This window comes from Chiloscyllium plagiosum, unplaced genomic scaffold (assembly GCF_037043375.1).
Source record: "Chiloscyllium plagiosum isolate Xiang-an unplaced genomic scaffold, Cpla_swu_hap1 HiC_scaffold_9, whole genome shotgun sequence".
Taxonomy (NCBI): domain Eukaryota; kingdom Metazoa; phylum Chordata; class Chondrichthyes; order Orectolobiformes; family Hemiscylliidae; genus Chiloscyllium; species Chiloscyllium plagiosum.
In genome coordinates this window covers 42,968,182-43,077,760 of record NW_028270147.1, presented here as the reverse complement: position 1 = coordinate 43,077,760, position 109,579 = coordinate 42,968,182, and the positions used below count along the sequence as shown (strand labels likewise).

At 41.6% G+C, this 109,579-nt stretch overlaps 1 protein-coding gene across 1 annotated transcript; it reads right to left on the bottom strand.

Annotated features, from left to right (window-relative positions):
• Positions 1-12,308: 12,308 nt before the first annotated feature.
• Positions 12,309-83,405, bottom strand: LOC122554719 (large ribosomal subunit protein eL38-like). The gene is made up of 2 exons (XM_087990320.1): positions 83,320-83,405; positions 12,309-12,519 (listed from the first exon to the last, which is right to left on the bottom strand). Exons 1-2 carry the CDS (start codon positions 83,403-83,405, stop codon positions 12,309-12,311), a joined length of 297 nt encoding a protein of 98 aa, XP_087846446.1.
• Between the last annotated feature and the right edge of the window lie 26,174 nt (positions 83,406-109,579).

Genomic DNA, 109,579 nt, shown 5'->3' with positions numbered 1-109,579 from the left:
TTAGGTGGTTTAAAAGTAGAACATCTTATGATCTTGAAGAGGCCAGTCCGCCTTCCAAGGTCTCATCATAGTCTTTATAATAATGTCTCCCTCAAAAAATATATCTTGTATCTGGTTGCTATCATGCAATGAACTAAATCTTGCTTAACGTAGGGGTTTCACACTAGTGGTTTTCTCTACCACAGTAAATCAAGTGGGGCCTTACACCCAGTCAAGGAAAGGGAATGTTGGTAGCCTCAACCCTCATAGCGATAGGAATCACAACACTCACAACAGCCTATTGTACATATGCGTTGATCACTCTCAACTGAGCATATATTCATCTGCACACAGGGTGTCACATGATAAGTTTTCCAACTGTAGTTTATTTTTGGATGTATTGTTGTGAGTTGGTATATGGAAGAAGATTTTGTCACTTGTCCACACTAAGCCCTACAAAAGGTATGGTGACATTAATTCTGGTGGCTCTGGGCCTGCAGCATGACAAAGAAATAGGGCAGACATTATAAAGTACTAAACAAAGTTCTATTATAGACTTCTCAATAATAAAAAAACTGTGTGATAAAATCTCATTCAATGCGTTTTTAACCTCTAACGTATTACTTATTTGTAAAACAATCTCTTCAAATACTTGATCTCTTATGAAAACAAATATTTGTATTCATAATCCCATGCCAAAGATAGTTTATCCTTTTATAAGATCTCTAAGCTTTCTGGCCCCACACTGTGATAATGGCTTCCACAATCCATCAAGCAGCACTGAACATAAGATGATATCCCTCAGGCTATACCAACAAACAGCCAATGAATCACAAGCACTGATTTTTTTCAACTGCAAGCTGACTTTTTTTTAACAGGATAAAAAAGCAAATCATTTAAGTAGTTTGACAACTTGACAGTTCAAAGACCTTGACCGCTTTTTATGCACATTCATGTCAACTCACAATATTCTGAAAGAGGTAATTGACCTCTCCCATAGGACTATCTAACCCTTGTGAAAGGCATATCTGGATCCATCCAACAGGGGTACCTGATTCTCTCCAATTAGCTTCAGGCAGTTCTAAAATTTCTCTCAAGTGTTTACTTTGAGAGTTGACAAATCTACTTTCTTGTCACTTAACTAATTTTGGATCCATGTGGCTATTGTCTCTTTTATTCCATAGCTATAATTTTGCTAACATAACTGTTGTGCAATTGTGTATCATATACCTTTTGAAATTGCATGTATGCCATATCAACAATGCCCTCATCAACCCTGATTGCTCTTAAAGAACTCCAACAAGTTAGATAAACATATCATGATTTGTGCTTGCCTGGACAAAGGATAAAAAAGGACAAGCTGTAAATAGAAAGGAAAAATAAATAGCACCAGTGAAGCAAAAATAGGCTGGACTTGAGATAAAGAATGCTTGAAGTTCAGAGGAAAACTGGTAGCAGTGAGTGAGGGAACAGGGAAATTAAAATGCCTAATGTCACACCAGCAGTTCTCAGTAAATAAATAACAAGAAGGTAAGAGGACAGAGGAAAGGATCCCAGTGAGAGAGAGGATACTGAAGATGGGAGAAAGGGTCTGCTCTGTAGGGGAAGGATTCCTGGCCGAAGTAAAAAGAACTCATTGATGTCTGGGCTCAACATTGATTGCAATGGGCTCAATGTTGATTGCAATGGTTTTGGAAGGGGATAAAGCTGAAATGTTTTGTGAGGACTGATCATTTAGAATCAAATAGAGGAAGCTCATAGAGGATAGATAAAATATTGGGAGGTGCAAGATTGAAAGAAGAGTGGGGAGGAGGGTCAGAGGGAAGTGAAAAGAATGAAGGATTTGGAGTGGAGATTGTTTCCAGGAGATGTCAAACTTGTAATTGGAGTCATAGAGGCATATGGCACAGAAAAAGACCCTTTAGCCCAACTCGTCGATTCTGAAAAGACATCCCAATCTAACCTAGTTCCATTTGCCAGCATTTGACCCATATCTGTCTAAGCCCTTCATATCCATACAACTATCCAGACACCTTTTACATGTTGTAATTGTACCAACCTCCACCACTTCTTCTGGCAGCACATTTCATATACGCACCAATCTGCGTGAACAGATGCCCCTAAGGTCCCTTTTAAATCTTTCCCTCTCACCCTAAATCTATACCCTCTAGTCTGGACTCCCCCACACCAGGGAAAAGACCTTGTCTATTTATCCAATCCATACCCCTCTGGATTCTATAAACCTCTATAAGGTCGCCCCTCAGCCTCTGACCCTCCATGAAAAAATCCCAGCATATTCAGCATTTCCCTGTAACTCTAATCTCCCAATCATGGCAAAATCCTCGTAAATCTTTTCTGCACCCTCTCAAGTTTAACAAGATCTTCCCTATAAAAGGGGGACCAGAATTGAACACAGTATTCTAAAAGTAGCCTCACCAATGCCTGTACAACCATAATATGACATCACAACTCCTATACTCAATATTCTGATCATTGAAGGCAAGTGTGCCAAGTGCTTTCTTCACCACCCTGTCGACTTTCAAGGAAATATGCACCTGCACCCCGAAGTCTCTTTGTTCAGCAATATTCCCAGGGCGCTACCATTAACTGTATAAGTCCTGCCCTAGTTTGCATTACCAAAATGCAGCACCTCACATTTATCTAAATTAAACTGCCATTCCTCGGCCCATTGACCCATCTCATCAAGGTCCCATTGTACTCTGAGGTTATCTTCTTCAATGTCCAAGACCACCTATTTTGGCATCATCTGTAAACGTACCAACAATACCACCTATATTCACATCCAAATCATTTATATAAATTATAAAAAGCAGTGGACCCAGCACCAATTCTTGTTGCACACCACAGGTTACAGGCCTCCAATATGAAAAGCAACCCTCTATCACCATCCTCTGTCACCTGCCTTCAAGCCAATTTTGTGTCCAATTGGCTAGCTCCCACAATCCCATGTGATCTAATCTTACTAACCAGTCTACCATGCGGAACCTTGTAGAATGTTTAGCTAAAGTTCATATGGATAATGTCAACCACTCTGCCTCCATTGGTCTTTTTTGTCACCTCTTCAAAAAATTCAGTCAAGTTAGAGAGACTTGATTTCCCAATCCATGTTGACTCTCCCTAATAAGTCCTTGCCTTTCCAAATGTGTCCAAATCCTGTTCCTCAGAATCCCCTCCAACAATTTACCCACCACTGCCTAAGGTTCATCGGTCTATAGTTCCCGGGCTTTTCCTTGCAATCTTTCTTAAGTAATGGCACCACATTAGCCAGTCTTTTGGCACTTCACCCATGATTGTCGATGATACAAATATAGAGTCATAGAGATGTACAGCATGGAAACAGACCCTTTGGTCCAACCCGTCCATGCCGAACAGATATCCCAACCCAACCTAGTCCCACCTGCCAGCACCCGGCCAATATCCCTCCAAACCCTTCCTATTCATATACCCATCCAAATGCCTTTTAAATGTTGCAATTGTACCAGCCGCCACCACATTCTCTGGCAGCTCATTCCATACACGTACCACACTCTGTGTGAAAAGGTTGCCCCTTAGGTCTCTTTTATATCTTTCCCCTCTCACCCTAAACTTATGCCCTCTAGTTCTGGACTCCCTGACCCCAGGGACAAGACTTTGTCTATTTATCCTATCCATGCCCCTCATAATTTTGTAAACCTCTGTAAGGTCACCCCTCAGCCTCCGACTCTCCTGGGAAAACAGCCCCAGCCTGTTCAGCCTCTCCCTGTAGCTCAGATCCTCTAACCCTGGCAACATCCTTGTAAATCCTTTCTGAATCCTTTCAGGTTTCACAACATCTTTCTGATGGGAAAGAGACCAGAATTGCACGCAGTATTCCAACAGTGGCCTAACCAATGTCCTGTATAGCCATAACATGACCTCCCAACTCCTGTACTCAATACTCTGACCAATAAAGGAAAGCATACCAAACACCTTCTTCACTATCCTATCTACCTGAGACTCCACTTTGAAGGAGCTATGAACCTGCGTTCTATGGTCTCTTTGTTCAGCAACAGTCCCTAGGACCTTACCATTAAGTGTATAAGTCCTGCTAAGATTTGCTTTCCCAAAATGCAGCACCTCGCATTTTTCTGAATTAAACTCCATCTGCCACTTCTCAGCCCATTGGCCCATCTGGTCCAGATCCTGTTGTAATCTCTTTGCTGTCCACTACACCTCCAATTTTGGTGTCAACTGCAAACTTACTCACTGTACCTCTTATGCTCGCATCCAAATCATTTATGTAAATGACAAAAAGTAGAGGGCCCAGCACCGATCCTTGTGGCACTCCACTGGTCACAGGCCTCCAGTCTGAAAAACAACCCTCCACCACCACCCTCTGTCTTCTACCTTTGAGCCAGTTCTGTATCCAAATGGCTAGTTCTCCCTGTATTCCATGAGATCTAACCTTGCTAATTAGTCTCCCGTGGGGAACCTTGTCGAACGCCTTACTGAAGTCCAGATAGATCACATCTACTGCTCTGCCCTCATCAATCTTCTTTGTTACTTCTTCCAAAAACTCAATGAAGTTTGTGAGACATGATTTCCCACGCACAAAGCCATGTTGACTATCCCGAATCAGTCCTTGCCTTTCCAAATACATGTGCATCCTGTCCCACAGGACTTCCTCCAACAACTTGCCCACCACTGAGGTCAGGCTCACCGGTCTATAGTTTCCTGGCTTGTCTTTACCGCCTTTCTTAAACAGTGGCACCACGTTTGCCAATCTCCAGTCTTCCGGCACCTCACCTGTGACTATCGATGACACAAATATCTCAGCAAGAGGCCCAGCAATCACTTCTCTAGCTTCCCACAGAGGTCTCGGGTACACCTGATCAGGTCCTGGGGATTTATTCACCTTTAACCATTTCAAGACATCTAGCACTTCCTCCTCTGTAATCTGGACATTTTGCAAGATGTCACAATCTATTTCCCTACAGTCTATATCTTCCATATCCTTTTCCACAGTAAATACTGATGCAAAATATTCATTTAGTATCTCCCCCATTTTCTGTGGCTCCACACAAAGGCCGCCTTGCTGATCTTTGAGGGGCCCTATTCTCTCCCTAGTTACCCTTTTGTGTTTAATATATTTGTAAAAACCTTTGGATTGTCCTTAATTCTATTTGCCAAAGCTATCTCATGTCCCGTTTTGCCCTCCTGGTTTCCCTCTTAAGTATACTCCTACTTTCTTTATACTCTTGTAAGGATTCACTCGATCTATCCTGTCTATACCTGACATGTGCTTCCTTCATTTTCTTAACCAAACCCTCAATTTCTTTAGTCATCCAGCATTCCCTATACTACCAGCCTTCCCTTTCATCCTGACAGGAATATACTTTCTACTATAATATACTATCTCAGCAAAAGACCCAGCAATCTCTTCCTTAGATTCTGGGAAGCACCTGACCAGGTCCCACAGATTTATCTACCTTTATGTGTTTCTTGAATCCAGAATGGAAGAAAAATAGCTTTTTATTAAAATATGAATGGGTGAAGGATGGAATGGACAACTTCAAGATATAACAAATTGTTAGAATTGGAAAGTGACCTGTATGAATGTAATAACAATAGTGGTAAGGGGGTTGAAACAATCAGCATGGCTTTATAAAAGGAAAATCATGTTTAAAAACTGCATTAAAGATTTTTGATGAAATTAGTGACATAGATATACAGGAATCAGTAGATGTACTGTACTTGAATTCTAAAAAGCATTTAATAAAGTGCCACACCAAAATGTTACCATGGAAACTAGGAATTCATTTCATTTGGATGCAGATACATTAATATGGATGGAGAATAATTTCTGAACAGGCAGCAGGATGGTGGGGTAAATGGACCATTTTCAAATTAATGTTCTGATAACTGGTAGAGTACTGCAAAGAGAAGAGCTGGAACCAAACTTAATGTATCTAAACTTATTGTTGATATAAACTTAAGTGGGAACATAAGCTGGGAGCTAAATACAAAGCGGCTGCAAAGAGTTGTATTAAGCTGAGTGTGCAATAAAGTGATAAATGTGGCAAAATGCTGTGAAGTGTCAGATTATTCAGTCTAGAACAAGAATGGAAAATAGAATTGTAGAATTTCTAAGCACTGAAGAAGGCATTCAGCCCCAATCAACCCCACTCTCTTCCACTTTCCTATGGCTCTCCAATATTTTTTCTCTTAAGGTAACTATTCAATTCTCTCTTGATGGCTATAACTGAGTCTGCCTCCATCTCACTCTCAGGCCGAGCATTCCAGATTCTCACCATTCACTGCATAACATCGGTTTCTCATGTTGCCATTGTTTCTTTTTTCAATCATCTTGAATTGGTGTCCTATGTTTCTTGGTCTTTCTGCCAATGGGAACAGCTTTTCAGTATCTGCTCTGTCCAAGTCCCCAACAATTTTGAACAGGTTTATCAAATTTTTTTTTAAGATCTTGTCCTAATTTTCCTGTTTCTACGGAAGTCATCCCAAACTTGTCCAATAAATCCATATAACTGAAGTGCCTCTTCCTTGGAACTATTCTCATGAATCTTTTCTGCACCATTACTAATGGCTTCATATCTTTCCCAAAATGTGCCACACAGAACTGGACGCAATACCCCAGTTGAGACTGAACCAGTGTTTTCACATGCATTATCATAGCTTCCTTTCTTTTGTAGAAAAGTATGTTACGTTCTTAAAGGCTTGAAATTTTTAAATGTTGACGTTCAGGGACTCTTAGGTATGCTTGAACAAGAAACACAGCAAGTTAGCGTAAATATACAGCCAAAGATTAGTCAGATAATGATATGTTAACATTTATTTCAAGTATATTGGAGTAGAAGGAGTAAAAAGTCCTATTACATTAGCATAGATGTTAGGTGAATCCACATCTGGAGTGTATGCAGAGTTTTGTTCTCCATATTCGAGAGGGGAAATATGCATACTGGAGGTTGCTGGGATAAACAGTTGTGTGTTGAAAAACTATGCAAATTGAGCCAACACTGATTGGCATTTCGAAGAACAGTAGATAATCTCATTAAATGATGCAAGATTCTGAAGGGGATTGAAAGAATAGACATGAGAGGTTATTTCATCTGAGAGGGGAGTTAAGGACATAAAGGCACAGTTTTCGGATGAGACAATGATCGTTTAGAGCTGAATTGGGAAGAAATTACTTCATTCCAAAGGTTGCAATTCTTTGGGATTCTGTGACTAGAGGACTTTGGATGCTCCATCATTGTGTGTGTGTATGACTGGGTTCAACACATTTTTGACTGATCAGCAAACCAAATGATATGAGGAGTGAACAAGAAAGTAGAGTTGAGGTCAAGATCACATTGAATGGTGAAGCAGGGGCTGAAGGGTCTCCTTTTGCTACTACTTTGTAGGTTATTATATGTAGGATAAAGTGTGAGTGCTGGACCATGATACATGAAATACTCTGGAAATATTTGTAATTGTGGGTGGATTGAAAACATGAATGTGAGTTCTCAGTTGGCATGCACATGAAATAAGTTGAAGCCAGAAATGGTTTCAGAGGAAAGTGTGGAAATCTTTCTAGCAGATAATGGATCAAACACAATAATCCATTTTCTTGTACAGAGAAATTTATAATCCTGATAATTTGTCATCCAATATTATATTACCAAGTCAAACATACTATTATTTCCCTAGGTTGCCACGATCGAAAGATTGTCAATTCTTTTCTTAAAATCTCTGACATTTGCATAAAGAATTTTCAAGCTTGTTCGGATATTTTTCACTAAGTTCATAATGTTACCTTCAGCACATTTTCTTCCTGTATCACAGCCTGCACTCAACTTACCATTTAATTCTCTCTCTCTCCTTTATGTAATGTGTCTGCTGTGTTCATTTCCAGAAGTATATTTCAGTTAGGTGGACAATAAGGGATTGGTATCAAACATGATAAATCTTTTATAATTCCAGTTACTTACTTCTATTTTCAGTCACCTCTGTTTGCCTGTTTCCCCTCCTTCCCCACTGTGCTGTGTACACATTCAGCAAGAGCATTTGTTGTAACCTGAAGACAGGTACATGATTACAGAAACCTGTTTAAACACACGGCTTTTCACACCTATGTGCCATTAGCAATGTTCACAGCTGTTTAAACTAGCTATGGTTCTCCATTCTACCCTAATACAGTCATGATGTGTACACTCTCTGACCCTTGCTGCTGACCAAGGTTTTAAGCCTTTGGAAAAAAACTCTTGCGCATGCAGTTTACATATGTGGAGAGTTCTAATTTTGAAATATTTTGCTCTTATCTTTATTGGAGAGGTTAGGAATTATTGGGCGCAGTGGCCTTGCCCTGTTCCTAATGATCCCAATGTTCTAGCTTTTTCATTTCTCTGTTCTACACAGTACTGCCAAACTCTAATCCCTCTCAAATTCTACTCTGTACTGCCAAATTCTAATCCCTCTCTAGTTAACAAAAGACTATAATTCCATGATTGCAGGTAGACTCTTTGTGGAGCATTGGTAAAACTGTTTTTTAAAAACATTTCTTGCTGATTGTGTTAATCTTTGTTTAAACTTATGTTCATAATGATTATTTGTTTTGTTTTAAATGAAGACTACTGTAAATCCTGGAAGATATGTTATTTCCTTGAGCATCTTCCAGAAGTGACAAGTTGTCTCATCAACTAACTAATTATTTATACATTCCAAATCTGACAACTTAACTGCTTAATAGCTTTAATTACAAATACACTGACATATTGTTAATACTAGCACTAAGTACTTGTTGCACAATGTAGAAAAGATCATTTAAATTTACAGGGTTAAGTGGTCAAATATCAGACACTAATACAGTAGGTTGAAGATGCGTCATTAGGTCAATGAAAATGAATATCACTTAAGAACCAAATCTAAATTTCCAGATTGATAGAGGATCACAAGAGTTAATGTCCATCAAGATTAATGAGTTTCTTAAGACCCATCCATTTGTATATTCGGTAGGTAACTCTGAGGCAGGAAATGTACAAGGAAACCTTAGTTTGGACTCAAGTGATTTTGAAAATATATTAACCGCTTGACACCTTTCACAGAATGATCTTGTACTATTTCAAGCCTCAGGCAGTTTACAATAAACCATTATTTTTATTAAATTGTCATGGAGGAAAAATATATATGCATGTAAACATTAACATGTTGAAACTAAATACAATCCTGCTTTATATAAGAGCACAGATGCCAACTTGTCAAATTATACATGCAGGTGGGTCATCTGGGGAGATCAGGGAAATGTGTTTCCCAGTTTAACCGAAGAATCAAAGGATCAATCCCATTTATTTGCCAATTGTCATTTCAAGGCCAGTCAGAAGGTAGCACGCAATGATGCCAAAAAATTATTTTTCCACGTAACTAAAGAATGAAAAAGTGATGATAAGACTAAAGAGGCTATGTTGACTGAAGGGTGAAATCAGGCGCTAAATGGGTGCAGAGCAGCTCAGACTAACCTGTCTGAAGAGCTGATTTAGCAGACCCAGTTGTTATAATTGCTGATTACTACAATTTGAGCTAGTCTGGAGGTAGTAAACAGACACTTGCAGTGTTAACATTCAACTGCTGATTAGATGCAGTGTTTGTGGAAAGGTGTGTGTGGGTTTCTTGCACCTACTCTCACCTGAAGTTACAGAGTGCTCTGGCTGCCATGCGGCAATATGTATCAGAATAGGGTGGGCATTGGCAGTGCCAAAACTATCAAATAAAAGCTATCGCTGCCCAACCTGTCAATGCTCTCACACGAGCAGATGGAAAAATAACTGTGAGGCAATCTGGTGTGCCATTATAAGTAATTAAAACAAGCACATACTACTGCACCTTTGATTCTCACAGCTATTTTTAATCAACCTGCTCAGACATATCATTATACACTTCTAGTGTAGGTGGGTATTGAATTGAATTGAATTGAACTGAATTGAATTTGAATTGAATTGAATTGAATTGAATTGAATTTATTGTCACGTGTACCGAGGCACAGTGAAAAGCTTTGTCTTGCGAGCAATACAGGCAGATCACAGAATTAAGTCGCACAGATAAGTAAATATTAGGTAAACAGCGACAAAAACCAAAGCATAGGTACAGGCGAAGGTTAAGAGTTGTTAGTCCATTCAGTCTTCTAACCACAGTAGAGTAGAAACTGTTGCAAAACCGGCTGGTGCATGTGTTCGGGCTTCTGTACCTTCTTCCCAGTGGTAGAGGTTGTAGAAAAACACTGCCAGGGTGGGATGGATCTTTGAGAATGCTGCCGGCCTTTTCTTGACAGTGGGTCTAGTAAATGGATTCTATAGATGGGAGGTTGACCTTTGTGATTGTCTGGGCTAAGTTCACCACTCTCTGTAAATGTGTCTGATCTTGAATAGTACAGTTGCCATACCAGATAGTGATACATCCAGACAGAATGCTCTTGATGATGCATCTATAAAAATTGTTTTTCTTCTAGAGTTGAATGACTAGAAAATGTATCTTTTGGAAATGAACCTATAGGTTGTTTTTGAACCTTATCTATCTCCTAACTGAAGCATGAATTCTTCTTTGGAGACCTTTTCAGGGATGCTGGCACATTTGAAGATCTGGAAATATTGATGTAAAACTTTCTCACAGTAGATTAAATAAATCCAGTCAAGTCTTAGGTTTGGTTATGGTGGCATATTTGATTTTATTGGAACAGAATTCTCAACCTCAGGACCATTATGATTTTTATTTTGTTTTAATGTCAATCTTCATTCATAACTTACACAACATGTGTTTTTTTTGGCAATTAATATTAGCAAAAATTATCTTGATTCTAATTGAGTAGAGATTGAGGCAAATGAAATATTGAAAATGCAGATTTTTATTGAATGGAGCCAACCATGACTTTAAGTTATGGAGGTTTACAAGGCTCAGTAAAAAAGATTAATAACACCTTTCAAACTGAATACGGCTATGGGTGTGAGCAAGAGTGTGGAATTGTGGCTCTTGTTGAGAAAATAATTACATAGCCTGGTTTGCCAAATAACCTATAACTATACAGTATTAGTGCACAATATTAAATGGACCAGATGAAATAGTTTCAAGCTACAAAGAAGCATATTTACACTTAATATCTGAAAGCTCTTCATATAATGAGTGACCAACTCATGATTTCAAGGTAATGCAGTGGAAGCAAAATTTCTGGAGTAATTTAACCTATAGTTGGATTTTAAAGGCGGACAATTGTGGGAACTCTATGGATAAATAACTTTACTCAGCTGTATCTATCTTGGGACAGTCACATTTAATTTTATCCCCTTCATTCTCAAAGCCAATTAAGGATGAACAACAAATGCCTGTAATATTCACACCCATGAATGAATTTAAAAAGTGGAATAGTCCATGGAAATTGACATAAACACTTCTTGCTTTACTGTGAATTACATTAAATTAACTCAATCTTATTGCAACACATTGAAAATTTCTATTTCATGTGCGAGGTAAGGTATGTGATTTATATATATTGCAATATCACTAATTGCGAAAACTTGTTTTTGAGTTTGGATTTTTGAATTTGAACTAGTGGCAAATGGGTGTTTTGGGTTTGAAGGGCCTTAAATGATTAACTTGTTAGTAATTTTGTAGCCATAGTGATGTCTTTTAATAATATAATCCAAGAGGGATAGTTTTGGTGCTTAATGGTAATTTGTTTCCTTTGGGAAACTATGAACATACACAGTCACAAAGGAGTGCATTAGGTTTTTAGAGAGATGATTGTGGAATTTTTTTTTGAACTTAAAGGAGAAATCCATAGCTTGGGACAAATTGGTTTGGTTTTAGTTTTGGTTTGCGTACCTTTGCAGGGTTCTTAGCTGAAACTGGATCTGTAATGCAGAGAAGTTGAGAAAATAGTTTGAATTGTTAAAACTAAGTTGCCTCTGTATATGGAGTTTGGTTTAAAAGTTCCTGACCAGATTATATGGTTAAAACATCGAAGGGTCTATTGGAAGCTGAGAAATTTTATGCTCACTTAAATGACCAATCAGCGGGAGGTTATCAGATTCTTATGACTGGGAATTGAAGCCATAGTGAAGTCAAACCTAGATAGAGAAGGGCATTCTCTCCAGTGTTTGCTGTTGGGGTTAATTGGATTTTATTTTTGTCATGTATTTCAAAATCTTTGGATACGTGTTGTGTGCAAATAGTTTGATTTATTCCAGATATTATCTTCATTTCTTTTGAGTAATCAACTTCTGTTTCATTGTTAAAACCAAATCTGCAACATTGTAGTCTTCTTTTTAATTCAATAAATTCTAAATAATATCAGAGATTTTAGATACTTACTTCATCTCTTTCACTTCCAGATCTGGAGGCAGGAACTCTTCGAGATTTTCAGCCTTTTCTTTGTCCATGATGACTAATATGTACAGGTTACTGCTGTACCATACATTGAATTTTACATTGTCCTTATTTTTCTTAATTTTCACAGATTTTGCATCCTTTTCCCTTGCTGTTAGCAAGAATATTTCTGCAATCTCATTTGAGAGATGGCTGGCCAAGAGTCAAGAAGATTGGAGATGAACCACACTCTGCAACTCCACAGCCTTGTATCCTTTTGTTTCAGTGAGATATCGCCTTGTTGTAGCCAAAAGGAAAATAGTAGCAAAATAAGATCTATGAAGCCAGAATTCAATCTAGGAATGACTTGTCTACTAATGACATCAGTTGAGGTCAAAGAATACATGTTAAACAAATAGAAGTGGTTTAATTTGAAGTAAAAGCTGATTTAGCAACAGTTTCTTAGACGCGAAGTTATTTTTAGCAATATGCCACAAAAATTATTCATATTAATGATAATGAAAACATAAAAATCAGAGACAGAACCTAAGAAAGGCCTGATATGCAAATGCTAAACAATGATTACAATATTATCCCTCAAATGAAAACATATAAGAAAATCAATATTTTCAAGTCCCTCTTACATAATTTCTGTAATTTATTCTCTTTACTTACAAGCTTCCTTTTATTCGTCTTCTCTTTGTAAAAAGTGAAAAGAAATCCTCCCGCTTTAAATAGCTGGACTTTCCGTGACAGTGCCAACTTGTGGCAGTGAAAGAGGCATCACAGAGGATGGCAGGAAGAAAGTTGCATTGGATTTTTTATCCACTTGAAGCCTTTGGAAAATAAATAATTTTGTTTTGTTCGGATTCACATCTTTTTAACCCTCCATTATAATCTCACATTTGCAAAAACAAAGCAACTTTACCCACACTAATGCTAACTGCTGCAAATTTAATCAGGCTTCCTGGGTTGGTGGGGACCAGCGTTATTACTTCTGTGAGCTAGCAGCAACTCCTGCTGGACATGTACACATGTGGACACTGGGGAGCACAGAATCAATCTCAACTGTAATGCCCCTGGCTCTTAGTATTTTGCTAGAACTAGTTGTGAAGGATTACATATTAATAATGATCACTTCAGTATGGAATCGCTACAGCAGGCCATTTAGCCCATTAAGTCCACACTGACTCTCTGATGAGCATCCCACCCCTACTCTATCGCTGTCACCCTGCATTTACCATGGCTAATCCACCCAGCCTGTACATCCCTGGACACTATGGGCATTTAGCATGGCCAATCCACTGAACTTGCACATTTTTGTTCTGTGGGAGGAGACAAGAGCATGTGGAAGAAACCCATGCAGACATGGAGAGAATGTGCAAACTCCACACAAACAGTCGCCCAAGGGTGGAATCAAACCTGGGTCCCGTGCACTGTGAGGCAACAGTAATAACCACTGAGCCGCTGTGCTGCACTTAATTGAGTATAAACATGTTATGGAGCCAAAAGAAAAGCATTAGTAAAAGTAGGCTGCTTATTTGCTCTTACCCAATTTACACTATTACTCAAAGTCAAAGTTTCCCTCCTCACCTCTTTGTTTTCTCTTATTCTTGTGTGACTTTTAATAGTTCCAGAAAGGTGTCAGCAATTCACTAAGACTGTACATAGACAGTACTTTTTCCAAAGATTCTCCCTTCTGCCTTTTCCCATTATTTCAAGACCAGTTTGAAAGACTGCCCAGTTGCTTGAGAAAGAGAGAACTCAGTCTTTATTCCTAATTTTCCGTGGGCTCAGATTATGAAGGAACTGGAACTATTTTTTTCTTAAAAAGCTAGTGATTTAAATTTCCAACATAGATCATGTTTTTAATGAGCTTGCTAAAGCAGTGTTTCAGCATTCAAGTGTTTGATCCAATTCCTTATGTCCAACTGATCAATCTTGAAAATTAATCTTTCACTCTCTTGACTCCATGGAGAAAAGCCATGATTCCAACTGCATAGAATGAGAAATGAGTTTTACAAACTATATTTGAAAGAATAGAAAATTATTCATATTGTTAATAATTTTAAAGTTGCACCAAACCCACTGAAAGGATTTCATTTTTTTATAGTGAACGACATCAAATGGTGGATCTCCTATTCTCCAGTTTTAACTGTGCAGCCTGGCAGAGGCAAGTGAAGCAAGCAAAATATCTAGAGACTCAAACCCTGCCAGCCTTGCTTCCTTTCCCATATTAAACAATGTTTTGAACAGGATAGAAATATGATTCTTGTTTAGTGCATGCAAATTGATGTCATCATGTGTAATGTCAGATTGACACCTAAATGATGGGTGAGGTCAGTGTTGGCTGTTCCATCAGGCTAAACTTCCTGTGACCTTTTTTTTAAGGCTAACAGATACAGAAGGTAAATTTTAACTTTTTGGCGTTCCATGTAAGCTAGAGGTCAGAGTACTTCATGCTCTTTTGAATCTCACAAGGAAGCTTGGGCCTAACCTGACATATCCATTATTCTGTCCACCCCCCAAACCTCAGTAACAGCTAGAGCTTCCCTTAACTGACAGACACCCACAGGCATTCCCAGTGCTTAAAGAGGCCATTTGTGTTGATGGCCCTTTCTCTCTGCTGACATTATTTTTGTTCACCTTCCTTGATATTGCTTCACACCGTCCTGTCAGCCATTGAAATCAAATTGGATATTAAGTAAAATGAAGGTTTTTCTGATAACATCAATTTATATTTATCATTAATATCGTTTATTAAATCGTATCTTAGCTGGATTGTTTAGCATAATTGGCAACACCAATGTTTAATTTACAGAATTTAAGTTATAGAATTTTCAATTCCAAGAATTGAGGAAAATAGAAGGTTAGTATGAAATAATCAAGCAACTGAATTGAGACTCACCTTTGAGTAATCTTTAAGTGTGGTGGGGTTATGGTCTAATTGCTAAGGTAACTGACTCTGGTGTATATCTTAACATTATCAGAGATTGTTGGTTTGAGTTCCCCTGTATTTATTTAGTGCTCTCATTCTGCAGGGGTAGTGCCCTACCACTGGGCCTTAAGATTTAAGTCCCACTTGCCCTGAAGTTACATCATAAGAAATCCAAATAGGTTGATTGAGCTGTAAAAAGCTATATTAGATTCTGAGAAAAGTTATACACATACTGCTCAGAAAAATTAGGTTGTGGGAAAAATATAATTTTTTAAGTCGATGGGTGAATTTGTAATGCCACTGAAGTTTAAGTGCAAAGCAATTTTTCTACTCCTGACAGTACTGTTATTGTATCTATATAGTAATCTTAAGGAAGACTCTGCTTACACACATTTAATCAGATTAGAAAAGGATGGCAAAGTGTTCAGAAAAGTGTTTTTACTGTGGGTCTTAAAAGATGAAAGAGAAATCAAAAAGCAGAGGGGCTTTAGAGAAAGAATTCCAAGGTTTAGGGTTTAGGCAGCTGTAGGTGAAACCAGCAGTGGGGAATGAAGGCAAAATAAGAATGTACTAGATGTCAGAATTAGAGCAATAAAGAGTTTGGGGACTAAGGGAGGGATAAGGTAAAGTTGGAAAAGATCACACACAAGGTTTAAATTTAAGATTTAAATGGAAAACATTTTTTTTAGAGGTGTTGAGGGATTAACAGTAATAAAAATAGGCGAGGTAAGCTGGGACTTTTTTCACTGCAGCATAGGAGGTGGAGGGGTGACCTGATAGAAGTTTATAAAACCATGAGGGGTATAGGTAAGGCCGTTTCCCTAAGGTAGGGGAATTCAGAACTAGGGGGCATGTTCTTAAGGTGAGAAGAAAAATATTTAAAAGGGTATGAGGGGCAACATTTTTACACAGAGAGTGGTTCGTGTGTGGAATGTACTGCCAGAGGAAGTGGTGGATACAGTTACAACATTTAAAAGATATTTAGATAAGTACATGAATAGGAGAGGTTTGGGGAATGTGGGCCAAACACAGGCAAGTGGGACTAGTTTAGTTTGGGAACATGGTTAGTGTGGATTGGTTGGATCAAAGAGTCTGTTTCCATACTATATGACTCTGACACTTTAGTACAAGCCTTGTCACCCAATTTGCACTATCTGTGTTTAGTTTCATTACAAAACCTAAGCCATTTCCCACTGATGTTGAATTTCTCATGTAAATACAGCCTAAGCTGCACCATCTGCTGAAAGTATAAAATTTTCAGCACTGTAAATTGAATAGATATTTCTGCTTTCCTATTAAAATTGAAATCAATAATCTCATTTATTATGTGTTTTTAGCAATAGGTTTAGCAATAACTGATGCGTATTCATATAAATTAACAAGCTTTTATTCAGTTTATCATTATTTATTTTAAGTTAGCATTTATTTTAACATGCACACATCATGTAAATTGGCTACTTAAATTACAACCACACAACACCAGGTTATAGTCCCACAGGTTTAATTGGAAGCACACTAGCTTTCGGAGCGACGCTACCACCTGATGAAGGAGCGTCGCTCCGAAAGCTAGTGTGCTTCCAATTAAACCTGTGGGACTATAACCTGGTGTTGTGTGATTTTTAACTTTGTACACCCCAGTCCAACACCGGCATCTCCAAATCATAAATTACAACCTGCTGTTTGGGCAATTGCAATACATTTTCAGATCGGTCTTTTAGTTAATACATAAAATTATAAGAGCTTTCTGCATGCCTTTGTGTTATTGAGTATCAAAGAGAATGTTTAAAATCCAAAGGGGATGAGTATTCATTCTTTTTGTCAATGAACTTGAGTTTTGTATCAAACATAAAATAGAAATCAAAGGTCACTATTTCTTCCTTTGAAAAACCAAGATACTGTTTCTCTTTCATTTAATCATCAAAGTGATGAACCCTTTATACAAATTGACTACAGGGGTAACATAAATATATCCACAATGACTGAATATTGTACTTTACTTTGATTTTTAATAAGTATTTTCTTCTGGTACACAATAGTATATCTGTCTTTTCATTGCTGTCCCTGAAACATGATATAGAGCTCCCAGCTGGTGGTAAGTGTGCATAGTTCATTGTATCTTGTCACGCATTGGTCTTTGATGGATAGTTGCTTGAACATTTTGGTGATTAAACTAGCTTGAAAATTTTGTGAAAACCAAAGGATTTTCAGTTTAAAGTAAGTATATAAAAATAAAGTCTTTCTGCAATGGTGTCTTTTTTCTGATATTAGTATTCACACAAATTAATATAAATAACTCCTCACCAATTTCTTATACAGAGATTCTCTTTAGTCCCTTAAATACTTTGAAGATGTCAGTCATTGTCTTGTCTCTGAGTCAAAAAATTGTGGGTTCGAATCTCACTAGAGAGTGTGTGGTAAATCAAAGAGTAGAGACAAGGCAACAGGAAAAGGTAATTATATAGGAAATGATAAACTGACCATGACAGGAAGGGAAAGAAATTGAAGAGTAAATCAACAGATAAGGCTAGAGATTACAAAATTAATATAAAAGAATAAAACTAAATGCTCTGTGGCTCAATTCATACAGTACTTGAAACAAAGCAGATCAACTAATAGCACAAATAGAAAGAAATGATAGTATTTGACAAAGATATGACTGTACATGACATAGATTGGGAACTAAATGTTGAACGGTTCATTATATTTAGGAAAGGCAAGAAACTAGGAAAAGGTGGAAAGTTGGCTTTGTTAATTCATGTTGGTATCAGCACAATAGAGGGGATGACTCAGCTTCAGAAACCCAGAATGTAGAAGTTTTATGGGTTGAAAAGAGATGAAAAATCATGTAGAAAAGAGGTCACTGGGAGTAGTTTTGGCTTGAGATAATGGTGGCATTTCTATTTAACAAGAAATGGAACAATCATTTTGTATACATTTGTCAAAATCGATTTGGAGTTACCACCTCAGAGATACATAGTTAAACACACATTGTTATTTCTTTACAGATTCCACTAGCTTGTATTGAGGTGAGGATCAGAATGAAAAGAAGCTGGAGTAAAGGAAGGTGCCGCAAAGCAAGTGACACAGTTAGTGAACATGTAACCTTTTCTTGCTTGAGATAAACAATAAACATCATTTTACTTCACAGGAATTTGTAGAAACATTCTGGATCAGGTTGCCACCGAGTCAGACATTCAGACACATTTTGAGCTAAAGCCGACTATTCCCAGCCACATCAATGAACAATTGCTTCAGTTTAAAACAATGTCTCTTATTGGAAATATGAGCACCAATATTTTTACAGCCTCGTCTAGTTTCTTGTACTTAGGATGTAGTATGTTTTACATTTCTTTCTGTTTACTACCCTTTGTGACATTAAGTGCTTAAGGCTAGATTTTTATATAGCTGGGCTGACGCCAAGGCGGGACCCAATCTCCCATTCCTGGTACTTGTAATTGCTGCTGGTGTTGGGTCCGATTTTTGATGTGGTCTGTTCCAGCGCAAAGTAGGTAGCTCATACTCCCTTGCAACTTTTAGAGAGCTGAGGCCAGCTTCTTGAGGATAAGTGGTTCACAGCCCCCCAGACCAAAGCCTGGTTTGTAAACTTTTTGAAAAGTGTGTTTAAAAGGTCATATCATGCCTCCATGTTTTCCATATCCCCTCCCCTTTCCTCCACATCTTCCATGTCAATGCATACTGTAAGACCATTGAACCATATAATAACAACGACCCTTAAAAACACAACTATTCATAAATGTGTTTCGGTTACAACTGCTGATTTTATAACCGCATAAAAATATAATCAGATAAAATTCAGATGAGATTATCCATTAATTAATCTTGCAGCTCAACCAAGCATTTATGCATAATTGTACTGTCTATTTCTATTAATACAATGTCCAGTTTGATTGATAGCTTATTAGGGTGTAGTTTTGTCACGTGGAAGAAGATTGTTTTCTTTGATTGATAGACATTTTTAACAGGCTACTTTTAATAATACTGCCCATGCCTAGTTACCCTCAAGAAGGTGGTGGTGAGCTGCCTTCTTGAACCATTACAGTCCATGTGTGTAGATTGACCCATAATGTTCTTAGGGACAGAATTTCAGGATTTTGACCCTACAACAATGAAGGAATAGTGAGTGAATTGGGGATGAACTTGAAGATGGCAGTGTCCCTATTGTATCTGTTGCACTTGTCCTACTAGAAGAAGTGGCTGTGGGTTTGCAAGTCTAGTTTGGGCTGTCTAAGGATTTTTGGTGAACTTCTGCAGTGTATCTGGTAGATTATGCACACTAATTCTCCTGGTTATCAATTGTGGAGGGAGTGGATATTTATGGATATGGTGCCACTCAAGCAGGTTGCTTTGTCCTGGATGGTGTCAAACTTCTTGAGTGTTGTTGAAGTTGCACCCATCCAGGCAGGTGAGAAGTCTTCCATCACACTTGTGCCTGGTCGATGGTGAACAGGCTTTGGGGAGTCAGGAGGTGAGTTAGTCGCTGCAGTATTCCTAGCCACTGTGTTTGTGTTGTAATGCCAGTTGAGTTTCTAGTCAATGGTAAACCTCAGGATGTTAATTATGGGAAATTTATTGATGGAAATAAGTTATAAGCTAATGACTGTTTCCTTCGAGGTTTGTATGTTTATTTGGACAACATTAAGAAGTGTAAACTGAAGCAGAGCTTCCCTTATTGATAAAATAATGGCTTTGTCTAATTGTGTAGGGTTGTAAGAGCGGCAGATTTTTTCCAAAGGAGATTTTTGAATGAGATATTGTAAGTGCATTTCAAAACTTTCCATTGTTATTATATGACTCATTAGTTCCATTATGCATGCTGGGTGAGTCACCATGGAAGATTGAGGATAGCCTTGGGCCGGCATGGTGGCTCAGTGGTTAGCACTGCTGCCCCACAGCACCAGGGACTTGAGTTCAATTCCAGCCTAGGGCGACTGTCTATGTGGAGTTTGCGCATCTCCCTGTGTCTGCGTGGGTTTTGGGTGCTCTGGTTTCCTCCCACAATCCAAAGATGTGCAGGTAAGTTGAATTGGCCATGCCAAGTCGCCCACAGTGTCCAAGGATGTGTAGGTTAGGTATCTGGGGTAAATGTAAGGGAATGGGTCTGGTGTGGGTTACTCTTCAAAGGGTTGGTGTGGGCTTGTTGGGCCGAAGAGCCTGTTGCCACACAGTAGGGATTCTAATTCTAATCCTAAAAGGCAAGGAGATGTCATGGGGAGTGAGTGAGGTGTGAGGGATGAGGATGCCTTCTAACTAGTCCAACTTGGTACTTGTTGAGTGGTTATTTCCAAACTACCTCAGAAGGCAGTACATCTGATTCAATCCCACCTCAACATGTCTAAAATAAGGCAGGCTGGATGCTACCAGAGGAAACCAACAGTGACAAAAAAACTGCAGATGCTGGAATCCAAAGTAGACAGTCAGAAGGCTGGAAGAACACAGCAAGCAAGGCAGCAACCCCTCCCTTCCACTCCTCCCTGCCACCAACCAGATTCATTCCTCCCATTGACCAACCCTCTACCTGTCTTCACCTATCCCCACTTCAACACCCTTCCCCTGCCACCCTCTTTATCTGCAACTTCCCAAAACTCACTCCCAATTAACACCCGAAACGTCGACTTCTCCACCTCCTGATGCTGCCTGGCTTGCTGTATTCTTCCAGCCTCCTGCCTGTCTACCAGAGGAAACCAGTCTGCTGAGTCAGAAAATTCATTGACTCCATCTTCCCATCGTAATGGCAAAGATTTTGTTCTCAGTCTAATGATGTCTAATCTAGTGGTCCATGAAGTGCTAATGTAATGGGAGAAGAAAGTCAGGGGACTTTCACTGTGGGTCCTTGAGAGATTCCTGGGACTGGGAACTGTTCATTAGCTTTTCCAACAAGGAAAGCTGTTGAATTTGCAACAGTATTTGGACATTTCAGGGCCCCTTTAGAAGTCATTCTTTAAGCTGCAGATTTACCATAAGAAGATGTGGATTTTCTGTTGATTACTGCAATAATGGTAAGACATACAAAAATAATAGAATTCTTGAACCAGATGGTTGTAAACATATTCCTGGTGCTCTGGCAGGAGGATCTGCTCTTTAGATGCTAAATTTTCATCTCAAAAAGGCCATCTTATTTAAACTAATATACGAGATTATTGTTGCAAGTAACTTTTCAAGGTTTGTTCATCACCATGAGGGTATAATGCTATTGAAGAGTAGTGATGGTTACAATGAGAGTTGCAGTTTTGGATGTTCAGCTGCAGCAGGAACAAAGAACACAGAATACGATATCCCAGAAATAGGCCCTCTAGCCCACCAAGACTGTGTCAACACCTGGTGCCTTTCTAAACTAAAACGCTTTCACCTCAACGCGATCTGTATCTCTCAATTCCATGCCTGTCCGTGTATCTGTAAAGGTGCCGCTTAAATGTTTCTACTGTATACACCATCTCCTCGGGCAGCACATTCCAGGCATTTACTACCTTCTGTAAAAAACATGCTTCTCACATCCCCTGTAAGCTTATCCCCTTTTATTTTAAACCTATGTCCCCTAATAATTGATATTTCTAACTTTGGATAAAGACTCTGACTATCCATTCTATCCATGCCCCTCTAATAATTTTGGAAACTTCTATCAGATCACCCCACCTCTTTGACGTTAAACTAAAAACAAACCAAGTTTGTCCAATTTCTCCTCATAGCTAGTAACCTCCAAACCAGGCAACATTTGGATAAAGCTTTCACATCCTTCTGGTAGTGTGGCAACCAGAACCAAATACAATATTCCAAACGTAGCCTAACTAAAGTTATATACAGTTGCAATATGACTTGCCAATTTTCATACTCTACGCTCCGATCAATGAAGGCAAGCATGCTGTATGCCTTCTTGACTACCATTTCAACTAGTGTTGTCACTTTCAGGGAACTGTTAACCTGTACGCCTCCATTCCTCTGCATGTTAAAGTTTCTAAGGGTTCGGCCATTTACTGTATACTTCACTGCGTTACATCTTCCAAAGTACATCACCTTGCATTTGGCCAAATGTAACTCCATCTGCCATTTTTTTGTCCAAGTCTCCAGCCTATCTATATTCTGCTGTATCCTCTGGCAATCTTCCTTACCATCTGCAGCTCCCCCAATCATTGAGTGGTCTACAAACTTACTAATCAGGTCATTTACATTCTCCTCCAAATCATTTCTATGTATAACAAACAACAGGGGTCCCAGCACTCATCCCGAAAGAAAACCATTGGTCAGAGATCTCCAGTCAGAGAAAACACCCTTCCCCCGCTACTCTGTATCCTATATCTGTTTGTCTATCTCCCACTGGCTATTGGGAGGCCTGTAGTAAAATCCCATCAAAGTGATTGCACCCTTCTTGGTCTTGCGCTCCACCCATTTGGCCTCCCTGGATATGCTCTCCAAGGTGTCCTCCCTCAGTACAGCTTTGATATTCCCCCTTATGAATAACACCTCCTCCATCTCTTTTACATTCCTGACCTGAAACATCTAAAAGCTGGAACATTGGACAGGAGGCTGGCATTCATTTGGAGCATTGAATCATTCCTTCTGAGGTGGAGCATGAGAGCAGTCTGAAAGTATCAGAAAGCATGGATGTTGCCAGAACCTGAAAATCAGATCATGATGCAGGAGGAATCTGTTGAAAGCCAACAAGTTGTCAAAGTAAGCAAGCTCGTTAACTTTACACTTTGTATTCACAACATCGTAATAACATTGAACAATATGTTTATTGGATCTCTTAGAGTGAGAATGGACAGCAATCCCCAGACTTACTTTTCAAATACACACCAAACACATATTTCAACACTGTGCTTGGTACTTCATTAAAAAATGACAAACTACACAGTAAGCATGTAGCCAACACAAAATAGCTACTTTAGGTTCACCAGCTCATATCAAGTAGCTGATGGCTACTGTTCTGTTATGTCTTTAGTTGGAGCAGGTCTCTTTCTCCACTTGCTCCACAGTAATTATTTTTTCATAATGAGCTTATATTAAGTACATCACCTCATGATCATCCTGGATACCTAAGCCACCTTGTGCTAAATTGCTATTCTTATCTGTTTTTCCTCTTTCAAAACGAGCTGATAGAGAGGTGTCCATAGTAGATAAACTATATGTTGTATTTAATCAGAGAGCCCAATTGCTGGCATTCAGCTAACTCAGCTGTAGATGGCAGATGAGATGTAGTTTGAAGGTTGAATGACTAATGCAGCAAAATCTAAAGTCCCCTTGACTTAAATAATAAAATCCATGGACCAATACGTGGTATTTAATCAGCCAAAAAGCAGATTCCAATGTAAGAGAAGAATAACTTGTCTAAATCAGCCAATCGTTTCACTTCTAAATGGAATAGGTGATGAGCTCCAGTAAACCAGTTCAAGCAGTGAACTGACATATGGAACCATGATTTCATTTGTTATTTTGCTAAAGTCTTAATGAGACGAGCTGAGAGTTCAATGTCTGAGGATGTGGTCACCTACATTGAACTGCAGCATTGCTATGGATAATAACCATCACATTTGAAAATTTAAGGGGCAGAATTTAATGGGGCCTGTCAGAAAAAGAAATGAGATGGGTGGGTGGACTTAATGAGGTAAATGCAGAAATCTCAATTTCCCGACGTTTAATTTGAGAAACTTGTCAGCAGTGTTTTATGAAGCAGCCATCTCTGGTGGCACGAACCTTTTGTCATGCATTTGAATCATATGAATATTCATTAAATGTAAACTTCACTGAATTTTATCCTACCTTCAAGATTAAGTCAAAGGCACACAGGAAACGCATGCCTCCTGTTTCCTGACAGCTTAAAGGTGGAGTGAACTTGGAGAGATTGTTCAAACTTTGAAGAAGGTTTTAATAAAGTTTCGTTCTTTGTCTAACTCAGCAGCTCAGGGGGATGGAGCAGGAGAGGCTAGAGTGCCTGTTGCAACAAGATGAGGGTCAGATAATTGATTCCCCAAATGGCAGTGCATCAAGATATTGGTATGTGTGGGGCTAGGGTGGGAAGAAGAAATTTCTGCAAGGAATCTGGTCCCAGCTGATAGGACAGGGTCCATCATTACAAATTTGTGTCTCAGTGATACAACTGGATTGTAAATGGCAGGTCAATAGTCAGAGAAGTATATCCAGTTTGAGTGAGTGAGAAGGTAGTTCAAGGACCACTGAAGGAAAGTTAAAGGAGAACAAGCACAGGGAGGGTAGCTCCAGAATGATAGCAGGTAGGTCAAGGATAGGTGGAGAAGTATTGAGGCGGATGGGCTGATACAGTTTGGTCACACTCTGCATGGCCTTCCTCTTGATCTTTCTCCCCAACTGGTGATCTTGAAACCTATGCTGTTATGCAGCCATAGTCCCGCTCTTGTGGATCCTCTCTTCCACTGCATGAGTTTGTTAAACTATTGAATGTATGAGGATCATAACAAATCCACAACATGAAATTGTTATGAACACCTGTTTACATAGGCTTTGTTCAAAGAGCAGCTGTCCTCACCCAGTGGGAATGCATGGCCTTCACATGGGCCACACCCAGAACTTCTCCCATTCCAGAGTTGCCTGCCATATTCAATTAATAACCTGGTTCTCGGAGACCTTTCTTAGCTCAACAAATTAGGTGATCCAGTAAGGTGTTTCAAGCAGTGAAGTGGCATATGGAACCATATGAGCATACACATTAGAAGCAAGTACAGGCCATTTCCCACCTTAAGCCTGCTGCACTATTCAATAAGGTCAAGATTTGATTGTGGCATCAACGCCACACTCTGTGATTGATTTATTATCACATGTATGGAAGTAAAGTAAAAAGCTTTGTTTATGAGCAGTACAGGCAAACCATAGTAAGCAAGGATGTACAGATCGAAAAGATGTTCTGGGCGGGTGCTAGGTGAGAGCAACGTTAGCAAGATTACCATTATTTGAGGCTAGAGAGTCCATTCATCAGTCTAATAACAGCCGGGAAGATGCTGTTCCTGACCCTGCTGGTGTATGTGTTCAAACTTCTGTATCTTCTGCCTGTTGGAAGAGCTTGTTGGAGAGCATTACCGGGGTGCAATGGGTCTTTGATGATGTTGGCAGCCATGTAAATGGGGTCCATGGATGGAAGGCTGGCTTCTGTGATGGTCTGGGCTATGAACACAACCTCCTGTAGTGTCTTACAGTCCTGGGCAGAGCAGTTGCCATGCCAGGTCGTTATGCACCCAGACAGTATGCTTTCAATTTTGAAGTTGGTGAGGGTCTTTATGGACATGGAGAAAGTGAGGATGCAGATGCTGGAGATCAGAGCTGAAAATGTGTTGCTGGAAAAGCGCAGCAGGTCAGGCAGCATCCAAGGAGCAGGAGAATCGACGGTAAGGGCTCATGCCCGAAACGTCGATTCTCCTGCTCCTTGGATGCTGCCTGACCTGCTGCGCTTTTCCAGCAACACATTTTCAGCTTTTTATGGACATGCTAAATCTCCTGAGCTGCCTGAGGAAGAAGAGACATTGTTGTTCCTTCTTGACCGTTGCATCTTCTTGACCGTTGTCACTCTGAGGAACTTGATGCTCTCCACCCTCTCAAGCTCAGCTCCATTGATGTAGCTGGGCACGTGTTCTCCTCCTTCCTTTCGGAAGTCAATGATCAGTTCTTTAGTTTGCCGACATTGAGAGAGAGGTCGTTATCATTATACCATGACACCAAGCCCTCTATCTCCTTTCTGTATTCTGCCTTGTCATTGTTGGATATCCGTCTACTACGGTGGTGTCGTCAGCAAACTTGTAGATGGTGTTCACTTGGAATTTGGCTGTAGAATCATAAGTGAATAGGGAGTACTGTCGGGGGCTGAAGACGCATCCTTGGCGGGGGGGGGGGAGTATCCAGTGTTGAGTGTTATTCTGGAAGAGGATATAAACTCCCTTTTCTGGCTGGCGTTTTTAGGTGGCATGATAGCTCAGTGGTTAGCACTGTTGCCTCACAGCGCCATGGACCCGGGCTTGATTCCAGCCTCGGGCGACTGTCTGTGCGGAGTTTGCACATTCTCCCTTCTCTGTGTGGATTTGCTCTGGGTGCTCCAGTTTCTTCCCACAGTTCAAAGATGTGCAGGTTAGGTCAATTGACCATCTGAATTGCCCATAGGGATGCGTAGGTTAAGTGTATTAGTCAGGGGCAAATATTAGATAGGGGAATGGGTCTAGGAATCCTGAAGAAGGGCTTATGCCCGAAACGTCGATTCTCCTGTTCCCTGGATGCTGCTTGACCTGCTGCGCTTTTCCAGCAACACATTTTCAGCTCTGATCTCCAGCATCTGCAGACCTCACTTTCTCCTGCATGACTGATTTCACAAACGATCATTATCACAGTGGGGTGCCTGAAGTTCACTGTTTGATTGTCAGCTTCTTTGATGTAGGATTATGTATACAAATGCTTACATTTATAAGAGTTTAGGTAATTGAAGGAATTTAAAGGTAATTCTCATTTTTTAGGGTTATTTTAAAATAATGAGGTAATCAATAGACACCTAGAGCCTTATTTTGTTTCATTTCAGCATGGATCACATGGTCTACCATGGTATATACTAGATTGGCATGGAAGGCATGTGGCAGGGGCTGGGGAGAGAGAAATAGATTGCATTGGAGGGTATAGAGGCCTCTGGGACTGACTATAAAGGATTTTAGGAAAGACCATGGGTGGTGGATAGAAGACAAAAGGTGGCCTGAGACGGCTGGCGGGGCATGCAACTGGCTGAGGGAAGATGAGAGAATATGAGAGGGTGGGGACTAGAGAACAATTTTTCTTTTCTCTTGACAACTGAGACAAAAAGCTGAATTTTCACAGCTCCTTAATAACATGGGCAATAGAAGTCAGTTGGGGAAAAATGGCAAGATTGGACAAATGAGATTGCCAATAAGAAATATGAGACTTGCTGCATTCCCATCTCATTTGTAACAATCCTCACCTTATTCATACGTAGTTTCCTACTCTTCCAGGCTCTAAAGAGAAATTAATGGCAACATTTTCCAACAACCTGGTGACTTCAGCTCATCGCTTGCTTCTCTGGGCCTTCACTTTGGTCAGCATTCCCCAACATCTCAGGTTACACACCATGGGCAACGACTCCTCTCCACCATTCCCATCTATTGATATTGGCACTGAACACACACCAGCTCCACCCTATCATCATAGAATATCTCTGATTCCTGTAAAATACAATGCTATACTTCATGATGGCACTTTGGAGTGCATTGGTACCTTTCATTGTAATGCTGCTGCCAGACCACTTTGCATGCAGAGACAAGCACTAGCTTATGGATTGGACCAGGCGAAATCTCAGTGCTCCTCACTTGCTCCCTGAATGTTCATTCATTTGTGCCTACTTGGATGCTCACAGCATTTATGCCATGTCTTGCTTTGCCTTTTTTGTGCTTTTCCCATGAGCCTGGGCTTTAACCCTTCTGTCTTCCCTTGCTGTCTAATGCAGAGACAATGCAGGCAACTTGTCGTAGTTGTGATCAGCTCTGATCAGGAGAAAGTGAGTACTGCAGATGCTGGAGATCAGAATCAAAATGTGTGGCACTGGAAAAGCACAGCAGGTCAGGCAGCATCCGAGGAGCAGGAGATTCAATGTTTCCGACATAAGCCCTCCTGCTCCTCGGATGCTGCCTCATCAGCTGTGATCAGTCAAGGAGGTGGAAATATTGCTGTACTGCACGGTGTTACATCAATGTCACACCAACACCATGTGCCGGCAGCTTCTGCACAAACATATTTCATGTGCTTCAGCCAAATGGCCATGTCTCAAAAGTCAAAAAGGCAGTAGATCTCAAACACATTGAGGTAAAGTCTCATCAACCAGGGCTTCCTGCCGCAGTCAATCAAGAGCAGCATCCAATTTCAGTCCAGGAGCTTGAACATGGTCTGTCAGCCACTTGATGCAGTCAGCACCTGGGATTCCAGTCCGAGGGGTGGGCCATGGTCAATCCTGTAGATCCAGCCCAGGGGATTCGCAGTCAGTCATTGATGAGGTATACAGAGATCGGTCAGGGGCCCAGTCACTCACCAGTCAGGATGATCATCTTAGTTGGTAAAGTAGTTAAGATACGGTCAGTCCTGGGTGTCTGTTCACTAACAGCTAAGGGGCTTATCAGGAGCCACTGCTGTGGTGAGAATTGCAGGCAGCAAGCTGGGATGCAGAGGAGACAATAATTCTCAATAGTCATCTGTGTGCAGTAGAATTAATCACAGACAACTTTAAAAGTGTAATCCATGGGTTATGATTCACAAAGATAATCATAGAATCAAAAGGCTCTTCAGCCCATCAAGTCTGTACCATGAAAAATATACCACGACCTATTCTAATTCCACTTTCCTGCACTAGCCTTAAATGTTATGACATTTCAAGTGTTCATCCAAGTACTTTTTAAAAGTTGTGAGGTTTCCTGCCTCAACTACCTTCCCAGCAGTTCATTCGAGACCCACATCAATCTCTAGGTGAAAAGGCGTTTCCTAAAATCCCTTCTAAGCCTCCTGCCTTTCACTTTAAAATTATGCCCTCTTGTTATTGATCTCACAGGCTAGACAACAGCAAAGAGCTGGGTGCTTTCACCTTGAACTATTTTGACAGCATGCTCTTGTATGCAATGCTGCCTTCCTTGGGTGATGTGTAAGGCGGGGTCGAGTGTGATCAGGTCTTCAGTAAAACCTACAGACTCCTACTGTATTTCTGCAGCATGGCTTGTGCTGTATACATTGGAATAAGGTTCACTATGTCAAAGGTCCAAGTGAAGGCTCCCATTAATATCTGTCCCTCCAAAATGAAAATGAGAACATCCAAGTCAGATTTGCTGCATCAGGAATATTTCTGGCAATGAACTTCTGTCTTGAGAGAGAAAATTCACGCCATGATATCAAAAGATGTTTTTACATTTATAAGTACCAATTTTTGTTGTCCTATCCTTTGTAAAAATAATTCACTGATTGTGTTGGTGGCACTAACTGTATTTTCATTTTAGATTAAGAGACCATTCTATGTCACAGTTCTGATCTTTCCCTACTGGAAATAAAGTTTATGTTTAAGTTTGCATCCAATCTATTTCTTTGTTCTCAGTGACAACAGTGCACTGAATCAATACTCAGCAGAAAAGCTTTCAAAGGCTGTGCGACTGCCAAAATGCCGCGTGTAGTATACCGATGTGTAATGGCTAACATATGTTGCATTTGTAAACTTGCAAAATTATTTTTTAATGATCCCATTTTAAAGTATGGTATAGAAAAGCCACAAGAGCAGTAAATTCTCCAGAAATGTTTCAGCTGTGGTACAATTAGCAGCACGAAGGTCTGGACCCATGACTTCTACTTGCTGCTTTGTCAGTCTTGTTGGCAACTTCATCTGCAGATGTAAACAAGATGCTTTTACTAGTAGAAGGGTAAAACAAGCCAGGATTTTACAGCTTCAAAATGGAAAGCAATGAAGGCCAGAATGGCTGTACAATTGTATGGGGCAACACAAGGAGGAGTCTGATCTAAAAGTGCTCAGGCAGCATGTTACCAGTGGCAGACAGGAGGTCACGTGAGAACAGGGTTAGCTTTATTGAAGGAGGAAATTTAAAGGTATTCACCATGATTAAGGATCCCATAGCATGGAGTTTTATGGGCTAGGTTTTGTGATAAGTGCACAAGAGATATGGCATGTTGGAGCTTTGGCAGATCTTTAAGGACAGCAGTGGGTCAGCAGCTGGAGTAGGGTGAGGCAGTTTGTCTTTTGAGTGCCACATAGTGACAGCAGTTAGCATGGAGCAGAGAGATACGAAGTTTTACATGGGATTAAGGCTGCATTGTGACGGTCTCCACCTGAACCGATCAGGTACCAATGTTCTAGTGAAGAGGATAAATAGGGTGGTCAGTAGGACTTTAAACTTCTGAGTTGGGGGGAAGGTAAAGTCAAAGCGACAGGGAGTATGGAGTTAAATGGAAAGATAGCATATGTGCAGGCGGATTTAAACTTGAGGCAGACTGGGAATCCAGCAAAAAGGAAGGATAACTTAGGACATCTTATGACTTCCAATATCTCTAATGATAAGAAGGTTAGCATTAAGGCACTTTACCTGAATGCTCGTAGCATTCGTAACAAAGCAGATGAACTAATGGCACAGATCATCGTGAATGATTATGATGTGGTAGGCATCACAGAGATGTGGTTGCAGGGGGGTCAGGACTGGCAATTAAACATGCAAGGATTTTCAACTTATCGAAAAGACAGGGAGGTGGGCAGAGGGGGCGGGGTTGCCTTGTTAGTTAAGAACAAAATTAAATCTATGGCACTGAATGACATAGGGTCGGATGATGTGGAGCCTGTGTGGGTGGAATTGAGGAACCACAAAGACAAAAAAACCATAATGGGAGTTATGTACAGACCTCCTAACAGTCAGGACCAGAGGTGCAACATGTACCAGGAAATAGAGAAGGCATGTCAGAAAGTCAAGGTCACAGTGATCATGGGAGACTTCAAAATGCAGGTAAACTGGGTAAATAATATTGCCAGTGGATCCAAAGAAAGGGAATTCTTGGAATGCTTACAGGATGGCTTTTTGGAACATCTTGTCATGGAGCCCACAAGGGAGAAGGCTATTCTGGACCTAGTGCTATGTAATGAACCAGACTTTATAAAAAATCTGAAAGTAAAGGAACACTTAGGAAGCAGTGATCATAACATGGTAGAGTTCAGTCTGCAGTTTGAAAGAGAGAATGCAAAATTGGATGTAATGGTGCTACAGTTAAATAAAGGTCATTATGAGGGCATGAGAGAGGAACTGACAAAAATAGACTGGAAGCAGAGCCTAGCGGGGAAGACAGTAGAGCAAAAATGGCAGGAGTTGAGGACACTGTACAGAGGTTCATCCCCAAGAAAATAAAGATTATCCAAGGAGGGATTAGACAGCCATGGCTGACAAAGGAAGTCAGGAAATGTATTAAAGAAAAAAAGAGATCCTATAAAGTGGCCAAGAGCACTGGGAAATCAGAAGATTGGGAAGGCTACAAAAACAAACAGAGGATAATAAAGAGAGAAATAAGGAAGGAGAGGATCAAATATGAAGGTAGGCTAGCCAGTAATATTAGAAATGATAGTAAACGTTTCTTTCAATACATAAGAAACAAACAACAGGCAAAAGTAGACATTGGGCCACTTCAAACTGATGCTGGAAGCCTAGTGATGGGAGATAAGGAAATAGCAGGAGAACTTAACAAGTACTTTGCGTCAGTCTTCACAGTAGAAGACATGAGTAATATCCCAACAATTAAAGGGAGTCAGGGGGCTGAGTTGAGTATGGTTGCCATTACAAAAGAGAAAGTGCTAGAAAAGCTAAAAAGTCTTAAAATTGATAAATCTCCTGGCCCTGATGGGCTACATCCTAGAGTTCTGAGGGAAGTGGCTGAGGAAATAGCGGAGGCGTTGGTTGAGATCTTTCAAAAGTCACTGGAGTCAGGGAAAGTCCCGGATGATTGGAAGATCGCTGTTGTAACGCCCTTGTTCAAGAAAGGATCAAGACAAAAGATGGAAAATTATAGGTCAATTAGCCTAACCTCGGTTGTTAGTAAAATTCTAGAATCCATCATTAAGGATGAGGTTTCTAAATTCTTGGAAGAGCAGGGTCGGATTAGAACAAGTCAACATGGATTTAGTAAGGGGAGGTCATGCCTGACAAACCTGTTGGAATTCTTTGAAGAGGTGACAAGTAGGTTAGACCAGGGAAACCCAGTGGATGTGGTCTATCTAGACTTCCAAAAGGCCTTTGATAAGGTGCCACACGGGAGACTGCTGAGCAAGGTGAGGGCCCATGGTGTTCGAGGTGAGCTACTGGTATGGATTGAGGATTGGCTGTCTGACAGAAGGCAGAGAGTTGGGATAAAAGGTTATTTTTCAGAATAGCAGCCGGTGACAAACGGTGTCCCGCAGGGTTCAGTGTTGGGGCAGCAGCTGTTCACGTTATATATTAATGATCTGGATGAAGGGACTGGGGGCATTCTGGCGAAGTTTGCCAATGATACAAAGTTAGGTGGACAGGCAGGTAGTACTGATGAAGTGGGGAGGCTGCAGAAGGATCTAGACAGCTTGGGAGAGTGGTCCAGGAAATGGCTGATGGAATTCAACGTGAGCAAATGCGAGGTCTTGCACTTTGAAAAAAAGAATACAAGCATGGACTACTTTCTAAATGGTGAGAAAATTCATAAAGTCAAAGTACAAAGGGATCTTGGAGTGCTAGTCAAGGATTCTCTAAAGGTAAACATGCAGGTTGAGTCTGTGATTAAGAAAGCGAATGCAATGTTGTTATTTATCTCAAGAGGGTTGGAATATAAAAGCACCGTTGTGCTACTGAGACTTTATAAAGCTCTGGTTCGGCCCCATTTGGAGTACTGTGTCCAGTTTTGGTCCCCACACCTCAGGAAGGACATACTGGCACTGGAGCGTGTCCAGCAGAGATTCACACGGATGATCCCTGGAATGGTAGGTCTAACATACGAGGAATGGCTGAGGATCCTGGGATTGTATTCATTGGCATTTAGAAGATTAAGGGTAGATCTAACAGAAACTTACAAGATAATACAACGATTGGAAAGGGTGGACACTAGGAAATTGTTTCCATTAGGCAAGGAGACTAGGACCTGTGGACACAGCCTGAGAATTAGAGGGGGTAAATTCAGAACAGAAATGCGGAGACATTTCTTCAGCCAGAGAGTGGTGGGCCTGTGGAATTCATTGCCACAGAGTGCAGTGGAGGCTGGGACGCTAAATGACTTCAAGGCAGAGATTGATAAATTCTTGATGTCACAAGGAATTAAGGGCTACGGGGAGAATGCGGGTAAGTGGAGTTGAAATGCCCATCAGCCATGATTGAATGGTGGAGTGGACTCGATGGGCCGAATGGCCTTACTTCCACTCCTATGTCTTATGGTCTTAAAAACTTATTAAGCTCTTGACACAGGGCTCAATTTAGAGGGGTCGGAGGGGCATTAGGCTGTGCCCAGCTTTTCGCAGGCTGGCTATTCAGCCCGTTGAGGTGGAGAACCTGAGAGGGATGGAGTGGGAGAGAATCAGGACAGTTGCAATATTGTAGGTAAAAACAAGGACTGCAGATGCTGGAAACCAGATTCTGGATTAGAGTGGTGCTAGAAAAGCACAGCAGTTCAGGCAGCATCCAAGGAGCAGGGAAATCGATGTTTCGGGCAAAAGCCCTTCATCAGGAATAGAGGCAGGGTGCCTGCAGAGTGGAGAGATAAATGAGAGGGAGGTGGGGGTGGGAAGAAAGTAGCATAGAGTACAATAGGTGAATGGGGGTAGGTATGGAGGTGATAGGTCAGAGAGGAGGGTGGGGGAAGGTAGCAAAGAGTACAATGGGTGAATGGGGTGGGGATGAAGGTGATAGGTCAGAGAGGAGAGTGGAGTGGATAGGTGGAAAGGAAGATAAGCAGGTAGGACAAGTCATGGGAGCAGTGCTGAGCTGGAAGCTTGGAACTGGGGTGAGATGGGGGAAGGGGAAATGAGGAAACTGGTGAAGTCCACATTGTTGCCCTGGGGTTGAAGTGTTCCGAGGCGGAAGATGAGGCGTTCTTCCTCCAGGCGTCGGATGGTGAGGAAGTGGCGGTGAAGGAGGCCCAGGACGTCCATGTCCTCGGCTGAGTGGGAGGGGAGTTGAAATGTTGAGCCACAGGGCGGTGTGGTTGATTGGTGCAGGTGTCCCAGAGATGTTCCCTAAAGCGCTCTGCTAGGAGGCGCCCAGTCTCCCCAATGTAGAGGAGACCGCATCGGGAGCAACGGATACAATAAATGATATTGGTGAATGTGCAGGTAAAACTTTGATGGATGTGGAAGGCTCCTTTGAGGTCTTGGATGGAGATGAGGGAGGAAGTGTGGGCGCAGGTTTTGCAATTCCTGCGGTAGCAGGGAAAGGTGCCAGGACGGGAGGGTGGGTTGTTGGGGGGCGTGGATCTGACCAGGTATTCATGGAGGGAATGGTCTTTGCGGACAGTGGAAAGGGGTGGGGAGGGAAATATAGCCCTGGTGGTGGGGTCCGTTTGGAGGTGGTTGAAATGTCGGATGATTTGGTTTATGCGAAGGTTGGTAGGGTGGAAGGTGAGCACCGGGGGGTTTGTCCTTGTTATGGTTGGAGGGGTGGGGTTTGAGGGCGGAGGTGTGGGATGTGGATGAGATGCATTGGAGGGCATCTTTAACCACATGGGAAGGGAAATTGCAGTCTCTAAAGAAGGAGGCCATCTGATGTGTTCTGTGGTGGAACTGGTCCTCCTGGGAGCAGATATGGCAGAGGTGGAGGAATTGGGAATATAGGATGGCATTTTTACAGGAGGTAGGGTGGGAAGTGGTGTAATCAAGGTAGCTGTGGGAGTCGGTGGGTTTGTAAAAAATGTTGGTGTCAAGTCGGTCGTCATTAATGGAGATGGAGAGGTCCAGGAAGGGGAGGAAGGTGTCAGAGATCATCCAGGTGAATTTAAGGTCAGGGTGGAATGTGTTGGTGAAGTTGATGAATTGCTGGAGGCCAAACTTGAGCAGGAGAAGAGTTAAAGGCTACAGAGGAGACCAGGAGCTGACTCCAGCTCAGAGACAATGGTAGTTATGACCTGTTTAGGGACAATTAAAATATCCCAGTACTCCCTTTAAACTATTAGAATCAAACCACAAGGTTTTATTTATTTTTAAAAAACACATTTAATTATATTTAAAAGAATTAAACAATACTTTTAACTGATCGATATGGTTTATAACTATGTGTGTTATGAATTCTGGTTTAATTCCTATTTTTCCCAAGCATTCTCTTACAACACATCAATCATAAAGTTATTTACTTTTGGAGGGACCACCCACAAGTTTGCCACAGTCCCTAGGGAATTCTCCTCTTCCAGTTATTCTCAGAGATAAAACTTTCATTTACCCCTTCTTGAATGTGTGCCTCAGTCATTTGTTCTAGTTCCAATTCTTCCAAACTATTCTGCTGAGTATTATATTTTCCAATAAGACACTGTGAGGTCTACGATAGATTCTCCAACTAGTTTTAAACTAAGGAATCTGCTAGCTTTTGTTCCCTTCCCAAGCTCTCCCCATTTTTATGATGGCATGACCAGCTCATTTATTTCCCCCCACTAAGTAAACCCACCTGCAGTTTCTTAGCTCTATTTCTGTTCTGTCTTTACTAAAAAAAGACATGACTGACCTTCTGAATTGTTCACTTTTTTAATTGATCTGGTAATCACTAAAGTTTATCATTTTAATTGCGTAATCTAGACATTTGCTACTTTCAGATGTCAGAGAGGCCATAAATGTCCTTTGTGCCAGACTGGTGGAGGTGGTGAGCTCTGGTTACATTAGTGATTACCCAATGTCACTTTGACCTTGGATTTCTAGATGTCAAGTTGATTCCAGGGCTCCACTGGAGACATGTGACATCTCCCGTCAGTTGTACATCATTACATCAAGGTGAAAATCAATGTCCGCATAACAAAGTTCAACCAATATGTACATGACTGGACTAATGTGGATGGTCCAACAGAGAAAGCAGAGGTTCAGGTGCCATAATTGGATTTCCCAGGTGCAATGTACAATAGACTGTGTGCATGTTGTCATCAAAGTGATCTACGTTTACTGTAAAGGATGGCAATCTATTAACATGCAATCAGTCTGAGACCGCTAGTGGACGGTGGAGCCTTAAGATCTGCAGACATTATTCTGAGAACAGCCACAATATTTAGCTACTCAGGTATCACAGCTTTTCACTAACCTAACTCACTTAAAGATAGACATTTGCTGACAAGGGTTACCCACTGAAGAGATGAAAGTTGACACGAGTGAGAAATCCTAGGATAGAGGCAGAGGAGTAACAACACATGTGCCACATGATGACGAATCCGCCGAAGATGATTCTACGTGCCTGAATCATTGAACCCCAGTAATGATTTGGAGGTGCCAGTGTTGGACTGGGGTGTACAAAGTTAAAAATCACACAACACCAGATTATAGTCCAACAGGTTTAGTTGGAAGCACTAGCTTTCAGAGCGCTACTCCTTCATTAGGTGATTGTGGAGTCTATCCACAACCACCTGATGAAGAAGCAACACTCCGAAAGCTAGTGCTTCCAAATAAACCTGTAGAACTATAACCTGGTGTTGTGTGATTTTTAACTTTGTTCACCTCAGTCAGGTTGTCCTAGAAAGGGGAGGTCTGCTACCTTTTACAGAACGTGACTCTGCAGAAAGGGGGGAAATCTGGCTGCTGAGGAATTAGTGATGTGTGGGTTATCCTCAGGTAAGAAGAAAGACAGAAAAGCTGATGGTCAATTGCAGCGATACGGAAGTCACCCATCTCTCAAAGGAGTTGGGCACAATATGCAGCCTGAATGTTCTCCCACTGACTAAACCAGAGTGCGGATGCTATGCTCATCCATAACAACCTGAACTCCCAGCTTACCATTTTACCGACAACTCCAAAGACACGTCATCAGCCTAGGGTTCAGCCTGGGCCTGGCCTCCCACAGAATCAGTGTCCTCACTGTCACAGTCTACATTGACTCGTCACATGCTATAGCTGGGTTCTTAATCTGAATGTACTCACAAACAGATCTCCAGCAATGTGAAAGTTCCCACACTGTAGGATAATGATTCGACTTTGCAACCTCTGAGGTCTCCTCCTCTTCTTCAGAGGTGAATGAATGATCCCTGGAGATAGCAGCTTTTTGTTCATATGGTTGATTTATATGAGATAATAGAAAATAAATACATTTTTGCCCCTCCAAACACAAACCTACAGAATCAGCTGCTGTTCAGATGAGTATGTGGACAGTGAAGTACACAGAATTATCATCACTTATGCTTGCCTAAAGCTGACTCATCTCCAGACATGAGAATCCCCACCATCTCACAACCTATAGTCACATGTCTGGATTCGGGAATGCCCATCTTCACACACTCATCCCTGAATATGAGATGACCCATCCCTCACAACCTGAGGTTCAAATCCTGTGCGATATGAGACTACCCACCTTTTCACACTTGCACTCTGGCCTTACCATCCTTGATGACATGGACACCATGATGTCCTGCCAGTTTAGAACTTGCTCCTCCATTAGCATCAAGATTTCCAAATGAGTACCTTGGCACTGGTCAACACCTTTTCTTAGTGTTCTGGCCCTCTTCAGTAGGAATCTGGAAGAGTGATGTTTGTCACCTCAAGAGCAGATGCAATGCATGATGGCTGGCTTTGTGGCTATTGGCAGACAAGGGCCGTACGAGGGTCACCTTGAGAGGGTAGGCTTGCATACCTTTTCAGAGTCACATCTTACCAAGGAAAAGCTGCAGCCTCAACCCATTGCCACTGAGCTCGTGGGATCTCCTGGTCCAGCAGCTGCAACCTCACACATGCCTAATGGCTGCCCCATAAATGGAAATACTCAACTTTGCAGAATGAAGATGGTCATTGACTCACTTGCAGCTTTACAGCCTTGTTTCTAAGGTGATCCCATAGTCATTGGCCAACTCCATCACCTCCATCCTGGCTTGCTTAGGTTGGCCATGAGATATCCTCCTTCTGTCACTGAGGAAGAAAGGACCTTCTGTTTTATGTATAGCCTGGAGGAGGACATTGAGGGAGTCATCACTAAAACATGAGATGGCTTTGGCCCTTCCTTCTGCCCTGACAACGAACGCATCATTCCTTCAGGAGTTCTTCTGAAACTGTTGAGCTGACTATTTGGAGGGTTCTTGCAGGACACAATGATGAAATACAGTTGGTCTGAGATTATCTATTGGTCCTGCCCACCTTTGATAGGTGGTGCAGGCACATCGTGTCATTTCAGCTGACAACATGATTGGTACCTCAATCTCCAACTCTGGCCAATAAAAGTTTGGTCACATCCGTATGTGCCAGCTGTTAATTGGCTAGTCAGCACAAGATTGCTATGGAAACATGAATCGGAGTGGGCTAATGCAATTCACTTCCAGTCTTCTTTCCTCTTTCCAACCAAGTTCAATTAAATTCTGACCTGTAACTTGTGCATTAAAATCAGGGCCACGACTTAGCACAACTTGACCTTCCACCAAAACCCCCCAAATCTCAATTGCAAAAATGACCCACTGTATATCTCTATGACTCTATAATTGGCCATCACTCCCAGTACTCCCAATCACCTGAGTGGCTCTTCTCTCACAGTGGCCCATCTTAACTCACCTCATGCTGATTGCTTCATTCCTCTACACAAGTACCTGAGGAGAACTGCTCATTAATTTGAAAATGTTTGGCCAGAAATCAAAGTGGGATGTCAGATTGGTGACTGACACTAGTAAAGATCCTCAGGCATATCCACAGACTCTTGAAATCAGTTGAGGCTCTGTTGATAAATGTTTTTTTTTCCTCTGATTTAGAAGCTTGTGGCTTCAAGCCCCAATTCAAAACTTGACACAAAAACCAGAGCGGACAATTCAGCGCAGTACTGAGGGAATGCCGCACTGTTGGAAGTAAAACTTTAATCTGAGACTCTTTGTCTGCACCTGGATAAAAATTAAAATCCTGTGATGTGATTGAACAAAAGAATTAATCCCTGGTGTCTGAGTCAATATTTATCCCTTGATCAATATCACAAAAACATATTACCTGGCCATGATCAAATTGCAGTTTGGGAAACCTTAATGCACAAATTGGTTGTAGTATTTAAATATATTAGTGACCACACTTTAGAAGTACATAAGTGGCTGTAAGGTATTTTGAGACTCCCTGTGATTTTGAAATGTGCATATAAATGCAATATTTTTAAACTTTTTCTCTCTCAGCACAGTGTAAAACAAGAGTTGTCACAGCCTACGAAGTAGCACACACCAAGAGTGTTCTTCTCAGTTACATAGCACCATTGAATTCCGGATCCCTCCGGTTCTTGACTTCCCTCGCAGGTCTTAAATGAGGGTCACTTTCTGTGCTGATCTAACTTTCATCTTCACCTTCAGGGAAGTTGTCTCTGGAGTCCTGAAAAGTGCTGGCAGGTTGACCAAGCCAGTTTGAACTGAACCTCAGACCCCAAGCATCTGCCTTGTGCCTGCATCATGCTGCCTCTTTTTGGTCCCAAATGAGCACAAGCCAAATTCCAGTGGAAAACAGGTTGTAATTACACTTTCCTACCTGTGGAGGGTCTGTAGCACCACTGGCAACAAATAATTAAAGAATGACAGGTTCAGGTCAGCCCTTTCCATTATAAATATGGCCGTATAAATTCAAAACAGAAACAAAAGTCAGAACAGACTGTGTGATTATAACATGGGGATTGAATTACAGCTCTATACCTTAATCCAATTAACCTCTTGCCTCTCGACCCCAGTTCATCTGAAGACAACACTCGGTCACAATTACTCCATATACAACGCCATGGTAAATTGACTAGCAGATCATTTTCTATTGAATTAATCAACTTGATTTTGAGGAATAAAGCAGGCATTAAATGTTGCACCAATATCTAATTCTCATGTAAACAATGATTCAGGCAAAGGCTGTATTTTATTGAGCAGTATCACAATGGAGCCGCCTAATGCCACTTCACATATTTATTTCTATCAAAAGATGCATGTTTTGGATTAGTCCTAAATTAAGCTTAGATGATTGAGCTTTAGACATAAGAATTAGCTGGCTCACACAGACAGAAAAATATATGTTGTTAAAAATAGCGCAAAATGAAATTATTTATTTCATTGATGTTTTTCTGATGAGATGAGTTTGCAATGGAATGGTCCAATCATCTGTATTAGGCCCATTGTTTCTCTTGTTAAACATAAAAGACTCAGATGTAAGAATAGGGACTAGAATTTTGAAGTTTGCAGATGATTCGAAACTTGGTAAACAATAAGAATGATTGTGACGGATTACAAGATGACAGAGACAGACCGATGAACTGGGCAGGCTGAGGCAGATGCAATTTAATGTAGACAAAAGTGAATTAATGTCCTTAACAATGTGGTGAGGCAATATAATCTAATTTTGAGACCATTTTAAGAGGGTGCAAGAAGGAGAGACATTGACAACTTATTCAGGAATTTTTGAAGGAGACAAGCAAATTTATAATGCTGTTAATGTAAGCATATTGAATATTTTTGTATATATGTTATTGAATATAAAAATAAGGAGATCATGCTAAGCTTTTATCCCTGGTTAGGCCGCACTCAGAGTGTTGTATCTAATTTTGGGCAACAGACTTTAACAAGGCTGACAAAGCACTGGAGAATGTAGAAGGAAAGTTTTCCAGGGCAACGTTCATTCTGAGAAGTTGGGTTTGTTCTCCTTAGAGAAGAGATGGTTAAGGAGAGACTTAATGAGAGAGGTATTCAAAATTATGAGCAGTTTTGGTAGAAGAAGTAGGAAGTGGTTTGTATTTGGAGGCCATAGGTTAAAATTATCAGCAAATGAACAAAGAAAAATGAGAAATATCTGACACAGTTGTTATTAAAATATGGAATGCACATTGATTTCATAGGAACATTCAAAGGCAATTAGACTTGCACTGGAAAGAGATTGATTTGCTGGGATATAGGGAAAATCCTCAGGGGTCAGTCAATTTGGAGAATAAGGACAGGAAGGGTAGACTAACTGGTCATCAGCTATGCTAGAAGATTCTTTGGTTCTAATTTAATGTGGCCTCAGGCGACTGACTGTGTGGAGTTTGCACGTTCTCCCCGTGTCTGCGTGGGTTTCCTCCGGGTGCTCCGGTTTCCTCCCACAGTCCAAAGATGTGCAGGTCAGGTGAATTGGCCATGCTAAATTGCCCGTAGTGTTAGGTATGGGGTAAATGTAGGGGTATGGGTGGGTTGCGCTTCGGCAGGTTGGTGTGGACTTGTTGGGCCGAAGGGCCTGTTTCCACACTGTAATGTAATGTAATGTAATGTAATCTAATCTAATCTAATCTAAAAAAAAGTAATCTAATCTAAGATTCCCTGATTATTTAGCTAATATGATTTTGACTTGCAGGTCAGCAGGTTATCTTCCTTTCAAATTTAACACTAAGAATATTTGGCTTAGTAAAAATCTTTTAAGATCCGCACTGAGCTTTAGAACAGTACAATATTACAGTGGGATTGGATTATCATGAACTAGCTTGGAATTGTAACTTACCAGCTTTAAAAAATGTCAAAATGTGCATATCCAGTGTTGTAGTTGGACTTGAACCAAACTGTGTTCATCATTTCCTTTATCTCTCTCTGTCCTGTCTCCACCAACTCCCACACCACTTTCTGAGAAAGCAAGTCACTACCCAAGAGATTATAAACTCTGTCTTTTCACAATACCCCAGTCTGATCAAAATACAAGCACATATGGGCTAACTTATTAGCTTTGAAAGCTGCTGCAGAAAATGCAGGTTGTACGGATTCTGCTTACTAATATTAACATAAATCTGGGGAACAATCCCTTGGTGTGTTTTAATCATGATGCTAGAAAAATCATATTTTTATGAGATGATAAATGTAATAGGCTTGCCTTATCCTATGTAAGGCATGAAGTAATTTCTAATTGAACAGATTTATATCTCTTACAGTTTCAGGTATATTGTAATTTGTTCAGTTCTGATCCTTTTTTGTTGCCTGAATTGTCTGAGATTTCTAGTTCAGAATGAAAGCTGCTTTCAGTACTGTCCTAATAAATCATTTTGGTAGGCAAGAATAAGTGACATGAGAGGGCAGGACTTCAAAAGAAAATTTGCTCTTTGAAATCAAACTGCCGTCCTTTGTAGTGCTCAAAGATCTGACATTTTACTTTCTACTGGTCAGAAAGAAGATCAAGGATATCAGCAAACAATTAGTAACTCCAATTTTCTGAACATCATTGCTAATATACGATCATCCATTTCGGTGACTAAACTCTGATGTGCAAATTTTGAGGGAAAACAATGGTGCATAATTGTATTAAATGTACTTTCCTCAATAAGATCATTTGACAATTGTTTGTTCTTAGTGTTGACAGCTCATGACCTCAGTTCACACAGAATACAGTAACAGAAAATATTCAACTACACTTGTTATTTTTTATTTAGACCATGCTCACTCCAGGAAGGAAGTAGACAGCTTTCAAACTGTCACCTACTAACAAAAAAAAACCTGATCTGTAGGAATTCAAGGCACAACAACACATAATCTTTCTCAGGCAGCTCAGGAAATTTGGCATCTCCATAAGGAGCCTCACCAACTTCTACAGCTGAACCATTGAGAGCATACTATCTGGGTGCACAACAGCCTGGTATGGCAACTGCTCTGCCCAGGACTGTAAGAAACTGCAGAAGATGGTGTGCACAGCCCAGACCATCACGGAAGCAACCTTCCATCCATGGATTCCATTTACATGGCTTGCTGCCATGGAAAGGCTGCCAGCATCATCAAAGACCCATTCCACCCCGACAACCTTTTCCATCAGGCAGAAAATATCGAAGCCTGAACACTTTTTACTGGAACAGATTTTTCCTGGCTGTTATTAGACTGATGAATGGACTCTCTAGTCTCAGATAATGCTGATCTTGCTAATGCTGAGCTCACCTAGTGCATGCCCTATGCAATGTAACCTATATACTTCTGTCTAAGTCTTTTAGATCTCTACATTCTTGCTTACTATGATCTCCTTTTACTGCTCATAAACAAGTTTTTCACCGTACTTTGGTACAGTGGCAAGCAATCAATCAATGCTAAGTTTTTCAGTAAAGTTAGATGAGTGAAAGATTCCCTTTGTGGCAGTGTGGTGACTCAGTGGTTAGCACTGCTGCCTCACAGCGCTAGGGACCTGGGTTCAATCCCACCCTCGTGCAACTGCCTGTGTGGAGTTTGCACATTTTCCCCGTGTCTGTGTGGGTTTCCTCTGGATGCTCTGTTTTCCTCCCACAGTGCAAAGATGTGCAGGATAAGTAAATTGGTCATGTTAAATTGCCCCATGGTATCCAGGAATGTGCAGGCTAGGTGGATTAGCCATGAGAGATGCAAGTTACAGGGATGGGATGGGTCTGGGTAGAGTGCTCTTCAGAGGTCCAGTGTGGACTTGAGGGGTTGAATAGCCTGCTTCCACACTGTAGGAATTTTATGATTTTCGTCTGCAATCCTTTCATGACAACTATTTCAATATTATGGTTTAACACTGCAGCAAGAATTCTTCACTGATCTTTTATCCTATGCTATCACCAATTGAATTTTTACAGCATGTTATGAGCACATTGACATAACAGGAAAGACTGGATCAACTCACTGGCATTTAGAAGGATGAGGGGGGATTTCACAGAAACATATAAAATCCTGATGGGACCGGACAGGCTAGATGCGGGAAGAATGTTCCTGATGTTGGAGAAGTCTAGAACAAGGCTCGCAGGCTAAGAATATGGGGTAAGCCATTAAAATGAGGAAGAATGTCTTCAGACAGAGAGTTGTGAACCTTTGGAAATCTCAACCACAGGGTGTTGTTGGGACGAGTGCATTAGATATATTGAAGAGGGAACTGGATGTGGCCTTTGCAGCTAAAGGAATCAAGGGGTATGGAGAGAAAGTGGGAATGGGATACTGAGATTGTGTAGGAGAAAGTGAGGACTGCAGAAACATAGAAAATAAGGGTAAGAGTAGGTCATTTGGCTCTTCAAACTTGCACTACCATTCAAAACGATCCTGACTGATCATGCAATCTCCGTAGAGGGTGTGGTGTTGGAAAAAACAGCAGGGATGGGTTAGTGGGAGGTGTAGACCTGACAAGAGGGCCGTGGAGGGATTGGTCTTTACGGAAAGCGAATAGGGATGGGGAGGGAAATATACCTCTGGTGGACCTACAAATGGACCCCACCACAAGAGATATATTTCCCTCCCTACCCCTATCCTATTTATCTTTCCACCCCCTTGGCTCACAAGCCTCATTTCTGATGAGGCATTTGCCCAAAACGTTGATTTTCCTGCTCCTTGGATATTGCCTGACCTGCTGTGCTTTTCCAGCACTACACTCTCTACTGAGATTGCACGATCAGTCAGGATCATATTGAATAGTGGTGCAGGCTTGAAGGGCCAAATGGCCTACTCTTACCCCTATTTTCTATGTTTGCAAGCAGTGCTCCTCATAGGGACATGTCTCAAGGCAGTTCCAGCAAGATCACACAATAAAGAAAATCATCATTTGTCCTCCTTTAGTTCATAATGCTGAACACTCAAATTCCCTACAACAAACTAAACAATGGAAGAAACAATTTGAATACTATTTTGAGAACCACATGGGAAACCTAGTTTAAGACTACAGTGAGCGATAATTTCACCATTAATCTTTAGTTAATAACTTTGAAACAGGCTACTAGCCATTCCTATAGCCAACTAGTGTGGTTTTAACAGCAGTTAATTTTAATGAATTATGGCTTTGTTATTACTTCACACAGTACCACTGGATACAGTATATGACCCATAAATATTGCTGTCTATTCCCAAACCATGCCTATTAACTAAAACTGCTCTTTAAAAAGATGCTAAATTAGCTCTTTTTCCATTCTTGGCAAGCAGTACTGTTATAGGTGATGTTGCTTGCGTCAAATACATTTCATTGCAGGAAATTAAACAGGTCTACGTGCAACATTGACTTGCAAAAATAATTCTCCAGCGCAGATTATACAAACCAGTTTTGTGAAAAGACTCCTGTCACTCTGCATATTGGTTTCATTTATATCCAGAAAAAGTAGTCATCCAGTTTTGTCACTGCAGACGAAGACTGCTGCGTACAGCTACTGGAGTTAAGACATCACAGTTATAGCTCTGGGTTATGTTCACTTTGCTCTTTACCTTCAGCTCTGAAAGAATCCAGACAAATTTTCTACAAACACCACCTTATACTGGAAACTATTTACACCAGCTGGTGAGAGGTGATAAATGTTGAGTTAGGTGAGGTAGGTACAATGGTAAAATGCACCACAATTCAAAAATTCCAATGTGAACATATGCACAGCAGAACTGATTCAAAGCAGACCTTATTTGAAACTCCAGGTCCATTTTAATGTACATGTTGATATCAAGTGAATTTTGCAACATAATTATTCCCCACACCATTGATAATTTTATGACAACCATTTTAAATTTGTAATAAAGTCAAGTTTCTACATTTACATTCTTTATACAAAGTATTTTAAAATAATTAGTTTCTTGTTTAAGCCCAATTCTCCTCACTAAAGTCACCTGTTAAAAACAGCTTTATTACCTTGTAAGATATTCTCGGTTGGAATATTCCCAGGCTTTTCACAGACTCATAGCTAACCTTGGAGACAAAAAGACAGCAGCTGCTGAATTCCAAAGTAGACAAGCAGGAGGCTGGAAGAACGCAGTGAGCCAGGCAGCATCAGGAGGTGGAGTAGTCAACGTTTTGGGTATAACCCTTCTTCAGGAATGGAGGTGGGGATAGGGGGAGATGCAGATAAAGAGAAGGGGGGAAGGATTATAGGTGGGGAGAGGGGCGGAGCGGTGAATACAGGTGGTAGGTATGACCTGGAAGGTCGATAGGAGGAACGAATCCGGTTGGTAGCTGGAATGAGGGATCGGTCAGGAGGGATGGAAGGGAGGAGGCGTGGCTGGAAAACCCTCCACCACACCTCCTCTGTTCCCCGCTCCACTACTCTAAACCCTGCCCCATCCAAACATACTAAAGACAGTGTCCCCTTTGTCCTCTCTTTCCACATCATCCATCTATGCATCCAATGTATCACCCTCAAACACCTCCACCAACTCCAACTAGACCCCACCACCAAGAACATCTTCCCCTCCCCACCCCTCTCTGCCTTCCACAAAGACCGTTCCCTTCGCCAATCCTTGGTTCGCGCCATTCTCCCCAGCAATTCCCCTCGAACCCCTAGGTACCTTCCCCTGCAAGCGGAAAAGATGCAAAACTTGCCAGTCACCACCACCCTCACCTCCATCCAGGGCCTCAAACAGTCCCTGCAGGTGAGACAGAGGTTCACCTGCCTCTCCTCCAACCTAGTTTACTGTATCCGCTGTTCCTGTTGTGGTCTTCTCTACATCGGTGAGACCAAGCGTAAACTAAAGGCACGCTTCAACAAGCATCTCAGCTGGGCTCACAAGGGCAAGCATGATTTCCCAGTCACTGCCCATTTCAATTTCCCTTCCCACTCTCTTTGCAACATGACCATCCTCGACCTCCTCTATTGCAACAGTGAATCAGACTGTGAATTGGAGGAACAACACTTCATCTTCGACCTGGGCAGCTTATAGCCTGGACGACTCAACATTGAGCTCTCCAATTTTCAAATAACCTTCCCACCTATCCCCCAACTCCCCTTCCAGCCCCGCCTTCTCCCTCCATCCCTCCCGAACAATCCCTCCTTCCAGTTACCAACTAGATTCATTCCTCCTATCGACCTGCCAGGTCGTAGCTATCACCTGTATTCACCTATTACTACATCCCCACTCTGCCCATCTCCTCACCGATAACCCTTCCCCACTTCTCTTTATCTCCATTCCTGTCGCCCACTCTATTCCTGAAGAAGTGTTATACCCAAAATATTGTTTTCTCCATCTCCTGATTCTGCCTAACCTATGCTCTTGTGCTATTCTCATAATCTCTTATAGTTCCTGTGCCAAATTACTGCAAAACATGCTAACCTATGCTTCACACCCAATACACCTGTTGTGTCAACTTGCCTAGCATTCAACATAGACAAGCAGGATGCTGGAAGACCATAGCAAGCCAGGCAGCATCAGGAAGTGGAGAAGTCAACGTTTCAGGTGTAACCCTTCTTAAGGACTCAGAAGAAGTCTTGAAGAAGGGTTGCATCTGAAACATTGACTTCTCTACCTCCTGATGCTGCCTGGCTTGCTGTGTTCTTCCAGCCTCCTGCTTGTCTACCTTGGATTCTAGCATGCGCAGTTTTTATGTCTCTAGCATTCAACATGGGCAGACATGAATTAAAATTAGATTAAACAATGTTCTAAGAGTATATTGTAGATCACTGTTAAAAAAATACACTTTCATTCATAAAAAAATGTCCTACATTTATATTCTTTTAAATAAATAATGTCTTACAAGACCAAATATTACATTCAAGTGCACAATTCCTAAAGGCAAAAAGGTTTCAAATTAATTCGTAGTCCCACCTGAAAGAGTCTATAACCACCTCCAACTATCAATCAACTTCAAAATAGCAAGCACCAACAATAATAATGGATGGATGTGAAATCAGACATGCAGCAGTAATCCAATAATGGAAATCTTCAGGCTTATGTCAACTGATAAAGTGAAAGAGCAAGCTTTTTTTTAATACTATAGACACTCACTTACTCATGATAAGTGGAGGTGTAGGAAAGGCCTTGGCAAGGTGCTCATCCTCATTGATAATGTGCTGCAGGCTGTGAAGAATATTGTATAGTTTCTCTGCTTCCAGGAAGTACTGGACATATCGGTCATATCCTTTCTTCGTCTTCTGAGGAGGTCATTACAGTTTCTCGCTGTGGCACATCGGAATTGGCAATCGATGAATTGAGCATCATATCCTGTTCTTATGAGGGAGTCCTTCAGCATCTTCAGGTGTCTGTTGTGTTCCTCCTCATCTGAACAGGTCCTGAGCATGTATAGGGCTTGTCTGTAGGGATGGCTGTTTTAATATGTTTAGGATGGAAGCTAGAGAAGTGCAGCATCATGAGGTGATCTGTGGGCTTGTGGTAGAGTGAGGTACTGAAGTGACCATCCTTGGTGAAGATGTGTGTGTCCAAGAATGAGACTGATTCTGAAGAGTAGTCCATGGTAAGTTTGATGGTGGGATGAAACTTGTTGATATCACTGTATAGTTGTTTCAGTGACTCCTCGCCATGGGTCCAGAGGAAGAAAATGTCATCAATCTATCTGGTGTATCAGTTTAGGATATCTGGTCAGCGTGGACAAAAGGCCTGTTTCCGTGTTGTATGACTCTCTATGCAACAGCTTGGACATCCCACTTGCCTACTCCGGGAAAGTTCCCTGGCAGTTGAAATGTATTGGGAAGATGTCCTGAGAAGGCTTTCTTCTATTTTCCTGGTCCCTGTCCTCCAACTCATTTCTACAGAGCTGCAAAATCCAATATGTCTCAATAAAACTGCAAATAATTCAAAGATGTCAGCACCAGTGGAGAGTTGTGAGTTAGGAAAATGTAAAAGACATTGACAAAATGGGAACTATCCTCCAGTAGAACCATAGGATCCCTACACTGACTTGTGGACCAATGGGCACAAACACGATGGCTGGAGAGGGCAAGAAATAAGAAAAGCTGAAAAATCTCAGCAGGTCAGGCAGTATCTGTGGAGAGAAACAATGTTAATAGTTCCAGGTTGTTGATCTTTCATCAAACCTGAAGAGAAACAGAGTTCGAGTTTTGAAGCCAATGGAAGTGAGCAAGTAAGAAGAACAAAGGAGAAGATCTGTTGCAGCTTGCAGGCCAGGAATGATTAAACAACAGAACATTTTGTGATGCAACAGCCAAAAAAGGGTGGTTATAGATTTGATAAACAGACAAAGGGATCGCAGATTTAGTCCTGTTTATACTCTATTTGACCAATAAGTGTTTGACATTTATATCAAAATAAGCAAAAATTCCAATACGAAAATCTCACATTTTTTCTTTACTCTTTCCAAAGTAAAACACAAGGCCTGCAATGAAGAATTAACTTCAATTGCTTTTCTTTCATGACAACAAGAACATACAGGATCTCAAGGCACGAATCAAATAAGTGCACTGAAGGTTGTCCTGCTTAATGTTGTCCATCACCGAATAGCAGTTTTTCAGATTATTTATCTCTTGGGGCCTTGCTGTGCACAAATTTGTTGCTCCATTTCTCTCTGCTTGTAGCTTTCTTTGACTTTTCTGGAGCAATACGTGTATCTGTGTTTTTTTTTTGCTTCCTACAAATGGTTAATGTTAGAGTGACATGGCTATGGTTTATGTTTGCATGTGAAAAATGACTTCTTTAAGTCCCTCTGTACTGGACAGACATGTGAGCCTAGACTGTGTGCTCAAGTCTCTGAATCGATCTTGAAGTCACAAACAGTGCTACTACTGAGCCAAGATGATACTTCTATAGAGGAAAGTCCAACAAAAATGAAAGGGTGGAGGTAATAAAGAAAATTAGTCAAAAGGACTCTTTTCATTAGAGCATAGGAGACTGACTTACAGAAGCATATAAGCTCACAAGAGACATGGATAGGGTGAATGCACTCAGTCTTTTTCCCAGGGTTGGGGAATCAAGGACTAGAGGGCATCAGTGTAAGGTTAGAGGGGAAAGAATAAAAGGGAACCTGAGGGGCAACATTTTTATACCGATGGTGGTACACATGTGGAATTAGCTGCCAGCGGAAGTGGTTGAGGTGGGCACATTAACAATATTTAAAAGGCATTTGGACAAATACATGGACAGGAAAGGTTTAGAAGGATATGGGCCAAGTGCAGGGAAATGGGGTTAGCGTGGATGGACATTTTGGTCAGCATGGGCCAAAGGGCCTGTCTCTGTTCCGTAGGACTCTTTGACTCTCTGACTCTATAGAAAGCAAAGCAAGGCAAGGAGAGAAATTGCAAGCCTTGCTGCTAATTTAAATGGACTGATATCACTTTTATTCTGATGATGGCAAACTTTGATACTGTTAAGGTTTGAATTTTACAACTCAATCCATTTTTCCAGGAAATCACTTTTCAGTGCTAACCTATTCCATTCGTAATAATATTTCAAGAAAATAGCACACTTACCTGAAAACTTACATTAACTTGGATGCTAAAAAAAGGTTTATTTAATCTATCAGTTAATGTGCTAAACACAGCTCTTTTTTTTTTCATTTTTATGACTGATATGACATGTTATACTCCCTTTCAGTTTGGAAAGGGCATTTATTCACACTGATCCTGTTCGGGCAACTGATCAACAAAATTGACAAATTCTTTTAAAAAATGCTCCCTCAGGCAGAAGAGCAAACGCTGTGCACAAAGGGCAGCTTGGCCTTCACACACAAAGCGGCTGCTTGTAAAAGTGGAATCTGCTGAATAAGCAGTTTTCAATAGCAACAGCATGTATGAAGACCCTGAAGGGAACTGCGCTCCACTAACTGCTTTGCACGAAGGGGAACTTTGCTTAGAACTATCAGTACTGATTAGAGCCAACTGGGTTACTCTGGATTTTAATAAATGAAAATAAATACATAATTATTTTGTAAGTCTCCCCAGATTTCTTTTACAAAATGCAGTATAAATCTATTGGCCTAACTGAATTGGGCGTCCAGCAGTGAGCACGTCTACATTTGCTATGTTCGCTGTTGCCTATTATTTACTTCAATCAGAGGCCATTTCATTAAGTGCAACAAAGTGACACCAATCTTCATCTTTATGGATAGCTAAAGTGATTACAAACAGTAGAATTCACTCCACATTAAGTAGAAATGTTTCATGTGCTGCCTGTGTTTTTTTGAAAAATACTCCTCCAAACCACAACTTTCACTAATCTGAGGAAAAAACATTTTCAAGCTAAACGTAAATTAGACAAAACATTGGACCTAGAAAGGAACAGGAAGAGCAGCGTTCCTAATGCCCCAAGAGGAGGTATACACTGTCCTGAAACGCAGAACAAATGACAAGATAGCAATCTGTCTCAGAAAGACAGAAGTGTTGCAACTTAACAACGGCTCATTTGCAGAGGAATTTTGCTTGTTTAATCAATGTTTTCACAAAATCTTTATCAAACATGGAATGAGTGCCTTCACGATTAGAAAATCATTAAAATAATTCTGATCATTCAGCTCTAATTCTGATACTGGATCAAAAGTTCATGTGAGAGGAGGCACTTGCCTTCCCAATCCACTGCTCTGTCTTTGATGCTTCTTGTTTTATTGGTTCATCTGTTCTATTTTCTGTATTGTAAATGTCAGCTTTTTCAAACAGTCTCTGCCCACTTTAAGTAAAACCCAAACAGTTGCAAACATAGTACTTTAAATCATTTAATTAGAATCTCATTAACAGAAGCTGTTATTATTTTTAAACATTTGAACAATGAATATTTGTTATAAATATTTATTGTGTTACTTAACTCAGGGTCAATCCTGCTGTAGTGGTCAAAATTTCATTCATAATCCTAAACTCCGTTCCACATTTTCCACAGGCTTCTGGAGGTGTAACATTTTTCTATAACAGAACACTGCATCTGAGAGACAGAATATGCTGATGAAATGATTCTAATGTTGAAGAAATGTAGCCCTCATTTACCACTGACAAAGTTCATAGTCAAAATTCTGTTAAAAGTGACATAGCAAGTGTAACCCACTTAAAATTTGCAATGCTTAACATTTAAGGAACTAAACTGGTTACAGCACACAAAGCAAAATCAGGAAAAGGACAAGCAAATATCAGCGAGACCAGAGCTATTCCTTTGTCAAATTCCAAATGAGAATGGAACAGTAACATTCAAAATCACTTAGATTACCCTGACAGGCTTGTTTCCATTACTAGTACAGCTACCTCAATTTTGGTCATGTGCTCCATGGAGGAGTTACAAAAGCAGGCAATTTGCAGTTCTTGCATACATGATATCCTTTGACCATAAGCAGAAATGAAAGGAAAATCTGTAATTTCTTAAAATGTCTGCGGAATGTGTAATTGTTCTTAAGAAAATTTGAAAAGAACTTCTACAAATTTGCATCAGTTGTAAAGAAAAGGCTGAATTAGATTTTTGATTGACAATTAAAGCAATTTATGCCATTTTCAGCTATTAGAAGCTGTTCAAAAGGTACAAAAAAGATAACTTCTTTCTTCATCTGCACCAAATTCCCATTGAAACCAAGTTCCCAACTATATATTAGTGGGCGGCACAGTGGCACAGTGGTTAGCACTGCTGCCTTACAGCGCCAGAGACCCGGGTTCAATTCCCGCCTCAGGCGACTGACTGTGTAGAGTTTGCACGTTCTCCCCGTGTCTGCCTGGGTTTCCTCTGGGTGCTCTGGTTTCCCCCCACAGTCCAAAGATGTGCAGGTTAGGTGAATTGGCCATGCTAGATTGTCTGCAGTGTTAGGTTAGGGGTAAATGTATGGGTGGGTTGTGCGTCGGTGTGGACTTGTTGGGCCAAAGGGCCTGTTTCCACACTGTAAACTAATCTAATCTAATATTCTGTCTAGGTCTCCCTCTAGCCTAGTCTCTGCTCTGTGCATTCCCTGACTTAAATAATTTGCCTGTTAATTCATGTTTAGTTTTCATTTGGTTTAATTTGTGTTAACCTAAAAGTTAAGAGACATGGAATTTGTCAGAAATATTTTTTTTTGGAAGTCTTCAGCAATTTAGGTTTATAGCTGCCCCGTGGGATTGTAATCCATAATTACGAACCCAATGCCTTTTTTGGTCTAATTAGCAAGAGGAATGAATATGCCATTTCCAACTCTTTTAAAGGGGAACTCAACTACAACTATTCAGATCAGTAGAATCTGTCTGAGGGAAAACCTGGATCAGAAACCCTACCAGAAACTTATGCTATGAAAAGCTTGATCGAAGACAAATAGGCAGAACTCAATGTAGCCATGATGGGGGATGTCCCACCACTGTGAAGCAGAGTCCGGGATGAGGCAAGAGACTGCTCATGCCCGTAAGTAAAATATTGACAGAAAAAGTGATAATGGTTGGCTGCTCCTGTGTTAATTAGGCCTGGCACAACTTGCCAAATTTTACACTCACAGTAGGACAAGTCTGTAACTTCTGCATGGAACCAAAGGACTTAGGTAGGGTTCTAAATGAATACCTTGTGTAAGTGTTCATCAGTGAAAAGGCTGATGTGGATACAAAAATCATGGAGAAGGAATATACTTAAATAAATTAGCATTGAGAGAGAAGAGGTTCTGAGTGGTCTGGCAGGCTGAAAAGTAGATAAATCTCGAAGGCCAGATGAAATGTATCCCAGGCTGCTGAGTGAGGCAATGGTGGGACCAGTAGGGGTGTTAGGAATATTTTTTTTATTTTTCTCTAGCCTGTAATAACTGTGGGTCAAATCAAGACTACAGTAATATTTTGCACCTTTGAGAATTTGCAATACTTCCTCAATCTTAGCCAAATGGCAAACATCCTTATGACTCTTTATATTGAGGGCTCCAGCATCAACACAGTTCCTCCGTTTTCAGTCTTTCTTTTGTGAGTCCTATTGGGAGGCATATGGAGGCAACCCGACTCCAGGCATACATGAAACATTGGCCATCAGCTGCAGAATTGTATTCAACAATAATCTGTAATCTCATGGCACAGCGTATCTCGCAACCTACCTTTATTAACAAGCCTGGGAATAATCCTGCTTCAGTAAGAAATAGGGAGTGTTAGCTAAGGTCTACCTAAATGAAGTGACAACCTGGTGAATCTGCAACAAAAGCAGCATCTGATGTACAGAGATGAATAATCCCATAAATAATGGATCAGATCTAAGTCTTATCCACAGGAAGATGGACAAATCCAAACAAGTCATGACCCATCACACTACTCTTGATCATCAGCAAGGGATGGAAGGTGTCATTGACAGTGCAATCAAACAGCACTTACTCAACAATAATCTATTTGCTAATGCTCAGTTTGGATTCCACCATGACCACTCAATTCCTCACCTCATTACAGCCTAGGTACAGCCTTCAAACTTTCCACATTCCCATCGGAAAGATTGCAGATTTTCTCCAGGAAGCTCCTCAGTGTTTCCACCTGAAGAATCTTTAATGGTTTAAGTAGAACCCATTATTCAAAACACTGCACATGACTGATGGACAGAGGAGATATGGTGACCCAATTGGTCTTTTCCCCTTCTGAGTTTCTCAAGATTTTATGATAGCAGGAATCATGAAGGAAGACAAATAGTTGAAGTGGTACACTGCATTGACATAACAACAGCATTACAAAAACATAACAGGAATTCCAAAGTCAGCAAATTATGCAGGGAAACTTTGAAGACAAGCTTTAGATATACCAATGGATGAAAGACACAGCAAGGGTGTGCATAAGATTCTCTCCTAAAACAAAAACACAACAGCCAAATCAGTCAACAATCTAACATCATGTCAGTTCATGTCAAGGGCAAATGTTTGACAGATCTCTTAAGTGTCAGTACAATTTGAGACTACCAAAAAAATTACAAAGGGAATATGTTTCAGAAGTTTCAAAAAGACGGCAACGGTGATTCAAAAAAAACTTCCTGATATTTAAGGATGAACAGAAAGCAACATATTTGTCATTTTGAAAAAAAAAGATGATTAAGCATTTTCTTAAAATTGGTTCAACCTTTACTACAGTGGAGAGTGAAGACAGAAGCTCCCACACTACAATGCCTTGAAGAGAATCAATCATTCATCCTTTTGAGATAAAAAGAAGGAACATTCATGGATTTCCCCACAGTTTAATGATGATTCTCAGCACAACCTCATCCCTCTTATCCTATCGGATGACAAGAGGAGACCTCTCCATCTGACAAATTACTAAATGAAGGTGGGAGAGGTGGTCATTAACTGCAGGGTCAGCTTCTACATTCTACAAAAATTTGTGGGGATTATTGTTGTCAATGTACATATGAAAATATTGGAGGGTTTTCAAGTGGTCTGCCTGGGAGGTATCTGACAGAAGTGGATGTACGGACCTAGATATATACAATAGGGGCAGCCTATAAGGTTCTTGGAGATTGGGACATGATGGATGGGAAGGTTATCTGGAGGGAAAGCAGTGTTGTGATATGGCACTGATATGGCTATCCATTGGTACTGGGTCCATTGCGTTTCGTCATTTATGTAAATGATTTGGAGGTGAACATGGGAGTTTGCAGATGACACCAAAATTGGAGGTGTAGTGGACAGTGAAGAATATTACCTCAGAGTACAACAGGATCTTGATCAGATGGGTTAATGGGCCGAGGAGTGACGGATGGAATTTAATTTAGATAAATGTGAGGTGCTGCATTTTTGGAAAGGCAAATCAGGGCAGGACTTACAGACTTAATGGAAATGTCCTGGGGAGTTTTGTTGAACAAAGAGACCAAGGAGTTCAGGTTCATAGCTCCTTGAAAGTGGAAACACAGGTAGATAGGATAGTGAAGAAGGCCTTTGGTATGCTTTCCTTTATTGGTCAGAGCATTGAGTATGGCAGCTGGGAGGTCATGTTGCAGTTGTACAGGACATTGGTTAGACCACTTTTGGAACACTGTGTGCAACTCTGGTCTCCGTCCTATAGGAAAGATGTTGTGAAACTTGGAAGGGTTCAGAAAAGATTTACAAGAATGTTGCCAGGATTGCAGGGTTTGAGCTATAAGGACAGGCTGAATAGGCTGGGGCTATTTTACCTGGAGTGTCAGAAGCTGAGAAGTGATCTTCTAGAGGTTTATAAAATCATGTGGGGCATGGATAAGATAAATATCCATGTGTGTGTGTGTGAGTGAGTGAGTGTGTGTATATGTTCTGGATTAGTGGTGCTGGAAGAGCACAGCAGATATTCCTGATGAAGGGCTTTTGCTCGAAACGTCGATTTCGCTGCTCCTAGGATGCTGCCTGAACTGCTGTGCTCTTCCAGCACCACTAATCCAGAATTTGGTTTCCAGCATCTGCAGTCATTGTTTTTGTTGTGGTTCTGTTCGCCGAGCTGGAAATTTTTGTTGCAAACGTTTCGTCCCCTGTCTAGGTGACATCCTCAGTGCTTGGGAGCCTCCTGTGAAGCGCTTCTGTGGTGTTTCCTCCGGCATTTATAGTGGCCTGTCCCTGCCGCTTCCGGTTGTCAATTTCAGCTGTCCGCTGTAGTGGCCGGTATATTGGGTCCAGGTCGATGTGTTTGTTGATGGAGTTTGTGGATGAGTGCCATGCTTCTAGGAATTCCCTGGCTGTTCTTTGTTTGGCTTGCCCTATAATGGTAGTGTTGTCCCAGTCGAATTCATGTTGCTTGTCACCTGCATGTGTGGCTACTAAGGATAGCTGGTCGTGGCGTTTCGTGGCTAGTTGATGTTCATGGATGCGGATCCTTTGGGTTGCGGCATGTCCTCGTTCCTAGACGTGATGGTACAGAGAACACCGAACGGAGAATTCACCACAAAGGTATACAGGAAAGCCACACACACAGACCAAGTCCTGAACTATGAAAGCAACCACCCCAACACACACAAACGAAGTTGCATCAAGACGCTATTCAAAAGGGCCACAACACACTGCAGCACACCAGAACTGCAAAAAGAGGAAGAGGAACACCTGTACAAGGTATTCGCCAAAAACGGATACCCGCGCAATTTCATCAACAGATGCCTAAGAGAAAGACAACGGAACGAGGACATGCCGCAACCCAAAGGACTAGCCACACTACCATACATCAGGAGCATTTCAGAACTGACAGCCAGACTACTGCGACCACTAGGACTTATAACAGCACACAAACCAACAGCCACCCTCAGACAACAACTCACCAGAATGAAAGACCCGATACCCAGCATGAGCAAAACTAATGTAGTGTACAAAATCCCATGCAAGGACTGCACAAAACACTATATAGGACAAACAGGAAGACAGCTAATGATCCGCATCCATCAACTCGCCACGAAACGCCACGACCAGCTATCCTTAGTAGCCACACACGCAGACGACAAGCAACATGAATTCGACTGGGACAACACTACCATTATAGGGCAAGCCAAACAAAGAACAGCCAGGGAATTCCTAGAAGCATGGCACTCATCCACAAACTCCATCAACAAACACATCGACCTGGACCCAATATACCGGCCACTACAGCGGACAGCTGAAATTGACAACCGGAAACGGCAGGGACAGGCCACTATAAATGCCGGAGGAAACACCACAGAAGTGCTTCACAGGAGGCTCCAAAGCACTGAGGATGTCACCTAGACAGGGGACGAAACGTTTGCAACAAAAATTTCCAACTCGGCGAACAGAACCACAGCAATGAGCACCCGAGCTACAAATCTTCTCCCAAACTTTGGTCATTGTTTTTATTGTGTGTGTATATGTGTCTGTGAATGTGTGTCTGTGTGTGTGAGAGTGTGTGTATGTGTGTGTGAGAGTGAGTGTATGTATGTGTGTATATGTGTATGTGTGTGAGTGAGTGTGTGTGTGTACGTATATATGTTTGTGAGTGAGTGTGTGAGACTGTATGTGTGTGTGTGTGTTGTGTAAGAGAGATTGATACGTGGTGTGCCTGTGTCTTAGCTGCTTCTACTCTTTCTTGGTATTTCTCTTCATTGTTGAATTACACTCATTCATCTTAATCCTTCAACATTGCCCAATCTTTGGGCCCAAGAGATATGATCTGGGGAATTTCCATTAACATCTGAGAAAGTGGAAACAAACTCAATTTTAATTTAGAGTGTTGCCCAAATCTATTTTAGTTTCATTTCAAAACAGATTTTTATTTGTTCTTCACCCCATCCAGTTCAATAGCTGTGCTTGGTGTGACTAACCCAGGCAGGCATCTGTATCAGCAATGCTTTACTTGACGTGAAAATCTTAATCACCTGGACCAGTCAAATGAAGTAATGAGAGATATATTCCAGTTGCACCTATCCATTCCAAACTTACCAAATACGAAAAGGATAAACTAATCTGCACAGCCTTCCTTTCGTGGATTTTCTGTGGTGATATAAATTACAAAAATACTCTGAAAATATTTGTATCATTCATTCCTATGATGGAATCATGTTTAAAAACAAATCTATTAAAGTTAGACCATAAGACACCGGAGCAGAAGTAGGCCATTAAGTCCATCAGTTCCATTCCATCATTCAATGAGGTCATGGCTGAACTGATAATCAATTCCATTGGCCTGCCTTTTCCCCAAAAACCTTGATTCCCTTATTGATTAAAAATCTGTCTACCTCAGCCTTGGAAATACTTAATATCTCAATTTCTATAGCCCTCAGTAGTAAGATTGCCATAGATTCACTACCCCCTGGGAGAATAAATTACTTCTCATCTCTGCCTAATTGGTTGACTCTTACTCTGAGTTTATCTGTTATGGTCCTGGATTCTCCCACAAGGGAAACAGCTTCCCTATTTCTACCCTGTCAAGTTCCTAAGAGTCTCACATGTTTTAATAAGGTCAGCTCTTATTCTTCTAAATTCCAATGAGTAGAGGCCCAACCTACTTAACAACCTCTGTTCATAATACAGTCCCTCCATACCCACGATCTACCTGGTGAATCTTCTCTAAACTGCCTCCAATGCTAGTATACTTTGTTAAGGAGACCAAAATTACTCACAGCATTCCAGATATTATCAAGCTGAAGAGGGTTTGGAAGAGATTTACCAGGATGTTGCCAGGTATGGAAGATTTGAGTTATAAAGAAAGATTGGTAGGCTGGGAGTTTTTCACAGGAGTGTAAGAGATTGAGAGGTGACCTGATAGAAGTTTATAGACAGTTATCTTTTCACAAGGATAAGGGATTTCAAGATTAGGGAGCATATTTTTAAAGTGAGAGGACATTTAAAAAAGATGTAAGAGGTACATTTTTGACACAAAGGGTGATTTGTGTGTGGAGTGAACCTCCTGAGAGAGTGATGGATGCAATTACAAGGTTTAAAAGGTATTTAAAAGGCTTAGATACATGAATAGGAAAGGTTGAAGGGATCTGGGCCAGGAGCACGGAGGTGGGACTAGTTTTATTTGGGGTTATGGTCAGCATGAAGCGGTTAGACTGAAGGATCTGTTTCCATGCTGTATGACTCTATGACTCTATGTAGTCTAACTGGTGCCTCATATAGTTTAGCGAGAGCTCCCTATTTTGGTACTCCTTGAATTTAAGGACATTATTCGACTTGCCTTCCTCATTACCAGCTTAAAGTAGATGCTAGCTTTTTGTGATTTATGCACAGACTCATAAATCCCTCTATTCTATTGCTTTCTACAATCTTCCTCTATTTAAATAATATTCAACTCCTATGTTCTTCCTGCCAAAGTGAATAAGCCCACATTTTCTCACATTATATTTCAACTGCCAAGTTTTGCCCACTTGCTTAACCTTCCAATATTTTTCTGTGTCATGCTTAGCATTTTTCTTCGTTAATATATAATGTAAATAACTGTGGTCCCTGCATCACTTCATTAGTTATAGGCCGTCATCTTGAAAATGCACCCCTTCTCCCAACTCTCTCTCTTCTATTCATGAGCCAATTCAGTAACCATGCTGATATACTACCTTCAACACTATTAGTTAGAGTTGTGCATGATTCCTTATCAAATCCTTTGTGGATATCGAAGCACATTATATCCATTACTTCACCTTTATCTATCCTACTTATTACCTCCTCAAGGAATGCAAATAAATCCATCAGGTATGACCCCCTTTCTCAAATAAATCCATCAGGCATGACCTCCTTTCTCAAATAACTCCATCAGGCATGACCCCCCCCCCCCCCCCCCCCCCTTTTCAAATACATACATCAGGCATGACCCCTCTTCTCAAATAAATCCATCAGGCATGACCCCCCTTCTCAAATCCATGCTCACTACTTGATTATATTACGTTCTGTCATTCTAAATGCTCGGCTGTTACATTCTTTATAAAACACTCCAACTTCCTCCCAATAACGGAAGCTAATCTAACTAGTCTAAACTTACCTGTTCGTGTCTCTTTTTCTTTGTTAATAAAGCTATTACACTGGCAGCATCCCTGGAAGAATTGTCAATCGAGCGGAGGGCACCAGAAAAATCACGAATGTAGGTGGACAGGGTTTGGACAAGTGGAGACAGGACAGAGTCAAAGTAGGAGGAAATGAACTCAGTGTGGCAGGAACAGGCTGATACGATGGGCCTACTGGGGCAGTCTGGTTTGTGGATTTTAGGAAGAAACTAGAAGCAGGCTGTCTGGGGTTGAAAAACTATAAGCTTTTAGGCTGTGAAGCATGATCTCTGGAGGTAATGAGGTCAGTGACAGTCCTGGCAACAATGGCTTGATTTCCAGATTTGGGGTCCAATGGAGGGGATTGGGGGAGGGGTGTGGGGCAGTAGGAAGCAGTATCTAAGAGTTGGTGTTGAACCTCCATAAGGTAAAGATCAATGTGCCAGACGACAATGGCACAACCTTTGTCAAAGATTTGGTAACAAAGTTAATGTTGGACCTGAGAACACAAAGTGAGGCAATTTCAGGAGGAGTGGGTCAGAGAAGCAGAGGGAACCTGTCTCGGAGCAGCATGAGGGTGAATGAATCCCAGAAGGCGGCGAGGGAGAACGAGTTGTGGAACAAGGCGAGGGGGAACGAGTCCTGGGGCAGGGCAAGGGGGAATGAGTCCCAGAGCAGGGCGAGGGGGAATGAGTCCCGGTGCGGCACATGGGGAAGTGAGTCCTAGAGCAGCCCAACATAACTTGGCGCAGCTGAGTACCGGAGTGGAGCAGACTGGAGCCTTGGCGTGGAGTGGGACAGTTCTTGGACTGGGGTCTGGCATAGGTGGTCAGACCATGTGCTGAGCTGCTGCTATTTGAAATTCTTTATCGGACTGTAATGTCAATCCTTTACCTACGTTGTGACTATCTTCTTTCTAACTCATGTTTTACATAAAGTCAATATGCTACTACTGTTCCTATTGTTCCTCTTTTGTATCCAAAATTTGTATCTCGGTATGTGTACATAAGATAGCACCATTAGAAGGCAGCCATTGTAAGAGCTTTTTGCTGTACTCCTGTACTTCTGTACTGGAGCACATGTGGCAATAAAGGATATTATACAAAAGAACGCATTCCTTCCACATGCTGGGCGCAGGCTTTGATGGCAGGATCAAATGAATCAAGGTTCCTAAATAACGGCATGATGCCAGAAATGCTCACCCCAACTCAACGACCACTATTGTGAGCAAGTTTCTTCACGAGTGTGCTTTTCTCTCATCATTCCTGAAATAAGTCCACACAGGCCAGTATCCCATCACCAAGTCACCCTCTCTTTACATGTATAAAGTCTTTGACACTGATCAGCTCCCTCAGAGCCAGCTCTCAGAGTGAACGGAACCTCTGACACTGCTGTTTATATCTGTTAGCCACGGCTCCCTCATTGGACCGGACCAGCAGCCCCAATCAGGGAACTCATATTCTACAAGGACCACCTGGCTAATCTCATTACAAGCACTACACCAACATTGGGTAAGTCAAGGGGTTATATGTATGACTTGGCGATTGCTGTGGTTGAAATTTGGGCCTACATGACACCAATTGTTAAAGTTCACTTGAGAGTGTAACTTTTACAAAAGTTTTGCTATTTACATATGAAAGAACTGAAACCAATGTGGTCATTCTAACAGATGAGAGACTTAACAAACAATCCAGGTCTTTTTCAATATATAATTTCAGTTACATCACACTGTAAACTTTTGCTATAAATTCTGTGTCTTACAATCTTATATTCCACAACCACCTGATGAAGGAGCAGCTTTCTGAAAGCCAGTGATTCCAATTAAACCTGCTGGACTATAACCTGGTGTTGTGTGATTTTTAACTTTGTACTGGCATCTCCAAATCTGGCAAATCAAATAATACATCTGTACAAAACTTTAACCTAATTAGAAGCTGGTAGTGTTTGGGTGAGGCAAAATGTAGTCTTTCAAAATGGAAGGACATGGCATCATGACAGCAATTATTTGGATAACAAAACCCAGAGTGGGAAGAGAAGGGACAGAATATACAAATGCAAAAAAAAAAAACAACAGATAAGGAAAAAGGGAGAAATATAATAAAAAGACAAAATTAATGACTTTTTACTTGAATACACATCGTATTGAATTCAAAATAAAAGTACAGATTATTGGGTCTGATCTTCTAGCCATTAGATTCCCTACAGCGTGGAAACAGGCCCTTTGGCCCAATAAGTCCACACTGACCCTCCGAAGAGCAACCCACCCAGACCCATTCCCCTACACCTAACACTACGGGCAATGTAGCATGGCTAATTCACCTAACCTGCACATCTTTAGAATTTGGGAGGAAACCGGAGCACCCAGAGGAAATCCACGCAGTCACAGGGAGAATTACAGAGACATGGTTGCAAGTAGATCAAAGCTAGGAACTAAACATTCGGGGGTATGTGATGTTTTGTCAGTACAGATGGGATATAAAAGTTGAAGATATGGCTTGATTAGTATGGAATGGAATAAGTATGATAGCAGGAAACAATGTTAGATTGGAAGTTGTTGAATCCATATCAGTAGAGGTGGGAAATAGCAAGGGGAATAAGACACAGGTTGGAATAGTCTATAGGCCCCCCAACAGTACCTACTGTGTAGGGTAGAGAGTAAATCAGGAGGTATTGAGACCGTGTAAAAAAGGTATGTGACAATTATGGGAAACTTTAATTTTCATGCAGATTGGGAAAGTCAAATTGGCAGATGGAGCCCTGAGAAAGAATTCTTCATGTATTTGGGGCAGATACCCCTAACAATTGGGATGGGCAACAAATACTGACCTAGCCAGCAACATTTGCATCCCACGAAGAAATGTTTACATATATGTTGGCTGCCTCCCATGTCAGTCTGAGCAAGGGCCAGACATGTGGGCTGAAAGCCCTTCACAATGTCTTAAACCATTGCCAGTAGGGAAATTTGGTTCCCACAACACGTTTCTTAAAAAATGAGGATAGGGAAAAAGGTTACCAGAAAAAAGGAAATTATTGTTCGTCAGAAATATTATTTTATATTTTATATTATTTATATAAAAGATTAAGGTCTATGGCAAATTCATCGGTTTTGAATCATGAAGTATTGGCATATTTAAATATCCTTATATAAATAATCCACTATTCTGCTTCTAATTAAGTCAGAGCAAGGCTGAAATTATCACAGAGAGTCAGAGAACATGTGAAAGCATAACATTGGGGAAAAATGATTGATACTTTTGACCACTGCAATACCTCACACGTAAAGTGAAGATCAGGAATTGAAGATAGTTTGCTTACATTAACATGAAACAAAATGAAATATCGGTATCCTAAGTAGTTATTTGATGTTAACTTTCTTGACAACACTCTAAGTAAAAGATTCCCAAATGCCAATGTTTGAACAAGACAAAAATATATCATCTTTTTGAAGGTTTAAATAACGTTCCTGCAATGGAAATTTACTACCTTCAAACAATGCTTAGGTAGCCCCTAAATTTATTTTGAATATATTCTTCTCCATTCCCCATCTCTGGAGTGATGCTTCTACATATGCTCCATGTGGGTTTTGTTAAAGTTCCATACAAAACAGTGACTAACGTCCAAATCTGACCTGTTGGTTAGAATTAAGCTCAAATTGTGCTTCCTGAGGTTATCCATGAGCTTTATTTTCCTCATTCAACCGGATTTTGAAATGAAACTCTGTTTCTGTGCCAAGATGTCATTTCCCATTTCTGTTATGTGACAGGAATAGCAATTTTAGTGGTTGAGACTCATCCTAATTTTTAAGAAGCACCAATCACTTAATTCCTGGAAGCTTAGTCAAACATTTGGCTGAAGGATATGAGGAAACAAAGCTGCGTTGGTATTTATGTTCAGGAAAGAATATATGGAAAGGAAGCTAATACTTATGACTAATAAGTTATGAACACTTCCATTGATTACTCAGACGTGCAAACATATCAGTCAGGAATTCTGGTTTAAAAAAAACAGAAATCCTTCAAGCAAATGGAAGTCATGTTAAAAGCCATCAGAAATGCAAGTCTACCTGAAATGCGACAAGGCAGTTTTAAATGGGAATGAGATTACTCATTGTAAAATCAAAGACTCATTCACCACTATTTTCCTTACTTCATATATTCCCAATTATTGTCACTTACATGTAAGGTAACAAAAATTAGTAGCTGATCAATAGGTGTTGCAAATGTGTGTTTCGAATGTCAAATAACCAAGGTGTCACAAGGTCTCCACATTAGGTTTCCACCATCTATGAAATAATTGATATTTGCAACAAAACTGCTGAAGGTTGAGTATCTGAGCATGTTTTCAAGAAGTGCCAGAAAGCTTGGCAGTTTTTGCTGCTGGAAAAGCTGGTAAGTCTAATGGTGTACTGGTGAGTGTCAGCAGGCCATTCTTCTGTCAGCATCAGAACTCAGTCCAAACCTGATCTCAGTACTTATGTTTCCTGTTTGCAGTGAGATTCACTAAATACAATCAATACCTTTGTGAAGGATTTTGAGATGTCTGCATCTATTGAGAATACATGTCAATATTCAGGGACTATTTTGGAGAACTCGAAGATATTGGACTGTTCAGACACTTTCGGAATTATTCAGGATTTTATCAAGAGTTTGAAGGGAACATGAGTTTCTTTGGAAATTATGTCAACAATTTAAGGTTGGTTGTGATTCACCTGCTGATTACAAAGATCAAAATAACTTTGGAAAATAGCCAAGCAAAGCTTTTAGTGTGATGAAAGGTGGGGTTTATTTCCCTTATTTTCTGTAAAACCTATCCACATGGCCCTTGTACTGACATTTGCCTAACAACTCTTTCTTATATTTGATTTTTGGTTTCCCAAACATAGGGATTCTAAGAAGAAGGAATAAATCCCGAAAACAACAGTTCTATCTCTTTCCCTCTCTTGACCAAAGTACTGCAGAATCTGTTACGCATCGCAGTATTTTGATTACCCTGTAACAGCTGATCTGTAACCATTATCCAAGGCTTGGACGAGCCTCAGTTTGTTCTATTTTTCTTTGTTGCCTTTTATGTTATGTGTGTATGTGCCTGGTTTGGAATTAAAAGGGATTATAGCTTAGATGTTAAAATTTGCCATTCATTTTTAAGAATGAGTTTTGTCTTATATTAAATAAATTATTTGAGTTCATTAAAGAAGCCTAGTGAAAGTTTCTTATACCATGGATAATAGTACAAAAGGGAAGAAATTACCCATTTTGATAAAAAACTGAAAAGAATGCAGATGCTGTAAATCAGAAGCAAAACCAGAAATTGCTGGAAAAGCGCAGCAGGTCTGGGAGCGTCTGTGGAAAGAGATCAGAGTAAACATTTCGGATCGAGTGACCCTTCATCAGAAGTTCTGAGAGACCTGCCAGACCTGCAGAGCTTTTCCAGCTATTTCTGTTTTGGTAGCCATTTTGATGAAAATGTGTTGCTGGAAAAGCGCAGCAGGTCAGGCAGCATCCAGGGAACAGGAGAATCGACGTTGTTGGCATAAGCCCTTCTTCAGGAAGAAGGGCTTATGCCCGAAACGTCGATTCTCCTGTTCCCTGGATGCTGCCTGACCTGCTGCGCTTTTCCAGCAACACATTTTCAGCTCTGATCTCCAGCATCTGCAGACCTCACTTTCTCCTCCTAGCCATTTTGATGATTGAATCAAAACATTTGTCCAAATAATAGGTCTTGTGGAGTAGAGTGACTTGATTACCAATGCATTCCCATTATAGGCATAGATGTTTTTTAAATCAATCTGTCCAGAGATGTCATTACACACCTCCAGAGCTGGTGAGGCCTGAACCCAGGCCTCTGGCTCAGAGGTCCCCTGCACCACAAGAGCCATCTGTCACAGGCATAACACAACAGAAATAAGCTGATACAAGGGCAAGTTACTATTTTTGCAACAACTAATTTCTGCCTACCCTGATCCCTAGAGTAACGAATTCTACTGTAAAGTATCTTAGTCCTGTTTGAGAATTAAAGGAAATTCTAATGTATATTTGTTAAAGAAAAGGAAATATAATGATTTCTGAGTTCATCACTGCATTACTAACAGTTAGTATTGTAGTTGAATACTAAAATGTGTACTGTGTAATGTTAGTCATATTATTAAACATAAACATTACATATGAATCTTGTTAATGTTTGGCTAGATATGTATATTTTGGAGTAAATTTATATTCAATGTCTTAAATTTATAATTCATGATCTAATAGCTAACAACAATTTAAAAATAACATTTGTGGAAGCTTGTCTTAATTTCTGACCATGGTGAACCAACTAAAATGGGTAGAATCTTGTTGATATAATTGGGCCCTGCTTTCAAGCTGGATAGCCAGTGAGAGACATGTACTGCCTGTTAATGAGAAGGTCCACTAAACCATAACTCAATCAAGCTGAAAATGTGTTGCTGGAAAAGCGCAGCAGGTCAGGCAGCATCCAGGGAACAGGAGAATCGACGTTTCGGGCATAAGCCCTTCTTCAGGAAAGAAGGCACTTCAGCAAGTGCCCCATCCCTCCCGGTTCCTGAAGAAGGGCTTATGCCCGAAATGTCAATTCTCCTGTTCCCTGGATGCTGCCTGACCTGCTGCGCTTTTCCAGCAACACATTTTCAGCTCTGATCTCCAGCATCTGCAGACCTCACTTTCTCCCCATAACTCAATCAAGCAGTGTGAACTCAGCAGCAGACTTTCCTTTGGAATTAAGATCCCAGGACAGAGGGTGCACTGACTGAGAGTTGCTGGTTAATCAGACACTGTCAGCTCTTGTGCTCAGTAACACAGAAACAAGCCAGTGCCCGCAGGAATGACATGAACTGAACTTCTAGGATCAAAGACTGATTCAGGTCACAAGTGAATAGTATCAGTAGGGGAGGGATGGGAGGAGGGCAGGACAGTCTCATGGAATGGGGTAAGAGGGTGGCAAGGACATGGGGTAGCTCTTAGACATGCTCTCAGCAAGTGCCCCATCCCTCCCGGATATCACCCTTTCATTATCTTGTATCTGCAGTATCATTGCCCTTGCCCTGGCTGAAGATACTCAGGCTTAGTATTCTAACCATAGGCAGATTGTGTTTCTTATCTCTCCTTTCTGGTGTGTATAATATCAATATTTGAGCTGGTGGCTACCAATGAGAAATGAAGTGATAATGCTGAGTCTTCATCATTACTTCTTATTGTTTTACTGCCCAGCCAATTGCAGTTCTTGCATGAAAAGAAAAATGCTGAAAGATAAGGTTGAGCTGGGAAACAAGGGTGCAGAGGCAGCAAGATTTGCAAGCATACATCATTTGTAGTGTGTGAATCAGACAACAATGTGGGACAAGGAAGAGATAGGATTTGAGAGGTGTATTGGTATGTGGATACCATCTCATTTGATGATTTGAGTACCGGTCTTCACCTTGATCTCAACAATGGATAGCCCAGTGAGTATCAGCATCATCTCCTCCATGGGGGTCAGAATATGAAGATGCACTCATCACCATCTCCCCACTTTCAGCTTGCTCCTGCTGGCTCCAGTTGTGAGTTGTCTTGCCCTGTAAGAAATAGTAAAATGTGTTAGTGAATTTCGGCAATGTTTCTGGAGAAAGTATTGCTCATGGTTGAATGTGTTGGCATTGTTTACAAGCTGAGATGGTGGGTTTGTGACTTGAAGCTGTTTTGATTGACAGAGATTGTTGGTAGGTGATTGACAGAGATTGTTGGTAGGTGATTGACAGAGATTGTTGGCAGGTGATTGACAGGGATTGTTGGTAGGTGATTGGCAGAGATTGTTGGTAGGTGATTGACAGAGGTTTTTGGCAGGTGATTGACAGGGATTGTTGGTAGGTGATTGGCAGAGATTGTTAGCAGGTGATTGACAGGGATTGTTGGCAGGTGATTGACAAAGATTGTTGGTAGGTGATTGGCAGAGATTGTTAGCAGGTGATTGACAGGGATTGTTGGTAGGTGATTGGCAGAGATTGTTAGCAGGTGATTGACAGGGATTGTTGGCAGGTGATTGACAAAGATTGTTGGTAGGTGATTGGCAGAGATTGTTAGCAGGTGATTGACAGGGATTGTTGGCAGGTGATTGACAAAGATTGTTGGTAGGTGATTGACAGGGATTGACAGGGATTGTTGGCAGGTGATTGACAGGGATTGACAGGGATTGTTGGCAGGTGATTGACAAGGATTGTTCGTAGGTGATTGACAGGGATTGACAGGGATTGTTGGCAGGTGATTGACAGGGATTGACAGGGATTGTTGGCAGGTGATTGACAAGGATTGTTGACAGGTGATTGACAGAGTGTGGTACATTGAGAAGAATCTGGTGATACATTCATTGGAGGCTGAGCATTCTGTGCACCTTTATTGAGATGAGTCTTTAAGACCTGGACATTTTTCTTTTTGATCTAGATGTTTTTCTTTCCTTTAGGCTTTGTTTCTTTTATTTCTGCTGTTGTTATTTTAAAAGTCTGGGTTTGTAGGCAAGATGATGTCAGAGAATGGTGACTTCGAACACTTTCTTACACTTGAATACATGTGACAATAAAATCGATTTTAATTCTAATTCCCATTTATTGGTCTTGATTTCTTGTGAGAGATAATTGATCTTTTTGTGGCACTGTATCAGATTCCGGATTTCCTTCATAGCTAGATGACCCCACAGCCTTCTGACTGTGCATTGGTCAGGCATGGGACTTAATGCAGTACAGATCAAGCATTCCTCCTACCTTACACTTCCTCAACCAAGGCTTCCAGAGCAGCATCTTAAAATCTTGGTGCCCACTCTCTCCACTATTCCATTCTGCTTTCTCTTCCAGGTTACATTAACTTGCTCCATGATTGTTGGGTACCTGATCCACTACAATGTATCTCCACATTAATATCATGGGCTAGCTTCAGGGTCAGCGGGCTAACTTTAACTACTGTAAGGATGGTAGTGTTTTGATATCTGCAGCTAATAAACAGCACAGTTAGAACTGGTTACATGCAGTGACCATTCAGTTCAAAAGGCAGTACTGACAAGGGCTGACCAAACATATGATTCTGGGGTTTTCAGACTATTAAGCTCCCAATAAGTTAGCTTTGCTGAGCATTACTTCAAATGGATTATGGTTGGCATTGTTCTTTTTCCAAAACATGTTTATATCATGGAATAAGCTGCAATATTAAAACCAAATGCACTTCATACCTACATGTCACTTGGTACCCCTGTATGTGCTATTCTCTATCATTAAAAAGATAAACAATTACTAATACACATGTCCTGCGATATCTTTTTAGATTTGTCTCAAAATACTTCGTATGGAATGAATTAATTTGAAGTGTAGTGATTCTGTAAACATTTTTATGTATTCTCTGAAGACTTCCTTCTAAACCCAATGACTACAATAGCTCTCAAGTAACTTCTGGGAAACTAGCCAAAAGTACACAGTTATTTATCCTTCTAAGACATTAAAATAAATTTTCTACAGATAGGAGCAAAATTAAACCATTTTTAACTTTTTCTTCATTTCAATTATTAGAGTTTTTGTGAGGAACAACCATCTGCTTGTCTTCTTTTCTAAATTTTATTGTTTGAGAATTGCCCCTAAGGATAGTTGCAATGAGAAACAGTATTGTTTGTAGTTATTTGTATTTGGCCTAGAATGTCCTTGAAGAACTCTCAAGTCTAAACTATTTTTGACAGCAGCATGTTCTGTTTCCTATAGAAACCACTGAAGCATATAGGCAAAAGTGAGGACTGCAGATGCTGGAAACCAGAGTTTAGATCAGAGTGGTGCTGGAAAAGCACAGCAGGTCAGGCAGCATCCGAGGAGCAGGAAAATTGATGTTTTGGACAAAAGCCCTTCATCAGAAATAGATCACTGAAGCATATGGCAAGTTTATTGCATTTACAGCAGATTCCCAACTGAAAATAAGGGGAGTAGTCAGTGCCTTCATCTCTCCTGGAGCATAAACTGCAGCTCTGGGGGCCACTAAAGTTCAGAATGAATCACAGCATGAATTGTTGTTTCCACATCATCTCATTTAGAATGTCTCAGAGTATTTGAAAGCAGATCATGGCCACTAGACCAGCCATGTCACTGGGCATACAACAGCTTAGTAACAGTGAGAAACTGGAGTTTGTCTGCTCAATATCACCACCATTCAGGACACCTGTAACTTTCCAACTTTCTCCCTCTGAGAACGCTGGCAGCGCAATGTGAAGGCACCATAGGTCCCTCCAGCAGAGAATTGCTCATCATTGGCTCTATGCTAGGAGCTAGTAACCATCAGAAGAGGCCATCTGAGTCTCATTATCCTTTAGCAGAGTAAAGGGAACAAGTGTCATCACATAATACAGTTCCTCAAGTTCCATATTGAAGGAATACTAGAAATGCTATGTGTAAGGACCCAAGAGAAGTGTGGTGTTAGTTATGAGTCATTTGGAGGTTTGCATTTTGCAACTATTATATTAAGTAGGAAGTGCACTAACATGTACCTGGTTATGTGTAGAGGTTTTTGACATGTTGGAAAAACTGCACACAGTTGATTTGGATTTATTCAGACAATGGCATTGTTATGTTGGATTAAAGATATGTCATAATGTGGCAAGAAGAATAAGGAAGCATTGAGGCAATGCCCCATTAATTTGGAGAGGAATAAATCATGCTATGATGTCAAAAATAAATTGTATTCTAATTCTAGCTTCTTTACACGTATCCACCAGCCACAGACACAGGGTTGGTAAACTGTAAGTAGGTTTGGTTTATTTGAAGACTATAATTAATGCATGTACATCTTACAGGGTAATTCAAGAAAGAGGCTGATTCTAGGAATTCAACATTCTGGATTAGTGGTGCTGGAAGAGCACAGCAGTTCAGGCAGCATCCAAGGAGCTTCGAAATCGACATTTCAGGCAAAAGCCCTTCATCAGGCATCTGCAGTCATTGTTTTTACCTAGGAATTCAACAACCAACTAACAGAAACTGTGTTAGTATACTAACAGAAACCTCTGCAATTCTGACACTCAACTATAGTCTGTTCGTCACATCCTCAGTTACAATGTATATCATTTGCAATAATGACAGGGGATTCATTATGGAAAGCTGTTCAGATGTGTCATGATACAGAGCGGATAGGACATAAACCCAGGTCAGAGGTAGGGAAACTACCACCACACCACAAAAGCCCCTTTAGCAACATGGATACAACATTGGCCAAGTAATAGGAAACAAGTTTTAATATCAATTCATAACAGTTTCAAGGTAACTATTACTCAGATTAGCTTTCAATTCCAGATTGACTAATTACATTTAAATTCCAGCTGTGGTGGTGGGAGTTGAACCTATGTCCCCAGAACATTAACTTGGTCTTCTAGATTATTAGATATGATTATTATACACCATCTTCCTATCCTGAACATGATTTCCACAGGTGATGGTAAGCCTAAGTTGAAAGGTATTGCTCTCAAGTGCAGCATGAGAACACAATGAACCTGTTTTGTTTGTCTAACTTCATGATGAATGCCTGAATGACACAAACTATTTGCTTAGTGTTGAAAAGTGTGGTGCTGAAAACGCATAGCAGGTCAGGTAGCATCCTAGGAGCAGGAGAGCCAATGTTTCAGGCATAAGGCCTTCTTCAGGATGTGATGGCTTCTTTTTGAATTTGATTATCTGTTCGGCCTATCTAAGATAACTATTATGCTACCGGATCTGAAGACATATTTTTATCACACATCACTGTAGTCTGTTGGTGCACTTGCCAGAGATTTATGCCAAAATCATTTCTAATGGTTTGTCATCGGTTTCCACAATGAAGCATTTTTCAAAATACGTATGTGTGGAATTTTGTGACAGCAAATACCCCAGCAAGTGTCTGAAGCTCAATGTTCAAATAATTGGGTTATACTTAACAATAGAATTTTATAGTGAAATGCAATTAATTTGGCATATTGAATAATTCCCACTCCTAGATCTTTTTTTGAGATGCGACCATCTCTTCTTTTGCATTAAAGCATTGTAGAACATGGCCCTTCTGGCAATACCTTTTTAAATGACTTGAGTACATGTTAATGGTCCTGTTGCCAAATATATTGATTATCCTTTCTTATGTCAATTCTCAAATAATGATACTCTATTTGGAAAGTTAGCAAGGCATGGCGCAAAGAGATTGAAGAATCAAAGTGTCTCTCCAAATCCTTCATTCTGCAGAATAGGCACATGACATAATCTTCACAGTTAGTACAGATCGTATAATCTGATCCATATTCACCTGTTATTTACTGCTGTTGAAGAAGACTCCTTCACATGTGCTGTTGCCATTAGTGAGTGTAAACGTCAGTCAGGCTCTTCTCTCATTTTGTTCATCACTGCAATTTCATTGGCTATTCGTCCTATTCTGTCTAGCCTGACTAACAGACAAATCAGAACGTAATCTCGGTAGCAGTATCTTCTAAATGGTATCCCGTAAGTGATTTATTGAGAACCCTCTGCCAAGTGAACCAACTGCTATTTGTGCATGGAGAAATTAGAGGATTCAATTCCTCTAATGGTCAGATCTTGCGAAGGTATCCCTTTAGACCAAGTATTGGATGCCTTGAGTCCACGTATTTGTAATTGTGCCATCAATTTTCAGTGTGTACAAAATAGTACAATAGTGTGTGAATGCACACAATGTGTAATGCCATTATGCTCCATGTCATCCAACTCAATGTTAGGTTTCTCCTATATGTGTACAATGCACTTTCTAGGACAGTTGATCAAAGTGATTGCATCTTTTTGGAACTGCAGTATAGCATCACTTCTGAAATTTACTTGAGTGTTGAATCTACCAGCATATTTCTGTTGTATGTCTTGGACAAATGCAACTCAATTATTTTGTCTTTCACTGCCATGCTTGATTTATTGTTGATCTTGTGTATGGTCACAATGTTTTATAGTGCATAGAACATAGAACATAGAAATGTACAGCATAGAAAAGTACAGCACAGAACAGGCCCTTGGGCCCATGATGTTGTGCTGAGATTTAATCCTAATGTAAAATATAGTAACTTAACCTACGCACCCCTCAACTCACTGCTATCCATGGGCATGTCCAGCAGTCACTTAAATGTCCCCAATGACTCTGCTTCCACCAGCACAGCTGGCAATGCATTCCATGCATTCACAACTCTCTACGTAAAGAACCTACCTCTGATGTCTCCTTTATACCTTCCTCCTAATATCTTCAAACTATGACTCCTCATACCAGTCAATCTGCCCTGGGGAAAGGTCTCTGGCTATTGACTCTATCTATTCCACTCATTATTTTGTGCACCTCGATCAGGTCTCCTCTCTTCCTCTTTCTCTCCAGAGAGAAAAGTCCGAGCTTATTCAACCTTTCTTCATAAGGCAAGCCCTCCAGTCCTTCTTTGCATATCTTGCAAAGATCTTGAAACTTGGGACTGCTTTGTGATGGGTGCAAGAAAGAACATTTGCCACGTGGATTGCTTTCTTTCCATGTCCTGCTCACTACATCGATATTGGTAGCTGCAATCAAAGCTTCATGAATTCTTTGCGCTCACAATGGCTTCATATTTTCTAACACCTTTTAGCAGTTTGTCAATATCGCGACATTTCTGTTTCTCATACAGAGCCTTTAAGAAGGCTTTGATTAGTGTTGAAGCTATGATGAACTTCATTATGTTGAACACAGAGCTCAACCTCTGCAAGATTACAGTCCTTGCCCTTACCATGGTATCTGCTGACAAACAGATCAACAGATTCTTGTGTTGGTTGTCTGAATGCCATCAACTCTAACCAGTGTATTCAGAGCTGAATACAACCAGTATATCCAGAGGTTCACCTTTACACAACGCTGCTTCTCCATTCATTCAGTGTCAAAGAAGTGACTTGTTTCAATGGCTATCATTATTTTTACCACTTGTTTATCAGAATCTGTAATGGGTAAATCTAAAAAACAATTTCTAAATGCATGATTCTAATGCTTAAATATATTTAAAAGCCAACATTTGGATTGGCTATGGCCTTACAAGGCACGTTGCTAAATTTGGTGACCATCTTCCTGACATTCACCTCTCATGTTATCTGATTAGAAATATAGGTTTGATTGAAAAAATTCATATCACAAATTAGATAGGGCATAAATAGATTTAAAGATAAAATTTAATGTAGGAGCTAACTGTTAGAGACATCAATGCAGTTCGCAAGAAAAGCCAGAAAGGTCCACTTTGAAATTAGGACATAACCAGTAGGACATATGGTGATGACATGCATTTGCTATTATTTAAATTAATAAACTAGTACTCAGCACAGAGAACACAACAGTATTAACAATTGTTTAATTACTGAAAAGAAGGCCTTGAAAAAGTCAAGGCAACATTACATTTGGGCATAAAAATAAATAATAATTAAAGGAGAATACTAGAACCATCCAACTGATAAGAGCTGCTAAAGATCAATATCACATGAATACCACTAGATACCACAATCAGACAACACTCATAAAGCAAGAGAAACCAAACACCTTCTTTACTTATAAACCTTCTTTAAGGATTCTTTTAAGATTGAAGGAAAAAGGGAGAAATGAAAGGAATATGCAAAAAAGAGTATAAAGCAACACAAATTGACTAAATAAAAGCTCACAACTTTATCAAGGAATCTTCACTGAATAATTAAATAATCTTAAATGTTACAGCATCACATAAAATTGGGAGGAACCGATAAAGAAGGTTAGCATCTACATTTGCAAAGCAGGAAGGAATCATATAATATAAAAATAATACCCTTGCACTAAAACCTTGGGAATATTAGGGACCCTCACATAATATTTGTTAAAAGACATTTTCTCCCATTGGGTGAAAATATTGTGTATGTTTGGGCTTTAAGTTAAAGTTCTACTTTAAATGTTGATGAATATTTAATTCCAAGAACCCTTACAGATTGGAAATAGGCCTTTCGGCCGTCTGCACCGGCCCTCCAAAAAATATCCCACCCAGACCCAAAGGATCCCCACAACCCTACATTTAGCATGGTCAATCCCCCTAATCTGCACATCGTCAGATTGTGGAAGGAAACCGGAGCACCCGGTGAAAACTCACGTAGACACAGAAAGAACGTACAAAAGCCACACAGATAGTCACCCAAGGCTGGAATCAAATGCGGGTACATGGCACCGTGAGGCAGCAGTGCTAACTACTAACCAGTAGTCCACCCATAGCCAACTTACAAATAAGGCATCACTGTTCTGCAATATACTGTCTGGAAGGATCCGCACCCTTGGGTTTCAATACTGGTAGTGTCTCAATATTACACCAGTCTTGTCTGTGCCCCTTCAATGGTCATCATGCTCACAATATTGCCACTACTCTATTTGCCTGGTTTTTTCACCATTCACACGTAGAGGATAGCTACATATCACAGCATAGCTCAACAATCAGGTCCAGTCCTCGGAAGCAGCAATAACAATTACTCACTGCAACAGCTGCATAACCTACACTCAGCTATAGGTTGCTGATCACATGTTATTTTTCTGCCCAGTTCCTTGAAGACAAATGTACATTGTATGAATATTCTTTTAAAGTGGTTTTACAACAGACTCAATTAGACAAGGGAGAAATTTTTAGGATGATCTGTCCTTGTGTTGAATACAATAGTTCTTGTTATGTAATCAGTTCCTCAGACAAATAAGCGTGCCTAAAACCATTCAGTTCAAGTGAACTTCTTTATCAAAAATGCACTACTTCATCTGGAGAAGACGTGTTGTGGTGGAATTTCCTCTTGACTTCAGTCTGTTCTGAATTATTAGCTCAGCCATTTGCCAACTAAGTTTGCTAAATCCATGAAGGGTTATTTCTGCTCAAGGATACCTTTGAGTGATTTCTCAATTCATCCATTATCTCAGCTTAGTTACAATTCAGCTACTACAGTCTTCAACAAAGAACATTTGTTTACATGAGTTTTCTTGTTATTGCAACTCAGCTATAATTTTCCCACAAAGAACACTTGTATCACATCCCATCTCCAGACAATTAGCAATTAGATTACACAGGCGCAAACCAATTAAAAATGTTGGTGCCTGCGCAATTAAGGCATGTCCTGAATTAAGTGATTAGCTCACACAAGCATTGCCTAATGAAAATAGTCATCTTAATCACTAACCTGTTCACAGCGTGTGCCGCACTGTAGCACTCTTCTGTTATAGAGACTAGTTTGTGGACATGAGTATTGTTGCATGAAGACATGCAGCATGTTACCGAGAGATGCACCATTTGGTAGAATGAACTTTGATGAAATAGCAAAAAGGTCAGTGAGTGTTGATGAAGACATTGCAATAAACATTGTCCACATAAACTTTTGTAATATCTTGTGCATTTGATAAAGCAACATATAACCTATATTCTTAAACAAGAAATGCATGGGATTAAAGGGATAACAGTACCTTTGATATGTAATTGACTATGTTATAGGAAGCAGTAAATAGTAGCGATTGGATGCACTGCAATCCAGACCATAATGCGTCGTAGGATAGCCAAGGGCTTGGTATTAGGGATATTGCTTTTCTTGTTTTCTTATTCAGAATTGCAACTACAATTTTGAATTTTGAGAATGTTACAAACATGGATAAAAGTTGTTAATAGTGATCATGATAGTCGCAGACTTTCTGAATGGAGAAAAGTGAAGTCGCATAGGAGCTGCAACTTAATGTGGTTAAGTCTGAAGTGATGTACTTCTGGAGAAAGAACATAGAGAGAAAATATAACCTGAGTGGCACTACGTTGACAGGAAATTCAAGAACAGAGAAACTTGGAGGTGTTTATTCACAGAGCATTCATGGTGCCAGGGAAAGTCCATATGGCAATGAAGGAAATGTATAGGATACTTAACTTTGTAAATGTATGCATTTAGTGCTAAAAGGCATTATTCAAACAAACTATTTTTCTGTTTATGTTCTTGCAGCACTTTCCACTGCATTTTACTTCCCTTTCCATTCCTGTCTGAAGGGGTGGTGGAGAAGATTCAGTAGCAAGTTTTAAAAGAGAATTGGCTAATTGCTTGAAAGGAATGAAATTGCAGGGTGATGGGAAAGGAACATGAAGGTATGGCTAATTGTATATCTTTTTCATGGAGATGGCAAAGACATGACTATCTAAAAGGCCTATGTCTGTGTTATAAACATCTATGATTCAATGATTTCTTTTCATTTTAGATGATCTTCTAAATTAGGTTATTGAACAAACACTGTTTTTCCTATTAAGATATATTTAACTATTTGTTAACATATGACATATTATTTTAATCCCAGTTTTGAATTATAGAATCTTATAATATGCCACAATTGTAATTCACTGGACATTACCATCTGGAAAGATGCTGAAATAGAATAGTAATGAACAGACGCAGAGGGTACAAATATTTGTACTGTTGGGATCTCAAGCTTCTTGTTCTGTTGAACATTCTGATTTTTAAAAATTAATATTTTACTGAGTGTGGATTAAGTATTTAATTCATTCATAAGTTGAGTTATATATTTAGATGGGAAAGTGAGGGCTGCAGATGCTGGAGATCAGAGCTGAAAATGTGTTGCTGGAAAAGCGCAGCAGGTCAGGCAGCATCCAAGGAGCAGGAGAATCGACGTTTCGGGTCCAAGGACCAGGAGAATCGACGTTTCGGGGACGTTTCAGAGAACACCTCTGGGACACCCGGACCAACCAACCCAACCACCCCGTGGCTCAACACTTCAACTCCCCCTCCCACTCCACCAAGGACATGCAGGTCCTTGGACTCCTCCATCGCCAGACCATGGCAACACGACGGTTGGAGGAAGAGCGCTTCATCTCTGCCTGGGAACCCTCCAACCACGAGGGATGAACTCGGATTTCTCCAGTTTCCTCACCTTGTCCCCCCACCTTGTCTCAGTCAAATCCCTCGAACTCAGCACCGCCTTCCTAACCTGCAATCTTCTTCCTGACCTCTCCGCCCCCCCCACCCCACTCCGGCCCATCACCCTCACCTTAACCTCCCTCCACCTATCGCATTTCCAACGCCCCTCCCCCAAGTCCCTCCTCCCTACCTTTTATCTTAGACTGCTGGACACACTTTCCTCATTCCTGAAGAAGAAGGGCTTATGCCCGAAACATCGATTCTCCTGTTCCTTGGATGCTGCCTGACCTGCTGCGCTTTTCCAGCAACACATTTTCAGCTTATATATTTAGATAGCCATATTGTACAGAATGATGAGATAACATTCTTAGTAATAGCTCTTCTGTTGGAAAATTCAACTTCCATGCTATATTCAACTGCTTAAAGAAACAGTTTCAATTTATAAGTGCTAAATTTCATTTGTTATGTCGTAGTCATACAGCATGGAAACACCCTCAGTTCAACTCATCCATGCTGACCAGGTTTCCCAAATTAAACTAGCCCCATTTGCTTGCATTTGGTCCATATCCTTCTAAACCCCTCCTATTCATGTACCTGCCCAAATGTCTTTTAAATGTATCTATACCTGCTTCCAACATTTTTTCTGGCAGTTCACTCCACATACGAATCACCCTCAGTGTGAAAACGTTGCCACTCAGGTCCTTATCATGTCTTCCTCTTCTCACCTTGAAATTATGCTCTCTAGTTTTGAACTTCTCTTTCCTAGGGAAAAGATCTTCACTGTTCACCTTATATGTGCCTATTAAAAAATTGCTACTTCTTGACTCTGGTTTTCCACCTTCATGAGGTTTGACCTGTCTGCGGTTAGTTTTGCAATAATTTATGTAAAACGAAATAAAGAAGTGAAATATGGCCTTGTGATTGGGCTGGGGAGAGTGGTCGGAGGTCATTGAGCTTCTCTTGGTTCTAGGCTTCTTAACTCCTTCATCTACTCACTTCTTTCAGGAGCCCAGAATTGGGAACCATAGTCACAGTGAGCCAAATAGTTTAATACAGACTTAGCAAAACCTCTTAGTTTTTGTACTTTATGGCTTGGATTTTCTGCAGGCTAGACTGTTGGTCTTCCAGTATAAATGGGAGTTATGTACAGGGACCGCATCTGCTGGGCAATTTCTCTACATCTGGGGATCTCTGAATCTGGGGATCTCTGAATCTCTCCATTTGAATCAGAGATCTGCAAGGGTTCTGACAAAACTAAGTAAAATAGGCAAAAAGGAAAAGTTAAATGATTAAATACACAGTATTACTCTTGAATAACTATTAACTAACTCAGTGGTTTCCTCACACACCTGGAACTACCATCCTCCACCCTCCCGACTGAGACCATGTACACACTACAGGCCCTTCCAGATTTGATCTGACCTGATAAACCACACCCAACTCCCCTATAGACCAGATACAGGACTCCCTACATGGTGATGGACTCCAGCCTGACTGGAGCCACCCCTTCCCCACTCCATTCACTGCCACTGGAACTGACCATCTACACTACATCTCCCACTGGAGCAATTGCTCACAGCTGACCTATCCTAAACACTACGTCACTACCTTGCCATCTTGAACCCAACCCCCTCTCCACCAGATCTGCTACTCATTTCTCAATCAGCATCTTATCCAGCTGGCACCCTACCAGATCCCTAGCAGGCACCCTACCTACCTGACATCCTACCCACTACTCATCAGACATCCTATCTCTGACACCTCCTGACTTCACATCCTAGTCACCTGGCAACCTGTTGCCACTCATCTGACATCCTAGTCCTGGTATCCAAACTCCACCACCGCTGGTCCCTTTGCACCTGGAATCCCACTTACCTGGCACGCTAACCCTGACTCAGCTGGCATGCTACTTATGAGGTGCCCTATCTCTTTACTAATCTGACTCCCTGCTCCTCCCACATGCATGTGGTGCCAATCAAACAGGCTGCTCTGGCCTGGATGTATCTTGAGTGTTGTTGGAGCTACACTCATCCAGGCAAGTGTGGAGTATTCCATCACGGACCTGACGTGTGCCTTGTAGATGGGAGATAGACTTTGGGGATTGAGTTACTCGCTTTTGCATTCCAAGCTTCTGACCTGCTCTTGTAGCCACTGTATTTATATAGTAAGTCGAATTGCTTCTCATCAATATTAACCCTGGATGTTGTTAGTGGGAGATTCAGTGATGGTAATGTGATGATACTATGCCTATAAGAAGTGTATTTTGTCCCTTTATTAATGAACAAAGATTGAGGCAGAGCTACTGAGCAGTCTGCTCAGATTAAGGAAACAGCTTGGGGATTGTTCTAAAGTCAGAATGACAGATGCAAGCACAGAACCAGGACTTTTAGTTTTAGATTTTCAGTAGTAGTTGATGCTGACATCTTGAAGCTGGATGTGGTAGCTGGATTTCCTCTTTCGTTTACAGCTAAAAGAGAGTTCTCTTCCTGCTGATAGAACTGCATGTGAGACAATATGTTTTACTGAATTTGCCTTTGCCAAAAGTGTGTTTATAGGATATAATTTTATTGGAACAGCTCTTGTTTAGTATTATTCTGTTAAGTTTTTTCAATACAATGTATGAATAAAGTGTGTTTTGCTTCAAGACTGGTAGTTTGGCCAATTGAATTGCCTTTAAAATAAAAAGTTAGGGCCTAGGCTACCTTCTTAATGTATTTTGAGGGGTTTAGTCTTTAACAGTGACACCACTGAATGTTAAAGGGAAGTGGTCAGATTGTCTCTTATTGGGGATGGGCATTTGTGTAGTGCAAATGTTGCTCCCCACTTGTCAGCCCAAGCCTGGATATTTTGCTGCATTTGAACATTGGCTGCTTCAGTATCTGAGGAAATCACCCTCTCCGTGAAAAGGTTGCCCCTTAGGTCCCTTTTAAATCTTTCCCCTCTCACCCAAAACCTACACCCTCTACTATTGGACTCCCCCACCCCAGGGAAAAGTTGTCTATTTACTCTATCCATGCCATCCATGATTTCATAAACCTCTATAAGGTCATCCCTCAGCCTTCGAATGTAGCCTTGATGTCAAAGACAGTCACTTTCACCTCACTTCTGGAATTTGGCTCTTTTGTCCATACTTGAACCAAGGCTGTAATGAAGTCAGAAGCTGAGTGGCCCTGACAGAACTCAAACTGGGCATCAGTCAGTAATTATTGTTGATTAGGAGCTGCTTGATAGCATGGTTGAAGACACCTTCCATCACAATACTGATGATCGAGAGTAGACTGATGGGGATGTAATTGACGAGGCTAAATTTGTCTTTTTGTGCACAGAACATGCCTGGACAACTCTCCCCATTGGCAGGTAGATGCGAGTGTTGTACCTGTACTGGAAGAGCTTGGCTAGGGAGTGGCACGTTCCGGAGTACATATCTTCATTACTGTTGCTGGAATCTTATCAGGGCTTGTAGCCTTTGAAGTCTTCAGTGCCTCCAACTGTAACTTGATACCACGTGGAGAAAATTGAATTGGCATAAGACTAATATCTGTAATGTTGGGGACCACTGGAGGAGGTCATCAGCACTTCTGGCTGAGGATTGCTGCGAAAGAATGATTCAGCCTTATCTTTTGCACTGATGTGTTAGGCTCTTCCATCATTGTGTTTGGGATAGTTCTAGAACCTCCTCCTGCAGTGAATTGTTTAGTTGTACAGCACTATTCACAACTGGATGTGGCAGGACTTCAGAGCTTACATTTGATCTCTAGGCTGTGTAATTGTTTAGCACTGTTTACCACTTGCTGCTTATACTGTTTGGCATGTAAGTAATCCTGTTTGGTGGCTTCACCAGATTGACTTTTAGGTATGCCCAGTGTTGCTCCTTGTATGCCCTCCTGCACTCTCCATTGAATCAGGGTTTATGCCCGAGGCTTGATGATAATGGTTGAGTGAGGGATATACCAGACCATGAGGGTGCAGATTGTACTGAAGTATAATTGTGCTACTGTTGATAGCCCACGGCGCTTCATAGATACCCAGTTTTGAGTTGCTAGATCTGTTCGAAATCTGTCCTATTTAGCATGGGGATTAGTGCCACACAATGTGATGGAAGGTATTCTCAATGTGAAGACTGGGCTTTATCTCTACAAAAAAGCCCAGTGTCACTCGTGCTAATACAGTTGTATGCAGATACATCTGCAGCCAGCAGATTGGTAAGGATGAAGTCGAGTATGTTTTCTCTCTTGTTGGTTTCCTTACCACTTGCCACAGACCCAGTCTAGTAGTTATATCCTATAGGATTGATTGATTTATTGATTGTTGTCACATTTATCAAAATACAGCGAAAAGGGTTGTTATGCACGGTCTACAGGCAAATCGTACCACACAAAATGTATCAGGATAGCAGAACAGAGGGCAGAATACAATGTTATAGCCAAAAAGAAGGGGCAGAGAGAGAGAGAGAGAGAGACATCAACATTAACTTTTGAGAGGTCCATTCAAAGGTCTGATAACAGCGGAGAAGAAGCTGTTCTTGAATCTGTTCATACGTGTATTCAAACATTTATATCTTCTGCCTGATGGAAGAGGCTGGAAGAGAATATAACCGGGGTGGGAGGATCTTTTGTTATGTTGGTTGCTTTCCTGAGGAAGTATAGATGGTGTCAATGGATGTGCAGGGTGAACTGGGCTGTGTTCACAACACTCTATAGTTTCTTGCGGTCTTGAGCAGAGCAGTTGCCATATCACGCTGTGATGCATCTGGAGAGGATTCTTTCTATAATACATCTATAAAAATTTATGCCAGTCCTTGTGGACATGTCAAATTTCCTTAGCCTCCTAAGGAAGCAGAGACATTTGTCACAAAGCTAGTCTGTTTTTTTCAAAGCTCTTCCTTGGCAGAAGGAAACTCTGTCCTTGATTTTTTTTCAGAGGGACAATAAACCGGGCAGGGCTCCAATCAGTCTGGTTTGGTACAGAGATGAAAAGGATTTTGAGACACCTTTTGTTTCAATGTAAACAGATGAGACTTCAGGCCAAAGTGGTCATTTTTGAAGTGACCTGTATAAAGAAAAGGGAGTGGTCTGCTCTCTAGCTGGGCTGAGCAGTTTTTAGTTCAGTCTTAAGCTGGTTGGAAGTTCAACAGGGAACTGTATGGAAATGCTCTCTCTCTCTCTCTCTCTCTCTCTCTTTCTGCCATTCAACTCTAACTTATAAGCATGTGTTCCATTTATACTGGTTTTTAAAGGGAGTTTGCCTATTGGGACTGTTGTATATATTCGGAACAACATAATTTAGTCTAGGTGGATAGGTTGAGTTCTGTAGAGGTTCTTTATTCTGTTCTATGTGTTTCATTGTGTAATTTTGTGAATACATTTTTGACTGTTTTAAAATTTAGTTCGTCAACCTAGCTAACTTAATCTGGGTAATCTTGACTGTACACTTACCGAAACAAATTGCAATTTATGGTCTGAGCTGCCTGCTTAGTAATATTTTGTGTGGTCTGGCTTAGTCCATAACACATTGCTGTACTTTCTTGACCATCACATTGATATGGGTGGACCAGGACAGATTGTTGGTGATCATCACTCCCAGGATCTTGATGTACCTGATGATCTTCACCTCTGTACCATTGATGCAATCAGGGGGATACACCCCACTCCACTTCCTGAAGTCAATGAATGGCTCTTTCATTTTGCTAACATCGATAGAGAGATTGTTGTCTTTTCACCATGCACTAAGCACTAAATCTCTTTTCTGGATTCTGTCTTGTCAGTGTTTGAAATCCGGAGTTGGGAGGTCATGTTGCGGCTGTACAAGACATTGGTTAGGCCACTGTTGGAATATTGCATGCAATTCTGGTCTCCTTCCTATCAGAAAGATGTTGTGAAACTTGAAAGGGTTCAGAAAAGATTTACAAGGATGTTGCCAGGGTTGGAGGATCTGAGCTACAGGGAGAGGCTGAACAGGCTGGGGCTGTTTTCCCTGGAGTGTCGGAGGGTGAGGGGTGACCTTATAGAGGTTTACAAAATTATGAGGGGCATGGATAGGATAAATAGGCAAAGTCTTTTCCCTGGGGTCGGGGAGTCTAGAACTAGAGGGCATAGGTTTAGGGTGAGAGGGGAAAGATATAAAAGAGACTTAAGGGGCAACTTTTTCACGCAGAGGGTGGTTCGTGTATGGAATATGCTGCCAGAGGATGTGGTGGAGGCTGGTACAATTGCAACATTTAAGAGGCATTTGGATGGGTATATGAATAGGAAGGGTTTGGAGGGATATGGGTCGGGTGCTGGCAGGTGGGACTAGATTGGGTTGGGACATCTGGTCAGCATGGACAGGTTGGACCGAATGGTCTGTTTCTATGCTGTACATCTCTATGACTCTATGACTCTATGGTATCATCAGCAAACGTCTAAATGCATTTGGGTGGAATTTGGCCACACACCTGTGAGCGTATAAGGAGTATAGTAAAGGACTGAATGTGCAGTCTTGCGGGGAAGTGGTGTTGAGGATTATGGTGGAGGAGATGATGTCGCCTATTCTGACTGCAGAGCTAACCAGCTCAATCAGCAGTGCTACTCCCAAGCCACTCTTGGTGGCAGGCCTTAAAATCGCCCCTCCAGAGTACATTTTGTGCTGTTACCACCCTCAGTGCTTCCTCCAAGCATTGTTCAACATGGAGGAGTACTGATTAATTAACTGAAGGAGAACAGTGTGCGGTAATTAGCAGGAGGTTTCCTTGCCCACATTTACCCAAAAGGCCTGAGACTTCATGGGGTCCGCAATCAGTGTTGAGGATTCCCAGGTCAATTCCTGCCTGACTATATTCCCCTCACACTACCTTGCACTCTCAGTCATTCTCAATCTCTTCCTCGATTTACTCACATTCCCATTGCCAGAATCAAAATCTCATTCTTGCTTCTCACCGTCTCCAGTTCTTTCACTTGCTTTTTCTCACTTTCTCTAATTCGTAATCTCTCTTGCTCCTCAATCTTTCATGTGTACTTAATCTGTCACTCTTTTGCGATCCTACTGGTGATTGCTCTCTCTCACTCACTTTCACATCACCAGGAGGGAGGAGGTTGGGTCAGGAAATAGAACCCAAAGGGTTGCAAGGAGGAGAAGGAACTGAGCATCATTTGGACATGGGAACATGGGGACTCTCCCTGCCAGTGTTCAACTCGCCGCAATCAGTGTCTTTCTTGGCCATAAGGTATGTTGTTTGAGAGAATAGTTTAAATTAGTTGATCTCCAGGACCTAGTCCCAGATGTCTATCATTCACCAGTTCCAAGAAGAAGCTGAACATAAACTTTATGCTGATCAGCAGATGGTCTCAATAAGACACCACGTAGATTTTAGAATTAGAATTAGAATTAGATTTATTGTCACATGTACTCAAGTACAGGGGCACATGAGTGCAGTGAAAAGAATATAAAATCACCATTTCTGGCTCTATCTTGAGCACAAAGACACTTAGGCACAACATTTTAGGTAAAAATAAGAAAAAATAAAAACTAAAGGTAAAAGATCAGCATTACAGTCCTTATAATGATAGGTACAATGATACCTTTATGCAAATCTGCTCATTCCTCCAGTGAACAAACCCAGTAAATCAACTTGTGAGGCCAGTAGTAACATCCCAGATGGCTGCCCAGGATGACTCGGTATAGGAATATGATCAGAATACCTGGAGAAGGGGAGCCATCTATTGTTTATGGTCTACCTCAATGGTTCAGAATTTATTCATTGCTGTTCCTGCACTGTTACCATGACTTCACTGCATATGCAAAGGATCAGGGTTTACATTGTGTTAAGGACAGGATGAGAGAAAAATTGCTGCTATCTCTACACCTACTCCAATCAGTAAGATTTTGAACTCCTCAGTTTATGGATAATTTGATGACATAGCAGCAAGCTCTAAATAAAAAGGATTGCTCCTTTACATGGTCACCTTGATGTGGCAGTGGAGTGAGAAAACAAACTGTCACTCTTCTAAAGGGTGATTCTCCTCAAAAGAGATGGTAGAATCTTCATGAATGAAGCCACATGGATCTATAGGGATAGGAAGACCCTCTGCTTCCAGGAATTGCAAGTGTGAATGATAGTTACGTTCTGTACCATCTAAGGTCTAGCATGCCCTCTTGTGGCTAATTACATCCAGCTTTGGCGCCTTCCATCTCGCCATCTGCAGATTCTCTTTTGAGGGAAATGAAAGATTTTGTAAAATCTTCCAATGGTGCTACGGGTGAAAATTCTGCAATGCTGAGTGCTCCAGGGCTGACTGAGTCAACTTCAGTGTCTTCAGCATCTTGTTAAATGAATTATGTTTAAAGGTAGACAACTCAGTAAAGAAGCATACAGGTTTCTGTGGTGCGTCATCCATTGTAGAAAAGTACATTCTGTATCTGTTCTCTAACTCTGGTTTTGATACCTCCTGCATCTCAAAGCTGGACACAAGACAGTCAAAAGCTCCTAGTCACGGTCATGTAACTATATGTGTGAATGCATACATACATACATCCCTGTATCCAACCTAAATTTCCCCTTCTTCCCCTTAACTATAATGTTCACATATCAGAATTCACCCTGTGAGTCTGTGCAACAGGGGGTGTTAATCTCGCAGTGGATCTGCTTCCTTCGCCAGGAAGAATTCCTCGTGTCCCTTTGTGTTTCTGATTGCTGGAACACTTGCAGCTTGTTGGGGTCTCCATTTAGAATTTGAATTAGAGTTAGCTGTATTGTCACCCGTGCGCACATGAGTACAGTGAAAGGCTTACAAGTTGCCACTTACAGCACCCATCTTAAGTACAAACGTACCCAGGTCCAGATACTTAAATATTTCCTAATACTTAGGAAAAAAGTTTAGAAAAATAAGGAATTTTTCTGTGGTATTACTGGAGCTCTGACAAAGTCTCTCTCGACTGAATTTCTGGGTTCCTTAAGACACTGACCACATCGTATTTGTTCTTTGCCTCTGGTGAAAGTTCAGAATGTTCACTCCTTCAGAATGTTCTCCTGTTCTGTAAATCCTATTATCCATGGTACTATCAATGTCACTGAGGCCTGTTACTGTAATTCTCGACTGTCTCCCATATTCCTTGTCAACACTATGTTGGCATGGGCTTTCCTCTTGTGCTGTCCAGTGCCGACGTGGACCTTGGTGTCTATCACTCTGTTTCCTGTTACCACTAAACTTTACTTAAAAGTATTTCCATACTTCTGTGTTTGGATTCCTGGGCTGACCTGATCCTTCAATCAATGAGGTTCACTTCATTTCTTATTGCTGCTGATTTCTAGGTCCTTGAACCTGGTCACAGTCTGTTAGTAAGATGAAGTTTACACTCAAGTGGGAATGAAAGGAGGACAAAGGAAGAATCAAGAACCCTATGTCTATCAGATCTGGACACTGCGGAGTGAATATGGTGTCCAAGGAAGAGACTAGCACAACTGGCAATGTTAATTGCAAGATGCATTTCCCACTTGCCCTCCCCACCTGTCCTCAGCTTTGGCAGAGCGCAGTCCTACTTAAAACAGATGCTTCAGAGAGTGATGTATGGACTCTGCCTTACAAAGCCGGAACAATCAAGGAGCTTCAAAGCAGCCCAGGCTCCACCTGCACAACAGATTGAAATCACAGACTAACAGCCCTGGCAGTTCTCAGCTTCTCACTACTTAAAAGATATTTGAGGTATAGAATACAAAACCATTTATTGATCTTTAATTTTGGCTGCCAGTGAAATCTCAGTAATCTTGTGATTTTCCAAACAATGCACACTTCCATTTGAGGGATTGTAGCTCACATAATTGATCCATTGTATCAGCATATTTCTCCAAAGGGCTTGTGTGAAAAATGTTATAATGGCTTCATGTCATATTTATAGGTAACTAAAAAGCAAAATGTCTGTCTCTTCCTCACCTAATAATTCCAATATACTTTTGCCTACTCTTCCTCTGAATTATAAATAAGTGAGATTTTGGCTGCATTTTGAACCCTGAGGTATTTTACTGATTATCTCTGTATTGTTTTAAACTCTGACTAAAGATGAACAACAAACCTACACGTTGCTGCTTCAATATTCTGTGAATTCTGCAACCAGTTATGACTGTACATAGCCAGTTTATTTTCTGCATGTGCCAATGGATATCTGCTGGAGAAGCTTGTCATCATGGTGGCCAAAAGAACTGATGTTGAGGTTGTACAGGACATTGGTGAGGCCACTTCTCAAGTATTATGTCCATTCTGGTCACCCTGTTATAGGAAGGACATTACCATACTGAAGAGGGTTCAGAAGACATTTACCAGGATGTAGGGTTTGGGTGGAGGGTTTTACTGGTACTTTAAGTCCCAGGAATGGAGAGTTATAACAATATGCTGGATAGGCTGGGACATTTTTCACTGGAGTGTATAAATTTGACGGGTGACCTTACAGAAGTTATTAAAATCTTGAGAGTCATAGTTAAAGTGAATGGCAGGTGTCTTTTCCCTAAGGTGAGGTAGTTCAAAACTGGGGGGCATATTTCTAAGGTGAGAGGAGAAAGATTTAAAAAGCACATCAGGGACAATGTTTTTACACAGAGAGTAAATAGTGTGTGAAATGAACTTCCAGAGAAGTGATGGCTGCAGGCACAGTTACAATGTTTAAAAGATATTTGGATAAGTATATGAACAGGAAAGATAAGGAAGGATAGGGGCCAGGTACTGACAGGTGGTACTAGCTTAGTTTGAGATTATGTTTGGCATGGACTGGTTGTATTGAAGGGTCTGTTTCTGTGCTGTATGACTCTATAACTGTACAACTCCCAATAAGTAAAGCAGCAGATGGAAGCCTGGGTGTGTTTTACAGTGTGAGAGAAGATTCATTCCACTCAGGTGCTGGCACTGAAAGTGCTCACTCTGATAGTTCCTCAGTCTGTTACTTTTAATGTTTCTTCTTCTTACCAAACACAGTGAGATTGCTTAATCTCTTTTTCTTTCCTCCAGAAATGGTTACCAAAATGCTACTAGGAATGCAGTTTAAAGATTCAACAACAGTGGAAGAAAAATCCTTATATTTACATTGCCTCCACCCCAAAATTTTCCGTTTGTGTTTGCTTCCACGGTTCAGGCAACCAGGTGCCCACGAGTGCTTTGGTACCTTGTCCAAGGATCCTGCCTTTATTTGCTTTGTGTTATGGTGCTGTGGTGCAGAATATCCAAACTCAAACTCGTCCTGAAGTTATTGAGTAAGGAGTTGTTGGATAGCAATCAGGAAATGGGCATTTTCAGATTTAGAGGGCAGTGTGACGGTCTCCCGGTCCGGTGAGGTGGTCTCTCGGCCCAGTGTGACAGTCTCCCGGCCTGGTGTGATGGTCTCCCGGCCCGGTGTGATGATCTCCCGGCCCGGTGTGACAGTCTTCCGGCCCGGTGTGACAGTCTCCCGGCCCAGTGTGATGGTCTCCCAGCCCGGTGTGATGGTCTCCCAGCCCGGTGTGATGGTCTCCCAGCCCAGTGTGACAGTCTCCCGGCCCGGTGTGATGGTCTCCCGGCCCGGTGTGACAGTGTTCTGGCCCGGTGTGACAGTCTTCCGGCCTGGTGTAATGGTCTCCCGGCCTGGTGTGACTGTCTTCCAGCCTGGTGTGATGGTCTCCCGGCCCGGTGTGACAGTGTTCTGGCCCGGTGTGACAGTCTTCCGGCCTGGTGTAATGGTCTCCCGGCCCGGTGTGACAGTCTTCCGGCCTGGTGTGACAGTCTCCCGGCCCGGTGTGATGGTCTCCCAGCCCGGTGTGACAGTCTCCCAGCCCGGTGTGACGGTCTCCCAGCCCGGTGTGATGGTCTCCCGGCCCGGTGTGACAGTCTTCCGGCCTGGTGTGATGGTCTCCAGGCCCGGTGTGACAGTCTTCCGGCCCGGTGTGATGGTCTCCCAGCCCGGTGTGACAGTCTCCCAGCCCGGTGTGATGGTCTCCCAGCCCGGTGTGACAGTCTCCCAGCCCGGTGTGACAGTCTCCCAGCCCGGTGTGACGGTCTCCCAGCCCGGTGTGATGGTCTCCCGGCCCGGTGTGACAGTCTTCCGGCCTGGTGTGATGGTCTCCAGGCCCGGTGTGACAGTCTTCCGGCCTGGTGTGATGGTCTCCCGGCCTGTTGTGAAGGTCTCCCGGCCCGGTGTGACAGTCTCCCGGCCTGGTGTGACGGTCTCCCAGCCCGGTGTGATGGTCTCCCAGCCCGGTGTGAAGGTCTCCCGGCCCGGTGTGAAGGTCTCCCAGCCCGGTGTGACGGTCTCCCAGCCCGGTGTGATGGTCTCCCAGCCCGGTGTGACGGTCTCCCGGCCCGGTGTGAAGGTCTCCCGGCCCGGTGTGACAGTCTTCCGGCCTGGTATGGCGGTCTCCAGGCCCAGTGTGACAGTGTTCCGGCTCGGTGTGACAGTCTCCCGGCCCAGTGTGACAGTCTTCCGGCCTGGTGTGACGGTCTCCCAGCCCGGTGTGACGGTCTCCCAGCCCGGTGTGATGGTCTCCCAGCCCGGTGTGATGGTCTCCAGGCCCGGTGTAACAGTCTTCCGGCCTGGTGTGACGGTCTCCCAGCCCGGTGTGACGGTCTCCCAGCCCGGTGTGACGGTCTCCCAGCCCGGTGTGATGGTCTCCAGGCCCGGTGTGACGGTCTCCCGGCCTGGTGTGACGGTCTCCCGGCCTGGTGTGATAGTCTCCCGGCCCGGTGTGACAGTGTTCCGGCCCGGTGTGACAGTCTTCCGGCCTGGTGTGATGGTCTCCCGGCCCGGTGTGACGGTCTCTCGGCCTGGTGTGATGGTCTCCCGGCCTGGTGTGATGGTCTCCCGGCCTGGTGTGACTGTCTTCCGGCCCGGTGTGACAGTCTCCTGGCCTGGTCTGATGCTCTCCCGGCCCGGTGCGACAGTGTTCTGGCCCGGTGTGACGGTCTCCCGGCGCGGTGTGACGGTCTCCCGGCCTGGTGTGACAGTCTCCCGGCCCGGTGTGACCGTCTCCCAGCCCGGTGTGACAGTCTTCCGGCCTGGTGTGACAGTCTCCCGGCCTGGTCTGATGGTCTCCCAGCCCGGTGCGACAGTGTTCTGGCCCGGTGTGATGGTCTCCCCGCCCAGTGTGATGGTCTGCCACTCCAGTATGACGGTCTCCCACTCCGGTATGACGGTCTCCCACACCGGTATGACGGTCTCTCGACCTGGTTTGATGGTTCCCCCAGCCTGTTGTGACAGTCTCTAGCCTGGTGTGATGGTCTCCCGGCCCGTTATGATGGTCTCCCACCCCGGTATGATGGTCTCCCGGCACGGTATGATGGTCTCCCACCCCGGTATGATGGTCTCCCGGCCCGGTATGATGGTCTCCCACCCCGGTATGACGGTCTCCCGGCCCAGTATGATGGTCTCCCGGCCCGGTATGATGGTCTCCCACCCCGGTATGATGGTCTCCCACCCCGGTATGATGGTCTCCCGGCCCGGTATGATGGTCTCCCGGCCCGGTATGACGGTCTCCCACCCCGGTATGATGGTCTCCCGGCCCGGTATGACGGTCTCCCACCCCGGTATGACGGTCTCCCGGCCCGGTATGATGGTCTCCCGGCCCGGTATGACGGTCTCCCGGCCCGGTATGATGGTCTCCCACCCCGTTATGATGGTCTCCCACCCCGGTATGACGGTCTCCCACCCCGGTATGATGGTCTCCCGGCCCGGTATGATGGTCTCCCACCCCGGTATGATGGTCTCCCACCCCGGTATGACGGTCTCCCACCCCGGTATGATGGTCTCCCACCCCGGTATGATGGTCTCCCGGCCCGGTATGATGGTCTCCCACCCCGGTATGACGGTCTCCCGGCCCAGTATGATGGTCTCCCGGCCCGGTATGATGGTCTCCCACCCCGGTATGATGGTCTCCCGGCCCGGTATGATGGTCTCCCGGCCCGGTATGACGGTCTCCCACCCCGGTATGATGGTCTCCCGGCCCGGTATGACGGTCTCCCACCCCGGTATGACGGTCTCCCGGCCCGGTATGATGGTCTCCCGGCCCGGTATGACGGTCTCCCGGCCCGGTATGATGGTCTCCCACCCCGTTATGATGGTCTCCCACCCCGGTATGACGGTCTCCCACCCCGGTATGATGGTCTCCCGGCCCGGTATGATGGTCTCCCACCCCGGTATGATGGTCTCCCACCCCGGTATGACGGTCTCCCACCCCGGTATGATGGTCTCCCACCCCGGTATGACGGTCTCCCGGCCCGGTATGATGGTCTCCCGGCCCGGTATGACGGTGTCCCACCCCGGTATGACGGTCTCCCACCCCGGTATGACGGTCTCCCACCCCGGTATGATGGTCTCCCAGCCCGGTATGATGGTCTCCCGGCCCGGTATGACGGTCTCCCACCCCGGTATGATGGTCTCCCGGCCCGGTATGACGGTCTCCCACCCCGGTATGACGGTCTCCCACCCCGGTATGATGGTCTCCCGGCCCGGTATGATGGTCTCCCACCCCGGTATGACGGTCTCCCACCCCGGTATGATGGTCTCCCGGCCCGGTATGACGGTCTCTCGGCCTGGTTTGATAGTCCCCCAGCCTGTCGTGACAGTCTCTGTCCCAGCGTGGTGGTCTCTCGGCCCAGTGTGACGGTCCCCCAGCCCGTTGTGACAGTCTCTGTCCCAGCGTGGTGGTCTCTCGGCCCAGTGTGACGGTCCCCCAGCCCGTTGTGACAGTCTCTGTCCCAGCGTGGTGGTCTCTCGGCCCAGTGTGACGGTCCCCCAGCCCGTTGTGACAGTCTCTGTCCCAGCGTGGTGGTCTCTCGGCCCAGTGTGACGGTCCCCCAGCCCGTTGTGACAGTCTCTGTCCCAGCGTGGTGGTCTCTCGGCCCAGTGTGACGGTCCCCCAGCCCGTTGTGACAGTCTCTGTCCCAGCGTGGTGGTCTCTCGGCCCAGTGTGACGGTCCCCCAGCCCGTTGTGACAGTCTCTAGCCCGGTGTGATGGTCTCCCGGCCCGGTATGACAGTTTCCTACCCCAGTGTGACAGTCCCCCAGCCCGTTGTGACAGTCTCTAGCCCAGTATGACGGTCTCCCAGCCCGGTATGACGGTCTCTCGGCCTGGTTTGATTGTGTCCCAGCCCATTGTGACAGTCTCTGTCCCAGTGTGGTGGTCCCTCGGCCCGGTGTGACAGTCTCTAGCCTGGTGTGATGGTCTCCCGGCCCGGTGTGATGGTCTCCCAGCACAGTGTGATGGTGTCCTGGCCTGATAACACGGTCTCCCAGCCCAGTGTGCAGTCTCCCGACACAGTGTAACCATCTTTTGGCAGCAGGTGGTGAACTCTCAGCTCAGCATGGTGGTCTTCATGTGGCCCGTACAATCTTTTGTTCGGGCATGGCCTCAGCATGTGAATTTCCAGCCTTGAAGTGATTCCAAAGCAATCTCCCAGTTTCGAGAGCCTCAAGGTGAAGCCAGATGCAGTCTAGAGTCAAGGTGCAGACTGGAGTCTAGGTACAACACGGACTGAGTTGGAAGGATTGTTGTTCTGAATTGGTTAGTTCTTTATTTTCTAATTTATTCCTATGATCTGTAATGCTGGACTTCTTATTTTGTTATTTTTCTCATATTTTCTCCTAAGACCTTACACACTGAAGAATCTGTACCTAGGTATCTTGTGCTTAAGATACTGTAAGCGGCGATTTGTAACCTTTTCACTGTCCTCATTTCAGTACGTGACAATAAATCTAATTCAATTCAATTCAGTTCAAATACATTTATATATTTTAAGTGACTTAATGTAATACACAGAGTCCATAGCAGACAAACAGGACTTTTTTAAATTCATAAAAAACTTTGTCCATAAATGTAGCATATCAAGGACTCAAACATTGGAGTTTGACTGTATCCAAAAAAACCCAAAGGTATCTCATGCTTGTATTGGATTAAATTTCATGCATTTGAGGCACTAGGAAGATCTGCAGACAAACAGGCCATTCAGCCCAAATGCAGACATCTATGTTTCACAAAACCCTCATCTTCCCAGTTCTATCGCCATCAGCATAGCTTACTATTCCCCTTCTACCTTGTGTTCTCGAGCTTCCCCTTAGCTTGCTGTTTATCTTAAATACCCAGAAGTTCAGCAAAATGATCACTCTTTGGGGAAATAAGTTTCTCCACAGGAATAATTTTGGTAAAAGATCAACCAAGAACCTGGAAGCCTTATAATCATGTTGCAGATACACATCTGGCAATTGCTGCTTATTGGCTTGTGTGTTCACCTTATAATTCATCATTATTAGCCACTTTCTGGTCTATGGAGAACATGACCTTTTTCACTCGTTCATGCCCTTGCTTTCTCTTTCTTCAGTGCTAAACTTGCCCTCTTCCTGACCTCTCAACAATGTTCTTTTTCTGTCTTTTTTTTTAAACCAGAGCCTGACAATACATATCCAGTTAAATGATATATGACTTCTATAAAACTTTAATTATTATTTAGGCTTTCCATTTTGTGTCTTTCTGTTTATAAATGGATGCTGATTTTAAAGTTAATAAACACCAATGCAAAATTAAAAGCCTTTCTACATATTTCCACATTTATAAACCATCCCATCTTAAATCATACATTGCATGGCCATTACGATGATACACCAACCCTTCCAAAAACTTTATCGTCTTAGCCGAATCCACAGCCTTGAACTCACATCCATTTATTACAGAGCACTGGCCTCCACTGACAATGCAGCTTTTTTCAAAGTAGCCAAACCTAATGCTACCATAAACAAAAAATAGAAGCAGGACCAGATTGTTCATCTATTCGTATTTTTTTCATGTACATTATCTTGTTTGAGGGGAGGCAGTCTTTGTCATCCATCTTGTTTTGAGATTTTGCTAGCAAACATTTTAATTGTAAAACCTCTTTTGTGAAATTACATTACAAACATAGAGCAAAAGACTACTCATACTATGCTTCACCTCTTCAAAACATCATTGTCCATTTACTGTAAATTAAGTATGAATTAATGCAACTATTTACTTCAGTACATAAGCAACACTTGAATCAGTGTTTAAGTTTATGCATCACATTATTTAACTTTAGCTTTGGGAGCGCCGCTCCTTCATCAGCGGAGCTCTGAAAGCTAGTGCTTCCAATTAAACCTGTTGGGTTATAACCTGGTGTTGTGTGATTTTTAACTTTGTACATCCCAGTCCAACACCGGCATCTCCAAATCATTATTTAACTTGTTTAAGTTGGTATGTCTTGGTAGAGGCCAATAACAGGTTTTTGTTAAGTAATCTGAAGTCTCTGTTATGTGCTGAAAGAATGAATCCACAAGATTCTGTTATTTAAACAGAACAATTTTCACTTTATATGAGAGAAACAGAGTGAATGCTAAATGCTATCTTCAGTAACCTGTACACTAAGATCCAAAATTAATATAAATTCAATATAAATTAATAGGATCATTGTGATCAGTTATAAATTTAATATTAAATGACAATATTTACACAGTCCATAAATTATGTAGATCATCTAGCTCAGGCGTAAACTCCTTGAAAACTTTGAGAAAGTGAAGACTGCAGATGCTAGAGAGTCAGAGTTGAAAGGTGTAGTGCTGGAAAAGCACAGCACGGCAGGCAGCACCTGGGGAGCAGGAGGGTTGACTTTCGAACATAACATTTTTGCTGAGGAAGACAAAGTTTTGAAAGAGTCAAAACGTATGGTGCTGTAAAAGTACAGCAGGTCAGGCAGCTTCCGAGGAGCAGGAGAATCGATGTTTCGGACATAAGCCCTTCATCAGGAATATGGAGGAGGAAGAGGACTGTGAGATAAGTAGGGGTAGCTGGGAAGCTATAGGTGGATGCAGGAACTTAGCCTCCCCAGCTACCTTCCCTCCAGTCCCACCCCCAACTCCCCTATTTACCTCTCAGCCCCTTCCCCCTTCACATTCATGAAGGGCTTGTGCCCAAAACATCGTCTGTGCTGCTCCTCGGATGCTGTCTGATCTGCTGTGCTTTTACAGCGCCATACTTTTTGACTCCTTCAAAACTTTGTCTTCCTCAGAAAAAAATTATATCCTGTCCTCTCACGAGTTAGCCTGATCCCAATCCTGAGTTCCAGAGGTACAATATCATCAAAACTGGCACTCATCTGTCGAACGGTGTCAACTTGGTCTGGATGGCATTGTTAGTTTCAAGTAACTAAAATAGCTGCAACAAGTTCTCCCCAGTTTCTAGTCTGGCCTTTGTCTTCTCCAGCTTGTCTGTACTTCATCACTGGATCCATCAGTTACAACATTTGAGCTTGAATGGATTTGTTTCTCTTTGTATAGCCTCTGTATTAGAATAACGAGCAAGTTCTGACAGATGAGGCCTGGAGACAATACTAGTAAAACTGATGAACATTTATTAATATTTAGACTATCTATAGAGACATAGTAAAGTGAGACTTCACTAGATCCTTATTCTCTCTAGTTGTATGTAATCTGACATTACCGATGATGCAGTCTGGTTAATAATATATACTATTTTCCACTGCTACATATCCTCTCAAGTCTTTCACTTTACTCCATGAACTATTTATATAATTCTGCATCCCCACGCCATCAAAGTCACCAAGGCCATTCCTGCAATGATTTGACTAATCAACCCAAATGTGTTCTTACCTGCTTTGGAGGAGGCCTCGGATTAGTGTCTTCCTGCAGATTAGCAGGAAGTGAGTGGGGCAAGCTGTCGTCATGGTCACCTGTGGAATTACCCCAATCCTGTTAAAGGCCTTCAGCTGGTGGATTCCAGTTTGGATGTGTTTCTTCTGAGAACCGACCTTATTTTGTTTTTAGCCCTTTTTTTTAACATTCCTGACTATTTGGTTGACACGGGTCCCAGCATATTTCAAATAAAGGCCGTCCCAATAGTACAGCTCCCTCTTTCCTCAGTGTCCCATGAAGTGAAATCTTTTAGCCTTTATCTGCTCATATTTCTTTAACAGGGCCCATTGTTTAGTCATACTATGTTACTGGTATGTGGACTATGACAACTGGACCCTTCTGTTTCTCCTCCAAATTATTCTCCAGTCCTGCGATGTCCTTAACCCTGAAACTGGACAGGCAGTACAGCCTTTGGGACTCACACACCCAGCTACAGAGAACACTATTCACCCCCCATACCATCCTGTCCACTACTGCCACTGCATTCCGTTTTACTGCCTCCACCTAAATACCACTGGTACTGCAGTACCGTAGGGTATTTCCTCATCCTCTGTATGGACCTTGCTCTTACCCAAGCAGATTTCAAGGGCTGAAAGCCTGTTGGAGAATAGCAGGGTCTAGGTCACATGGTTCCCTACACTTCCCTCGTTCATAGTTAACTCTTCTCGTGCTCACTTTCACTCTTGAAAGCACCAGCTGAAGGAGACCACGTACCAGTCTACTTACTCCATCTTACATTAGGTGGGGTTTGGTGACCAACTCACTGAAGCATGGCTTCAATAATCCACCAAATGCAGGAATTTAATGAATGAGGGAATTTTAAGTGATTCAGGAAGACACCAAACACTTTGAGGTACTCTGTCAGGCAGAAAGGAAGACAAGGCATTGGTGAGAATGCAAACTTATGAAAAGCCCATCTACCAAACCTTTCTTGCACCACTTAACATACATGTGCCAGAGTCTGAAGATCACCTAATGGACTTAGAAGACATTTCAGAATCCATTGAACCAGAATGGAAACAAATCAATGCCCTTAGAAGATAAGGAGGTGATGGATGTAACAGTCTGTGGGAATAGGAGTTTATAACAAGACAATGACCATGTGATGATGCATTAACTGACCTCACCCACATGCTTTAAGTCTTTGAGCCTTCCTGCATTATATTTAGGTCCTTGGAGTCGCATGTCTGCATTGACAGTGATGGTTATTTGCCATCACCAGCTTTTCACCAACTGTCTTAAAGACCTCAGCCTCCATGGAGACAGAACCTCTTTTCTCTGTCTACCTGAAGCATTCCATATTCAAATCCGGACAATATCCAGGCTTGAGCTGACAGGTGGCATGTAATGTTTGCATCACACACATGCCAGGCAATGACCATCGCCAATATGAGACAACCTGTAGAGGGAATTTGATCCAGCAACACTGAAGGAATGGTGATATATATCCAAGTTAGGATGGTGAGTCAGTTGGAGGGGAACTTGCAGGTGATAGTGTTCCCATCATCGTTCTTTCAGTGTTCCCATGTATTGCTGCCCTTGTCTTTCTCGATGGAAATGGTTGTGGGTGTGGAAAGTTGTGTCTGAGGATTTTTGGTGAATTTCTGCAGTGCATCTTGTAGATAGTACACACTGTTGCTACTGACTGCCGGTGGTGGAGGGAGTGGGTGTATGTCAATGTGGTATTCACATCTCCCCTTGATATTTGCTAGTGTTATCATCACTGAATCCCCTATTATTAAAATCCATGGGGTGACCATTGACTAGAAACTAAACTGGATTCACCACATAAACACAGTGGCTACAATAGGAAGTCAGAGGCTAGGAATACCACTGCTATTAACTCAGCTCCTGACTCCCCACAGTCTATCTACTATCTGCAATGCACAAGTCCAGACTATAATGGAATACACCCCACTTTCCTGGATGAGTATAACTTCAACAATACTCAAGAAGCTTGACGCAATCCAGGAAAAAGCAGCCCGCCTGATTGGCACCACATCAACATACACCCACTCCCTCCACCACTGACACTTAGTAGCAGCAATGTGTACTAACTACAAGATGCACTGCAGAAATTCACCAAAAATCCTCAGACAACACCTTCCACACCCACAGCCACTTCCATCTAGAAGGACAAGGGCAGCAATACATAGGAATACTATCACCTGCAAGTTCCCCTCCAAATGACTCACCATCCTGACTTGGAAGTATATCATGATTTCTTCAGCATTACTGGATCAAAATCCTGGAATTCCTTCCATAATGTCATTGTGGGTCAACCCATAACACGTGGCCTGCAGTCCTTCAAGAAGGCAGCTTACCATTGTCTTCTTGAAGGCATCTATGGACAGACTGGCCAGCCAGTGACACTCACATCCCACAAATTTATGTAAAAACCCACCAGCACTAAAACCTCAAGCAGTGTATATGTCAATCTTGAGGCATGCTCTCTGACTTGTTGTACATTTTACTCTTGGTCTGAAACTCTCCACAACTATTTCCAATATCTGATGCATCTCCACTTTGTGTAGCTATTAGTGAGGGCTAGTTTTTCAGTTCTGCTTATGTTCACATGAACTGAGGCCAGTTGCTCAGATGTGCAGCTACTCAACATTGTGCTTCGCTTTGGGATGCACAATATAATTACTTAAATGATCAGACAAAGTTTACATGCTGCCTGCATTATAACAGATGGGTGCAATTTAATCATGTAACATGATCTTCACATCACTTTTCAAGCCTTACCTAATTCTTTTCCTCAAATGTAAGTCACACACTTGGAAAACTCAAAAGGTATTTCACAAACTTGGTGTCACATTAATGATCACTATTGGGTTAAATATCTCATAGTTAGGCCAAGGGAATTTTTTGTCTCTGATTTTCCCTGCCATACTGCTGCTTTTAAAAATGCAAAGGCTTCCTTGATCCCACTCACTGAGAGTAAAGTGAATCATAGGATACATTAGTCATTCATTCATCAGTGATTCTTTCATTACAATATAGGTGCAAGTTATACATAAAACACATATGGCAATGGTTTTGAATTTGTCTCGAGCTTCCCGCCTTGGCCTTTCCACCCCCTATTTTCTTTCTGTCGCCAAGAGTCCAAAGTAACTCAATGTGTCATTACTATAAATTTTCTGCATGATTTTCCAAAGGTCATGACAAAAAAAAAATCCCAGTGGAAGAAAGCAGATTTCGAAACACACAAAATTCTTTTGTCTTTTTTTTTCCCTGGAATCCCAATTGCAAAGTGTATTATTCATCCATACAGACAAGACAATTCCCAGGGTTGATCCTGGGTCAGAGGTAAGCTAACCAATCTTAAATGGGCTAGCAGTAGGGTGTTACAATTGGCCGACTGAAGGGTGGATTTTACAGCAGACGGGGAAGCTCACACTAACCCCTCCGCCTGAGAGCAAAGTCAGTCAGCAGACAACGTATCTGAAAGAAGCCCACACACAGCCATAATTGACTGCAACCTGAACAAAGCGACAGACTTCCACTCTTAGTGAGACAGGAAACCCTTCTCTCATTCTTGATGAAGGGCTTTTGCCCGAAACGTTGATTCTCCTGCTCCTCGGACACTGCCTGACCTGCTGTGCTTTTCCACCACCACACTCTCAGCAACAAGGCGAGTTGATCTTTAAAATGATCAGAGCTGCTGATATTAACTTCTGAAGAAGGATCACTGAACCTGAAACATTAACTCTGATTTCTTTCCACAGATGCTGCCAGACTGGCTGACCTTTTCCAGCAGTTTCTATTTTTGTTTTCAATCACATTACACAAGGACTGAGTGAATGTCAGTGATGGATGAATAATTGTGGAGTTGATGACATCCATAGAAAGTGAAAACTAGATTGTAGTAAAAATTAACTGGATATGAGGAGTGATATGATGGAGAAGAATTAATAATATTAAGTGAAATGTCAAAGTGGGGCTTAAGCAGGCAATGTAGTTGAACCAATAAACCTACTTCCCTTTCCTGGCCTGGTTTGGTCAATGAACTGCTTCCTACAGACCTGGGTATAATCACCTAGTTATCTTCAACAGACTACCTTGTTTCGAGCAGCAGGAGTCTCCTTATTGATGGGGAATAAATATATTTCTCCTCCTCCTCACTGCATCTAGTAGCGTTCCAATAACCCATCAGCAATTTAAGTGCTGCCTTGCTCCACATCTATCATTTTTCCCCAACACTTCCAATTTGCATCGTAAACTGTCCCTTTATAGATAAAGCTGGGATCCCTTCAGGTAGGTATGCACCATGCCTGCAATGCAGGTTGGAGATACAAAACCCAGAAGCTAAAATTAATTGGTGCGTTTGAGTTGAGAGTGTAGATCATGACATGCTCATTTGACATGTTTTGCCTCAGGCCTTGCATGGAATCCAACTTCATACAACATATCATCACTCTTATCCCTTTACTGTAGGTGAGGGGGTGCAGTAAAATGATAAAGGCATTGTGAAAGCTTCCAGAGTGGTCAATGTGACATTGTGGACAATTAATTTATTTATCCTATTGATCAAATATTTCAAGTTGAGACTCCAGCTACATGCAATTCCCATTAAGAGTCCCCTACACCCTGGAGAAAACAGCAATGCCTTGGAAATTAATGGACCTGCCTTTTTACCTGCTTTAATCAAGTTGAGCCCTCTTAGCAGGGAAGGCAACATCTGTCATCCCTCGGCCCTCACAGTGCCTTCGACAAAGTTGCAGGGGTCTCCAGTGACTGACTGATGAGCCAGAGCTGTAGAAATTGAGGGTCTTCATGACCACTGACAAGGTCCAGTGGGAGATAGACCGTGACAGTACTTACGGAGCTTCCCGCAGCAATGGCCAATCACTTCTTTGCACATTTCACTCACTTAGCTGCTCAGATAGTCCCTCAAATGACATCTGCTTCCTCGATAATCTCTAAGGTGGGGGGTTGGGGCTACAAGAAAATCAATCTCTAGTAAGAGTAGCTCAAACAACATGCTTGCTCTCTACTCCTCCTCCAAGCTGTCCATACTAATCACAAGCAGGGATTTCCCAATGGGTAGATCATTGCAATGTTTTCACATTCTTCACATGTAGAAAAAAAGTGAGAGTCATCAAATTAATTGCCTTCAGACAGTAATGGGATTGTCAATGTCAAAAACTAGCCAAAGGTAACTGTCAAAACTGAGAGAATTAGAAACGGAACAATTTCCAGACTTCAGGAGTGAAGCTCCACAGCTTTAATGGCCTCCCAGGTTGAGAGTCAAGTTAGGACCATAAATCATATCAGTATCAGATCAGTCACACCATTATTTTTCAATCTTAATAGAAATGTTGGTGTAAATCCAGCAAAATCCTCATGGCTATTGACTGTAACAATGTGGTCAGCAACAAGAAGGAGTTGTAACAATATAAGCTTGGCTCATATGTCCCAGCAAGCTATGGCACGACACAAATAATTATTTTGTGAAAATATAATAGTTACTAATGGTTCATTCCATTAATATGTAACTGCGAGGCAAAGGCAACTCCAGGCCCATTATCGTGCAGAGTTCATTGACCTTTTATCAAATGCTTTCTAACAACAGGACAGCTGCAACTGTCATGGTTCACCCCCAACTTAATAAAATAAAAGATTCTGATGACAGGCAAATAACAGAGAAAATATGCAACTTGGAGTGGGGAATGCACGAACGTAAGACTTTGCGAGTTTTGTACAATGTTTGTGTTTACTGCAGGTTTTGACTTCGCAAATCCTTGCAAGGCTATTGAATAAAGCTTTGCAATGAAGACTTTGGTTCACCCTTCCCCCATCCTCGAATGAAATATGTCACTTAGCAACTCTACTGTGAAGCAGGCAAAACTATTCCACTTCTCAACAAGGTTGTCATTTATTCTCAGGAAAATTTATCATCAGCGTCCTATGTAGTCATGGCCCAAGATAATTATATTTCATCACCATTACTGACCTACTTTACATTACAGTCAAATATAGTAGCTGATTGTCTGCTACGGACTGCACTATGTCTTAAGTGTTGTTCTCTTTTGTTTGGCTGCTGTAGTTGCTACTGGTCTGTGATCAATTGATTATTGCATTGAGCATAGGTAGTTATTATCCTTTGTTTGGCTGTGCTCACTGCTGGTCCCCCATATTAAATCTATTACTTTGTGAATTTAATTGCATGCATTTGACCATTTTGAACAGTTTTTCCCTTGCACAATTAACAAGTTTCCATCACTAAGCATGTGTGAAATGTAAGTCTTGCCAGTTTAAACTGGGACTTAGAAAGATATTGTTAATGTCACAAATCCCCCAGAATTGACATTCTTTACAAAGAAATTTCTATGTTGGGTTGTCATGATCCTGTTTCACTGCATACCAAATGATATTCTTCCTTCACAATGCAGAAGACAATTATTGTGAAATCTGCTTTATTCTTTCCTTGATGGAATTGTTGATTAAAGCACAAACAAACCCGACACTACCCCCAGCCCCCAAGCCTCTATGAAATGCCTTGGGATGCTTTTCTCTGTTAAAACTTTGATAAATGTAGAAATTGCACACAATATGTTGATAAGGCAATCAGAAAAGCAAACTGAGCCCTCTGAAAAAGTATAATCTCTAAGCTAAGTATGATAGTAAAATAGTCTTTCAATGTTAGGATGGCTTTTTTAAAATAGGTGAAATTGTTCTCAATGAAAGCCTACTTAACTTATTAATGTATTTATCAAGTGCAACAATGTTTGACACAGAGGCGGAAAAATTGAAAGTAACATAAACATATTAAAAGTAACAATAAAAACTCTGCCTTTTTCAAGAGGATAGTCCCAAGATACAGAGAGGGAGAGAGGGAGTGAACAAAGATCCAGAATTCTTTTTTCATAAGAGCCCACAAACAAGATTCATCCGCATATTTGAGATCAATGACTGAGGATGGTTTGATGTTGATTTTGTATTGAAGACAGTGAAGAGTTTTTTTTTCTGTTCTGTACATGATCTTCATGGGTCTTTGGGGCTTCTGGAGGTGAAGTGCAGTATTGTAGTGAGGAAATTGGATAAAAGGGTTGGTGTGATGACCAAGCCTTGCTTGACCCTTGAGTCACTAATATAGAGTCTATGGAAGTTCTGTTGTTGAGGATCATTGTAAAAACTTGGCAAACATCCCGCAAATATGCTCCTCAAACATATTGAAATAGCAACAATTCTAAACTGTATATTTTCATCTACTTCAACAATTAGAAATTGAGGCTGGGGTGCCTGGATGGCCAGATACATTTTCAGTGGCCACCTCCTCATCTCTTTTGGTTGTGAGGATTCTTTCTGAAATGTGTTCCTACTGAGTGTAGGTTTACACAGCAAATTCCTTAACTCTGCGGGAAGGGGGTTTTCTGAAATACTAAAGTAAGTACTTTCGTTGAAGACAACTATATACGGATAATGTTCAACTGGGAGCTAAGTATAAAACATTTGATCTCGACTAGTATTTCTTCAGAACAACTACCAATGTTGATTTGAGGGGGTTTGCGGTCACTGATGTCCAATAAAGACAGCCCAACAATTTGTAGCAATTTTCTGATAGTTCATTGAGTTTGTTAAGAAACAGCAGTTTAAATAAGATGCATTAGTTAATTAGGCAAAGTAAGTGTACAATTCCTGACCGATTAGAATGCTTCATTGATCCTAAAGTTGTTCTATAGAATGGAGTAGAGTCACATCCCACATCCCAAATGTCTTGCAATCTTTCATGGTAATCTTTGGTGGTAGTTGTCTTTGCTCTTCCCCCGGGCTGATGTTGGATTCCTGGTCTTCCTTCAAGAAGAAGGTGGATTGTCCTCCATTCTTGCTCAAATCCCTATTTTCCAATCCATACCTATTGATACACGTTAATTTGGGGCTAGCCAACTCTACTGTGTGAATGACATCAACCCTCTAGACCAATGATCATGGGCTGTTACTCATGATGCCGGGATGACCATTAGCCCCTTGCTCATCTTCATTCGAAAGTTAGTTTTCATTCCTTCTAAGAGCAAAACCATATTTTTCAATGCACTGTGTGAACAATGGAGTAGGGTGGTGCCTGATAAATCTTTGATGCAAGTTCTGATCTTGGTGAATCTTATCATCTCTCTTTGGTTTTCAGATACTAAAGATCTATTTAAATTTGCAGAAGGCTAGTTACTAATGTGACACAGTTAAATGAGGTTTCATTCTAAACAAGAAATACGAAATATAGAATGTTAAGTGAACACTGGTTTAAGGGTGACCCCAATTTCCAACACCAGTCATGTGACATGTACAATACATTCTGCCAAAGTGACAGAAGTTTAAGATGCATTCCTTTAAAGGTGAATGCATATTGTATCAAAACAAATTTGGCTTTGTTGATTATTCATACAAACCTAAAGATGTTTGATGTAGGAAATGGAACAAATGTTAAACTACTATATGTTACCTGTAAGGTTGTGGATTTCAAGCACATTTTTGGGGAACGAAGAAAGTTTGTTTCTGCACCTGGCTACAGGACTCCTAACAGTATGTTGTTGTTGTAATATTAGGTTTGGAAATGGAAACCATTCTAATCCCTACAGTGACATCCCTTCTGATGAACTTAAACTGTAAAATCATTTTTTTTTTTAAATTCTGAAATGACAACTGAAAAGTAGCTTTTAACCATCAAAATAAATCTTTCTGTTTTGTACGAAGAGTTGAGCATTAAGGACTGTTAACTGGGCCCTCATGGGGGAATACATCAAAATATCTCTACATCAAATAACATTTCAAACTATAATTACCAAGGCTTAGACATGGTAGTTTTGAGTTAAATTGCTATTCATTGCTGTCAGTTTTCTGAGTACTGACAGTGGGATTCAATCATTATACAGATTCAATTGAAATAAGTGGCAAACAGTCATAAATGTGACACATTCAAAATCTAAATTATGGTGAATTTCAGCAAATGTAATATCATTTCAAATGACTATATTCTTAACAGTTCAGTGTGTTAGTTGCAAGGAAAAAATGGAAAGAAGGAGAAAGTTAATTAAGAGAGAAATAGAGGCAATCAAGAAAACTGAAAGGGGAAGGAAAAGTTAGAAGGTTGAAAAAAGACACTAAAGATTAGATAAGCACTGACATTTCCAAAAAAATCAAAAGCCATAAAGAAATTTAGAAAGCAAAGCATTGCACAGAAGGAAGTTACTAGCCAAACCAGATCTGCATGTCAAGAAAGCCATGGAACTGGCCCTTTTCAGCAAAAACACCGAAACAGGGGCTCAGGTACTTCAGGGATCCATAGATAGTACTATCCTCAGCCTTGGCCCATACTGTACAGCCAAATCCCCAGAGGTAATACTAGCAGCTCCTATTGGTTGCCAAGGAAGAGTGATTGGACCACAAGTTTCCAAAACTGGACCGGAAGCTCATTCACAGTACAGTAAGGAGCACGGATATCTAAGCTGCACTTGTGGTCTTAGGGTCCGCCACAGACAAGGCTACCAAAACAGGCAAAATGCATTCTGCCCAAGCCTTAGGTTGAAGTAACCTCAAGACAGGGCTTTGCAAATGAATTAGCCAAAGGACAAGGAATACATCTTTCTAAGTTACATCACTGCTCCCAACGTGACCCTGGTTAAGATAAAACTCCAGGTAAATGACCACCCTCTAAATATAGAAGTAGACACAGGTTCCACAGTATCCATTGTTGATGAACCAATCTTTAGGAAACTTTGATGGGGCATCTTGGTGAGACATCATGGTGAGATTGGCCACATGGACTGGGGAATCCATATGTATTAGCGGGACCACTGTCACCCCAGTTACACAGGGACAGCAAGCAGTCTGACTCCTGTTAATGGTGGTGCAAGGGCCAGGTTCCAATCTTTTGGGAAGGGACTGGCTGCAGAAAATTCACCTGGATTGGCAACAGATTTTTAAAATGTGTACCAGCAATCCATATGAAGTCATTGGGAAGTATCCTTAAATGCTTCAAGAGGGCCTAAAGAAAGTAAAAGGCACAAGGGCCAAGATTTTTGCAGACACCCAAAGTCCCGACCTTAATACTTTAAGGGTCGTTTATGCCCTATGCTCCAGAGTAGAAGCCATATTAGAACACTTTGCGTATCTTTGCTTGCACTTTTTTTCAAAGGGTAATGGAGAATATCTCCAAGGGGTATCCTGGGTGGCAGTCTATCTGGATGATGTTTAATCTCAGCAACTACGATCAAGGAACATATAGATAGTTTGAAGGAGCTTTTTTCTGAGACTGGCATCATGTTAAAAGGAGAAAAATGTGTGCTCTAGGTAAATGAGGAAATATACCTCAGGTACAAGGACAGGTTATATCCTGTGGAAGATTGAGTGAAAGCCATAAAAAGGGACTCCAAATCCAAGGAACACTACAGAATTAAAGTTTTTCCTACCTCTCAAAAATTATTCGGGTGAAAAATAGTCCACATAAGGAACTTCATTGACAGGTCTCACTAGATTCCAGGAGTTATCTTTACAACTGTATCATACCAGAGAAAACACTGATTACCTCCAGCAGGAGCCCTCCACAGTTAAAATTGACATTCAAATAATAGTATAGGTGAAATGTTCACATATCTTATCTTTGAATCTTATGCCACTGAGGACAAGCCCCCTGCAGTGACTCTTTGACAGTCTTCATGGGAGTGATATTTACATACTTATTGTATGGCCCAGACTCAGGAATCAATAGGAATGGGACCACAGGAAAAATGATGCAGGAGGCCCCATCATCACAGGTATGAGGAGAAATCCTTGAGTTGGAGGATGAGAGATATAATAGCTCCTTAAAGACCCATTGGGAACCACTAATCAATCTCCCTATGGAACTCATTGACTATGAGCTTTCTTAAAACAGGCAGTGGCATGTATCACCTGAGCGCATTATAAAACAGACCCAGAAAAGGGCTCTTGTGGTGCAGTGGTAGTGTCCTTCACTCTGGACCTGGAGACCTGTGTTCAAGTCCCACCTGCTCCTGACATGTGTAACAACATCCCTGAACAAGTTGATTAGTTTAAAAAAATAAACTAGACACAGGGATGGCTTCCTGAGTTATTACACAATGAAAGGTATGTAATGGACACACTAAGTAATAGCTCAAGGCATGTACTTCCATCTTTGAGGAGAAAATGGACAGCTTTTACTTATTGTCTTTCATTTTCACCCTCAGGTTTTCTTCCTCTTACTCAGCTGAGAAGATGGTACTAAGTTTAACCCTTACCCTCACTCAGATACCTCACCCTTCCCTCCACTAGAGTAGTTAAGATGAGCTTCTTACAGCATAGGGGATTTTAGGCATAATCGGATTCAAGCTCCAATAGCTTCTGGAGCCTATCACCCAATTACAGAGAGATTTAATTCACCTTTCTCATTTGTAAAGCTACTTCAGTAAAATGTACTGTATAATGAATATGGTGAAATTCTACAGAAGAATGGCAATATTTGATTAACAATTTTTAAAATTTTCATTTCCACAAAAAATGTCAACATTGAAGTGGTTTTGAGAGTTAAAATTGACAGCTTAGAGTAGAACTGCACCACAAAACAATTATATTGTTACTATTTTGAACATCCATTATAAAGAAGCAGGGACAACAAAAATGCTCTTGGGAGACCAGGCACAATTTAGATTAATTGATCTATCTAGGTTAATGTAATGAAGAATTTTGCTCTTTGTCTCAAACACTCATTAGATGTCTCATTAGATCTGAAAATGTGAACATTTCACCTATACTGTTATTTGAATGTCAAAGTAAAACAATATGATGGCCATTGGAAATAAGCAATGACAGTAATTTTAACTCTTACCACTGAAGTTGGTCTACAACCTGGTTTGACCAAAATGTTCCCTAGCAACAGTACCATATATTTCATTAACATATGATTAACGCAATGTAGCCTGATCTTATTTACGCTGAAATTTGTACTTTCTCTGTAGCTTAAGCCTCTGTGCTGAGGTTATCTATGAAGATAAGGTAAGACTGCAAAAGCAAGAATCACAGACACAAATCCATAAAGGATTTTGCTATCCCACTACTAGATCCATTCACTCAATAATTTGTTTGTTACAGGAGGGACTTGGTCACTTGACATACAATTAGCTTGGACCAAGCTAATTGTGAGGATATAAATTTAAATCTTAAAAGAATCAGCTAATTGTACATTAGTTTACAATATAGAAATATTGTTTATTTTTTCGCTCACCAAATAGCTCTGAACAAGTATTTGATATTACCAGCAACAGTATTACTGCTTATTTAACATGACTAAATTTAGCATCTTTTATCCTGAAGGTCACCTCCAAAAGGATACAATTCTTCCAGATTTCTCTGCTTGACAGTAATCCATTTCTCTTCCTTGATTCTGTATTCTCCCACAGATTAACACAACTAAAAGCAACTAACATCCCACATACTACAGACTAAGTAATTCCAAAATTTCCACAAAGTTTGTCAAGTGATTGGGAAGCCTGGGAAAGAATATAATCTAAAATGTTCCACTACATGGATGAAACTGGAGGATTGAAATTAAGTGTTGCATTTCTCCATAAAAGAAACTTTTAACCTATCAAAATGTGTTTTGATTAACAGCAATTTAAGTGCATCACAAATGTAAATTATTCCCTTGCCAGTTATTTGCACTAAATTGCTGATAAAAGCAAGCTATCACGCTTAAAATCAAATTGCTTCATAAAAAAGATACAAAGCCCCTTCCTCCATAAATGCACTCTGTACACAATGCAATTAATCTTCCTGTCCTTTCATTAAAATCCTATGGGCTTGACGTTTTTGAGCAACTAGCTGATGATTCACCATGAATACTGGTAGTCAGATTTTTAAATTATGCCCGAATGTAGGATAGCATATGGACTGGATTATCTGATTTGTGTGTCACCAGACCTATCATGTCAGTGGAATCTTTTCTTCTGCAATCCAATTGTCCACCTGATCCGGATTCTTGTGGAGAAGTGGGTCAATTTGTACCATTTTCCATGACTGAGTACAGAGAGAGCCATACTCTAATTTGATGTGTGAAGTCAAACATTGTGGGAGTGGATGACTGCCACTGTGTGGAGGCACCATGACAAGTGCAATGATAGCAGATACCTACTCCGCACACATCTGTTACAATTTCAGAGCATTGAAGCTCTTTAGATTTAGGTAGGTACCAAGGTGTTCAAGGGTCATGTGTGTAGTCA

What these genes read in the sequence shown, in the direction of transcription:
- LOC122554719 (XM_087990320.1), bottom strand. Translation starts at nt 83,405, where the DNA reads ATGAAAGAGCCATTCATTGACTTCAGGAAGTGGAGTGGGGTGTATCCC. An exon ending in ACAGAGGTGAAGATCATCAG is followed by an intron (nt 12,520 to 83,319) that starts GTACATCAAGAT and finishes ACTCTTGGCCAG; the next exon opens with CCATCTCTCAAATGAGATTG.